The following is a 132,241-nucleotide window of genomic DNA, read 5'->3' as shown; positions in this document are numbered from 1 at the left end:
CAGATATATTTTTCATAAGGGACTGTGTTTTCCTTTTGTATCCCTCAGATTTTCTTTATGCTCTTTCTGTAGTACTTTGCTATGTGAGCTGCACAAAGATTTCCGATAATAACCTTTATCAAATGAATTGCTTTCACTTCTCTACTGCTTGTCCCCTCCCACCTTGCTGTGATAAGCTCTTTATAGTTATTTCCATTGCTGTGTATGATACAATCAAAGTATATAGCCGTGGCTGCTCTGGAAACAGAGTCTACCTTTTTCTAGCAGTGTTGCTAACGTTAGCGCTCATCTTTTTTTTCCAACCAGAAGGCACACAAGGATATTTGCCAGCACCACATTTCAGATTATCCAATTTTATTCCTTTCAACAACATTAACTTCTTGTAATTCACATTCACAAGGCCCTGTGGGAAAAGCAAGACTTTTCTCAGACATTTTGAGATGTCATGTTTTTATTTTAACTCTAATTTTTGTAAGGGAAACTAACTGAACATGCTGTTCCCGGTTTTTCCCCAGATTCTTTGGAACATCCTCCTTGGCTGGCCATACGTGATTCCAAGCTAGCTGAATCTGCTATTCATAGTGAATTTTTGCTTGCCTTCTACTTTTATTTAAAATAACTCACTCGAATTTTGTTTTTACCACGTTCGGCGATGGCTCCTTGCTATCTGATTTTATTGACTCAAGTATTTGTTGCGTTGTGCCAGTGACTGTCAAAAAGAAGAGCATGCCGTTTCAATTTCATAACTTGCCCCCTTGCCAGGGGGACGGAGGAGGCTTGCGATGAGCTCAGTGAGACGCTTGGCGATTGTGCCTGCCAGTGTTTCCCATGGACCGTACGAACACAGTTTGCTTCAGACCTGTCAGGGAAACGTCCCCTCAAAAGTGCTCCCTGCCCTTTTCGGTGACACATTTGTGATTTCATAGCGGGCACTTGATCATAGCTAGGGATGATAGTTTGGGTTCTCTTGTTCACTTCACTATATGCTGGGTGCAGTTCGCTCTGCTGAACAGAAATTATTTGCATTCAGTATCAAGGACAAATCACACCGTTATTACGACTCCTCTGCCTGTATCTCCTCAGGGAGAGCAACTCCTTTCATCCAGCCGGTTAGCCAATTCCCAGACACCTACACAGCCAGCTACGCAGCACCAGGAGGGATTGATATTTTGTTTGCCAGTTGCTTTTCACAACAAGCTTTCTGGTATATGCTCTCTGCCTGGTGCTTTCCCAGGCTCCCTTTTCGGAAGCAAAGCTCCCACTTCCCCCTGTCCGTGTGGTGGCTCACGTGGCTGGGTCCAGCTGCGCTCCCGATGGGGACCGAGTAGCTACAAGCCGTCCACGTGATCCGCGGCGTGCCGTTTGCACCGGGCCATGCTAACGGCAGCCTTGCGGCCCTCACGCTTCCTTCCTCCTTCAAGAAACAGGTGCCTGGCCTTCGGATCCATACTTTCTCATCTCCTATACCACAAACAGTTCTGCTGAGGTGGTCGGAAGGACTCTGCAGTATCTCCAACTGGATTTTAACACCGGCTGGGTTCTTACCAGAAATATACTCTGACTTCCAGTTGGATGTGATAAAAACAAGCTCTTTTTTTTTTCTTTTTTCTGTGGTTCTTGTGGTAGTCCTCTGCATATCTACTAATTGAAACGAAGAAACTCCCGCTATTCCATACAGCTTGTCTGTTCTACATCTATACATATAACATCTATAAATATAAGCTTCCCTCATACAGATATGTCATATTGCCTGTTATGACATTAATCATTTGTGTGCACAAGTTCAGAACAGTCCAGATGTCGCTATGTTTTCCTTCCCCGCGTGTTTGGTTCAGCGCTGTCTCAGCGCAGCTGGTAGCCTTGCTGTGTACCTAACGCAGTGCAATCAGTCACGCCTTTGTCTCGCAGGGGAAAAGTCTTCTCACCCAGTGACACACATAAATTATTTTTTTCTTGGGAGTTTGCTTTGGTTTATTTTGTCCCCGTGGAAAAAACAAAACAAAACAAAACAAAAAAACCCCCAGTTTGTGGACGCCACTGTGTAAATCACTTTTCCTTCAGCAATGCGTACTCCATCAACAGAGAGAAGGGACAATTCTTTTAGGTACTCTTCTACTGGGTGCTGCTTGAGTTAGTCTTACCCTCTCAACGTGATAGCCAGCTGATTTCACCACTTTCTTGGGAAACGTTAACAGTCCAAAACCATATTTTCCTGTTCATTTTTTATCTGGAAAATTTATTTTAAAACAGTGCCCTGCCACACACCAGTGCAAAACACGGATGCCAGCTTCTGGCAGCTTTAGTGCATATGCATTATACTGAGGTTTACTATTTAAACACAGATCTTATCTGGAATGAGTATACATCTGGTATGACGTATACTTTGAATCACATGTGATTGAAATGCTGACTGCTAGTCAAAGTCATCAGAAATCTGTCTCTGGCTAATCTCCTGGGGTTTCTAGTAGAAGGTGCTGAGTGACCCCACTTTAAGGTGTGCCAAGAAACATTCCTCTGTCTGTGTCGGCCCTGTGTGTGTCTGCTTGCTCCAGAGGAGACGCACAGATGTGCCCTTCCCCTGCCGTTCCCTCCTGGGTACGCCTCGGAAGCTGTTTTCGCCCCGATGCGAGGGCAGAGGTGCTAAACTGCCCATCTCCATCCTGTGGAGCCTCTCTGAGGCTCTCTGGGTCTCCCTCTGCCCCCACCCTGTATCAGCGCGGCCAAGAAACGCTCCCGTTCTGTGAGCAGCACAGACAGCAGAAGCAGCGGTGGAGGAGTGAGAGGGTGGAGGAGTGGCGGCGGCCCTTCCTGCGGCTGTAGAGCCAGCAGGTTCACTGCACAGCTGTCCTTCCTTCCCCTCTTCCCAGAACAGAGCAGGCTTCAAAGCACAGCATAATTAACCAGCATTAGTACAGAAATTGACTTAGTTTGGATTTGATCAGGGTGGTTTCAACCAAATTTGGCATGTTGGTTGTCCTTTCCAGGGGAAAAACGCCTGCAAAAAGAGCTTTTCTTGGGAATACACCACGCTTCCAGATGGCATACCCTCTGAAAAAGAGGAAATTATCTTTTTCGTATAGTGCAAATCCCAGATGGAAGAAATCAAAATATTTCCCACATCCTTGAGGGAGTCTGAAAGGAAAGATTTAACTGTCACCTGCCAGTCTACCAAAGAAGAAATCAGATCTTGATCTGATTAGATCAAGACTGCGCATTTATTAGCCCCAGCCCTTCTGGGCAGAGCTACTGAGCGTAGGGACAGAGAAGAGGCGATACCTGAGGGCCATTAGCCCAGGGGTTCCCACCGAGCCATACCACACCGTTCTGGAGGATGCTCTGCTCCCAGCAAGAGAGCAAACAGGACTCCCTAAGCGGACGGTACGGCACAGGAACGTTACGTGATGCGGCGACAGAAATTAGGCACTGGCTGATCGTGAGGGCAAACAGCAGAGAGTGAAGATGAAATCAAATGCGTTACGGGGCAGACGAACAAGTGAGGGGTTGATATGCAATTAGGAAAGCAAAACTGGTGGAAGAAAAGAGGAAGACCAAAGGGAAGGGTGAAAAAAAAAGACTGCAGCAGAAGGAAATTTACTGTACAGCGAATAAAAAGAGAAAGTTGGATCCCTGGATCCAGAATGTCTTTTCATAGCCCTAGGAAAATGAGGAGACTCAATATGAATATAATAGTAATGAACTAAAAACCAAATGAGGGAAGATAATGATAGTCCTGTCCGTATTTTAGGGAACCTTCTGAAGTCTTAGAAATGCTGACAACAACCAAAGATATGGTAAGTGACAGCTACTCTGAACACACAGGCAGAAATCTTTCTTTTAACTAACCATCCTGCTCATTCCTTGAAAAATCCCAGAAAGCAGAAAGGCTTTCTAGATAGAGTTTCTTATCTCTCATAGATAGGTATTAATTTAAGAGGAAATTAATACTTGGTAAAAAAGTCTTATTTTAAGTTGGGTTTTACTTTCTGAAGGGTCAGTTGTCCTTGAAATGAGTTAAAGAAGTCGGAGTAACCAGAGTTCAACCTGAGAGCCGTACACTTACTCTTCAGCCCCAAAGTGAGAGGAAAAATATGTTTAGGTTTTGTTTGCTTTGCCTTTTCCGTAAGGGCCTCAGGGAACACCCCATAACTTCCCTTGGTGAAATGTTGTCTCTGTCACTTCACCAAGGGGACAGCAGTACACAGCTGATCTTTCTCTTCTAGGGAAGGGGCTTATTTTGAGGTTAAGTGAGACAGCTACTGGAAAAGAATCCTATTCAATAAAGAAACAAGCAATTTGTTTGGCAGAGCAGACAAAAAAGGCCTGACAAAGGAGCAATAATAGCGTTAACCTCAGGCTGTGTGTGGTCCACAGATGAAGTGTTTTGAAAGCCATGGTTTGCCTGTCCTCACTGAGCGGGGGGAGAGAGAGGAAAAAAAATCGGTGCCATTGCTGCCTGTGAATTTTTTGTCTTGTTACAGGAAAGGCAAAGGAAACCATGAGGCCAGCTTACTCTCGGCTTGAGATTGAACGTCCTATTCTTGTGGTCATGGCAAAAACTAAGCAGTGGTTTGGGCTTCGAATAGTCCCCACCCCAAGTTCTAGATTTCACCGAGAATACCCTGAGCTTAACTCACCACTTTGTTCCTTAAATCATTGTTTTTCAAGGGAAATTTAATTTAAAAGATGTATTTATAACTGAGTGAAATCCTATGCTGTGCAAACAAAATGATTATTGTTTGAAATAATTCCCGTCTTGTTGGGACTATGTCCAGAAGTCATATTTTGTCAGAGCCAAGCTGCAACGGAACGACGAGTGTTCTCTTCCAAACCTAGTAATCCACGGCTTCAAGGGCCAAATCCTGCCTTATGCTCCACCACTGTACATTCAAAGTTACTCCACTGACTTCACATTTGGCCCTATATGTGGAAAACAAGATTTCACCTCCCTGTCATGTTTTGCTCAATTTCTTCTTGGATTTCTCTTTGTCCATTTTGCTCTCAGATTTAAAAACAAGAATTTAATCCAGCCAGTAGATTAACGCAAGCAATAAAGAGTCCGTGTAACGTGGGCCAAAAACCAGTAGAATCTGGAATGTGCTGGTGCCTGGAACTGAGGTCCAAAGGCATAAAATATCTTTTGCTCTGGCTGACGGGAAGCTGCCTCCTATTATTTTTGTATTTTTGAGGAAGGGAGAGCAGTCTAGTTCATGCTATTGCATGAATTAAAATATATTTTAATTAATTCCGAACACCAGGGACTGTCTGCTTTAAGGATCTTATTTCATCATGTTTTTCAGTAAATTGTTACCATGATTGGTTCTGCCTTAGGAGCCAAACTGAGCCTGGCCCTTTTTTTTGTGAGGGCAATGAGGAGGAAGGAGTCTAAGTTACCAGCCTTCCCCTCACACAGCTCAGACAAGTAAAATAAAACGAAATAAAATAAAATTTCAGTCCGTGCCTTCCTCCCTTTCCTCCTTTCCTCCCTATTACGAGAAAGGAGGCAAAGAAACGGGTGGGAAAATAGTTTTGCTAACTTGAAGTATTCCAAAATCACGAGACTGATCGAATGATAAATCGTAGATCCATATGGGACTTTAGGTTTCATCTTTCCAAACGTTTGTCTGCAACCAGGAAATTCCAGACCTTTTCAGAGAAGTGTGGAAGCTGGGGTTCTCAGATGACCCCACATTGACACGTCTCTAGATGCATGGGCTGTGTAAGAACACAGAAGTATGAGGTTAGGCAACAGACTCTGTTTTTCAGCTCCATGCTCATTACTGGAACCGGCCAGACTTGCATGTGCAGGGAAAGAAACAGAAAATAATCCCGTCCCAGAAAAGTCATTCCTTCCCTATGCGTGTGAATTCAGCAACCTACGACATGATTTATTGTTTCCTTAATGGAAATCAAAACTATCAAATACGTTATTACAAACATTTCTTACAGGCGGTGACATTAGAGGTGCAGAAGCAACTGCAAAGGTTTATCAGTGGTCAGCGTATTTCACCCTTGGGAACTACCTAAGCAAAATATGTTTTCATAGGAACACGTTGCCTCAGGTTCACACCCTACCTTTGGTTTCTATTAGAAGTGCAGATAGGTTTGATCAAAAATTTAACCAGGCTGCCTTCCCATATCAAAACCATATTCCTCTCCGTTAACTGCATTCTCACCTGCTTTTTATTCCATTCTCGGTTTTGTTCCGTCCTATAAAGCTTTGGCTTGCTTCAGATAATTTCACGGGATTGCGTGTGAAGGCGTTTCTGTTTATTGTTGTTATTGTTACTGTTACTCTTGTTGTTAGGTACACCTTCGCAGGGACCGGGGATGCTGAGCAGAGGCGGGTGGGAAGCAAACGGCAAAGCAGTCGGTTGCTTTGCAACTCTTCCTACAGCAGAATCTGTACTGCCTCTTCCCACCTCTTCTCAAGAAACAGGAGTCAAAAAGTTTGTCATACCCCAAAGGAGATGGCTCGCGCAACACGTAAGCAAGGTTTTGTCTAATGTGCAAGTCACTGGCGAGAGAAATGGAAAAACCTCGTGAAAAGAAAATGGCACCTGACAGAGGTCTGTGATCACTCTGCAGAATCTCAGGTGTTTGACTGTGAAAAACTATCGCTACTATCAAAGCATTTTCTGCTGAGATTTTTCTTTGCAACAGGACCGCTTGTCACTGCCAACGCTTGCTCTTGCGCGCAGAAGAGCGAAGGGCTCAACACGTGCTGTGTCTCTGTGGTCTCCTACACCCTTTTTTGCTGGGGGGCAGCCATGCCCGGGGCGGGCCCGGGGCTGCTCTGCATAAATGCAGACGGGCTTCAAACGAGCTTGGGGGTAGGAGGGAGAGTGATCTGCTCCTGCTCCCCAGGTTCAACGGGGAGACGGTCCATTGTATTTCAGTAAATTTACATGGGGAGAATGTACCTAAAAAGCTCATGCAAAGCTTACCGCTATGCGATTTTTGAAGTGAGAAGCAGGTAATGTGAGTAGCAGAAAAATACCAAGTAGGGCTTTAGAAGGGATTGCTACTTCTTCAGTTGTGTGTTTTAAATACATACAATTAACGAAATTTGTAAATGCATTGATGCTAGTGAGATCTCTAGTACAGATGGTCTGAGAGAGTCTCAAATGATCTTCCTTCGGGAACACTTGCTCGTTACTTTGCGTTGTTGTACAAAGCAGGAATTTCTTTGTCAGAAGGGCCTGAAAAAGACTCTCTTCCTCCCAGTAAATAAGCTCTTCCAAAGCTTTCTCCAGTCCCTAACAGGAGAAGAAAGGAACTGGGAAGCCCTCAGATACTGGCTAGTGCATTTTGTGAAGAAACAAGACAGCATTATTTTTTCATTTCCAATACTGGTCTAAAATAAAAACTCAGGATAGAAAATTACACTCCAGACATTCACTGATAAGGCCATTCAAGCTAGGTTTTCATTCAGTTCAAGGACCATGCCAGAAATTGTTACAGTGCTTGTCAAAAGAAATAGTCATGATCATTTAGACAAAATAATTGCCTTTGACCTTTCCTTTCCTAGTGAATAGTCTTCCTTCTGAAGAAAGCAGACTTCCTAATGGTGGCAGTTCTCCAAAATGGTATAGAAGTGCTTATTCATTAATGACGTGATTATCATTGGAGAATTTGTATTAGGTTGGTTTTTTTGCTATTCTAAGTCTATTCCGAAAAGCCCGATCCTGATGTCTTTCACATAAAAGAACCGATGACTTGAATGAGGAAAAAAGAGCCGATCCATCTCTTAGCAGAGAGCAATGCATCCATTTCGTGGATACAACACGTAGTGCTTTATCTGTGTTCAAGGCAGGTATGTCCCATTGCTCCCAGCCGGGGGACCGGTCAGAGTGCAATGTGGCTCCTGTGCAGCCCTGAGCGCACAACACAGCCTGGTCCTCGCACGGATTTGGGATGCAGTTGGGCTGTGCAATAGGAGCTGGATGATGGAAACCACAGCATACACAGACAACCCGTATGTTGATAGCAAGCCAAGTACAATTATATAACGTTGCTCTTACTGCTGTCATTCTGATTGTTACTGAGGCCTCATCTGTCCCAGTGTTAAGACTGGTGCAAATATCAAGAGAGTACATGTCTGGACAATGTAGCTTGGATCTTGATGTACGGTGTATTGCTAAATGTGGTGGGGTTAAAAGATTAAATATATGTGACTCGCACAGCAAGTACCAAATGCTGCTTCAGTCCAGCAGGTGTTATTGCTGTGCGCGTTACTCCTATGCCTAGAAGCCTTGTCACACCCCTAACTAGGGCGTCGCTGAGCTACCTGCAGTTCAAATGACGATGAGTCACGGTGGTCGAAATAGTGAGTCTAGGTAGCGAGTCCAAATTGACTTCACTGCCACTGCATCAGTTTACACGAGGTAAAATTTTTTGCCTGCAGGTGGAGGCAGCTCCTTTAGCGGAAGCTAGGTCAGATGGCTGTTCCTAGCTCTGCTCCTTCCCCGTTGCAAGCGGAGGGAGTAGTTAGAACTAAGCGAAGGTGCAACTGAATCCTCCTTTCACCCTGGAAATCTTGGCCCCTGGATGTTCCTGCATTTCCGGAACGTTTTGTTCGCTGCAGAGATCAGAGGACAGATTTGCAACTTCCTAGAGCTGTCCGATTCCTCAAAAAGATGTTTCTCCTCTGGCATTTTCCCCAAATTTGAGCCTTCGCTTGCGAAACCCTTCGCCAACAGAGGTTTCCACTGTGTGTAAATGCATTGCCAGTGTGCACACTAAAGTCTGCGCAATCAGTGGTAATAAGGGAATTAATTTTTAACGCTTCTGCTGGTGGAACAGTGTCTGATTAACAGTATTAATTTTTCATATGGAGAGAGCTAGAGGGTGTTATCATCCACTCTGCCAGTATGCAATTCATTCCTCCAAAGCGAAGATAGTCTTTCTTGGAAAGAAAAAGAAGAGATGATGCAACTCAAAGTCGGTATGAGCCTCAGTCCGTAAGCACTCTATAACATCCCATGGTAGAATGACTTCTTACATGGCATGTGATACAGCTTACTGCTAGCTTTAGAGAAAGATTGTAGCTAATGAGATAATCTTGAGCTGCATTTCAGGCTTGGCTTACTGTTTAGGAAGATTAGTGATGACAGATATCTGTCATGATACTAAATCAAAAGCTGTTATGGTATCGCCAAGGCTCGTGGTACAGCTAGGATGACATGGGGTCAGTGGGATTCAAAGGCCGTGTGAGGGACTGTCTGCCTTTTGCTTTGGGTTTGATGGATCCATCCTGGGAAACTTCACCTTATGGTGAAAGCTGTGGCGCAACACTGCGCTGGGGCACCTCCAGCTCCTCACAGCCTCAGCGGAAGACATCTCTGTGTCACAGGCCAGCCTCTCCTTTCATCAGCTTGCCTCCTAGGTCCTATAGTAGTAGACCCCCGGGTGCGAGGCATTCAGTGGGACAGAGGGAGGAGTCCTGAAATTTGGATGCCAAGGCAGCATGACGTCTGCATGAGCAGCGAGGCTACGTGGTTAGCACTGCCTTATTCTGTTCCAAAGGGTCTATAAATGACAAAAAGCGACGCAGAACAATGCATAAAGCTGCTACTGTTCGTACTGACGTGCTGCAACAGTACTAACACTTAATCCTTTCAGTGTCATTTGGTGTCGTGCACACTTACGATTTTGATTCCCCGAGGTATATTCCCCACCGCCAAGGACACGTCATTACAGGGGTACACACCTGCCTGCCCACAAGCTGCACTGCTGCATCAGCAGTAGCAAGCCTTAATGTCTGTAACAATACGCCCACAAAGGCTTTGCAAACCTTTATTAATTGTTTCAGTGTATGAGAAAAACATAAATAAAGAATATTGATTATTTCGGTCTTCTAAGCTCATTATATCTGTGGATACTGAAAATGCTTTTAAGCCCAGGAGATTACGCAGGGCAAAGCTTCTTCTGTAATGCTCTGGAAGATTACGGGAATATAGTTATGGATATACTCGCTCATGCACCTCGGTGGTGTTCCATACGATTGCGGTGACTTATAAATCAAAGTGATATTTGCTTTACTGGATCTGTTAGAAAGCTGCTGATGTTCTAAACTGTGTTGTTTTGCCAGTTATGTTGCCGATTCCCATGACATACGGGCTTTCCTGATCTGGGAGATCTGCCTTGGTTGATGATGATGTATGAAAACTACCGGCATAAGAAGCTGCGCCGTAATGATATCATATGTATGCATAGCCCTGCGCTCTGCAGAAAGGAATGCCAAACTACTTAGTGTTTATCAGTTCCCTATCTACGGGTAAGCTAGGAGAGCTGCTCTTCTTATCTTACCAAGCCCGTGTTTCTGGAGCTGAAGGTCACAAATTCCAAAAAGCTAGATCACGACATGGTGCGAGCCTGTGTTTGTGTCTGTGGCCTCTCACCAATGGCATCTCCCGTTTAAACTGAATTCCTGTCAGCGTATGGGTACTGCCTTGAAGCGAAAAACATTTTGCCCTCACACAGAAAAGATATATACAGCGCCTGAAGCATTACACGGTAACTTGCTGCTTCCCAGTTACTCTGCTTTCCACCTTTTCCGTGCCAGTTCCATCGCAGCGAGTCAGAAAGGTCCGTTTAACAACTGTCATAGACGGCATTTATTATGGACTGCAGCTGTTGACAGTTATGCAACTGGGATGAAATGCATCCCCATAAAAAGCACTAGGATGAGGCCTGTGCCACCACACGGAGTCTGTCTGAATCCCCAAAATAGACTCAGGTAGAGCGCGCGGCAGCTAGGAGTCTAAGCGGATGGCTGCGATCTGAGACATTTCAATCTTGTTCTATATTATCTTTAATGTATGATCCATCTACCCCAAGCAATTTCACTTCCCCATCTCTGGTGCTGTCTGGGCACTTTGACTAGGAAACAGCAAACGCAGCATGTTTCTCGTTTTGCTGTTTTCCCTCAGAGAAGCTTAGGAAATTGCATTTTTTAAGCGCCGAGTTACAGCTTGTTTAGACCAAATACTAACTTTGCACCATGATATGATCTCATTTAAATTTACACTTTCTTTTTATGCAGCTTCGAAGAACATGTCACGCACTTTTCCTCCTTCAGTTTAGTACAGCGCAAAATCGTTTCAATTCCCACTGGCTCCAGCAACTTGCAGGACATTTCTTTTTTTTATGCTGAGATTTTGGCAGGGGCTTTGTGGAAACAGCAGTACAGACGCATGGCCACGGAAGAGCGGATTTATAGTCGCACATGAACTTTTTAGTGTTTTAACTTCATAATCATAATGTCCCCGTGCACTTGGGCTTTTCACAGGGTGTTACGTAGAATAAATATGCGGACTTGAAAGCGCACCTCTTTCAGTTGCTTATGCAAATACGAAGCTGGCACAAGTTAACATCTGCCCCCGGTACAACTGGGCCGGTGTGCGTGCTGCTTGTTACGCGCTTACTCAGTGCCCCAGTCCTGCGAGGCACAGCGTGCTCCCCCCAAAATAGCTCGCCTTGTGCCAGTCGAAGTCTGCCCATCTGGAGAAGGGTGACAGAGCAGCGTGTTTCTGTGTGCTAAAGTAAATCTTTCATTAGGTTTGGAAAGGTCAAATACAAGATTCAATAACAGTCTTAAAGTCAACAAAGCCGACCTGTAGCGCTGGGTCTTATTTTTACACGTTGGCTGAGGTTTTTCCCCAAACATTGCTATTCTAAGCATTTCAAAATCAGAGGCCGCGTTGTTATTGATTAGTGTTTGCGCGCTTGTAGCAACACTGACCGACTCTCTGCTGAGCTGGACAAACACGGGCAGTGTGAGAGCAGGCATGGGAAAACTTGGCAGATGCTTATGGCAAGAGGCTGATCTGGATGCAAAACAGACGTGGTTTTATAGTGTATTTTCTCTCTACCAGATCTCTGCAACACCATAATGAGCACTGCTGTCGTGCTGAATTCCTGCTGCGGGTCAGAAAGGGGGTGAAGCAGAAGAGCCTCCGGTGCTGCGGCTGCCAGGAGGTGTAGCGAATGCAAGCCCCCAGGACTCTGCCCCACAGCTCTGACACCCCTCCTGTCCTCCCGGGAGGAACGAAACCAGCCTTAATGCCTGAGAAGTCCTGCAGTTAGATCTCAACACAGGGCAGGAAGACACTCCCTGCCTCAAAAAATTTACAATCTAAGACCAACAAAAATAATAAACAACCAAGGGCAATAGAGGCACTGCACTCTCCTGCAGTTTACAGCCCTATTTACTTTCCCCCATCCTTTTCATTTTTGGTTTTTACCTTGTCTTCGTCTTTGCTTAATTAATAACATCATCCACTTGTCCTATAGTAAATACATCTTCTATACTTGCCTGCAATGTGGTTTTGTGAATGGCGTACCTAGCTTGCTACAAAATAAAATTAAAGCAAAATCACTGTTGCCCATTAATATCAATAGACTCTTAAACTTGTTTCTTTCATACTCTATTTTTATTAGATATTTAAGTCACTGTGTTCTTATTAAGATTACAGGATGTTGCAACTAATGGAAATAAGCCATTGCAGCAACTTTGACATTACTAGGCAGGAACAGTTCACATTTCATAAACCTGTTCTATGGGAGCCTTTAATTATACATTCGTAAAAAATATGAACTCTATACAGTTTGTACGCTTTCCAATTTTCAGCCAGAAAACTTTAGGGTAGAAGCTAGATCATTTCCAAAGGGAAGAAGAATATATTATGTGCTATATTGAACCAAGATACTGCGTTACACTGAAAGAGATTGACTGTATACCCAGAACAATCTCGTCTTACAAGTGAAACCTTTATTGAACGAAATGTGGTGCCAATTTTGCCGTTTTGCAGTAAAGAGCCTGATTCCTCCACAGAGATAGAGATGTGTAATCACTGACAGACATAAAAGTGATCAAGGTCATAAAATACAGCTGAGGTTATGATACTTCTCACCTTATCATGTGAAGTGATTTCAAGTCGCTTTTAACCTTTGGTTAGGTTGTAGATAGGTCTTTATCAAGCCTGCACATGCGTGTAACAAATTAGACTTTAGCTTGTTATCACTATTACTCTATCTGGCTTTGCTCCATTAGGTGTGCTGAGCACTTCTCAAATGGGATTAAGCACCTCATTTTTTTTACTACCGTAAACTGCCAACAGCTGGGCCAGGAAGAGAGAAACGGTACCATTGCATGTGACAAAGCGCCGTCATCCTGCAGCACACTGGGAAGGGACGCCACGAGTATTGGGAAAGGCACATGAAAGCTGCTCATTTCCTGGAAGGGTCTTGCTACGGTGGAGCAAAAGTCATGGGCTCACCGCCAAAAAAAGAAGAAGAAAAAAAAAAAAAGGAGAATTCTCATTTTCTCTTGAAGTCTGTAGCTGTCCAAAAGTTTGAAAGCTTGTGGGGTTATTTTGTGTTACCCGTCCTCTCTCACTACCCAAGCTGTCTGCAGAAAGACGTCTCTGACTTCCCACCTTTTTGATCACAACGCTTGATTATTTCTAATTTGCTGTCTGTGGGAGGCCAAGGATTAGCACAGAATCTAGTGTTGCCAACTCAGGTCTTCCTGCTATGTGACTGAGGTATTACAGACTGGATGACGGCAGTATTCCATACATGTAATAACAGACATGCTATTTTCATGGAAAGGCTCACAATGGGTTAAAACATGAGGGACAGGACAGCTTTCAGAGAGCGAGCTGACTGCGCACAGGCGGTTGCTTGGGACAACAGGATGGCAATAGATGGGTGATGGCCCTCCATATTTGTATGCTGCTTCTTTTTTCAGTTCTTGGCTGACCCTACGTGCCTGGCCCCTCCACCCTTCTGCCGTCCACCCGCAGTTCACCCCCTCACACCATGGCAAGAGAGTGAAGTTGTGTGAAGAAGAGCGAAACCTCTCTCCTCCTCTCCAGAGGGGAGCGAGCTGAGGTGCCGCGCTCATTCGCACCCCTGGCAGGGCACGGCCTCTCGATGGGGTCACGAGCACCCTGTCACACACCCTCTCCAACACTCAATGCTGGAAGCGTGTGGCTGATCAAGTAGCAGCAGATTTACTTCTTACTGTGCTGGATGACCTAGACTTTGTGGACAAGGTGATGGCCTGATCAGTGAACTGGGGTTTTGTTTCCCTCGACCTCTACCTTGGATTTCAGTCCCTCCGATGAGATGGGAAAAAGGTCTTAGCCAGGGGAGAGACACAGAGTCCCTTCCCATCCACAGCAACGTTTCTTAACCTCCTGAACCTTCCCATTGAGCCTTCCCAGCCACCCAGCCTCGGGCTGGGCACACAGTCTAGCTTTCCTGCTAAACTGGAGGTTGCTGCTCCTGGGGATGAAGACAGTCTAAGTCTAAGTCAACTTGAGTTTGTCTACATTACTTAAAAACCTTGTGCTGCTTCTATATAGAAAATTCACACATTAGAAATATTAAGAAGCAACAAGTGTAACGGTGAGTTTTCTTCAGCAACGCGCTCTCTGGAGGAAAAAAAAGTCAGTGCTTTGCCAGACAAACAGACGCATTGTCTGTAAAGTTACCCACTGGGTAGAGTGCAATGCTGGTCTCAAATCTTTGTGTTCAGTACAACATATTGCATATAGGGTTGTGGGTGAGCCCTTCTCCTTTATAGGTAAGCTTCTTCCTTCTGGGGTGCTAATGATTCAAAAAGAGCTATTTCTTCCTTCTCTCCTTCTTCCTAAAGTGTCGACCAGCGGCACATTGGAGGAAACTTTGTGATTAAACCAGAGAAGTCATTCAATAATGTCTGGCCACGTGATCTGCTTTTATGTGCCGGCAGTCTCTGCTAGCGGTGTAGAACCTGGCACGGGAAGGGTCGACTTGCTGTGGGTCTGGCTAAAACCGCCGGCTACCTACAGGCCGGTCCTGAGCTGCTGGTTTGCACCATTTTGACGATGTCACAGCAGCGCCCCAGCTCCCTCCGTTCTCCCACACCCTGAAGAGGTGAGTTAACCACAGTTTACCCCACAGTTTTCTGTTTGCATCCTTCTCGCTCTTTGCCGCGAGGATTTTGTTTGGATTGCCAATTTCTGCCACGTATAAAGGAAACACTGCCGACGCATCCAGCTTCCAGAGGAACGGGAATACCCACAGGAAGCTTTCAAGCAATCTAAAAACACTGGGAAGAAGAAGCATTAAAAAAATTAGCATTAACATTTTTAAAGAGAATTCTAGTAGGTGCTACCTTTAAAAAACCCCTGTTAATCACTACTTCGCAAAATTATGATTTCTACTTAGCAGAATTATGATTTGAATTGCTTTTTTAACATCCAATCTCTAAAAGTTTTTATTTTTTCCTCAGGAAAAAAAAAAACAACCCAACCAAACACTGGAGGAACACTGTGAAATATTCAGTGCATGTGACGAAAGACCTTAATGATACCTGAGGCCTACACCAATGGCCCCAGGATGAACCTCAGCGTGTGCCTTTTTCCTGTAGTATTTGTGTAATAGATACTGACTGGCGGGAATGCCTCTGCCTGCCTGCCTGCCTGCCTGCAACAGTTACTGTTCTGGAACTGATTTCAGCAAGCAGCAAATGAAGCGACCGATTCAAGATTATGCCATAATAGCTACGCCATAAAAATGAATCTATAAAAATAAATATTTCATTCCTGAAATACCAAATCCTTTACTAAAGGCTTACGTCTCGAAAAACGCAAAGAGCTATCTGTCTTTGAAAGCCCACAGTAAAAATGGACGGCTTACAGATGAGCGCAAGATTTATACTCTAGAAAAAATGGTGACATTAAATCCTTAAAATATGATGTAATAGTCTCCAGTAGAGGTAGATGAATCAATAAGTGGAAAATATTTATTTTAGGGTCAAATGTATCTCTTTTACCTGATCATAAGTTTCCTGTGAACAGTTTAATTCGTGGTTTTTTGCAAACTGTGGCTTGCTAGTGAAATGTTCATGGTGACTATTCACGTATCAATACTGGAGTTGTGTGGCTGATCAAGTAAGCAAGAGTTTTATTTCTCACCGCCTTGGATGACCTTGTGGACAAGGTGATGGCCTAACCAGTGAACCGGGATATTGTTACCCTCGAGGAGACAGTGGCAAGTGGAGGGACAGAGATAGGAGAGAATATATGGTGAGTTTTAGGAAACTTAATTTCTTGCTTTTAAATACAAGTAAAACATTATTCAAGTGTAATTTAAAAATCATTTTTCCCATCCTTTGATTTATTTTTCAGTGAAAATATGTGGTTTTGCCTGGAAGAAGCAAGGGGAGTGTGGCATTTCTGTTAGACGACTGAGGAGCTGCAGAAGGGACAAAGCCTCTTAACTCTCGCTCCGCTGAAAAATGTCAAAGAGGCATCATTTTGTGGCAAGAAGAAGGAAAGAGTTTTTATCGTAGTGACTTTTACTGAGCTCTTCAGATTTCATCTGAATTTTGCAGTGCTGGCAAGAATAAGTCCATATTTGTCTCGACCTTTTCTCTCCGCTATCCCTCAGATTCATCTCATTGCGTGTTACTGACAGCTCTGACTGTCCTCCAGAAGTACTGGAAATAATGCCAGAGAAAAGGAACAATCTCCCTAAACCAAGAACCTGATCATTGATGCTACTTGTAAAACTACACGTAGTTGTCCCTTCCTCCTCTTTTTTCTGAACTTGGCCCAAGACATCCCAAAAAAGCAGCTGTGACTCCGCTGTCCTCCTGCCGTCCTGTTTCTCTTACATGTTTTTATGTCATCTCGGACACCGTGTGACCTCGGGGCCAGGCTTTCTCTTCCCCTGACAGTGGCACTACACATGCTCTAACCTGCCAGCTCCGATCTGATTTTTTTCTTTCTAGTTTGAGGAGTACAGAAACGTTTGGAAGATGTAGTTGAAGCTCGGGCAGTATCTTATGTTCCACTCACTTAGCTGAGACAGTCTGCTTTACTCCACTGTGGTGCACTCCCGACAAGATAATAATTCTTGCCAGAAAAGATCAGATTGAGCCTGAAAGAATTCAGATCTACAAAAAAGATTCTTCTGATGGAGTCAGAGTCCAGTGTGAAAACTCTTAAAAGAAAACAAAATAAAATAATTAAAATCTTGCAAAGAAAAAAAAAAATATGCATGTTCCCCTGTTTGGAAAGACAGAAAAGAACTACACCTTCCTGCTTCATATTTTAGGGTTTTTTAATGCTATAGCGATCTTAGATATTATGGTAGAGATTGATAAATAGAAATTAATAGAAATTAAAATAATGATAATGGTAGAAACACATTTAAATCTCCTTAGCTTCAGGCTCTGGAAGTCTCAAGCGTAACGTAGAAGGGCTCTCCCTCGGCTGAGGCTGCCGGCAAGTGTCAGGACTATCCCTGAAGCTGCCCTTGCTCCAGCAGAAAGCATTAGTGGTGTGAAAGGCTTGCACTTCTTATTCTTCCAGTAAGATAAAAGACAGGTAAATGTGGCTGTTTGAAAAGCAGCTGCTTAGAATGACGGCTAAGCGTTTCTGATGGAGGCATCCTGAAGTCTCCAGAGAAGATAATTTGTAGTGGTGCTCATTTCTCTGCAAAGTACCAGGTCCCAGACGACGTGAGTTTGGGCCCTGATGTGTCACCCTGTGGTCTGAGAACATGCTAGAAAGGCACCTTCTTGCCTTCATCTCTGTCCTGTGATGGTAGGTCCTTTTTTTTTTTTAACAATGTTCAGAGCCATTTGTGCGTTCATTCAATGGACCTCTCCTCAAAAGCATCTTTTTTTTTTTTTTATGCCTAATTTCCTTGGTTTTGACTGCATGTTCCCACTGGGTATCAAAAATATTCCAAGACATCTGGTGACTTTAATTTTTGGTTCAAATTATTTTAATATTTTAAATTTGGGAGCACTGCAGCATAGTTCTTGGATTAATCTGTTAGGGGGAGACAGGAGCTTCAGCTAAACACATCTTAACCTTGCCTGGCATTCAGACATTTCTCCTTCTTTCTTCAGATACTTCTTGGTAATCTTTTGATTTCCTTACTTTATTTTCAAAATACCAGTTGCAAGGAACTGCTTAAGCGTGAGGATTTGAACAAACAAAGGTAAGAAAAAGCAGAATATCTAGTTGACATAACTTATTATACTTGCATTATAAACTGAATTATTGAAATTGTTGTATTGTATGAAAAGGGTCTCTAACCAAAATATTCTCTGATAAGAGCTTGCTTTTTTTATGCTGTAACAGAAACCACCAGCCTGCAATATTCTCATATTTGCCGCCTCAGTATTATACATGCAATCAATTTATCTTTTGGGAGGTATTCAATACATCTTCCACCTTGTGTTTTTGGAGGACAAACCACGCTCAACCAAACAACCTGGGTGATGCTTTCTTGAATATGCACAGCATTCGAGTATCGGTCTCTTATATGACCACGCATTAATTTATTTTTTTTTTTCTGAAAACATGGTCATCTCCACAGTAATTCTTATTTCTATTACAAAACCAAAGCAAACATGTCTGAACCATTAAGTTTCTATTGTGCTGAACTTGTAAAATGCTTCCTATGATACAAAAAGTCCATGCATTTTCAGTACACAAGGATAGGTGCAAAGGTATTGTCCTTATGGAGGGAAAATCTCGCTGATTAATTTTTGAACAGCATAGAGCTGAGGAAGTTTCTGCATGGCTGGCCAACCAGCCAGCCTGCTCCTTCTTCCTTGCCTAGTCTAGGAACAAAAGGGAAATTCCCTTACATGAAGTAAGGTAGTCAACTGATCCCCTGGCAAAAAAAACAGAGGACAAACATTTACCAGTGAATTTCCATTCCAGAAGTGGGGAAGGAGAGTTTTTTTACAAAAATCACAGAGGAAATCTCAAGGTATTACACCAATGCAGCTCTAAAAATCAGTCCTTTTCTGTACGAGTTCTGCAGTATACCCTTGCCTTTATTTGCTTACATCAATATGAAAAGGAATAACAGAAATGAGACAGGAGGTGGCTTAACAACCGGTAAACAACCCTAAAGCGTGTGGACGCACACTCACCTCATTTAATTATGTCTGGTTTGTATGAGTTTCCTCAATCTCTTTGCCAAATAAGCTCAATAACTACAGTCTGAAAGAAACAGTAGATAATGTCATCCACAAACTGACCAAAATAACTCTGTAGATTAAATTTACCTGGCAATATTTCTGAAATCAAAAGGGAAATATCTGAGATGGAAACAAATGTCTAAATGAAGGTTTTTTTCAAGCTTAAAAGAATCTTTTTGCACTGATTCATTGTTGTGTAAATACCCAAAGATGTTTTGGGATATAGTTTCACATGTAAAATTTTTTATTAAATTAATTTTTATTATTTGATTAGGTTTTTTTATTAGAGTTTTAAGTCTCGTGTGTCATAATGAAGCACAAATTTTGTTCCCAAATGTGAGCAGAGGGCGTAGAAGAGTTTAGGGATGACTATCAGGAATCACAGCTGACTGTGATTGCAGAAACTACAGAGGAATGCACAGCGCTTCATACTATAAGAATAATGCAAAGTTGGGAGCTGTAACGAGCAGTGTCTTATTATGTGAGTCCAGAATTTCTAAGCTATTTGCATGAGAAATTAACGTTGTTTATATTTTTAAAACCAAACCCATGTGAATTTAATTTCCTCTTCTATCAGCTCCTGTTTCCTTTGTCAAGGTGGCTTGACGGGCAAACCAGAGGCAAATGGATTTCCACATGACCTACTGTATCTGGCAAGTTATATGAATAGTCTGCTCCAAAATTTTGGAGAACCCATTTTAAAACACTTTGGAATGCACTTGTGAAAGAACACCAAGCCGATGGAGGAATTGAGGCGTCTTGCACGTGCTCGTGGAAGGAAGGTGGTAACTGAGAAGAAACCACTGTCAGAGGAGCCTGAACTCCAGTGCAATGAGCTGGAAGGTGGCACAAGCACCGTGGCCGTGCGTGTAGTCATCACGTAGCAGGGCACGGCGTCACCTTGCCGGTCAAAGCGCGTTTTATTCAGTGGTTTTTGTACTGCGTAGTTGGTCACGGTATCCGATCCCGAAACGGGTACTGTTTTGGGTGGCAGCTCCTGTGTGGGATTCAGAAATGGCAACACGCGCAACGCTGCGGTAGCTGGGCCTGAAGCGGTTTCGGTGCTGCTGTAGGCAGCAAGGACGGATCCCTCCTGCGCTCCCTGCTCTAGCTGCTCTGCTGGGCACATCCTCTTCCTGGCCACCAGCAGCTGCCGATTGCATGCTCCTTTTTAAAAATGGGGAGAAAAAATCCCCTCAGTAACCCAACCGGCTGCAAAACGGCTGAGGGACGTCGATTGTTTTCATGCTGCCAGTAAAAAACCAAAAAGAGGGTCTAAAGCAAGGGAACCTTGTTTGAAAAATAAGGTAGCAATTCCCCACGACCACTGACTGCAAAGCAAAAGAGATTGATCCTAGTGGGCACAGTGAGACCTCTGCAGCTCTAATACACTGGCAATGCAAAGAAAATCCTTTTTCCTCCAGGACTGGCCTTGCACAAAACACAAAAGATCTCCGTAGTGCAATTAATTGAGCTCAAAGGACCTTTATCCTCTGGGCTTCCTGAGTAACAGCATGCTTGTACAGAAATAACCTGCGGGGACAAAGCAAGGGGACAGGATGGTCATGTCCTGACGTAGGGTAACAGCAGTCCTGCAAGCAGGGACTACCCGATTCGGGGTATTCGGTACTTCCAAGCACAAGCCACGCTGCAGGAGAATTTCAAAATGGAGCAAGCTTAATGTTGTGTAAACTTTCAGAACAAAGCCAGAGCAGGCAAACTAGCTGAAACATTCTTTCTTGACAGCAGTCTTTGTGACTTTTATCCTAATTTCAGGAAATTATGCCCTAACCTAATCTAGCTGAGTGTAAGGGTTTTTCTACATGGAGAAACTGGCTGGCGTAATGATGTCAGTTGTGCCCACTAACCTCTCTTCATAGACAGTTTTACAGCCATAAATATGCAGGTGTTAAGAGTCAGACCTAAATATTGCGCTGTTTATGCATTTCATTGGTGTTCTTAATTGCTTCGGTTTACCCTAGTACAAGATGTCTAAATTCTGAACTGCAGAGCTTTGCTGGTTATGCATAGAAATCCACAGTACCAATATTCTTGGTTTTGCCGGCTGTTCGCTTAGTTGGGAAGAGTAGTCCTTTTCCCTAGCCTACAATTTATCTTTATATGGCAGGGGTGAAAAAATTTGTCTCTGGATAGCTATTTTCAAGAAAATGAATTGACAAACGAATATATGACAAATATATGAAAACTAATGCCGGACTCCAGGGTAACACTGGTTTCAGCGTGTTTTAAAATACAAATGTTATGTTTTGAAATTTGACCTCAGGGACAATTTTGTGTCTTTGGAACCAGATAACTTGTTTGGATGGTGCCTCCATAGAGTCTGCCTAAGCCAAAAGATTCTGGCTTCCTTTGATTAGCCCTCAAGACATGGGTTAATTAATGGCATTTAAATGAACCATTAGATCATGCTACAACACCCTAATGCCAATGGCATTTTAGTAAGTTCACACTGATTCTACCTGTTCTTGCTCTGACGATACTAAATTGTCTCCAGGTTTCTAATTTTGTGGTCTTATCTGACACTTGGAAATAATCTCAAAATGTTGAGAATCTTAAACGATGGCATTAGTGATTTCAACAAAAGAGCTACACTGAAACCCAGCTTGAAATCTAAACCTAACGGTACAATTTGAGTTCATGCTTACCAACTGCACGCACCAAATCACTTTTTTTTACTCTTTCCAACATCTCCACTGGGGCAGCTGAAATGATAATGTGCAGATGTGTATATTGTGAGGATTGTTTGGATGCTAGGATTTGTGCACTTTTAACATCGATAAAGGCCAACATTCACCATTTTTCTTTTTTTCCAAATGTTTTTGGCAAAATATCTTCTTTCATATTGTTCTTTTAGTGCTTAATAGTGCTTTACCTGTCATAATTATTATGAAAAGATTGTTGGTGAAATTGATGCACTGATTTTAACGACTCTGGGCTTTCACCTTTATTTTTCCTGTTATTTCTGCAAATGCCCCTGTTAAAACGCTACAACCGCTGCTTTCTAACTTTTTAATGCCATACACCTTGATGAATCACAGCGCTCCCTTCAACAACGGCACACTAGGGGGACTATTTCTCTGCAGTGGAAGAGCACTGGTGCTAATAACCACCACAGCGGTCCCATGCCTGCAGTTAAGTAATAAAAATTATATATATATATATATTTATTTGGAGATCTTTTCTGGCAGAGTGGAAGAGACAGAGAGCACCAACCGCGCAGATGTTAAACGAGTTGGGTCTTTCGCTTTTGGTTGAATAGTGTTTAGGATTATTGCCCTGCATATCACACTCCTTTTGTTTTGTTGTGTTTTGTTTATTTTTGGGGTATTTATCTGTGCGAAGCCAGACCAAGGGAGGAGGGACTCACCGCCTGGCTCTCAGCCAGGAGAGAAAGGGGGGGGGGGGTGAGCAAAGGCATCGGCCGCCGGCACCCCAGCGGGGGCCAGCCTCGCAGCCCACCGACACGCCACTTAAAAATAATAATGTCAGAAATGCCGCGGATCGATAAGCACGCACGGGCAGTCGAACCTTTTTGTTTGTTTGTTTTGTTTTGGTGGGTTTTCAGTAGGGAATGGTGCTGTGGGGCGGAGGGGTTCGGAGTGGGTGGAGTGGCCTTGCAGCGGGGGGGTGCACCCAGGCGGGTGGGCGCTGGTTGTTCCCGGGGAGATTTCAAACCCCTCCGACGCTCCCACCCTCGTGAACCCGTCCCGGCTGTCACAGGCCGGCCCCTCACCGCAGCCTCGTACCGGGGAAGCGCCATCACCCCCCGGTCCCGGGGACCGGCTCCGGGAGGGACCGCACCCGGCATTCCGCCTTTCTGCGCTAACACCCCAACTTTTTAACTTTTTTTTTTTTTTTGCTAAGACAGTTTCAGACTCGCTAAGAGGAATTTACTTTTGCCGAGTTGTTTTTAATGCAGTTTTTATCGGGTTTTTCGGTGGTTTTTCCCCATCTCTAATGAACGATTCCGCGGTGGGTTTCAAAGAATCACCATTTCAGCCGCGATTTTAATGTTTATTATCCAAATCGCCACCCGCTTCGCAGCCTCGTCCTTCAGAACCAAAACCAAACCGACACCCCCGGCGGCGGGGTCGGTTTGGGGCGGCGGGTCGGGGTCCGTCCCTCACCCCCTTTCTCTTCCGCCGGCAAACGGCGGGCCCGTTCCCTCCCCGCCCCGCGCCCCTCAGACGGCCGCGCCGCCGCAGTCCCCGCCGGCCGCTGCCGCCCGCCGACTACAGCTCCCAGGATCCCTCTGGGAGGCGCCGTCCGCTCCCCTCCCCTCTCCCTCCCGGCCCTTGTTGTTTGAAAAGGCTCCGGCGGAGTTTCGGGGGAAGCAGCCGTGCCGTGGCTCCTCCGCTCGGGGCGGTGCGGGGGCCGGCGCTGGGGGCGGGGGCAGGCGGGGCGGGGAGGGGAGGGGAGGTGCCGCCGTTGGGCTGGCCGCGGCGGCCGGCGCTGTGGAGAAAAGTGGGCTGGGGGTAGGGGGGGGGAAGAGGAGGACGCGAGGCCGTGAATACCAGGGTAAACCCCTCCCACGCTCGCCGGGAGGGAAAGGACCCGGCCCCCCCCCCCCGCTCCCCCTTTCTCCCGGAGGTGAAGGCGAAGGAGGCAGGAGCGTTGGCCGATCCCCTCCTCCCGGCGCAGGGGGAGGAGGAAGGGGAAGGAACGAGCCCGGGCAGCCGCGGCGGCCGGCGCTGAGCTCGGCCCGGCGGCGGGTCGAGGGGAGGGGAAGCCCCCCGCGGCCCTTCCCCGGCGGGAGGGTCCCGGCGGTGCGGGGGGCGGTGCCACCGACGCGGGGCGGCGGCTGGATCCTGCCCTGGGACGCCGGAGCCGAAGTTGCGGCGGGGCGGCGGCCGCCCCTGTTGTCTCTCCCGATGTTCGTGTGACTCGGCGGCGGCGAGGAGGAGGAGGAGGAAAGGGGGAACCTCCCGCCTCAGCCCCGCTCGCCGCTGGTTGTTGTGCGTGAGAGACAGACACACACACCCCGCTCCCCCGTCCCTCCCCTTCCCTCGCCCCGCAGCCCCGGGAGGCCGGAGCGGGCGCGGTGCTGCCGCCGCGTCTCGGAGTTCCCTCGGCCCGGCCCGGGCGCCGCTGCTGCCGGAGGAGGAGGAGAAGGGCTGCCCCGGCGGGCAGGCGGCCCAGCCATGAGCGGCGGGGAGGTGGTCTGCTCGGGCTGGCTCCGAAAGTCCCCACCGGAGAAGAAGTTGAAACGCTACGTGAGTGCCCTTTCCCACTCGCGGTCCGCGCTCCCTCTCCCTTCCCCGCTTCTCCGTCGGCGGAGCTCCCTGCTCGCTTCCCGCTCCCGCACGGCCCGGCCTCCCCGCGCGGTCCCTCCTGGCCGGGCCCGGCGGCGGCGCCGCGGACGAGCCGCCTTCCCAGCCGCCTCCCCGTTTCGGCCGGGACTCCTGCCCGGTACGTCCTGCGGGGCTTCCCGACCCTTTATTTTACTTTTTTTTAAAAATTTTTTTTTCTTCTTTTACACCCCCCCCCCCTTTTTCTTTCTCCTTAAAAAGGGGCACCGAGCGGTCAGATGTTTCTGCCTAGCTTTTATCGCCTTTCCGAGGGAGTCGGGAGAGGGAGGGGGGCGGAGTTTTTCTGTCTTCCCTTTGGATCCGGGCTCGGTATATATGTATTTTTAAACGTAAACACTTGCCGTCCCAGAGCTGGTGCCTGATCGAAGGAGAGGGCGGGGGACGCCCCGTAACTCAGCTCGGTGCGACGGGCCGAAAGTCGCTCCTGGCGGGGAGAGCAGCCCGAGCTGTTGGCCCGGAGACGGCGGGAGCCGGGGATGCCGCGGGAGCCCTCCCCGCTTGGGGCCGGGGGGGTGCCTTTGCCCTTGGGACTGGAGCCCCCTACATCGGGGAGAAGGGAAGGTGGAGGGTGGGGAGTTGCGAAAAAAGTGCCTCTAACTTGAAGTTCAGGCTACTGTTGCTCAGAAGTAAATATGTTAGCAGGGGCTGTAGCGGAGCTGACATTGAGTTCGCAGGAAAATGGAGCGCGTTTGCTGAGAGGGCAGATTTCGTGACAGGGCAGCAGCGGTGCTGGTGTGCGCTGGGGCTCCTCCGTGCTGGCGGGGACGCTGTCAAGTCACGTAGGAGGAATGGGTGATGCCAGGAGTCATCTCTGCTGAGCCCTTTCCCCTTGGCACCAGGGTCGCTTCAACGGCATCTGTGTAATTGGCACAAAATGTTGGGCCTTTTTTTTTTCCTTGTCTTTTTCTAATCTTCGTTTAGCTGGTTAGGTGGTATTTAAATAGAAATGGCCTTTGCAGTTATCAGTGGGTTTTTGTGGTTTTTTTTTTTTTTTGAAGCAGCTAAACCTTCAGGTTCATTTGAGAATCTGCGAATATGGGTCTTAATGTGACCATGTTATTTTCATCTCTTAGCGGTTAACAACCACTTCTCGAAAGAACTGTTGCTATTATGGACAATTTTTTAGATGCCAAGAAATTGGTGAAATCAGAGTCTTTTTAAAATAAAAACTAATAATTGGGATAGTCCGTTCTCTGGTTCCCAGTGGCAAAAATCCTGTTCATGTGAAGGACACGGGATCAGACTTGTGAAGAGGACGTCCTGATGGGTCATGGCAAGGCTGTGCTTCCCTGCCCAGTTGGACATGGGCTGTATTTTTGCCCAATCCTCCATGTGTTTGTGTGTATTCACAGGATGCTGCTTTACCAATGTGTAGGAATTAAGACCGGTATTAATGTTTTTAAAGTTTGCATAAATTTCTCACTCAGACTCTAAATCATATACAGTTATGCTGTCTGTTAATGGACAGAGTTGTAAGCAAGAGTTCACCTTCCTAAATCAATACCATAAATCAGTCCCTAAATATGCTAGCTTTTTTCCACATAACTGCCCTTCCAGTGTATTTATAGCTCCACTTCCATACTGGAATAACATCAGAACCTTTGAGGGGAAAACCCTGACTACAGCGTTGGTCAAGTGGTTCCATGTCCTAAAGAAGTAATTCCTTAATTTTCACTTAAAAGGGGGATCTCCTTTTTGAGGAGGCAGAGTGTTGGAGTGATAGTACAGCAAGCTTATATGAGCATGACTTGGCTTAGCATCTGCATGCACTGTAGACCGTGAGGTTGTAAGTTTAAATCTTGCACGTTGTTTTAGACTGTTTTCTACTTGTGTAAAAGAAAGGTACCGTTTAAAGGAGGACTTAAAGTAAAATTCCTCCTGCTTGTCTGTAGTGTCTGATCAGTTGTAGGCTAAAGGTTCATGCTCACTTCAAAGACCTAAAAGTGACCTTGACATCACGATCGCCATCTTCAAGCAAACAAAAAAAGTTGATGTACTTAAGACGATGAACTTTAGCTGAGTGCACTGATTGAAGTGTTGGCTTACGCTCTCTGTAATTCTACGCTTAGGCAAAGGCACAGAAAAGCTGTGTTTTTTTTAAAGCCGTATTTTATACTGGTGATATTTCAAGAGGCTGCACCAGACAAAAAGATGGGAAAGTGATTTCAATAGGAAACTGCTTTTCTGCAACGCATACTTTTCACATATATATATGGAAAATTGTAACTTCACGCTCTATTAGTTTTTGCATGCAAGTGTTGGGGCAAATCCAGGTTACCATCTGGGAAGGGAGATAAAAAGTCTGAAATTGCAGTTAAATATGGTTTCAGTTCTTAGGAAGGGTGAAAAGGAGCACTTTGAAGCTAGTACATAGACATATGTTTCACAGGGACTTCAATTTTTAGTTTGAAACAGTTGGAGGTGATATTAAAGCTAGCTTACAATCATTTTGAGGCTAAAAAAAGAAAAAACCCAACCAACCCTGTCCTGCAGGTGGAAAAATCAGATTTCCTTGAATATATATATGCCTTAATGCCATGGATGCCCTTTTGCCCCTTAAAAGGAGTCTTGTTCATGCATTTTTGGTACTTTTTTGATAACCATTGGCACGTGGTGCTGGTTCCCCAGGAGCTGGTATTCAGAACAGTTTGTTTGCTGGAATAGACTGGTCATTGCCAGCAGCAGAGCTCTGGGGAAAATACAAGTAACTTTTGGTGTCGGCTGGGGGTCTGAGATAGGGTGTGGGTTTAGTAGAGGAGGGGAAGGGAGCTGGGACTAAATCCTGCGCAGGTCTGTGCAGCCTATGCAGTGATTGCACAAGTACATGAAAGAACTTGTTTGTGCATAGGGATGGAGGACTGCTACATTTCCCAGCTTCTGCTACCCTCTGTGTTATTTTCTTTCCTCTCCTGTTGCCTTAAACTTTGCAAACGTTTGTGCCGTCACTTTAACCTACTGTACTACTTCTGCTCTGGTCCCCTTGTTTTTAAGGATTTAATTGGAAAGCCCCTTTCTCTCCATCTGTCCTTTAAAAAGCGATAGTAAACCTTGGCTTCGTGGTTTTCTGCTACGTTGCAGTTCTGCTGTGCACGTGCCAGTTAAAATAGCTGATTCTTTGCGGTAGCAGCATAGAGGATTTTTTACTGGCTTTATGCTAAGAAACCATCAGATATTTAAACACAGCTGTCCTTGGTAAAGCAAGGGAGAAAAGATTGAAGGAATGGGAATAAGTCTTCTAAACTCTCTCGTAGAGCTACTATGCTTTCATCTGGGTGGTGGCTAGGGCTCGGCGTGACAACTGGATGTGCTTAAAATCAGGATTTTAGCGTTGATGGAACTGGTTTGTAGAAAGTCTACTGATGCAATATAGTAATTCTCAGTATTCTAACATGTACCACTTACAGTGAAATACCTTTTATTTGATAAAAGGTAAAATTTCATCAAAAACATCTGGCATAAACTGTATTGGGAAAGGAGAAAACACTTTTTTTGTGATAAGTTGGTTCAGATTTTTCTGTATCTGATAGGCTTCCCTGTGCTTATGAGAGTTTATAAGATGATTTTTGAAAGTAAATTAGGAAACCTTCATTTTGATGTAATTATTACTAAAAATCCTTTGGTTACTTGACTATTCCCGCTGATTGTGCATTTAATTATTTAAAAACCAGAGAGTTTAAAAAATGAGCAAAAGGTTTGATCTCCCCAGGACATAAGGGGCACTGATATAATTCAGGCAAGGCTACATATAACATCCTTATACTTATTCTAAAGTTCTCAGTTGTAGACGGTGACTAAAAAGTGCCAGACTGTTAAGCTAGTTATTGATGTTTGAACTATAGGCTATGACGGTATAGATATAAAAGTAAGAGAAGTGGAATATTTTATTGTGGTTTTGTTTGGCAGTTGCTCTTTGGCACTAATCACATAGGTGCCTCTTCTGTCTTGAGTAATACTTAAACGTGCTAAGATACGTAATGGTGTTAAGAAACGTTTTATTCAGCACAGTAGTTGTAATCTGGTAAAAGCTGCAGTGCCTGACAGAAGCACTTTTTCTGGAAGGCACCTGTTTGTGTTAAAGCTTTTTTTTTTGTGTGTGTGTGTGATCTTGCATGAGCATAGTGAGCAAATTTAAGAAGCCAGTTGGTTTACAAAAAAAAAAAAGATGATGAGCTTGTTTGACACCATTCGATGCTGTCCTTGTAGAGCTGGGTCAAGTTAACTCAGGACAGATGAGTGTAATCAAGTAACATCTTAATATTCTGAACTTGATTGTGCTGTTGCTGCTCCAGGAGTTGCTGAAGACCTTGCCATGATCAGTGTTCATGCAGAAACCTTTCCTTCTGGAAGGAAGTCTATCCCTTCCCTCCTGCTATACACTGTGCAGGAACCAGTATTTTGACTTTTGATATTTTTAAACATGGGTTAGTAAACCCTAAACCATGAATTTGAAAGCATGACTAAACATAATGCTTTTGTTCATTATAGAAGAAAGTTGCTGACTGAAGAGACTGAAAAGATCTTGGGAATGACTTTGGGGGTATACCTGCCTCCTACGCTTGCTGTTTGGATGTAAGTCTCGCTTGAGCAGCGTGGAACTCATCGTACAAGTATTTGTCATCTTTGACAGGACATTAGCAGCTGGTGTTGACTTTGCTGCCAACGCTACAGCACTATCAGTGCTTGACCTATGGCGTATGCTCTGAATTAATTACCAGTGGTTTCAGAGTGGATGGTTTTAAGAGCAGGCAACAGTATATCAAACAGATTAAGTCGTCTAATATACATGTACTAAGTGAGATAAGTCTCTTCTGGTAGTTATTCTAATTTTCATTTAGTATACCACACTGGTGTACGCTGTTAATTTAAATGTTTCTGAGCTTGGATGGTCAGACAGTACCTGAACTGCTTGAACGCTTCTTTTCTTGGTGTAGATAGGAAAGTCGGAGACTCAAATAACAGAAATTGAAGTGCATGTGAACTGCTGGACATATGAAATAAGCCAGATATTCTGAAGATGTTTCTTGATATGAACAATTTTTCTTAACAGCTGTTAGGTAGTTACCCTTAATTTAGGACCATAATAGCTGAGAGGTGAGCAAATAGTCAAATTCTGACTTTTTGTGATGTCGAAGATCATTCTCAGTTGGATGTATAGCAGCTTATGGGTACCCTTTCACTATGCTTCTGTCTTTTGGTAAGTGTGTTAATAAAATTTGGAGCAGCTAATCGCAGGGGATTACAATTCAATGAAGAACTAACGGGGAAAGGAAGTGCAAAAGCAAATTAATGTCTCCTCCTTTCTTGATGCTGCATAGTAGCTGCTCCTCTGTTTATGCACAAAGTCTTGCAGCATCGAGCGTTCGGTATAAGCAACATATGTACCAACCAGAGGAAATAAAGAAATACCATGAATTTAACTTCCAATTATATGCAGATGACCTTGTTTTGCATGCCTCTTAGTCAATCGTAAGCCCAAAGCAGCTGTGTGAAATAAATGTGGATTGGATATCTTGAGAAAAGGATGTTTTTATTGGACAGTTTAGCTTTAAAAAAAAAAAAGTATAGGCCTTAACTGTCAAAATGAGCATCAATTCTGGAGGCCTTTGGTTGACCAGGTCACTCTTTCAGATGAGAGAGGATTCTTCCATTTTCATTCATCTTTTTTGGCATTCATCAGTCCCTTATTTAGAAAGAGGGAAGTGGTGGACGTAAAACTCTTTCCAGTGTCCTTTTCTTTCTCTTTAAATTTTAAAAATCTTGGAATGATGCCTTGGACACTTCTGAGGCATGGATTTTTTGTCTTTTTTTTTTCTTTGACTTTTGGATCAGATGATTAGAATAATGTAATGTCTTATGGATGTTTAGAACACATTTATTTCCCATTAAATTTGGTTCATGGCTTTGACAAAAGTCTTGGCAAAAAGTAAAAGGAACATCAGTGATTCAAAAGGTAGTAATTTTAAGGGAGAGAGTAGTTTTGTGTAGCATAGATGGCTCTGGCTTGGCTATCTCATACTGCTTTACTCTTGCTGTCACCTTTTTCTAGTCTGAAAATAGATGTCACCAAACTATATTGGGTGATATAATTTCTTAAATCAAGAAGGGGAGTACAACTGATGTTTTGTTTCAATGTAGAACAAATAAAGATAAAGCAAAGATACACCTCCTTATTTTTTCATCTCAACTTCTTTTGTTGTATTGAAGTGAGAGATTCATGAGATTTTTCTCAAAATGACCTTAAAATTTTCCGTGCTTCAATGACTAATCATTTTATTGCCAATAGAAGCAATTTCAACTGTTGCAATTTAATTGCAGTATTTCATTAGGAGGGACAGACCTTATGTCATGCAAATTACTTGAGCAAGGCAGGCAGAAAGATCAGACAGAAAGGGATAATCTTGTCAAGGCAGGTATGTGTTGTGTACAGGTGAATATTGTTAGTTCCAAGTAATTTGCTGCTGGTTTAGGGACTCTAATGTGAATTCATCTCCTCATATGTACAAATAACTATTTCTAAGGCAGTACTACCTTTTTCTTTTTTCTTTTTTTTTTTTTTTGGAGGGGGGGAGGAAGGATTCTTCTGTTTCTAGACCAAAAATAAAGTATTGTTTATTCTCAATTCCTCCTTTATCAATTCTTGATTAGACTACTGCGGTTCCTTTTTTATGAATTCTCTGGCTTGTTTATTTTAGGAAAAGTGTTCATAGTTGTACAAATAGTGTTAGCTTTGCAAATATTGCTCGGTGCAATGTGCTAGTTGTATTTTTGAGCTTTAAAAAATCCCAAAAAACAAAACAACAACAACAAAAAACCCACCAAAACTGACTTCCAATAAAAGGTTATGTCGTCTGTTTTTGTGCTTGGTCTTGCTTCTAACTGCTGACAAAAGTTTTGTTTCTCATGATTAACTTTTGAAGCAGCTACGCTGCTTTTAGTCCTAAAAAATAATCTTATGTTAGATAGTATCTGACTGTCTCCTTAGCAGTATCCAGTAGGGAAATGTTTATAAGGTAACTTTCTGTGAGATGAGGAAGGCTAAATGAACTGTTGAATTCTCTAACCAGGTATTTTTATTTTTTAACTGAGGAGAAGGAATAAATTTAATAGCATTTTATGTGCCGAAATTACAACTTTAGGATTAAACACCCTGGGGTTCTGGTGATGTATTTTTTTCCTTTTTTTCCTTTTTTTTTTCTTCAGGTAAATGGCGGTTATTTGGGGTAAATGACAGCATGATAGTTGTCTCTCTTGGAACTGGTGGTACATCATGTAATTAAAAAAGTCAGGTAGTTATGTCCATATAGCTTGTATATTATTATGCATAATATCGGTACATAATAATAGAAATAATTCTGTGTAAAAACATACCATGAAAAAGAGGTGATAATTCTGCTAGGAGACAGTGCCAGGTTAGTATACCAGCTTGTCACTTCTGGATAGCTGAGTTTAGGCCCCACATCAAGAACTGAATTAAATGAAAAGGTTTTGCTTGTTCTTATTTTGTACAGCAATTTATTGGCGGAGTGATTAAAAAAAAAAAAAACCCACCCAAAAACCAACCTATGCTTTTTCAGGTGCTGTGCTTGTTCTTTTCTCTGAGAATTTCTGGGAAGCCAGAAGAAAGCTTTGCCTTCTCTGCTTTTAAGGAGGAGGTAATTTTTGTCTTCTGCCAGATGCTGGCTAGCTCAGATGAGGCATCTTGACGCGGGGCTATGGTCAGGCAAGGCAGCGGCTGTACCTGGTGGCTGGCGGCAGGCTGTTGGGATGACCTAGCCTGGCAGCCTCGTCTCTTTGACTGTTTCCAGCACAAGGGGTTTCTAGCCGGCTAGCTGGTCACGTGTGAGTTGTCCTGCTGCTTTATAAGTGAAAACAATACCAGATAAACCCTTCGTGGCAGTGGAGATAGTGGCTGTCACAAACTAAATCTGCTTCCCCACCCATTTCCCAGCACAGCCAGCCTTGGGGCAGGGTGATGGCAGATCTGCTGCCTGCCTTCCTCCGGGGTAAGCCTGTCTCCACCCCAGGAGGAATGCGATGGGTTTCAGCGGTGCAGGCCAGCACGTTCCTTTCTCTGGGGTTACAGCTGCCACCAGGCTCTTCAGTATTTCTGCCTCAAAAGAAAAGGAAAAAAAAAAGATATAAAACCAACACAAAAATGGAAAGACATTGGTTTATTTTTCTATATTGTCTGGGGTTTGGGATTTAAAAACAAAATAAACCTTCTGCAGGTGTTTATTGCTGACAGTAGGAGTTCGCAGGATTAGATTGGGAGTATAGAATAAGAATATAGGAAGCTATTCAAACACGGTTAATACCCCTGCCTTCAAATAGACCTCTGATGCAATCAACTCATGAGAATTACAGTCCATTCGGGAGAGTTATTAAAAGGGTAAATGCACACATATCAGATGAAAAATGGATTTTAAGTTTCAAAATGGAACGATACCCGTGTATATAAAAAAGAAGCAATTCTGAAAATAGTGTCAGTTTGTCATTTTCCCTTTGTATGAAGAATAACTGCACTGAGTCACGTAATGTGCTAGACAAATGTTCCCATTCACACTTAATACATGTTTCTTTTACAGTTTTCTGACGTTTGTGTTTCCATGTAGATTTTTAAGCAGGATCAGATGTAGTAGAGAAGCTGCTCCTGGTTTTGGGATGCTGCAGGAAAGGACTGATACTTTATAAGGACTGCTTTTTGAAACCAGTCAGTGTGGAGTTCATCAGGATTAACAATTTGCTCACATGCTCTAAAGGCCACATACAGAATCTAGCAAACAGTTATGATTTTTTAAAAAAAAAAAATTTTTGTGATCCTTAAAAATATGATGAAATACTGACAGCAAGTCTGCCCCTTCCCAGCAAACACTGAAAAGTAAGGAGGATGTTAGGAAAGAGATGGTGGGGATAATTTATCTGATGCTCCTAGTGGTTATTGTAAGGATTAGTATTGGGTTCTTTTTATCAAGAAGCAACTGAGAAGGAGGATGTCAAAGTAATGCATGGACTTGAGGTCAACTGGCAATTTGTCCTTGCATAGTTTAAATAAAAAAAAAAAAGGGAAGAGGGAGGTTAAGAGGGGAGGGTATTGAGTGCAGTTTGAAACAGAAGAGCCTGGTGTTTCCTAGGACGGATGAGGTAGTGGAGCGTTCTGCCACGTGATGAATACAGGAGATTCCAGGGGGCTTGGAGAGAATCCCCCAGCTGTAAGCGTGAGCACTTGGAGGTCTGGGGTGTGACAGGAGGAGACTTCTAAAATGTCATGTTGTAACCAGGTCCTTTGGTTCACCTATGTGATCTGGTCTTTTCTTAGTTCTGCTGACGTGCCAGAAGTGTCGGAGGTAGACTATGGGCGTGATCCCATCTGGCAATTCTGCTTTCCTAGAAAGTAGTGATCTATATGAACTTCATTTGAGATTTAAGCCACAAACTGACAAAAACTTACCCCTTTTGAATATATCACTTGTCATGTATTTCCATGATTTCTTGTGGTGCACTTCCTTAAAGAAATGTTTCTTTTTTTCAATTACGCGTTGTGCTGCGTGGCATTAGATAAACTTTTTGTATACAAAATCTTTTCCTGTTGCTAAAGGAAATAACTTTAAGTGCAAGAGTAGGTATAAGGTATAACAGTAAGTGTATCTTCCCGAATCTTGCATGTTCTAATGCATTTCCATTTACTATTTCTACACAATTATTGCTAAAATTATTTGCATCACACTATGTAGATAAGTTTTGCAGTCTAGTGACTTGTTACTCAGCATGAAATAATGCCCTTAAAGCTGAGGTCATGTCACGCTCTTAGTTATGACCTATCTAATTCAGTTGTCTGCATACATAAATGAAGTTAAATTGCATAAGCTTGTCAGCACTATGAAAAATAAGTTACTCTTCGCTACTAAGGGTCTATCGACAGACAGAGCGCACTTACACGCACTCAGGAGTCAGTCATTACTAAGATAAAACCTGTTTTTTTCCTTTCTGGAGGTTTGGGGAAGGGAAGGGAGAAATGGGGTGGGGGGCAACGATAAAAAGTGCAGAGTGGCATTCAAGTGACTCATTAATGTAAATTGGGAAACTTAACCCTGGTTTCATCCCAGGGTAATTTTGTCCCAGGATGAGTAACTACAGTTTTCTGCTATGGTGTGTATTTCAGTGCTAAGTTAATTCACTTCTTTGCGTTTTTTCCTTGACCTGATGGCTCTGTTCATCTGTGAATCTCTGCAGCTCCAGAGAAAGAGAAAAAAAAAAAAAGGCAGAAATTTATTGTCTGATTTATAAAGAGAGTGGCAGGAAGATATTTACTGATTATATAAGGGAGGCACCATAATCATTACATAAATCTGGTAGCATTCTTCGGTGTTTTCTTACAGTGCAGCCATGGCTGACTTTGACTTAAATCTTCTTGTTTGCTGTTTTAGCCTTGGAATGGGCATGTTAATTATGCAGACTATTACTGCAATTTAACAAACTTAAAACTTTTGCTAGGTATGTACTGCAGAGAGTCGATCTTACAAACTGTGGAGGGGAGGTGCAAAGTCGTAAGCAACACTGCTGAGATGCTCGATTGCTTCCAACAACTGCTGGGAAGGCAGCGCTATTCCCATCAGGGTGCTTCTCCTGCTTTCTGCTTACAGGAAGATGTTTTTCTATCAGTCTCTGTGACCAGCATCTGACAGAGCTTACATGTATTCCTCCCTCCTTTAGCTGGCTGGAAAATGAGCCTTCTTTCTGTCTGCTCCTTTGCTTCTGGTAGCTGTTGTTTAAAGGGAGGGCAGATGGAGTGCTCCTCTCTGAAATCTCTGTTTCCTTAAACAAAATAGGGAATAAGGAAGACCATGATCTGTCCTTTCCAACTGGGAGACTGAACTGGACAGATGTTTCTTACTTAGTGCTAAGAAGGAAAGTCCCTGGCCAGGGGCTCTAGGATGAGGGTTAAAAGGCGAAGAAATCCTACGGGGGGCCTCCTGCTGCGATGATCGCTTCAGCTCTGCACAAGTGAGAGGGAAGATCCAAAACTTCTGTCTCTCGTGTCCTTTCCTCCTCCTCCCTCCCATTGCAACTATTTGGTGTTTATTTTCCTACTTGTAAATTGCATAATTTAGTCCTTCCTGTCACTTCCTAATGTCTGAATCATAGGTAGTTCTTCCTGCCTGCAGTAAACAAACATTTTACTCCTGGCACCTTTCCAAACGTTGAAATTGTATTTATGAAGGTGGTGGGGGGTGTCCCTCTGGCAATGTGTTTGGGAAGCTAATTCAGTTGTGTACAGGTTGGATAAGCTGCTCACTGCACTTACGTGGCCAACTGATTTCCTTGTCTTTCCAATCTTCTAAACCGAGGTGGCTGCTCAGCTGATCAGGACAAGCAGGTGAATGGTAGGAGATGATAAAAACAGAGTAGAAACAGTGGGTTACGAGCTTCTGGAGTTAGCAGCAGTAGCAACTAGGTTGCCTCAACTGTTCCTGCTGTTGGTGTTGCCTCTTCTCCTCTCTGTCATACCTTGCATGTATGTACACTGCTGAGATACATGGTGTCTGCCATTTAACCAGTCACTTGTGATAAGCACTGTCTGGTCTAACACTAGGGCTTTGCTCATTTTTTCGGATTCTTTCACTGCATGGCAAGATGGTAACATGGGGCGCTTTGGGACACGTGGTCTGCTTCCATCAGCCTGCCGGACCTCTGAGGCCATGTCTGTAAAAGCTGCAAAATATGAGTGCGTCATCCCCACTTTTCCTGTTCATACTCTTATTTCTAAGCTTTGAAAATCCTTAATTTTATTTGAATTGACTGTGACTCCAGAATGATGCATAGAAGACACAGCTAACACCCATGGGGGCTCCCCACCTCTCCCAATGCACTCACACACTCTTTTTGCTGGTTTCTGTCCTTTATGGGGAAAATTTGTCTTGAATTATGATAGACCAGCCTCACAGTGTGCTGAACACTACAGCTCCTACACTGCAACTACATGTGGAACTGTGAAATGGCCTTAAGTTGGTAAATGGAGACAGCAGAGGAAAGATCCAGCCCTTGTTTTGGCAACTTTCCATTTGTACCTTCCCATCCATCCATACGTCCTCACTTCCCTGTGATTCTTCCTACTAAGATGGGAAGAGGATGAGAATAAGTCCAATATATTTAGGTACTAGATGAGGTAAGAACACCCTGAATGTTATACTGACTTCTTAATTGTACTTTCTTCTAAAAGATAGAGCAAGCACCTTCAACAGTTACAACTTACCTTGATTTTTGGCTGTGTTGCATATAGCATGGGAAGCATATTCTCCATGCAGATGACTTTAAAAAAAAAAAAAAATTGGCAGGTTGTGCCAATAAAACAAAGCAACAGAATGTTACTCTAGTCTAGTTTAATACCTATTTCAGAAGAGAGAGTTGAAGCAAAAGAACCCTGCTGTTACATGCTGCGGGAATGCTTCATGTTCCAGTTTCTGCTGGCTGAGAGGTTGCATATGCACAGGGGCACAGGGTTTTCCTTTGTGCCGTTTGTTCTCATTTGGTCAGTTAAAGGAAAGGATGGAGTTCCTCAGAAAGATAAGTTTGAGAAATATTTGGACCTGGTAGCTTGTCTTAGAAGTTGTGAGTGGGTTGGGTACCCTTTCTGTTGCCATCACCTACTTACATGATTTGCCTGTGTGTAACAAAAGAATTTAAATTTCATTTCACAGCAGTGGGAGGACTTACTGATCCCTATGGTTGGGGTTGAAACAAATTTTTTGTACTTGGAGTATGAAACCAGTTTTCTTGGGGGTGCAATTTGGGTAATCAACAATGATAGGGAATTGGCAAGAAAGAAGTGTAATAGGACACAGTAACCTGTTTATATTGTAGTCTAGTCTAAAATGATGGCAACCTGTTTCTTAAGAACACTGTACCACATGGGAACCGAATGTGGAAACAACCGTATGAAAACATTTTTATTTCATGTGTTACACGCATTTCCGAATTCTCGAAACTAAATAGTCCATATTCAAATAAATGCCATGTTAAATAACTTAGAAAATACTTTTGTGTTCTTTGTACACTGTATGGTGAAAGTTTTTTGCTGAATCAGAAGCAAAAATGTAAGGGTTGGGTCCTGTAATTATAGTATTACAGGACCTGTCTACTATTACCTTTTAATTTAAGCTTGTAGTATAAAGTATTTCTGGTTAGAATGAAGATAACACTGAGCAAAGTATAATGAAACCAAATTTTTCAATGATTTGCATTACTTTAAGTTGTCTTGCAATGTTCCACAGTACTATTTTATCAGTTCTAGTCAATAAATATCATGTTGGTGTGCAAATCTTTTCATTTGAACTTGAGGTTATTAAATTATACTCTTGCCTTGAATTTCATTGATTGCATTATTGTCATTCATCTAAGGATACGGCGAGCTTGCCTTCTCAAAGGATGTTGGGCTTTTTGTTTCTCTATGAAGTTATAAGTAGTATTAAAGTAAAATCTGGTGGAGGATTGCGTGATCTTTAGCAAATAGTTAAGCAGTGCTTCTGTGAGTTGCTTGTGAAATTCCAGTAAGTCTCAATTTAAAGTGCAAATATTTCTCCAGGAAACTGAACTAAACAGCCTTAAGTTGCTATAAAACACCTTTATAGTGCTATGAAAAAAGAAATCACGCTAAGCTTTATACCAAAACTTGTAACTCTGCGAGCAGGCATAAGCCGAGAAAATGATTGAGACTGTAGTAGAGACATGCTTTCCCACGAAATAAAATCCAGGGATGTAGCCACTGTAATTGTGCAATAAATTATCATAAATGTGATGTCATAGTCTCTGCAACTTTCTGAAGGGGTAGTCCGATTTTGAAATCAGCCTACTAGTGAATAACAAGCCTCTGAATTGGCCCAGACAACAGCAGACACGTCTGCATCATTTAGGGAAAGCAGTCATCTCCTTAGAGAATTAAACTATTTCAAAATAGAAGTTGTTGACTCAATGTGTTAATCTTGGCTTTTCATGAAGAAGTGCAGCGTCCCACACTGATTAATTATTTTTAACAGATCCCTAAACTACTGGCTATGTAGGTAAAAAGAGACTCGTTGGAAAAAAGTAATAGTTCCTCCGAACTGCAGTTATTCCCCAGTAGCATTCAATCAACTTCTTACTCATCTGTGGAAAAAGGTCCCCAAATGGACATGTGATTGCAGGATTGTAGTTTTTGATTTACAAGAATAATTTCACAGGCTTGCCCAAGAGTGTATTGTGAAGACTAGGCAGAACCAAACCAATCTGTAAGATTTCAGCAGCATAATTCAGAAACTTTGTTTCAGGTATGTATGTGATAACAAGGATGTATTGCTTGAACTCTAGCTCTGTTAGTCATGTATTATCTTAACGTAAAAAGACAAAATGAGAGAGTCCTCTAAGTTTGTTACAGTTCTGGGTTAAAAATTAAGTATTGTTAAAGAAATTATTTGAAAGAACATGTTGAACTTCTACTGAGTGTGGTAGAACTTACCTCAATGTCCAAGTAAGTATATATTCTAAATATAATAAAGCACAATGTATATTTTTGAGCTTCTAACGTAACCTCTTTGTGTGTATATAGTAATTAAAACAATTTGAACAGCTTAGAAATTAGTGACGCACCAACAAAAGGTATCTCTTTGCCTTCTTAATAGGAAAATCTTCACACCCATCCCTATATCCTTCAGGCAAAAACCTGGGTAAATAAATAAGCCTTATAGTATGCCCAGAAGGTCATCTCTAAGGGGGAGGCAGGAGCAAAATTCAGAGCCAAGAGCCTTCCCAGAAAACTCTCTACTGGTACCTCCCCATGTTTGGGAAGCCGTGGTTCGGTCTTTCCTCATGACTTTTACAGATGTCTGCAGAGGCCTATGGGTGACCTTTTCCAAGCTGATTCTTGTGTCAATAGTTCATTCATTCTTTATATTTTTTCCCCTTTCATCTTTATTCACTTTAGAAATAATCAATAACTCCTTGCTTGATCTCTTGTATTCAGCCTTGTGACACTATACTTTGCTACTCTGGTAACTTGATTCATGTCTCCACTAAAAGGTAGTAGTCTTTTTTCTCTTTTTTTTTTTTTTTTCCTTTTTTCCTTTTTGTCTCGCTTTCCCTTGGGGATCTGCAGCTTCTGGAGCTTGTATCTCTTGATCGTGGCTCTTTCTTGCCATTGACTGGTCCATGGATGACTTCCCACACTCATTTTATGTAAGCTTTGCACCAATGGCATGTGCTTCAGTCTGTCTGCTCCAAATTCTGCCTCTTCTCCTCTGACTTGTCTTCTCTATACTGCTATCATTAATGTTTTGCTGCCAAATGAAGTATATCTTCTGTTTTCTTGGAAGTTGCCTTTGCAGTTCACATTCTCTATTCCTTTAAAATATACCCACATTTTCTTAATGATTAAGTCTCTTGACCACAAGAGTTGCCTATTCCAGGAACACGTAGATTGGTATGGCCCACGTTCGCCATTGGGTGGGCATGTAGACTTTTTCCAGACACAGCCAACTGTAGCTGGTGTCGTTTTTTGGTCACACTTGCTAACCATATTGTATATCTCTAAATGCAACAACTATTTTCTTCATAAGTTCATGAAATTTGGACTACTTGAAGGTTGCATTTAAAGCCTTTCATAGTTATGAAAGTTGCACTGTACCTCTATAGAGACCTATATCTCATTATTTTTCCTGCTCTAACAGATGTATCTCTTTGGTTTTAAACTTTGTGCTAAGTTTGGGGTGAAGTGATTAAACTGTTTTCTGAACTGTTAGAACTTGAGTATTTTTTCCATTCAGTTCTTAATTAAGGCTAATTTCTTCTGTTATGTGTACAAAGGATTTGTAGGTTATTCATTCACTTGTGCATTTGTATGAAGTGGTCCTACATCTAGAAGTTTGGTAAGGTTTGGTTGTGGACAAGGAGGATGTTAGCGTTGAATATACTTGTTACTCAGGGCATGTTATTTTTTGACATGGTATTATTTGTCATGTTTAAAAATGACAATTATAATCCTCCCCCCAACACACTAAATAGACATGAATGCCTTACAGAACACAATAACCAAAATAACTATTTTATCCATTTTTCTTCTGTCTTCTATTGGAGTTTGTACATCACTGAGGGAAGGATCTGTGGATGATGTTTTCAGGACAGTTAACACTGAAAAGCAGTCCCACCTCTCTCTTTACTTGGAAAGCATGTAGCAGGCTTTAAACATAATTGTTCTTTTTTAGTCTAATCTGTATAGAGTGAGGGATTACTTTGTAGCTAGGACTTTGCCTATATGGAAAGCCATTAAAGCTGAAATGGTTTGAATTTGTGCATAAACACAATTGACAGTATCCAGACTGGAGACCATGGGAATTATCTGTGCTCTGTTAAGAGCACTGCCAAGATATGCTGCTGTCTTCTGTATCAGCTGTAAAGTCTCGTTGTGGTCATCCTTCAGTAAAGACCCAAATAGCATACGTGATTCAAATTCCATTGCGATATAAAAGCAAACACAAATGTGAAAGCTGACCCTGAAAGAGTACGATTTTAACTATAAAGCCAAATTTTATTTCGTTGTTTGATCTCACTTCTCTAATAATAAAATGAATAAATTTGAAAAAGCCACCCAAATCCTGAAGCCAGCAGAATCTACCACATGTATTCCCTCATGTGAACAGGGTAAAAAGCTTTGGAGTCTTTGAGTGCTTCCTTACAGCATCAGTCTTGTCTTCCCTGGGCTGAGCCTCTGTCAGGTATTCTTCTCCCAACCTGTGTCAGGCAAGCCTGAAGTGATTTGGAGCTGGGAGACGCCTTTACAGTGGTGATATGACCACTGGGGCTACTGCTTTCTGTTTTCACAGGTCTTTAAAAATGATGTGTGACCAAATAGAATTCATTACTGTGCACAGGAGGGAATCTCTGTATCTATCCCAAATGCCATCATGTAATCCAAGCCTGTTGCTGTCCCAGAGGAAGTAGTTGCGTGAGCCACCTCACCAGGGTTCTGCACGTACCGACGTAGTTCAAGGTACCAAAGGCTGCTGCCGATTGAGTTAAAACTGATCGGCCTGTATGTTTGAGTTTTGCAATGACTGTGATTGGGGGAAAAAAGATAGAGCTGTCTGCATATAAGTGTGAAAGTAACCTGGAAGTGGTCCAGAGCCGTTTGTGCACTCTGACAATTGTTGTGCTGCATCCGTCTGTGCAAGGTATTTCTGGAATGGGGGCATGGGGAAGATGATGACTTGTTATTTTCTGCTAACCTGCAGTGTTCTTAATGGGAATAACTGGAAATGAAGAGGCTACTCAGGTGTAATGAGGTTTAACTAATGTAACCAATGTTTCAACTTGTTCTACTGCATGTTTGCTCTAAGGCTTGTTTACGTATTGTATAAGCCAAACTCGCCTGTCTTGTTAGGTGAGTGTGGTTAAAGTCTGCAGAGCTAAGTGAATATACTGTAATATCTTACATAGCATTAACAAAATATGCCCCTGTGGTATGACACATTTAAGGCATATGAAATCTATATGCTTTTGAGACACACCTCATAATGGTGATATCACTTTTTTGCAGATTGTGGGAAATCAGACATACTCAAAAAATATCATAACCATCCCTATGTATTTAAAAAAATAAATCAAAAGTGGTGGGGAGGGGGCAGGGCCTGAGTTCCTAAGGAGGGTAAATGGAAGTTGAAGATTTTCTTATTGATGTTTTTGGGTTTGTTCTGAAAGGAATTTAAACTGTTTGTATTGATGGACAGTTTGTATCAAGTGAGGTGATTTTTTTTTTTTTATTATTTCATTTTTCTTAAAAACCACCACCTCCCCCAAAGCTCACTACCTTCTTGGTCTGTTGGTGAGCTTTTGGATTTCATCATAGGAGTATTTTTGGTATTTCATATAACATAGCTACTATGAACAACTTGTTTCACTGAGAAGATCTAGTATGAAAAGAATGTAATAGTCATTCAGTATAACACACTCAATGCTAAGGAAAACTGTTCCAGTTACTTTTTTTCTTTTCCTCTTGGACTAAGCTTAATGAGTTAATACTCAGGAAAATTTAGTAAAGAATTTTTTAAGTAAGCCAGTTAATCAGAGCTATTGTGTGTTGATTGGTATTCTCTTAAGCAGAATAACATGAAATAAGTTTTGCAGTTAACTTTTTTGCCAGTTTTGTTCATGAGAACTGCTTAATCTATAGAATCTCATCTGTTGTAAAAGTTGGGGTGTCTTTATGCTTAGAATTGCTTTTTGTTGTCTGTTTTGAACATTAGCATGTAACATCTGTGTGTCTCTAAGAACCTGAAGTTTCTTAAACAAGAAAGTTAAAGGTTCCAATAAGAGTCATATCAGAAATGCTATCTAGATGAATTGAAATATTTCATTATAACTGATTGATTTAATGACCTTTTTAGAAAATGGTTTTAATAAAACAGAAATATTTGACTGTTATTTCTGTCACAGTAAAAAAATCAGATATTTTAACATGAAAACAATAATGAAATATCTTCATAAGACTAAAAATACAGCTCCACTGAAACAAAACACTTCCAGATTATTTTTTCCCTTCTGCTCACCCTATTCTACCAAAAGGTTGAAAGGAAACACAGCTTCATAATCTTGGGGTTTCCTGATTTTTACTATTTGATAGCCTTCCTAATGTGCATGTCATGGTTTGCTTAGGCTAGATTAGCCGGAGTTTTGCAGGGTAACTTAAAGCAGAGATAGTAAGCATATACTCATGTGTAGCTTAGCTTGTGGCTTGTATCTCAATTTTTCTGTATAATTATCTGACCTTCTTAATCTGTCTTACTGGAAGAAGGTTTGTGCAAAATGCTGGCTTTTATAACAGGAGAGGTCATGACCCATAGTGATTTTTAACTGGAAATAGTGGTTAGAGTGGAAGATGTTCCTTTGTTTGAAACTTCCCAGTAGGTGTTTTTTTTTTTTTAATTATTTCCATTTTCAGTCCAATTGTTTTGAGTGTCATGTAAGAAACTGCAGTCTTAGGCTACGCTGATGCTAGCCTAGTGTGTGGGTATCATAGCGATGAAAATCTGGCTTTCCCCTGGGATCCAGAGGTGATGGTGGAAATGAGGGGCTTGGGGCACTGTGAAGATGCTAGACTTCACACTTCTTTATTGCGCTGTCTGACATTTCTGTGTGTCTCGGGTGGAGAAAGCTACAGGCAGTTCAGCCTCAAAGTAGAGGAGATTTGTAACTGGTAAACTTTTCTCTGGAGTAGAATAGATTTGTTTATCTAGCAAACTGGAGGTCGTAGAAGAATTCCTTGCTGATCTTATTGCCTTAAATTGAGAAGACGTGAAGAAGAATTGAATAATGTGGGCTGAACACACTATGGGTGATTGGATGGCCTTGTGTATTTACATTTGACTTATTATAGTATAGTCATTCTTCTTCGTCTTCTAAAATTAGCAAAGCACAGCACAATTATACTTTCATGCTTCAGGATAAGCTTTGCATTTCATTAGTTCATTGGTTCTTATTTATGCTACGTCAGTTCAGGAAGAAAAATGTTAAACTGGAATAACTTGTTTTGAAAGTTCAGTACAAGTGTGTACTTTCTTCATCTCTAATTTTGAATCTCCCACCTCTTCTCTTAATGTGAAAGTCTGTGTGCTTCATCCTCTATGCTAAGTTGTAGACTTCACCATGAAGCAGCATCAAAGCGGTTTATTTGCCTTCAAACACATGTATGTATTTGATTAGAAGTTTTTAGTTGACACCCCACTAAATCCTCTTTTTTTTTTTTCCTCCTCCCCCACGCAAATATTTTTAGGACAAGATTTACTGGTAAAAATAGTAACAAGTTAGAGGCACTTTTAGCTTTAACTTAGTTATGCTTTTCCTTTGAAACTGGTGTTTGTGCATCTGAGGTGCGGCGGCGTTTGTCACCCAAAGGGCTAACGCCATGCCAGCAGCACCATGCTGTGAATAGCTGCTGGCCAACGGGTAGCTTCTTTCTCATAACGCAAGTTGTGGCCTTCAGTGATGGTGAAGTGCGGGGCTTTCCAACTGTATTCGGAGGAAATTTGGTTGATAATCTGAGGGCAGGTTGTCATCTTCTCCCTAAACCCTGTCCAGTGTAGGGCTGAAGGCTGCTCACTGCTCTTCTGTCCCAGCTAAGACCTCTCTGGGGCCCTGTCTTACCCTGGATATTGCCTTCTGAGGAGACCACTGCACAGCTACCAAGTGCAGCTGACTGTCCGGAGCCCCCTGAGCGTGCTTGCACACCCACTTTGGGCTGGCACCGCAGATCTCCTTGTGTGCCTTATTGTGTCTCTCCCGCCTGGGTTGGACTTGTGCTTTGCTGGTGGGAATGGCGGGCGCAGAAGATGCCCACGTTCCTATGGGAAGGCCTCGCCTCTAAAGGTAGCTGGTGAGGAATTGCACGCTCTTTAAAGATCAGTCTTGTAGTATTTTTATGGATACTTTGAAAGGCAAAAGAGTATTCAACTGGGTTAGCGGGCAAATAAATGTATGTGGCCCCGGGGCCTCGTACACTGTTTGAGGGTTGTGCTAACATACCGTTCAGACAAAGCCAGCAGGATGAGGTAGTCAGTAGTCACATTTCTCTTCCTTCTGTGACTTGCTGTGGAGACTGGAGTGAAAAATGGAACGCTTGTGCTTCAGACCACTCTCCGGAGTGCAGACACGTGCTTCAGCTTAGTATCTTTCCTTGCAGTTGATGTTAATGGAAGTAACCTTTTTCACCACACATTTTTCTTGTTCACAGGCTTCTATGTGACCTTGTAGTGAAGTCATAAAAGCTTGAATCTTTGCTATCGCAATCCTTGCCATAGCAACATGCGTCATAGCCGTATAATTATTTATTTAATGGGTTTAATTATGAAAACTGGGAAAGGCACTTATGAAAACTGGATCAGGTAGAAAAAAACCCGCACTAGTTCTAAAGTAAAAAAAAAAAAAACCCACACCAAACCAAAAAACCCCCAAAATCCCACCAAACCAACAAAAAACCCCCCACACTTTCACAATAACCTGAGACAGGAATAAGTTAAGTACTGAAGCCTTTGTTTTAAACTACTTTACTTTCTTCCCTGACTGCCTTTTCCTCCTTTTTTAATTGTGGTTGTTTTTTTTTTTTGTTCGCTATGCGAGAACCATGCAGCTGCTTCAGTGACTTTTTTTTTCCCCTGTTTGCAGACCTATAAATATACTTCCTTTGTCATGTTGTTTCCTAAGAGCTTTGCTTCCAAATAGCTTCTTTGCTATTTAAAATTTTTATCTTTGAATTTCATACTATCGTGTAAAAAATAATTAGAAATCAAAAAAAAATTGTTACTAGTCTTTAATTTCAGATTGTCTACAGCTTTCTCTCCTCATGTTCAGAAATCAATTTTGCTATTGACAAGCCTTCTCAGAAAGAACTATCTACAGGAATAAAATTTAAAGTATTTAAGAACATATAGACACTAGCACACTCTTAGAGTAGAGAAACTTTGTATTTTTTATAACTGTGAGTTCTATGCTTTGGAGGATTTCTTCATTTATTATCATCAGTGTATAGACCAAAAGTTATATGATCTGCAGTGTCTTGCAGTAGTACACTGATGGACTGATCTCTGATTAATAGCTTTTCCTTAATTCATGAGGGAAGAATGAAATGAGACAAATAACTTTATTGATTCCATTTCAGACTTACTGACATGCTGTGAATCTTTCAATTCAAATCGATAGATACCTTGGTAGCCGTAGCAGAAAAATACCTGGACTCCTGGCAGAGATGTCCTTTCCTGCGTCTGTCTTCAGGCTGCACTGGAGTCTTGAACGAGAGTGGGAGCAAGTGGAGTGGGAGCATCGGAGCAGGTCTTGGCAGCTATAGGATTTTATAGACGGTTCTTGCTATAAGTACATTAGAGGCTGGTTGCGAAATATGACTTGGTGACAGAGCAGTGAATTGTTAATCCAGGATGGGGCTAGAATTTCAAATTTGTGAACTTTTGGCATGGAGGGAAGGGTGGGGTTTTGGAAGGAATTTCATTAGTTGGATCGTGATATAAAATGCAGAGACTTTAACTGAATAACTCAAAAACTAACTTGGAAGAACTTTTCTGTTGAAATTATTACTTGACTCAGAAGCCTTCATTAGTGAATATTCCTGCTCAGGCCTGATGCATGGAAGCAGAATTTCCTTTTTTGTTATGTTTTGTTTAGAGGTGTTTGGGGTTTTTTTTTGGCAATGCTGAAATGTGAAACCTTTCCTGTTGGCATGCTGTCCGATGTAACTGCTTCTTTGGTAGTCTCTTTCTTGCTGTGCAGAAAGAGGAGACATCTACTCCTCTACTATCTGTGGAGAGCTTTGCGGGACGTAATCTTTTTTTCCTTGGAAAATTACTTTTTTGCTTTTTATTCCACAGATGTGATGCAAGGCTGTGTATAGGGCCCACGGACTGACAACAGTATGTTGGGAGAAAAGTCTTGCATTAATTGTTCCATCTGTTGCATTCCTGTTGTATCTTCTTGGCTGCCTGTGAAATTCTGCATTTTGGAATTGCAATGCTTATGAGAGTGTGCCTTAGTGTCTTGGGAGATGTCTTGTGGCATCACTCATCATAAGAGGAATCAGCAAAACCCTTTTGGGTTAAAAACAGGCAAAAAAAAAAAAAAGAAAGTAGTTCTAAAAGTAGACTGTGGGCTGGTAAATGCTTGCTGGTCCAAATGCCATGTGAGTGATGGACATAGTTTAACATGTGGCTGCAGACCACCTGAGGACTACTTCACTTGTCCCATGGGCTATGGTAGTCGAGCCTCAGAAGTACAGTTCTGGAGCTTTGTGAGGTTCCCAGATAGACTTGGTGGTGATCCAACAAAGTATACTTTTATATTCCTAATTAATCTTTACCCTGCATTGAATCCAAGCATAAATTCAACATTCACAATATTACTCTCCAAGTTTATCTATGCCTTCAAAGAAAAAAACATACCAAGTTGAAGGTACTAATGCAAAGGTATGCAGAAGTGTGTACAAACTTGTAAGGTGTTTCTCTCTGCAGCTGTTTTGACTTTAACTAATGCTGTCTCTATAACTCAAGCATCCAAAACTTGGAAGATACTTGAAGTGGAAAGCCTTCAATTAAAAGTAACAGGAGAGCTCCCATTTGAAATCACTATGCTATATTGTCAAAGTGAATAAGCAAGAGCCATCTAAGGTCATCCACAGCATGTTGTGGATATTGTCACTGTTGCTGAGGAACTCAGGACACCTGGTTGGTGGCTCGCTGGTATCTCCAGCAGATGCTTCTCAGGTTGAACTTACCAGGGCTCAAAAATTTATTGTTTGGGTCTAGTGCAGCCTTTGCGTTTGGAAAGGCAGGTGAAGTTCTGACAGCATCCTTTCTTCATAACCTTCTCCTCCCTTTTCTGGAGCAAAGTGGTCCTTCTACAAGTCTGTCACCGCCCAGAGTTTGTAGGTGCTATGGGGGAATGTGTGCGTATGTATTTTTATATTTTTTTTGTCTGCATCAGAAATGTAGCACATCCACAACGGAGCTCTTTGCTGTCTTGTTGAATGACATTTTAAGAAAAAATGGTTTTGTGGAACAAGATATGCAGACAAACTTCTTTCTCTGCTGTTGCTTATCTCTGCTGGATTTCTCTTCTCATGACTTGATGAATGTTTCTCCTTCAGACAGAAGCTTTTGTTCTTATTTTGGTCTCTGAGTATAGAAACTTGGAGAGTAGCTGCCCTGCAACAGCAAAAAGGTGTGCTTGAGAGGAGAGGTGGTTTATTGGGAGCTTTAGAAGTGAACCTACACCTGGTGAGAAGGGAGTGGCGGGAATAACTTGCACCTAAGAAAACAAACAAAAAAAGCCCAAAAGGAATAGGAGAACTTTGTAATGTTACATTCTCTTCCATCTGCCTAAGGCAAGGTCACTAAATTCACCCTTTGCTTTCACTTGGTGCAGGAAGCCTTAGCCTTATAATCCAGAAACTACTGAAGAAAACCTGTTTCTTCCATTGCGGTTTTTATCCTTTTTCCTTGTCTTTATCTTGACAATTAAACTGTATTTCTTCAGAGGAAGATCAGATGTTCTTTTAATGTTGCAGCAAAACTGTACCACTTAACTGTGTTTTGATGCATAATGTAATCAGCTTGATTGCTTTTTAATGTGTCATTCAGACCTACAGTTGCTGTCAGCTGGGCTGAATCTGTTCTCTTGGGGAATTTCAGTAATACTTTCTGGTGGATCACAGCACCTGACAGTAACACGGGGTTTTTTTCAGGGCTAAATCTCTGTCCCAGGGGTAAATGGTGACCTTACAGGGGAAAGCTGAAGCAAGCTGTGGAAGAAGTGCCGGGTTCTTGGTCTTCCCCTACTACTGCAGTGGGGAGGGAAGGGCTGAACGGAGTTAAGGCTCTCCGTGCCTCGTGTACCAGGCAGCAGAGCTGCACTGGTGTGTGACAGGCCGAAGTGATGCTGGGTACCTACCTTGCAGGTTTTCTCAGGTGGAGAAGCTGAGGGGGGTGGAGTGGCAGCCTGGAAGCTGTGCTACTGAGAAGTCTTCCTTCCTGGATATTAGTTGTGCATAGCTCATGATGGTTTGATTGCTGCAAAACTAGGACTAAGCTGTAACAGCTTTAAATGCTGTTCTGTTTACTTTGCAAATCACAGTGCCAGGTTGCATTAAGAGACAGAGTTTTCCGTTTTGAATGTTTTGTTCTTGAGAGGCTTTATTGACAGTATGAGGTGTGAAAATAAGGCATGCATGTGGCTGTGCTTTTTTTTTTCTTCCCCATCTGAATGTGGTAGCATATCAGCTTTAATATGAATATCATCTTGCTAAAATACCAGCTGCTTGAATGTGGGACCTTTTAATGTTATGCATTCTTGATTAATTGTGAACTAGACAGGTTTGAGTAATTAAGATTTTCAGTTTTCTTATTGGTACGTGCTGGTTCTAGAAGGTACAGGTGCTTCCATTTCTCCTTCATTAACAGGAAATGTTAAAAAAACATGTGGGCTCATTAGAAATCTGTAAGTAACATAGGTAAGAAATTACATTTGGCATTTTCATGTGTTTGCTTGCTTAAGCATGCTATTATAACTTAAGCATTCTGAGATCTTAGCAGCAATGTGCCTAGTTTTGAACTTCTGTGGCAAGATGCTTGGCTGCAGCTTGAATGAATTAAATATGGCGAGTAACTGGTTTATATATACTGGGCAAAAAAAAAAAAAATCTGACATAATGAAGTACTTGTGAAGTGTCCTTCAGGAAAAAAAAGTTCTCTATGTGGGAGTGTGAGGAAAGATTAAAATTGAGACAGTCAGTAATCCCCCTCCCCTCTTCTTAAAGAAAGAAGACCTTCCAAGTTACACTGGAGAAAGGAATAAATGTCACTAATTAGAAAGACTTAAAGCATATTGGTTAAAACAAGGCTAATAACTTATCTCCAGGCTGATTCTGCACCGCATGTGACTTTATCTTGCGTAAAATATAGATACTGGTTTCTCATTGTCATGTCTGCTTCTCTGGTCTTTCCTCCTCCCCTCTTTTCTCTGTAGAAAACTTCTTGGCGAGGCTATCGATGCAAATTTGACCTTTAAGTTTTTGACTGAACAGCTCGTGTATCAGGAAATAGCTCAGAATGTGCAAGATAATTTATTGCAGGAATTTAGTGCATTTTATCACTCTATGAAACTTTCAAGGCCTTTTAAAAATCTATCTCTTTAAACTTAGCCTTTACCATGAAGAAGTTCTGCTTGTCAGGTGCCTGTGCGAGGTGCTCGATCCAAGGCTGGTGCACCTTGAGCTGCTTACTGTGGTGAGGCTGAGGAGGCTGGGTCCCGTTGCCTTGTAAATACCTTGGTGTTTGAACAGTGACAGCTACCTAGCAGGGAGGGGGGATGTCTGTCTGGGTGGTTGGGTTTTTTTTCCTGTTTGTTTTGAACCAAATTGTGGCTTGGGTTAGGTGCCTGCAGGTGCCAGCGTCGATAACGCTCCAGCGCCAGTCCCGCGTGAGTGAGCTGGTTTCTCGCTCGGCTGCCTCCCGGCAGCGAGTGGGGGAGCCGAGCGAAGGGTGCAACCCCCTCCATTTTCTCTTGCTGTCCCCTGCGTATTGCTTCTGTGGCCGTATTAATATGGAGCAGTTGAAGTCACTCAGCTGGCTGTGGGCCAGCCTGTGCTGTATGTGCAGCTTCTGTGAAGACCACTCTCATGCGCAGAGCGGTGATGTGAGCCGGGAGATAGAGAGGGGCAGCGCCGAGGAAAGGTACGTCTTGTCTTTCTGTCCCGCCGACTTCGGCATATCCCAGTCCTGCTCATGTGCTTGACATTTCCTTTCTTTTCCTTACTAGCCTCCCTTTCTATCCCACTGGGATAATTTTGCTTTCTTTCTGGTTAGACAAACTGACGCTGTTTTGTAAGCTAATGGTCTGTCTCCATTAAGTCGTTAAGCAACCGCGTTTCATTGATGAAAGTCTTGTTCCACAGACTTGGCATTTAAGGTCAGTAGACTATCTCTGTGTAACAAAGGGGCAGGTGTGCGGCTATAAGCATGTCATACAAGCCAAATTTTTTAAAATCATAGCAGGAGTTCCTTTGCACATCACAGCTACTGGTTTAATAAATAGCGGTAGCAACTCGGTTCATCTTGAAAGTTTGTGTATTTACCTTTTATTTTTGGAAGAGTCAAGCTTTTTGCCTAAAATATTGTAGAGGTTACTAAACCGTGGTGAAAAAGTCATTTGAAGACTGAAGTAATCTTGACAGGGATTTTGTGTCATAATTCAGTAAGCCCATTTCACAAGCCTAGAACTTGGTAGTATTCTTTGCCTGTAGTCTTAGTGACTTTTTACTTGGATGTAGAGAGACTTTAAAAGTGTGGTGAAACACTAACTGGATTTACTACGGTATTTAACATACTTTTCCTTGAAACAATGTTGGTCAACTTTTAGAGAAAGCAGTTCCTCATAATCTTTTTATGAGCTCTCCTCAAGAACTATAATAATAAAAGGGCGAATGTTTGAAAACATACCACAGAAAGCTAACAAAAAACCCCAGTGGGTTATGTTTCCATAGAACATTTAGCTTGGAGGGAAAAAAATTCCTACTGGGGGTTTGCTAACCATCTAGATTGTCATAACTATCTGAAAAAGCCTAATAAACAATTGAAATATAATCTTTGCTATTAAAGTAACTTTTTTTAATTTCTGTGATACCGCAGTGATTCGTGTTTATGTTAAATCTCTGACTACTAGTTTACCAAGGCTGTTGCAAAACATTTTGTTTCTTCCTAGCGCATTAGATACATCTATCTGGCAAGTGACTCACTCCATGCTTTTAAGAAAAACCTTGTGATAGGCAAAGAGAAAAGGAAGGTGTGTTTTGGAGATGTCCTACATGCTTTATCTCTCTCCCTGTGAAGAACAGACTTTTTTTTCCCCCTTGCGCATCACCAGTGTTAAAGAAACCACTGTGAGACAATGTATTGTTCAGGGATACCTGGTGTTCACTCCAAGTGAGGAAAGGTAAAACTAACCTTGGCTGCTGTCGTGGTCCAGGTACTGGTATTCTCATAGTGAAAATAAACTTTACTGCATTATTTCTGCTTTTAGGAGTAATTGTACAGACTTTGCTTTAAAGGAGGAACTTTGCCCTGACTATCTATGCCTTTGAATTTACCCAACAAATTACATAGCAGTAACACTCATGTGAAAAGTTGTGTGGGGTTTTGTTGTATGTTTTTTGTTTGGGTTTGTTTGTTTATTTTTTTAGCTGTAGACTTTTGGATATGAGCTTGTAAGACTGGGGTCTGAGATATTGCTTGATTTGCATAAATTTCTGCATCTTACACATGCGGTTTTTACCTGTAACTCCCTCTCTTTCTATAAGGCTTGAACAAACACTTTCCTCTGGCTGTATTTATCCAGTTAAAAGCATAGGAGAATAATTTGAATAGTATGTTCTGAGTAGCAGGTATCTGTAACAGCCCATATGAAATAAAACTAGGCTTTCTGTTTCAGTGTCGGGATCTGATGGCAATATAAAATGGGAATATCTGTAGAGAGAAGTGAAATAGTTTCCAGTCACTTATTTCAATCTGACTTAGTTTTTCTGTGTGCTTAATAAAAAGAAATGCAGAGTATTAAATGGCAAAGCAGAAGGGACTGGGGAGATGGCAAAGTATTTCACCTTCCCAGTCTGTCAAACCAGATAACATAAAACTGAGTGTTTGAGCTCTTTTGTGGTTTTAAATATTTTCCGTGCATGCTTCTCCTTGTGTATGTATTTCTTTACAATAGTTCTTAGGAGTACCAGGAGTATCCCTTGTGCTTTATTACAAAGAGTCTATGTGCTCTTGGCATAAATACCAACCTCATAACTTCACCCCAATATGGATTTGTCATCAAAAAAAAATTCTGTTTATGCTTTGCTCTTATCTGTAGTTCTTAGTTTAATTATTTGTAGCTCTCAGATTATACTTCCCTGTTAAAACACTTAGATAATTCCTATTGAAGTATTTCTTCTCCTTCTTTCATGATCTAAAGACAAAGGAAACATGACACATGACAGGAGTTGGTGCTTTCTCTACAGGAACCAATGCTTTTTCCTCATATTGACTCCTTTCACTTGTTTGATCTGCAAACTTGGTTTTATTCCACATAAGCAGCATTACAGTGACAAGATGGGTTCTGCCTTTCCTAATGCATCCCTAGTAAATAAGATAGATGTGTGTTTCCTAGTGATTGAAGTGAGTCAATTGGGTAATGCCATGGCAGCTGAGAAATATCTATCTAAATGCAGGAGTTGGACTCTGTGTTTCCTTTTGTTGTCACTGTTGATATTCCACATGTGCAAACGTAAAGTCAATATGGCAATTGGAGTTTTGCTTGGTGATTTCTTCTTTTTTTTCTTTTTTCTCTTTCTTTTTTATTTCTGAAAAGCTCAGAGCTTAGTTTGTTCTTGGAGCTGCTGCTGTTTGCACTGGGCTGCTGAATGTCTGAAAATGGACCAAGTTTGTGGTAAAAGCAGGAGCCTATAACCAAAATACTGGAATTCACAGGTGTGGGCAACATCTCTTTGAAAATGCCATGCTACTTTTGGACCTGCAGGTGACAGCAATGATAGTCTTGCATTCAGAGGATATTTCAGGAAAATTCCTTGCATGTGATGCAAAAGGGAAAGAGCAGTGTATAAAACAGTTGCTTGAATGTTTTTGCATATGTGTTGCCCAATGAAGAGCCATCTATGCTTTACCAGTTGTATGAAACTTGTTCAAATTAGTAAAGCTTCTTTTTGGATAATCCATTCGTGGAGCTGCTGGTTGTGCTGCAAAGAGGGGGAGAGGGGTTCTAAAAACTCAAATGGCAAAAAAGACCTTTTTTCCCCCACAGTTCATCCAACCGTTTTTTATCATAAGAAATGTTTTCTGTGCTTACTAAAAAGAGGATCCTTAACTTTGTATGTGGCTTAATTTTTAAGTCCTTGAACTAGTCTTGGTTTTATCAAGACCAAGATTGTAACTGGAAAAAAGGAATATGATGCTCTACTGTCACTAGCACATACTGTAGTAAGCCTCAGCAGCACTGAATCGGTGTAATTCTGATTGTTTTGATTAGTTCTTCACCGTTTTAGAGGATACCCCTCCAGAGACTGTTTCCTTCATTTAAATTCTTTGTGTGCTATCATGTAGTCTGAGGAAAACTGATACTATTTTGATTTCTTTCTTCAGAAAGAATTCAAATTCCTTTCTAACAGGACACTACTGTGAAAACTTACTCTTTAAAACTAGTAGGTTTTTTTGCATTGCAATTTCAGCTGGGCCTTGAATCAAAGGCAATTTAGTTCAATCTATATCAGCTTTAGTCTGTGAAACTTAGAAATTCTCTTTTTTTTTCTGAATAGTTGGGACAGTGTGATCAATTTATCTATGACTGAGTATTCTAATAATAATGGTAGTAATGAGGGGATGATGAACTGAGGCAGTCACCAAAAGTAGCAATCAGTTTCTTCTGTAAATGACAGTCACAGTGCTAAATTACACCAAGAGCAGTCATAGTCCAGAAGAAACACATCAGTAACAGTTTAAAATCGCAACACCACATCTTGATGGCATCTTTTGTTTTCTTAATGGAAGAAGTGTCATCAGCATCTTATTGGACCAATCTTTTTGCAAATTGGTAGCAGAAGACTTCTAAGATTCCTTTGTTGGCTCTGAGATGTAGGACACAGCTAATTTGCAAGCTCCTTCATTTGAAGCTTCTTCATTAGAGATAATGCATAATCACAGTTAATGACAGTATTTATTATAATAGTGTATAGTCTGGAGCTGCATCAAATAGTGATTTGTTACTCAATTCTGCTGAATAATTAGCTTGTTCCAGTAATCACCCTGTCCGTGGTTATTTCTTGCAAGAACATCTTGTATTGGAATACTTCTGTCTGGCTTGTCATATGTGCACTGATATAGCTATAACTTGATCCTTTCTGGGATACATGGGATGCCTAGATGATACAAACTGTCACCCTGTTTCCTGATGACTCTTCCTCCTCAAAACAACTCAACTGTTGAATATTTTCTGAACCATGCCAGGAAATAGGACAATTCTCAAGGAATTCAGCCGTTCTACCTTGCAGGATCTGTAAAGTTGAGGCAACATTTTCTTCCTTATTTTGCTTTACAGAAGACGTATGTTGTCTCCAAGCAAGACTAACCTTAGGCTTTTGTGATTCCGTAATGGCAAAACTTACTGTGCAGAATTTAGCCACCTCTTTCTATACACACCCAATCATTACTAGTGTTTTGTTCAGTTTACACAATTATGTAGATAAAATGAATTACTTTTTATAAGTATAATTTAATAAGCATTTACACAATATGGTTTAGCTTAGATGACCCTTAATCACTTGTGATTCAACTTCTTGCATGAGCAAATTCGACAGTACTTATTTTATGGAAAACACAGAAATGAAAATTTAAAATTAGAGCATATGTTACCACAACTGCATAATTCAGACAACTGTGCGTCATATTGAGCAATGCCGGGAGGACAGTTGATTGCAGGAAGTCTAAAAATACTTTGTATAAGTTTGTTGCCTCATACACACTTGAAGTGGCTGGAAACTCAAATATATGCTTGTTAATGTCCTACAGCTTGCAATTCCAGGATTTGGAACAGAGAGCCCCTATAGAAAAAAGCAATGAAGCTTTGAATTTGCGTTCAGAATTATGTGCTTAGGCAGTCAACTATCTCTTCCTGTGCAAAGTTACTACAGTTTCTCCTTCCCCTTGTAAACATCTGGGATTGTGATAATTCTCTAGATCACCTCGGAAAAACAACAGGACGTTACATTTGCAGGAAATCAATTGTTGTTCTCCCTCTCCTTTCAAAATACGCATCTGCATGCTTGTGTGCACCCATGCGCAGCTGTTGGGAGATTCTTGACAGATGAGCAGTTTTCTTCATGATCTTAAGAGGTGCCTCTGATCGAGTATAAATAAATACAAGTAGCTTTCCCTTTTAAGACAAAATCACGAAGACAAAGTATCAAAGACATAGCCGCGTGCAATCCATACAGAGAGCTTTCCTACAGATGACCTCTGAAAACTGCAGCCGTAGAAGTACGTTCAGAAGGTGGTAAGGTGTGTGCTGCAGCACATCTCCCTCCAGGGCAGGAGAGGGCACAATGCTGGTCCTATGTAGGCAGGGCTTTGCACAAATACTCATGGTGTGTTACTGCTTGGTAATGCTATGTTAGTTCATCAGGTCTTTCTTGGGGCTGATTAATCAGTTTTCCTTCTTCTTGCAGGTCTGTTTCTTCCATGATACTTTGCACCTGGAACAGCTTACCAGTACATATATCTTGTCTTTGTTTCATGCATGCGCTTTAGTACTTCCCCCTCTTCCACAAAACCTGCTGTACTTTGTGAAATACTTCAAGTGTGCTTTTAATAAAGTTAGATTAATGAGACTGTTCTCTTTTGTTTTTTGACTGTAAATTTATACCATAAAATATTATGTAGTTTCAATTCATAAGTTAATGAATGATTACTTGGTAGTCTTGAAACAATGGTTGAAATTGCTGTCTTACCAAATGTTGGTAATTTATAATTGTAAAATCATGTTGGTTCTGATGTATGTATACCATATCTCTGTAGGTAATAAAGTACAACAGAAATTAGGGGCAGGAGGCAGAGTCCAAAAAAAGATGTTATCCTTTATTTTCAGACCTGAATCTGCACTACAGAGATTAGAAGATATCGCAGGTTGCTTATTAGCAACATCTTAGGTTCAGGGTTCATTCTGCTAGAGCTCTGCTGCGTCTGAAGACTTGTCTAGGCCAGCTTTTTATTTTGACTATTAGTAAGGCAACGCCCTGGAGCTTGCTAGTCTTCAGATGGTCTGTCCCCTGATAATGGTTGCTCACTGCTCGCCTCAGAGTTGGTTGGGGAATAATATCAGAAGTGATCAGGCTTCTGTGCTCTGAGCTGCTTGAATACAGCATGTTTATCAGCCTATATATATGTACATGTGTATCTTGTCTAGTGCTGTTCATTTAGGTTTTTCAGTATACTAGACAGGAACTGCAAGGGCAGGCTGAGATACGCCTTTTTACAGACGTGGTCTTGGCGGTGCCATACAGCATATATGCTGAGGTTTGTGGTTCTGAACTATATCCATTGTAAATCCTGTAGGTTAGGTTTGAAAGCATGCTGGCCTAAGGAGCACCTGCACTTTCCCAGGACGGACTCTTTTAAATATGCAAAATTATAAAAACACCCAAACAACCCCAATCCCATACGTAATGTGGTCAAATGTCCATCTCCAGAAGCATTTTCTCATCTTTAAAGTTTTCTGTGGGTGTAAGTTCCAGTACAGCTTCACACTCTGCTTCATCATAATGGAGTCAGAAAGAAATTACTGTCAGGTGGGAAGATATTTCTTAAAACGTTCTTTCAACATTTGTGTCTATTGCAATGCCTTGGTTAGAAGTGTGGAGCAATCTGTAGGTTCTGACCAACAAGAAATGTGTCAGAAATAGCATGTTTTTATGACCCAAAATGACTTGTCAGAGATCAAGCATTACTATGGTCTTATATACCAAGCTTGAGATGATAATTTCTTGATATATGGCAGTAATTGGAAAACTCTTTTAATTATTTTTAAAACTGCAGTTCGCAAATCCCTATTTCCTGTTCGTCCTGTGCTGCAAATCATTTTCTTCCTGTCTTTCACTCTTTTTCATTCACTGGTTGCTTACGTGTTTGTGCAATTTTAGTGTGCTTATAGAATACCTTGCACTAGGGAAAGGATTTTAGGAACTAGGAGATCAATAAAAATAAGCCAATTCTGGAATTGTGTGAATCTGTTAGCTTCTATCAAAAACAAGACTATTTCTTAGTATAGTCTTAGTCTATTCTGAATGATTGGTCACCTGCAAGAGTGAATTCTTACCTACTGCTCTTCCCCCATCCTTCCCCTCTATTTAAGATCCTCAAGAAAAATGAGCAGAAAGGTGAATAATGACTTGATATGTTCAATAAACTTTTGTTTTCCAGGGCAACATTTTTCTTTTCCTTTTTTTATCCTCTGAGCACTCTTGGTGATTCACTGGTGTTTTACCATTATGAACAAGTACTTGGATATCTGTATGATGCTCAGACTGGGTTTAGTCAGCAATACAGTGTGCTTGTTTGAGAGCATGTGCCTTTCTGCTGTGAATAACAAAAACAATTTTGAGAATATAATGGTGCCACTGATAAATGAATGACAGAAACCCAATAAAGTCTGCAGTCTACTATTAGAAATGAAATCTTGCATCCTAATGCAGCTTTCCTAGGCTTTGTGTGACTCTCCTACCTGGGCTTAGAATTACTTTAATCTAAATGACAATTTTATAGAACATCAAACAGAGGCATTAAGCAAACCTGGGATGCATGGTAAAACAAAATTTCATATGAAGTTGATCTTTTTGGTGTGTTTTTCCACACTCTCAGTGCAACTCTTTTTTTTTTTTTTTTTTTCTTTTCATTTAATTAGCATTTTGGATCCCTATGGAAACTAACATCATAACATCAGGAATCTTATTACAGATAGACCAACCAATGAATTTCAAAGTTTTAGGTTGCCTAACATCTCCCATTATAGTATTGTCTTGGTTAAATCATGTTTTAACTGGTTGTGCTAATGACTTTTTGTCCTGGATATCTGTTGTAAGCTGACTGTGTGAGAAAAGGAGTGAAAATGAGATAATTATTGGTTTGTTTAAGGACGATGTCCTTCCCTGTCCTCTCCACCCTGTTAAATTCTTTCAGGAACAAGGCTGAGAGACCCTGAGAGGCATTTCGGTTTTTTTCAACAGGAACTTTTTGTGGTGGGGTGGCAACATCTTGTTTTCTGAAGGCTGTTAGCAGACTTTTGGAATATTGTTTCCTTGGAAACAATATTAAGTTGCTGAGTAGGACAGAATTAAATATTTAGGTCTATTAAAGGTGCAGAAGCTTAAAAACAGACACTTGTGCATTGCCAGTGTTTCATGCTTACAGAGACTACATTGTTCTTTCTAGGTAGATTTCAGTGCTATGTTAGTGACAGAATAATAATGCTGCTTTTAATGTCAATATTTGGTACTTTAGATGGAGTAAAACATTATTAGAGATCTTTTTCCTACTCATTTCTTTTTGAAGCTGTCAAATGCATTTTCCCTCCTCTGTATTTTCTCCTTTTTATCAGTGCCCTTATTTTGACACAATAGTGGAAGAAGCAATGTTGATTTGTAGCTAGAGTTTTGATTTTGTTTATTTTTAAAACTATATTAACAATTTAACCTCTAAATGGGGAGAGATCAGGGTGTATAGTAGCTTGTCTGCCTGCCTTGCTGTTTCACTTCCATTTGCTCTTTGGGGTGTCTCACAGACCATTCAAAATTACTTTGTAAACAGGAAGTGATTTTATTGTTTTCAGAAAGCTCTTGCTCAGTAGATGGTGTTTCAAATGGCAAAGGATTTGAAGGTCTTTGCTTATGCAAACTGTCCTTTGGCTTGTGCGTTTGTGGTAAAAATAAAACTCCAAAACAGTCAACAAATACATGGTTTGACAGTGGCTCGATTATTTATACTCACAGAATTACTGAGATTGGAAGAGATCTCTGGAGATGTACTCCAACTGCTTTGCTCAGAGCAAGTTGCTTAGGGCCATGTCCAGTTGGGCTTTGAGCACCTCCAAGGATGGAGACCTGTCTGGTCAACCTGCTGCAGTGTTTAACCATCCTCACAATAAAAAAGGCTTTTCTTGTGTTTAAATGGAATTTCTTGTATTTCAGTTTGTGCCCGTTGCATCTTGTCCCCTTACCAGGCACAGCTGAGAAGAGTCAGACTCCATTGTCTTCTACCCCCCTGCTATTTATATGCATAGATAAGATCCTTTTCTCTTGGCTAAACAGTCCCAACTCTCGGCCTTTCTGTATATGAAAGATGCTCCAGCCCCCTAATTATCTCTCTAGCCTCTCCCTGGACCTTCTCCAGCATGTCCATGTCTCCCCTGCAGAGGCCAGAACTGGACCCATAGCTCCAGATGTGTCTTACCAGACTGAGTAGAAAGGAAGGATCACTTCTCTTGACGTGCTAGCAATGCTCTGCTTAATTCAGCTCAGAATGCTGTTGGCCACCTTGAGGCATGTTGCTGGTTTACGGTCAGTTTGTCTACCATGACTTTCTCTACAAAGCCACTGTCCAGCTGGCTGTCCCTCAGCCTGCACTGATGTCTGATACTATTCCTCCCACGTGTAGGACTTTGTATTTCCCTTTGCTGAACTTCACGAAATTCTCATTGACCCATTTTTCCAGCCCATTGAGGTCCCTCTGAGTGCCTGCACAGCCATCTGGTGTATCAATTGCTCCTTTCTGTTTTGTATCATCTGCAAACTTGCTGAGGGTGCACTCTGTCCCATCATTCGTGAAGATACACAACAGAATTGGCTCCAGTATTGATGCCTGGGGTATGCCACCAGTAACTAACCTCCACCTGGACTTCATGCTGCTGATTGCAAGCCTCTGAGCCTAGAAGTTCAGCCACTCTTCAGTCTGCCTTTCTGTCCACTTATCTAGCCCATATTTCACTGGGTTTGTCTGAGAATGTCATGGGAGACAGTGCCGAAAGCTTTCCTGAAGTCAAGATAATTAAAAATTCACTGCTTGTCCATAATCCCCTAAATCAGTCATTTTGTCAGGTTGGTCAGGCCTAATTTTCCTTTCATAAATTCATTCTCACTACTCTTGATCATAGTCTTGTCCTTCATTTGTTTGGAAGTTTGAGAAATCAAAAGTGTTAACTCAGTATAAAAGTGATAAAGTCTTGGCAAGAGAATCAGCATGACCCAGTTTTATATTCTATTCTGGAGGGTCAGCATTCATTTGGGTAGCAGGGGTAAGTTATTTGTAAGCCTTTGTTGTGATTTAACTCCAGCCAGCAACTAAGCACCACACAGCTGCTTGCTCTCTCCTGGCCAGGGGTGTACCTGCTCTGTTGTGGGCTTATCCATGGCCATATGCTTTGAGGTGCTCCAGCATGACCTCATGCACAGCCACTGATGCTTCAAGGTGCACCTGCTGCAGCATGGACTTATCCACAGCCACAGGTGTGAGAAGCGGAAAAGGCCTTGATTCTGTGCAAGCACTGCTTAGCAGTAACGAAAGCATCCCTGTGTCATCAACACTGTTTTCAGCACAAATCCAAAACACGGCCCCGTGCTAGCTACTATGAAGAAAGTTAACTCTATCCCAGCCCAAACCAGCACGGTCTCTATTTTCTTATTTGAAATGGAGAGCTATTTGCCTTCATTTGGGGTGTGCAAAGATGGCATGCTATAAAAATGTGAAGTTATTGAACTGCTTGGATTGAGTATGCCTGTGGAAAAGCAGAAGAGAAAATGTAGATGCTCTATAAAATACGGTGCGTTTTTTTCTGGAATGTCAGATGACACAAGGTTACCTTTTAGTATCTGCTGTCTTTAAAACTGATTGCTGAGCAAGGCGAGAGTCCCGAGTCAGATCCCGGCTTCAGTTGGGCCAACTGAGTCAGTGGCTTACAAGTCAGTTAATTTTGGATAACAAGATCAAAAGACTTTTTTCCCCCCACAGATTGCCATACTAGTTTTCCCTTTTCACATTCCTATTTTTAATGAGTATCCTGGCAGTGGGTTGAGATGTTTTCAGAAGAGTTGAGGGATGCTTCGTCCAGCAAAATGGGCTGATAATCAGCAACAGGGTTGTAAAGGCCTAAAGCTGCTGCTTCATATTAGTTGTGTGTATGTTTGTTTTGGTTTTTTGTTTGTTTGTTTTTTCTGCATTTTTGGTTTGGGTGTTTTATTTTGAGATTCCTGCTTTTTACAGGTTGTGTCAAATTGTAAGTGGTTCTGTATATTTCCAACCTCAATATGACAAGATTATAGCCTTATATACTCATCTGGTCTCCTTTATTTAATTTTCCTTTCCTTCACATGATTGATAGCAGCTAATGGTAAAAGGATACACTAGAGAAGATGTTTTGGGTTAGGGAGACCTGTTTTAGAGTCCCCAGTCAAGTCTAGGTACCCTTAAAGTCTAGATAGCCCTTAAAAACAACCAAAACATGTTGTTAACTGTGTGTTAATATCTGTGCTTTTGCTTGTGCATTGTTTTTTTTTCTTGCATTGAATGAAGATGTGTTGAAATTTTGGTAGCACAAATATTTTCAAGTGCTTTGGGAAAAGCGTAAGAGGTAAAGCCAATGTGATAAGGCAGTGCTAATTTAACAGGTACGTCTTTGATTTTTGCCCATGATTCTCGTGTTGCTTTGGGCAAGCTGCTTAATCTCTCTTGTATAGAATGCTGATACTGGAGGGGCTTGGTTTTTTTGTCTTTCGAGCCTGTGTAGCATGGCTAACTTTTTTTAACTGTATGTACAACAACTGGATCCCTGTGTTATCTAGGAAGACATTAGAACTCAGGGCTATTTTTTTTTTTCCCTTGCAACCAAAGAACAAAATACAGGCTAAGTTTAGTTTTAATATTTAGATTTTTCTCATTAGCCTCATCTGTCGAATAGAACAAGTTTTATTTGTACATATGTTATGTTACTTTGAGGTTAGATGCTTCTTGCTTTGGTAAATGAACAGTATTAATTACTATAACGTTTTTATGTTGGCAACAGTAAAACAGCCAGTGTGCTGTGCTTTGAGCTCCATTTGATGATAGCTGGGGAAGCCTGTGTTTCAGAAAAGGCAGCTACTGATGTTCTATGAAGCTTTATGATTTTCCAATGTGAAATTTATTAACTATAAACATGTAAATTGTTATATGGAAACTTCATGTTCTCCATGAGGCAGCTGTTGTACTTTGCTATGATTGAGCATAAAGCATATGTAAAATTTAAAAATGGAATGTAGCTCATAACCTGTTGGGTAGAAGTGATATTAATTTTACAATTTCTTTTTATCTTGTGAGGTAGAAACTCTTCACGGTTTTGGTTTCTGTGCATGGCAGTCATCTAGCTGTAGGAGTGATAGCAGAGTAAGCCGATTAGCATGATTGATACTGCGTGTCAGGGGACTGCAATAATGGGCTACCATTGAGACTGCATTGTGAAACCGCACACGGATGAGGTAATCTCATTAGATGATTAAAACCTTCACTGAGTCTACCAGATTGCAGAGCTTTCAGTTGTATTGCTGTTGGGAACTGATGTTAAATAAGTGTAGTGCTCTCCTTGGAGTGATGCTGAAATGGAGATCTCGCTGGGTTTTTCTCCTGGATAAAAGTCGCAGTTGCTGGAGGCTGATGAAGGGGGTTCCATCTTCCTGTGTTTTAAAGTAAGATTCTGGATGATGGTGTCATTTTCTTTTAAAGTCTGTGTCAGGCTTGTGCTACTTTAGTTTTATTATACTTTGCTGTTCTTTGTGAAATTCTGTAGTATTAATGTTAAAAGGAAATGTTTCTGCTTTGTGTAACTTCTGTGTCCCTACAGCAAAGGGGAATATGACAGTGTGTATCACAGTTGTGTTTTTATAAAGTAAGTATGTTTTTTCTGAAGGTTGGCTTTGTCTTGACCTAGGATGAGGTATAGTGTAAGTGATGGTCCTCATCCTCTTGTCTGTCCTGTTTACAAATAGTGCAGGAGGCAGTACAGGCTCATACTAGAACTGGTGGTATACAGAAATCCTATCTGACTGGGTCATGTGCTACTTGTTTTAAGAAGCTCATTGAAAAAAATGTTGAATTTCAAACGAAAAGTAGTATACTTGACCAGTTGTATACTTGTGCTTTGTTTTTGCTAGGAAACTAAAATGAAAAACTAATGTTTCTAATTCTGGGACTCCAGTGTTACAGTATTTATAATACAAGGGTTACTAGAACAGAATTTTGGAAGGTCAGGAGTACTATTGAGACTGGCAGTAACTACTGTTGCTGCATAGTCAGGTTTTTCTGTGTTAAAGAATAGCCCTATTAAACTTTTGGGGGTGGGGGGGGACAAACAGAAGAAACATTTCTAACTTTCGCTGCATCTTGTGAGCAGTAAGTCCATTTCTGTTGTGTAGAGAAAGTACTATATGATATTAATAAGCACATGTGCACATCCAGTGAGACAAAAGCACAGATACTCTATTGTTTTGGTAAGGGATCCCCAGCAATGTAGTATCTTCTGAACTCTGTCAAATGTGGTCTATTTATTGAGCAGTTCTGCAAGGAAGTGATCTTTGTCTAAGGGATATTTAGGATCTGGTGTCAACATCCCCCCCCACCCCCAAAACACACACACACACAAAAAAAAAAAAACCCAAACCCCACAAAAACCCCAACTCAAAAACCAAAACCCACAACAACAACCTGTTCCAGCATGTGAAGTGGGGAAATATGCACACTGGGAGGATAATGTTCTTCCATGTGTATTTGACACAAAAAAAAAAAGGAAACTTGCACAAGTTACTAATGGGTTGTAGACAGCAATAGTCTGTGAAATATGATCAGCAGAGCAAGTACATACTGAGTTTTCCGGTTTAATTTTCATAGTTTAGTAAAAATAGCATAACAATCATAGACATATCTCATATGATTGATTTTAAAATTTGTTATACTGGATATCAGTGATACATAAATAAGAGGCAGGCCAATAATTTACATGCAAAATCAAGTCAAATTTCATCAAATACTAAATGCTTAAGAAAATAAATGAACTGGCAAGCATTACAAATTTGTTGATTGCATTTTTTCCCCTTTTTAAACCATTCACAAAGCGTTATTTTAGTGTAATTAAGTATATCTTTCTGTATAGTAGATTGGAGTGAATTACAATATCTGTTATGCATAGTATGGAAATGTCTTCCATTTCAATTTTAACTTGCTCTCCAAGCGTGCTGGCTGAGTTGAAGTATCTCAAGATCTCCTATTCGGAGACCTTGGTCAAGTCCTGATGTTGCCTGAGATGTTTGAGGGTACTCAGTTAATGGCGCTACTTTGCAGTTACTTTTTACTTTACGGACAGAGCAAGGCCTTGGTACGCAGCTGTATTTTGCTGGCAAAGGAGCTGTTCCTCTGAATAGAATTTAAAATTATAGAGTATTTCTAGTGAAACAAGGCAAGTATTTTCATTATGAAAAAGAAACCTCCTTTGTTGGTATGACTGCAACCCAGTTTACTCTTTCCAGAGCATCTGCCATGAACGGAGGAGAGCAAATCATAAATGGGAAATCTCACAAGGCCCTTTTCAAAGGGAATGAGTTACTGGCTTTACTACTTCAGGTGATTTTCTTCTTTCTGCATGTTGGATCCACTTAGAAAATGAACTCACAGGCATGGTACCTTGGTCCTGTTGGCTGTTGGAACAGATAAGTGGCTTCATGCTCACCAAGACAGAGGTTAATCCTTGATTGTATTTGTTACGCTGCTTTTCATATTTAAAAGTTGTAACTCTTTATCTGCCTACATAGGCTGGTTGTAATATCTGAAAAGTCCATAATCTCTGTTGGCTCATATATGCTTGCTTTCAACTTTGTATCTGTAAACTGAGTGCCCTGGTAAACAACTGTAAATAACTTGTCTCAAAACACCTCTCCTTTGACTGGAATGAGGAGGGAAAAAACCCCCACCTTTTTTTAATTTAATTTTTTTAAAGAAACGTTGGGTGGAATGAAGTATTCGTGTCAAGTGCCTGAGCTGTTGTAGAAGAGATGGGGGTAAGGCTGAGCCCTTCTCATTAGAGACTAAGTGGGAGATCTGGACTACCCAGAAAGTATATTTTGTCCTTACTCTTTGTTCATAAAGAAAACAAATAGTTTTCTCTACTGAGTAAAATTTTGCCGATGGTAATGTGTGTTTTGAGCACTAATTTTCCTTTCACTGTATCTGTATAAGAAGTCTATATCCAGTGTTTCTTTGTGTCTTTTGCCTTGAGTTAAGCATGCTGATTGAAACTGCTTGATCTATCTGTCTTTGAAATACTCAGGAGTTACTTTGCTGAGTATGAACCAGCTCTTGAGATGGGTGTTTGTGTTTTGGTTTTTTTGGGTGTTGGTTTTTTTGGGTTGTTGTTTGGCTTTTTTTTTTTTTAAGAAACCTTTTAGGCTTCTTAAAATAGCACGTTCACAACATATTTTGCTCCACTGTTGTTTTCTTCCTTCTCACCCCCTGCTCCCTCTCCATAACAGCCCGGTGAGTGAACCCGAGCAGCAGCTCGCATTCTACCTCTTTGCTGTTTCTTTTGTAATCTGTTTGTTGAGCTGGCTGGCCTGCCTCCAAAAGTGCATGAGCATGTTTATACATCTAGCCTAACAATAGTATCATAACACCAATTTGTTTAACCTGGGCTGGAAATAACAATCTAAATATTGTGAATCAAAGAGAAAAGAGTCATTTGTATATGCTTCTCTACCCTGTCAGCTCATTTCTGTTGTGTCTGATAAAATCACTGAAACTTCTCTTGTGTTCCGTGGGTATGATGCGATACCTCTTTTAAATGCTCAGAGAAGTTCAGCTAGACCTTTTCCTCTAAGCAGCATCACACGCTGTCATCACCTTGCTCAGGCAGAAGGTGTTTAATTTGTAAGTCTAGTTCAAGCACACGTTACTGCAGAAAATCATCTATCCCTGCCACTGTGGGGAAGGAATTCATAGTATAGCTAACTATTAAACTGTTCGCCTATGCTTTTATTGCAGTATTTGAGCAGAGTTGTGAGAGGTGGAAAGCACACAATTAATACTGTTGATGCTTGTTTATTAGTCACAAAGTGACTAACGAATTGATTGATCAGCATATTTTGCTTAAGGTGCCAAGACTTTGGTATAAGCGCTCTTTATTGTTTCTTTGATTCAGTGACTTGTGATCACCGAAATAATTTTCCTCTGAATTGAAACAACTTGGATGGTGTCCATCAGTAGCTGACGTGAGCGGTCCTAGCAGTATTTACTCTTAACACACCATGGGGCCTCGTGTTTAAAGTTTATATCTTCTTGAGAAAAACAAAACATGTTTTTGAACCAAAATGAAGTGATAGTAAAATTTTAACTCTTGCTTTATCATCCCATCCTCAAAATCTTCTGATCTTCACTGTGCGGTGATATAATTTTGCTTTAGTAAAATCCGAGTTGACTTGCCCAATCTGCTGAAATCTGTCTCATTTTCTCTGCAAAATTTTATAATGGAGAGTAAGAATGGCCATTCCCACCACTCTGGCACATCAGCATGTTATCAAAAGCGAGAGTGTATTTGTTTCCACATCGCTCAGTCTCTGGCCTCCCTGCCTATCAAGAGAAATGAGTGCTCTCAAATCATGTACGAGCTTCGGTGAAGTGGCACCCACCTGATAGGGAGCTGACTGCAGCAGCACAAATAATGTGACGTTAGTAGGTGTCTTGTCTTCACAGTTGGTGACAGTGAAGATATAATCATTCTACATCAGCCATTTCTAAAATTATGGTTTGACATTGTTGTTATTGGTCTTACCAGTTCTTCTGTCATGATTCACATTGTGAATAAGCAGCTTCAGCTCTGCAGCTTTCTAGAAGGAAGAGGCTTGAAGCAGAGGCAGAACCAACGTGTTCAAATGTGAAGGTCAGCTGAGTATTGCTTAGAGTAGCTATTTAATTTTTTTCCCTGTATTTTTGTTAGCCTTTCAGATCTGGGAGGGAGGGTAGGTGACCGGCTGTGCAAGCAGGGGAGCCATCCGCTTGGAGACCTCTACGTGCCTTACATCTGTTTAGCATTGAGGATAAACAACAGCATAGGAAACCTGTGTGAAACCTGATGTTGGGTGTAAAAGTTCGCTCCTCTGCCAAATCTCACCTATTTGAAACGGAACACCGTGGCCTGTCTTACGTCAGGACCGCTGGCAGTGCTGGTGAGGAGGAGGAGGGAGGCATGCTCAGAGGACCTGGTGAGTGGCACCTGGCCTGGCTAGCAGCGTCCCTCTCTCCTTGCTGTACTTCACAGACGGGTGGATCCTTGTCACACACCCTAATGCAGGTGGCACCAGAATTCCCTAGGGGAGGAAAGACTTTGGATACCACTGTAAGTGATGGGGAAACCAAGAAACTTCCTTTTTTTACTTGAAGTTTGATATGTTGTTATAGTGACATATCTTTCTTTTTTATATATTTTATATATTATATATATTTAAAATCAAATGAAATCAGTTGTGTATCTTACTGGATTCATGTAAACGGTGATATATATTTTTAAGAGTTGGGAAATTTTGTACAAGATATTAAATCTTGTTTCTGATTTCAGTGCCTCTTGCTGTTGCCCCAAAGCTCTTCCCATTTTAAGGATTAAAAAATGGCGGTCATCTCTGGAAATAGAATATACTGTTTCAGTGTCATTATGATACAGATAGTGAAAAATAATCAGTGTTACAGCAAATCTGGCAGTCATTATTACTCATAAATAGCTCCAGAATGAAAAGGGTTAAGTTACAAGTTCAGACAGTACCTGCTGAGGTAGGTTGTTTTGTCCATTTGAGATTACCAGCTATTAAAAACACTTTCAAACTGGTACATGTGTACCTTTATAATTCTGTTAGATGACAAACAAAATGTAGAAAAACATGTTTTCCCCTTTCCACAGTTACATTGTTCCTGAAGTGCTGGCAGTAGTAAGAGCTTCCAGTCAGTAAACAAAGTAGATGCAACTTAGATGTATAGGGAGCCAATAAATAAAGTAACAAGGCATTCAGTTTTAGACTTCCTTTGCTGCCTGTAAGTTAAAAATTAAACATTTTTATATTAAGAGAAATTAGTTATGAAACTCTTGCACAAAGGTGTAAAAAGCAGTCGGATAATGCAATGCTTGCTTTTCATGTCAAAGAGTGAAGCTTAAAAATGTGAAGTACTTTGCAAGCCAGATAAGGTAAAGGGACTGTAACACTTGAATCTGCTCAAAACTACAAAATAAATAATACAAATCTTGATGGGGTTTAAGTTCTCATAGCAGTGTTGGTGGTTTAATGATAGATTTTTTTAATCTATTTTTAATGTTTTTCTCTATTCTGTGATGTGATCTGATGCAAATGAAGAGATGAGCAATCTCACTGTACTGAGCAAACAGCAGGCTAATTGTTCACTTTTTATCTAGCACAGAGGAGGAGGGGAATAGTCTGTGATGAGATCAGAAATTCTAGGCAGTTTTTATTTTCCGTGATTCTCTTAGTTACTCATCAGAAGGATGCTCTTATTAAAAGACCACCACCACCCCCCCTTAAAAAAAAAAAACCCTCAAAAACCAACCAAAACAAACCTCCAAAAGGATAAATGCTTATAAGAAGAAATCCTTCTTAGCACTAAAAGGTGGAGGTGGTGATATTTAAAATGTCTCGAGTTTCTGGGCATTTCCTAGATTACAAAGGTGATCTTAAAGGGCCTTTTGCCTCATCTTGTTCTTTATCCAAAGAAATGCCTGGCATCATAATTGCATTTTCAGTGCATTTAATGTTAAAATGATGTCGTTTAAATTATGTCTCCTTAGATGATACCAGAGATGTTTGTATTCATTGTCTGCCCAGATACACAAAGTATGACTTTTCTTATCATGCCTAGATGAAACCTTAGACGTGGGATGCTTTTAACGGAGCTCAATGTGAAACACTGGCCATTTGGTAAACTAAATGCCCTTTGTCTGTTAGGGGGTGAGATGTAGGGAGCTGTTCAGCTGGAAGCTACAGTACAGCTGTGGTAGCTGGCCTTGGAAATTAGGGCCGAGACACAAGTTCCTTCTTTCAGGATACAGCTACATAAAGATATTCTTATTTTTCCTGTGTTTACTTATTGTCATATGATACAGCAAAAGTGTATTAGTCAAAAAGACAAGAGCTGTGAAGTAAGATTTCTCCCAGCAATTGTTGAAGGAAATGCTTCATTTCTAGAAAATACGATATAAAGCTTCCTAACTTTTCACTTACTTAAACTGAGCAAACAAATTTAATTCAAGGTGAGTCTGGGAAGAAGCATGATTATATCTGCCATCTTCTAGGTTTTTTTTATTTTCTCCCCCCTGCCTAACTCCTTAATTTTTTTATTTAAAATTTTTTTTTAAATGAAGGCTTCATGGGCCCTGGGGGTTGGCCATTAATTTTAGGCCATTGTGAATGTTAACTTCTTAAAAATAGTCATGGAGCCAACCTTGCTTCCTCTCAGGGTTTATCAGTTGGAAGCATCTTCTTTTTATCCTATGTGTAAGCAGAGACCTCTCTGGATTGATGATTTGATCTGTATAATGGAAAATCTAGGCAGGATATCCTTTCTCTGTTATTCCTTGGTGTGATGGCATCAGGTTGTGTCTTAAAATGGGGGAAGGGAAAAGGAGGATCCTATTAGCAGACAAAGTGGTTTCAAGGGACTCTTAAACTGCAGGCTTGCAGAGAACCTCATATTTACTCTCCTTGTGGAACCATTTGTGCTTCAAGCTACTATTACAACGTGTCAGCGGTGGCTTCTGCTGCTATGCTCAAAAGCTTGCTCGTATGCAATATGGACGTCTTCTATTTGGAAGTTGTTGTGGATACCGTGCTAAAATATATCATGAGGGGCTTCTCTGTAGTTATTTTGAGCACTTGCAGACCTTAATGAAATACTGCATTGACAAGCTAGATCCAGTCTTACCCTGCAGAAATGCAGTGCCTGAGCTTCCCCTGCCAAGAAAAGAGTATTTCTAGTGTAAATCCATGATTAAAATGACTTTAAAGCCAAGCAGCGCCTAATATGCAATAGAGGTACAGTGAATGCCTGAGGAAGTGCGTGCATGGGATAGCAAACGTACTCAAAATTATGTTGGAACACTATTATGACCTTGCATTTTGGCGTGCTTATAACTATTTCACTGTAATACTCCTAGGCTTGAAACATTGCTTGGCATTTACAAGGTGGAGGACGTTACCAGCTCTTGTGATTGTGGAAGAACCTTTGATTTAGTCATCTTGTGTTCAGGACAAGGAGTCTGTGTAAAAATGACACTGACTCTTAATGCCCCCCATTCCCTCCTCCAGAAAATACAGTGTAGCTCTTATACAAGAGATGAGTCCCTCTCTGAGTTCGTTCATTCTGCTCTTATCGTCGTGACCCGTATGTGTTGTGGTGTAACCGCAAAGGAGGAACCTGAGGGCTTTGGGGAGGGATGACAGAGAGAGGGTGTGATTGTGGGTTTGCAAAAATAATAATCAGCTGGTACTTGGGGTACAAGACAAAAAGCATTAAAACTAATAAAAATAAATGCTTTAATTGCCTATCTGGGCTTTGGAATCTGTAACCTTCAAGTGTTCATGCCAAAATGTTAGTACAATTTAAAGCGCATGAATTTTTTACTGGTAACAAAGATATCTATGGGGTCATTGCTTGGGCTTTTACATGAGGAGAAGATAAAGATCCTTCCTTCTACACCACAAAGTGCATCCCAGCTACTTAGAATTAGCAAAGGTCCTTCTTGTATTAGCAAATTGTTCCATGACTTTCCATGACCACATTTTTTTATAGCTTTAACCGCAGTGTTTAAATGGACTGCTGGTTACATTTCTTACCAGAATGTCCTATTATTCTATGGGACATATAGTTATACCTATTACTGATCTGAAAGCTCAGATAAATAAAAATATTTGGAAAAAAATAAAATACACAATGCTGTAAAACTTCTACTGCTATTGTTTACATTATCAGAAAAATAAGTTCATTGTATGTAATAGCCTAATGACTTTGACTTAAATGCAGAATCTCAACATGTGCAAGAATTTATACCTCTGTGCTCTTAATAGTGTGTTTCACAGTTTTTAGCCTTGTTCAACCTAGCATCTCTGATGAATGTTGTAAGTCTATGTAGATAATGTGTTTTAAGCAACTGTTGAAAAACTAAAGCAAGGGAAGTTTTTCAAATCTTAAGCCCACCCCTCACGTATTAAATCATTCCAAATCTTACAATTGCTGTTATTTTCAGTCCATTGTGTCTGCTTCCTGTTGGTCAAAGGTTATGAGGATAGGGTGGTGTAGAGTGAGGTGGGAAGCCGGCAGGAAAAAGAAAGCTTTGCTTATTTTGGGGTAGACACAACTACAGAAATGGCCAGGACATTGCTTAAATTTTCTGAAGACCTGAAGAGGTAAACTAGGAGAAAACCCTGGTTTTGATGTTGTTTCTTTTTCTGCTTTGTAACGTAGGTATATGAAGAATGAATTGGAGTAAGTAAACAAGGGCTTCCTTAAAGAATGTTATCTTTTTTGCTTGAAAAATGTTTTTTTTTTTTATTCAAAAAGATGTGTTGCTTTTGTTTTGATTTACAAGTTGACTTGGTAAATTCTGTTTCTGAAGGACGAGCCTAAACCTCAACCCGTTTCTTCGATTTTATCACTAACTCAAAATAAATTAAAAAAAAAAAAGTTTTATGCCACAAAGTGCAAGTAGAAGCTCTGTGACCTATCGTTTCGGTATGTTAGAGGCATACGTGGGCATGCGTAGGTGTGTTGATACGGCCCTCTAAACCACTTAGTTTATCTTAATATTTGTATCGTTATTCAAGAACCATCTGTAATTTCTTGGCTGTTAAAACACTAGTGCGAGTACTTCAGTTTTGTCAACAGGGCGGTTTGCAGCGAGTTGCCGTGAGCAGACGCTGGCTGACCTGGGCTTGGTCCTGGCGCTCAGGTTCCTCCGGCGAGGCAGCGCAGCTTTGTTGTAAGCAATTATGGCAACGCTGTTGGAAGGATTTGGTTTCAGAACAAATCTTGATTCAGAAGATTGCTCTGGGGCGGGGAGAAAAAAGATAAATTAATTGGTTGCGGTGGTTGAATTCTACAAAGCTGTTGATCCTAGTAATATATGGCGTGAGGGTACTGTTACAGTCTAGGAAACAGTAGAAAATTTTGTGAGTTGATGGGAGCAAGAGGAGCATTTTGTAAGTTAAAGTAATTGTACCAAAGCATCTTAATTTTCAAGTATGCTGGTATGCAGTTAAGTTTGCCTTTGGTATGCGATGTAGCTGGTTTTTAAATTTCTTAACCATTTTGTTACTACCAGTGAGTTACTTAAATCTAAAAGTATATTGTTTGCAGTGTTGGAAAAACAATATTTTTGTTATAATAGAAACTCAGTTTAACTAGCATAGTAAAAGCAATTTATATATCATGATGTCTTGCAAAGAATTTTGACTTTGTACTTGTTTATTTTGAAATTAATTTTTCTCTGGAGTTCTTTAGGTCAGTTCATAAAAAAAACCTCTGATGAACCTAGTTGGTAAATATTCTCAGTCATGTGAAGTGAGAATGTATATATCAGACACAATGCTGACTTTAACTTTACCTTTTACTTTTCTTAGCAGCTCTTCCTGCCATATCTGCGCACTTGGTTCATGCACATTGCAGATCTGATGATTTGTAGTGGAAGAGCTAATAATTTTGGTCCTACAATGTAAACACTGAGCATGCTCTTCCTAATTCTTCCCCTTTCCTAGAATAAGGAATTCCTTGTAATGCCTCACAGTATTTAAAAATGTAATACTCTGTAATGCCTTGGCAGAACAATAGATTTCCTTTAGCTTTCCTTTTACTGTGCCTGAGTAAAGTGGCTTGAGTGAGTATCGGTCATTTCATTGCTGTAATAGTAGCTGACTCATTTACAAAAGAGGCTCCTGCTTTGGTCTACACATACTTGATCTACAAAATTGTCAGCTATTGTACAGCCTTGCTCTCACAAGGAATGGATAAGGATGGAGTGTCAACGTGTCCTAAATTTAATTGGTAGGGTTTATTTAAAGAATTGTCCGGAATTTCCTTTGGAGACTTTTCCATGTGTATTAATGGATGTGTAGGAGCTTCTTTCATTATGTATACAACTAGTAGATTAAACCAGGCTAGTTAGTTGGGAGGCAATTTGTAAAAATTATGGGGCATCTTTGTACTGTCCTCCCTAACTCCTTGTAAATCCCCCTTAATTCATCATTCCTTATTGAATTTGGAGAAACTGCTGCTTCTGTAGCTCAAATCCCCTCCTTTTTTTATGGGGAGTACAACACATAGTATTTAAGACTATGAGTATTTTGTTGAAGAGATGATGTGCAGAATGCCTGGCCTCTGTCATCTGTAGAAATCTGTTTTGTATGCAGCATGAGCATGCTTGAGTGATCCAAATACGAAGCAGTGAAGCATGTGTTGTATGTTTGTTGAAACTGCAATGTCCTTTAAAGGATCCAAAATTGTGTCAGGAATTCCATGTTTTTACATAGTTCTAGTGTCTTGCTTTTCCTTGTGTATAAGCCTTTCACAGATGAAGAAGATAGATATCTACGTAGGCAAGTAAGAAGGAAAAATAAAAAGGAAGACTGAATCTGTACAAAATATTACAAAAAGCACTGGGCTTGTGATCTGGAAGAATGGGGGTTTTTCACACCTTCTTACAAACACCACTTCAAAATGACTGTCCTCCTTTGAAATGAGAAATGAATAGGCAAAAATATATGGTTAAATATTTCATCCCTGGCCATTAGTGAGAAAGCAGCTGTTGATATCAATGAACTGTAGGCTTCACCTTTCAGCTTTGTATTTATAAATCCAAAATTTTTTATTTTTCTGTGTGTTGCTCTCATGCAACTTGTCACAACATACATCTATGAGCTCATGATAGTTGAACTCAAGTCAAACAGCATGGCTGGTGTCTTCTCTGGCTTGCCTTGTTAAGGGGATCTTGTCAACACTGTAGTAATCCTTGTGATAAGTAATATACAGACACTTAAAAAAAAAAAATTGGGCAGAACCTACCCTGAATGTTTTGCTTTCTTAGATTAAGACTTGTGGGGGGAAGTGACTTCTAATTAAAAGCTGATGAAAATACTGAAGCAACTTTAAAAAAAAAAAAACAAACAAACCTTTGTCTGATGAATACACAAACCCACTACTTTTTAAATAAATCCATCTAATGCAAAGCCAAACTGTAGTTTGGTTGGGTGATTGTAAGTACTATCAGAGAGGGTGATCTTTAGGAGGAATCTGAAGGAAGGAGATGTCATGCCCTTGCTTATTGATTCGGGGAGCCTTCAGAAGCTGAAGGAAGATGAGAGATGCGGGAGAGAAGGAAAAATGAACCAAATTTGCTATCTGTGGTAGGGCAAAGCGATAGGAGGTGACTTGTAAGAGGGAGGGAGTCAAGTAAGTCCATTGACTTTCCTAAGAAGAAAAAGCCTAAAAATAGGAAAAGAGGATCAAAACTGCAATAAAGTAAATCAATAAATTGAGAACTTTAAAATAGAAGATGATGTGATCAGAATGAAAGAAGGGAGATTGTCCTGGCAGTATTATTTTAAATAGGATGGGTATGAGAAAGACTAGAGAGGGAGAGGATCAGAACATGCTTGTGATTGAGAGGAAAAGACCAAATTTTGGAAGTGTTCTGAGAAACAGGGCAGCAAACCAAAGACCGTGTAGATGTGTGGGTAAGGGCCCTGCAACAGATCTACTTCCCCATATGCTGTGACAAGCATCATACCGTGACAAGCGTTATGTTTTCATTGCTGACAAAGCAGTGAGAGGAGATGGCAAAGCTAATATCTGCGATAGGGAACAAGCTGCTGGCAAGCGTGTTAGGGAGTTATGTCTTAGCCACGCAGGGTGGGTGGTGTGAAGTAGGACAACTAGAAGTGCAAAGGTAAGTTTGCAAGTGATCAGAAACAACAGAATATTTATAGGCACAAGAAGTGGATGAGATGATGTAGGAAGATAGAGGCATGATCTGATCACTTGTCCTAGCTTGGAGATAGTGAAATTGAGGGCTCAGGTCCTGGCTCTGCTTCAGATCTGCTTTATTGCTCTGTCTGGCACTCTGAATCGCTTCTCCTTTGGTGAAGAGATGATGATAATTCTCTGGTGTGCATGAGTATGGCAGAGAGAAATTTGTGCTTGCTACTAGACAACTTCTGACATACTGCAGAAGAGTAAGTATTTATTGAAGTGACTGATGCTACCAGTTGTAATAAGGATCAGTTTAATGTGAATTAGATGATACAGACCTGGCTGCGCAATTACACTGGGAACAGGAATAAAGCTTTAAAAAAAAAAAAAAGGCAAGAACCCCCATGCAAAATGGAAAGAACTATGAAAATATTCAGTTAGTTTTAGATTCACAAAATAAAGCAGAAGTTAGTGCTACATTGTCTGAATTGTCTTTTGCACCCTTTTTGACGCTTTAATTAGCGATGTAATGCTGAGAGGCTAATTCACATGCTGAAACATCAGTTATGAAACAGTGCTCAGTAAATCTGTGTGGAAGTATTGTTCTGCTGTATTTTCAGTGTTTTCTTTTGTTTATTTAACAAGCTAAAGTTAGAATCGACAGCACAAGACTAGAAAATGGTGACAATAGTTTGAAAACAGGAAATTTTGGCCTTGTGTGTATTCGGAACAGATGATCAGGATGATGGCCAGGAGAGTGGAAACTTCCACTGAGACTGTTTTTTCCTTATTTTGCTCAGTGAGAAAAGATGGTGCTTCCTGGAAAACAAGTCTTAAGTATTTAAAGAAAGTCATAATGTATTCAGTATTTTCCTCATATCACATTTGTTTATTTTGCAGCAATCTGTTTACATTTCTTAGTGTTTAACACTACTAAAAGTAGAATGTTTGGACTATTGTCAAATCTTGGAAATAACAGTTTCTGCTGTTAGAATTAAGACATTAAACATGCTTTTTTTTTGTGCTCAGTTTAGTTGTTCCATCTTACATTTCAAAAAAAAAAAGAAAAAGCAAAGGCATCCTTTAAGGAAAAAGGAGGGCAGTTGCCAGTAGGTGTTATGACAATGGTTTTTAGAAATAACTAGCTGTTACATATTCTTCAGTTCTGGTGCTCATGATATGGCCTTTAAAAAAAGAAGTGCTTTCTGAAAACAGCCCTTAATTTATTTCCATGTAAAAATATACAAGTGTTAATTTCTCAGGGAAAACATCAGCTGAAATTTTGAAATTTCACCATGTTGGAGTTAGTTCTGCAAGCCAGAAGAGTAGCAAGTGGAAAAAGTAAAGTTCTGTACTTGAAGTACGGTTACCTAATGTGACCTCTTTTGGCTACTTCCCAGCAGTCCTCCCAAATATGTGCCTTGTGGGATGAAGCTCATCAGTGACAGTTGTCACTGGTCTATGCCTACCACAGACAGGATTTAAAAAGAAGCGTAGTGTGAAGGAACACTTATTTTTATTTCATTTTAGCTTCTAATGGGACGCAGAGCACAGGTCTAACGCTCGAGTCAGTGAAGCTGTGCCAGAGGTGTGTTTGTCTCCTGCGATGAACAGAACGCCTGGACAGTAGAAACGTGGAGGCAAAAGGGAGAAGAAACACTCAACTTCTGTTTGTGATCCTTCTTCCTGCTGTTTGTTAGACATGCAGCAATTTCACTATTGTTTAACCTTTGCACTGGAAAAAAAGTAAAGGGAGAGGGATAGATGAAATAGATGGGAGCAAAAAGCATAAAGAAAATTAAATCTTGACCCCAGCTGACAAGTGAAAAGGCCTCAGCAGTAGGTTCAGGACTTAAATGTTCAGGAGAACATTCTGAAATGACCTTGGGCTGTCTTCCCCCCCACACACACTTCTCTTGGGTTCACACTCTGCACGTCTTCTACTTACATAAGTTCTTTTTGGAGCAAGGAAATGTTTTATTGTGTTTGTAAAACATCAAGTGTTCTTTTGGATCCTTCCCTGTGCCCCTGGGCAAGTCGCTTCTTTCTTCCAAGTCTTAGTTGATTTCTCTGGGAAAGGAGGATGCCAAATACTGCCCTTTTAAAGTGCTCTCTGGAATATGGAGATGAAAACCTAAGCACAAATGTCTGCACACTTGAGAGATGAGAGGGAAGGTCTGAGATTTGTAATTTTATTCTTGGGTCTGCTGGTCATACATGGGGGAAGGATTTATTAGCAGTATTACTGGAGTGGGGTGTAAGTGATACCCTCTTTTGCTTAGCCAATGCCCAATAGTTTTGGAGGTATTTTGGACTGGATGCTACCCAAGAGGAAAAAAAAGGTGGTAAATAGGCTAGAAGAGGAAAATCAGCTTTAAATGATGTGAGGATTATGGGTAATAATATTTAGCAAACCACAGAAGGACAATTGACCAGTTCAGCAGTAAGCAGAGTTACTTGACCACATGAGAGCAAATGCTGTAAAAAAAAAAAAAAAAAAAAAAAAATTGACTGGAAAGAGCTGTCTTTGATTTAACATTTCTAAGCTTTTATTTAAACATTTTGTGTAATTATTTTGGCCTCTTGAGCAACAGTTTGAGGGGATCCAAATGGAAGTTTAAATCCTTTTTAACATATAAATGTGAATTATTTACTCTTTCCTGCCCTTTCCTCTTTCCTTTCCCTCTCCATTTACACATACATCCCCTATTTCCTACATCTTTGAACTACAGCCAGCAGCTGAATGAGGTACATCTCAAATATATATGACAGGGAAAATAAAAATCCATAAATGTAAAGGTTAGGGGAGGTATAGCTATACCTTCTTCAACAGATACATCTCTTGTAAGGAGATTATATTGTAAATCCTGTGTAGTGCATACAGGTTTAGCTACAGTCTTTCAAAAAAAACCCACAAAACCCAACCAAACCCTAACTCTGCTAAATGATGCTTTCTGCCAATTTCTGAGCTGATTCACTTGTCTTAAAATCAGCAGTTTGTGTATATGCGAGTGGAAAAACGAATCGTAGGAATTTCTTGAGTTTGCTTTGTAACCTACTCAAAATGCTGTGTGAAAAATACAGAATTCCACTGTTCCTTTGATCATTTGATGCTCTGTGGGTGAGCAGCTTGTCACATTTTAGACTACCTCAAAAACAAGCAAACAAGCTTGTTTCTATAGTTATGATGGTCTCATGATACGATGGTCTCATGCTACAAACGGGACAATGTTTGGCAAGAGTGGTGATGTCCTATGTTAGGCCAGCTGATACGCTTTGCAGCTCAAAGGAGAAAACAAGCTGAGAGGCACACAAAGCCTTTCTTAGTCTGAAACAAAAGCAGCAAACCTCGTTAAATCGTGTTTTGTAATAATTTACAAAGCCTACACAGGCTTTCGGTGAACTTGATTCCCATGACATTTGCCATACTACACCTTCAAAAGGAACAATTTTACTTCTGAATGAGGTATTTGATCTGCATGCGGTATTTTGTAACTAGGTGTATTTATAAAATGTGTTTTTATAAAATACGTTTTTAAAACCCTATTTATAGTAATAATGCACATTTTATACACATGAAAAAAATATTTCATTTAAAACCCCCACCTTTTCTCTGTTTGCTCAAATATCTTTCCAGAGTTAAATGATATTGATATTGGGACAAAATGTTTATATTCCATAATGGCTATTTTTTTGACTTCTCAAACTTAATGCAGTTGACTTTTAGCACAGAAAACCAGTGTTTGGTGTTTCTGATAACATCAGTAACGTGACAGATAATTAGTACCTGTAATTTTCTTGTGACTTAAACCAGTTGCATCTTTTTTGGTGATTATGAGAAATAGTCTGTTACATGCTCTGTAAAAGAAAATGCAAAAATTTTGAACAGGAATGCCCAAAGGGGTAAAAAAAAAAAATTAAAAAAAATTGCATAAATACGTATTTGCACATGTGCACGCTCTCTTTTAGAGATTTTTTTTGGAAAACCATTACTGAAGAAGCCCTCTTATACATACAGCACAGTATTCTGTGCTTCAGTGAGGCAGTATACAGCTTTCGTTACGACGACAAATACTGAAATGTTAAAAATAGATCAAGCTTTAAGAATCCCAGATATTCTCAAATAACAAAGAGTGATTTATGTGGGCTCATTTTGCACTTTGACAAAATATAGAGGCGCTTTTGTACTATGATTAGCAAGGGTGCTGATGTCAGTTCGCTTGTCTAGCTTTAAGCTTTATTCTGCTGCTAAATTGTGCTTTGTACTGTAATCCAGAGAACCTTTGTATCTGCCTTATTAGTGTGTAGTTTATGGAATTGCTTTTGTTTTTGAATATAATCTGTGCCAGTTTCAGTGAGTGTGACTCATTAGATGACTGAAATAAACATTCACATATGCACTATGTGAAAACTCTTCAAAAATAGTAGCAGGTGCTGGTAGGCTAAATTCAATGTGTTAAGTACTTTATAGTTGCTATTTTGTAGCCTGAAGGGCTGACAGCAAATTCTGTTTAGCTAGTTGATTTTTCTGAATTTTATTTAAGAGTTATGTTTACTCATTAATGCTCAACAGAGATAGTCAGGATTGCTAAGAATCTTTCACTCCTTAACACAGTACTAGAAATGAACTTCTAGAAGAGGCACACTTGGTTGGTACAGAGTTGATTTTTTTTTTTTGTTACACAAATCGTGAGACAAAATGCGTCATGCTTCTCAATTGCTGTTGTCCCTCTCCTATCTCTAATCTCTTTCTTCCTGACTTAAGCTTTGAAAATTTCATCTGAATGACTGAAGGCTGAGGTTAAAGATAAAGCTAGTTTCTGAAGCAAGAGTTGTGCAGTTTGGTTCGTAACAGTTATCTGTGATAGACCCTGTCTGGAGAGAGAGCGTCTGATATTGAAGTTTCCTGTTATCCCAGCATCTAAGTTGTCACTTGATTTGGAAACAGGAAACAGAACAAACTTTGCCAGTGTTTTTGGGTCGCTGTTAAACAGTGCTTATCAGCTGTGCTGCTAGAAGATGCTCGCATTTGAAATCTTAATTGAAGGGGTTTCATCTGTTGCATCATCTACTTCTGTGTTTTACTGCTCACCCAGTTAAACTTACTGCTACTGTAGAAAGATTTGCTTGAGACCTTGCTTGATTCACACAGTTCAGCATTTAAAGGCAGATGCTGTAATCACAACTACAATAAACAGACTCGTCTTATGAAGTATAAAAGTTATCTTAAAATCAAATAACTTTTAGAGGCTTGGTAGTTGGACAATGGATCACAAGCCTTAATTAAGCTGTCTGGCATTTTTCCCTTTCTCCTGTTTTCTGTATTATCTTTTCATAATAGCTTCCTAAGCTTGATACTCAAAATGGGCATGCCCACTTGTCAGTGGTGATTTTGTGAGTCTCCAGTGCAAAGCTGACAATGCTAGTTCGGAGCTGGAAGATGGCAATGCAGTTCTCGCTCTTTGTCCTTCATGTCCTCCCCACAGTAGTTTGTTACAGCTACATAAAAATGAAATGGAAATGCTCTTGTGTCCCAAGAAAATGGGTCTGAATTTTTTTCCTAAGAGAGTAAGAAACTCTTGTTTTCAAAGCTATGCCCCAGAGTGTAAAGGACATCACATGTCTTGACCTCTTCTGGGACCATCCTTGCTGATTTCATTCCTTTCCTTGGTTAGCATGCAGCCAGGGCTGGCCGAAAGGAGATGTCACTCACCTGGTTTGGTTTTTTATTTCTTCTGTTGTTTTTTGTCCTTCCAAAGGGCTTACTGGTGACATTGTTTGAGTATCCTAAAGAAGTTTTAAATGGGGTACCTTGGGGTGTGGTGTGAGCCTGTGGTGTAACAGGTGGTGGCTTGGCTACTGCATTGATTTACTTGGTCTCCAACTTTGCTGAAAAGCATGAAAACCAATGGACGAAGCAGTGATGGCTCCCCACCGTGTCCAGGCTCTAATTTCAGATTTCTACTTGTGAATGCAGTGCAGCTCTTCTAGTGGGCAATGGCAGTCCGTCTGGTTTCTTCTACTGTGCCTGTTATCCTGGCCTTTGTGCATGTAAGCAAGCTTAGAGCATAGAATGCTGTATTGCTGGTAGAGCTGAGGAACCAAAATGCAGCTAGGTGGAGCAATAAAGATGCTGTTGGTAATGCCAGGACAGTTGTATGTCAACTTTGGCTTCTTGGTTTGAGTTGGCATCTTTGGCAAGAATTATGCCAGGTGACGGAGGCCCAGGGGAATGAAAGGCAGCTGGAAAGTAGTTGGAAGATGAGGCATTTTTAGTTGTGCTGTTCTCCCATACCAGCTTCTTTCTCCCTGCAGCAGCAGGAAGGCTGATATAAGAAGCACGGTGTCAGATTGTGAAATGTATCTCTTCTGTGAACATACCTTCCACAGAGACTGTTTTTATGCAGTAAAGCTACAATGTTTGGTCATTTTGTCCATCCCCATCTCTCTAATGATTTCCAAAATAATAGAGTAGCTCTTTTTCTGTAAGAAGTACTACTGTAGAAATATCATGAGGTTCTGAGTGCAGAGTTCCCCTAACATCGAGGCTAGTGTACAATGCGACCGTTGTTCTTTAAATGCAGGTTGTTATCATTGACTGTCAGTGAAAAATTCAGAGTTAAAATGCATCAGCCCGAAGCAGCAGATAGTAGACTCAAGACCCTGTGGAGCACTTAAAGATATATTTTATTTTGTCTTCCCTATGCCTACGTCAGCTTCCTTCAGAATTTTTTTGTGTGTGCTTTTTTCCCCTTTCTTGGCCCCCTCTCTCTTTCTTTCTTTACTGGATTCATCCTTTCTCATTTTATAAACAGAGATTTAATTATGTCCCCTTCTTAAAAACAAAACTCAAATACAGAAGAAATAAACTTTAAAATACAAATTCACTAACCCTCTAGTCCACTGCTATAATAATACATAAATAGTGTTAAATGTAGGTAACTGGTATGTAACATCTTAGAATTATAATTGAACTACTTATTATTACTCAGTTCAACCCAGGTTGAAACCATACACAAAAGGTAATGGTCTTAAAGTACGACTTCTTCCTTCTAATTTTTCTCCCTTTTTTCTCTCTCTAATTTTCAGGCATGGAAGAGGAGATGGTTTGTGCTTCGCAGCGGCCGTTTAACGGGGGATCCAGACGTATTGGAATACTACAAAAATGACCATGCCAAGAAGCCTATCCGTATTATTGACTTAAATTTGTGTCAACAAGTGGATGCTGGATTAACATTCAACAAAAAAGAGTTTGAAAACAGTTATATTTTTGATATCAACACGATAGACAGAGTTTTCTATTTGGTAGCAGACAGCGAGGAGGAGATGAATAAGTGGGTTCGATGTATCTGTGATATCTGTGGGTTCAACCCTACAGATGAGGGTAAGTTCTGTTGGCTTTTCTGAGAAAGTGCAATGCCTGCGTGCGAAGTATCTTTCGAAGATCAGATGACTATCTTTCGCTGGCATATGTTTTAAAACTTACATGCATTGACTATGAAACTTCCTTGTTACTCTGAAAATAAGTAAGCAGAACAGAGGGAGATATTAAGAATTTGTTACAAATTAAGTGTGCCATAGAACTTGGATGATGCTCTTCTGTTTTGCATGATGTTAGGCCTTCAGAGTATAGGAAAAATTCTTCAAGTAAAATCATGCAAAACAGAAGATCATCATAATCATCAAAGGAATCCCATTTGGTATAAAAACGTATGGTTATGCAAGCAGAAATGAGTGCAAAATGTCAGGTTTCTAATATTACCACTTCTCCGTCTGCTTTGCAACTTGGGAAAAAAATATCCGCCCCCCACCAGCCTAAACAAATAAAAAATAATGTAGTTCTCCGCTCTCCAGCTCTAATCCTACCAAAATAGACATTGTGTGAAAGCAGCTTGTAAGAAACAGGATGGTGTGTTTAATTCCTAGAAATACCTTGTGGCCATTGCTTGTCCTGAATCCATCCTTATTTATTTACTTATTATTCCTGCATTCCTTGTGGAGATTAGTGGGTTGCATGACTTGCTGTAGCTCTGTGCACAGTCCCAAGAAAAGATTAAATAGGAGCGGTAAGAGGGTTATAAATAAAGCATGCCTGACTGAAGGGGCTAGAAGTAAATCCCTGGTTTTTGTAGGATTGTAGATTGAGAGAGGCGGGGGGAAAAAAGGGCTTGCATCTCTTCTACTCCAGCCAAATCTTCAAAAATGACTGGAAAATATTGTTGCTTTCTGAAAAGGAGCCTTTTTCTTTCTCCTTATTGCAGTTTTGAACTAAAACTTTGTCATGAAAACTTTGTCTGTGAATTACCACTCTAATAGCAAATTCAGAGAAGGATACTTGTTTTGACAGTTCCAGCTTGTTTTTATGACATCCTGAACATAACCAAGACCACCCACAGCACGTTTCTAAGAGCGATTGCCGCGTGATTCAGTATTCAGTCTGCCAGGCATCCGTTACGTGCGGGAGAGAGGTAGGCAGGTGGTTGCTTTTCAGTGGATAATACACCAGCGCACCAGTGCAGCCGTGGGCAGGAGGAGCTCGGAAGTGGTTGATTCTGGGAACAAACGAGGAGTCTGGGAAGGAGGCAATGTGTTTGCCTGGCAGCTCTCATGTATGTGAGAGCGCAAAGGAGCACGTGTCCATTGCGTGGAGCGGAGAGGTAGGGCCCCCTCAAAGCCATGAGGCCTCTCCTTGCTGAGAGTTGGTGTATTGCTAATCCTTAATCTCCTGTTGATGTTGCATCTCCTGTTGATGTTGCATCTCCTGTTGATGTTGCATCTCCTGTTGATGTTGCATCTCCTGTTGATGTTGCATCTCCTGTTGATGTTGCATCTCCTGTTGATGTTGCATCTCCTGTTGATGTTGCATCTCCTGTTGATGTTGCATCTCCTGTTGATGTTGCATCTCCTGTTGATGTTGCATCTCCTGTTGATGTTGCATCTCCTGTTGATGTTGCATCTCCTGTTGAACTAAAGATGAAACATACTATGAATACAGAGATAACTAATTATGCCCTCACTGGCTGTTTGGACTAAAACTGGTTTTTGCTGTAGTCAATTGTATTGGTAACTTATCCCCGTTACACTCTCATTGCACGTTTCATCTTTGGCATTCTAGCTTTGTCTGAATTATCCCAGCACCTTTACTTTACATAACTAAGAGTTGACAGGACTGTCTGTTTTATGGATTTAGTAATGTCTTGCAATGCGTTGAGGAAGAATTAAAAAAAGGAAAATGGGAAAATCAGTTGCTGAGTGTCTGATCAAGGACTGGGGGCATCACTGGCCACAGCTCCTGCTGCAGTTCATTTGGAAGCCCAGTTCCATTGCCTCCTTGGATTTACAAAGCGGAAAAAAAAAAATTATGAGATGGTGGTGGATAGTGCTATTAAAAAATGTATATGTTGTTTTGGTGTTGGGAGGAATGAGGGAGAAAGAGTTAATCGTAACTGTGGAGAGACCAAAAAAAAATAAAGATCACTTCAGACTAGCTCTGAGCTGCTCCTTCCATACTTAGTGAAGACGCAGTAATTCCTATGATGCAAAGCTTGGTGTTTCTTTATTCCTTTTCTTAAAAGTGAGTATTCACAGTAATTTCTAACTGTCTAATACTTTGTTGTGACCTTCCAACTAGAAATTGATTTATGTACATGAATTCTGTTCCTTCTGGAGATCTGCAATGCTACATTTGTATTTGGACTATGTTCTTTAGTCATTTACAAGCTATTGAGTCTCCAACTTTTTATAGGGACTTTCTTTTAAGGAAGGGTTTACTGTGATTTAGGTCTTTTAAACTTACAGCAAGGCAGCAATATGAAGGAAATACTTGTTTTAAATAAGCTAAATAATTCTAATTTAATGAAGAATTTTCTGGGTACTTTTTATGTTTTCTTCAGCTAATGCTGCTTGTTTCCAAATGGAAGCTGTAAAATGCTTTTCTGTAGGTGGGGGGAGCTACACATAAGCATGGGTTTTAGGTTTACCACCGAGTTTCATACTGCACTTTTAACATTCATATTTTCTCTGTAAGGTCATAATATAACAGGTCATTGAGAAGTTAAAATGTAACTATAAGCAAAAAATCTGTTGCAAGGGTTTTGTGTGCTTTGAATTCCAGTGAGAGATGTTCTGGGATGGAGAGACTAAATGGACATGGGAAATGACTATTCTCCTCTGCCTGGTGCTGTGGAGACCTCAGCCAAAATAATGTGGCCTGAGCTTGCAGAAGGATGAGGATAAATGTATAAAGAACAGTAGAAACAGAGGAAATGGATTTTTAAGTGATCTATGAGGAGAAAAGTTGAAGAATTTGTTTTTCCCAGGAAGGAAATACTGAGGGAAGAGCTGACTTTCAAAGTATAAAAAGCTGTGATAAGCAAGACATGGGTCACTTGTTATCTGAAGAGAAAACTAATTTGTTTCTCTGTCAGTGAGTGATGTAATGATAAAGAAAACCCTTCTAAGGATTTTTAAGCACAGGCTGTGAAAGCCCTTCCCTAGAATTCAGTAGACATCTGTGATGAATGTTTTATACTTGCTCCAGCTCCACGTTTCTGTAATTTAGTGAATTGCGTGCGTGGCAGAGCAGGGGAAGGAGGAAATAATCTTACTATATGCAAACATGCTACTTGCATGTATTCATTTGAATAAAGATAGCAATAACAAAGTAAAGCAGAAGAAATAACAAAGTAAAGCAGAAGAAAAAAAGAAAAGGGGAGAGCAAGATGTTGAAATCTATGGTTTCGTTTACACAAATAATTACATGTGGTAAAGAAGGTTTCTGTCATCACAAAGACCGTACTTTGAAAGAGCTGCAGCTTGCTTCACACAACGCTTTCAAACTTTGTAGTATTTCTGTTCAGACAGCTGTTATGTGGTGTATGCCTCTCATACCTTCTGCATTTTGAACAGTAAAATTACTTTCAGATAACCATTTTTTTTATCGTGTTCTGATAATACATGCACTGCAGATTGATCATAGCTTGGGTGCAATATCAAATGATGGTAAGGATGATCCACCTTCTGATCCTGACTCCTTGTATTCTCTCTAATGCTGCGCGGTCAGGCATCGCTGCTGCTACGCTGTGTTGGAGATCTCCATTCCAGGTCAGGATACCCCTGTGCTGCCTGTAACACAAGCATGGAACAGAAAACAGGCTCTGCCACTAAGAACTTACTATCTGCAGTAAGAGACGTCAACAGAGGAACAGAGGCATGGGACGAAGTGGAAGCAAATCAAGGTGGTTTTGACCATTGTGACAGATAAGTGGTCTTAGTGGTTCAGCTGTTGGACTGTTGTTGAACTCTGGGATTTTTGAGAAGAAATTTTCAGGGAGTCTTTGATAAATAAATAGCGGACATTAGAGGTGTTTAGGGTGCCCTTCCTGCATGAAGGGTCTGCCTGTAAGAAATAAAAAAATGTTCTCCTTTGACAGCTTTAGCAAGTGACAAATCAAAATCACCATCTCAATAGCATATGATGACTATGAGAGACCTTGGTCAGAAAAGGGCTCAAGAGTGAGAAGGAGGAGCACGAGCTTTTAGATGGAGGCAGGCAGGCTCTGGAGGAGCATAGGCAGAAGTGCAAGGACAGAGTAATAAGCTTAAATGTCTTTGCAACAAAGTTGTGCCATAGAGATATGTACTACTTGATGATGAGTTGAGATTTTTTTTTTACCTCTTGTATATGATTACCTAGAAAGAAAGTCAGCTCAAAGATGACATGCCAGGAGGATGAGTGACTGGTGACCTGGAGCGCAGTAAAGAATAACATGAAAGGACTGAGTTAAGTGTTAGGAGAGAGACTCTCTGGATAAGGATTGTGGGTCTGTTGTCTTAGAAGTGAGGCAGTAGGTGTAGAGGGAATAGTGGCACAAGGACATCTCTTTTTGTGGAGTCTTTTTGGTGGTTGCTTTGAAGAAGTAAAGGTGGGGGGATAATTGCCACCGAGGTGCACAAACAAGACTTCTTTGAGGGTGGAATTGCTAAGAGGAAGGTGAGGATGGAGACTGAAGGAGGCTGTCAGAGTTGTGAGATTTCGTCTGGCAGAAGTGCAGAGGAATAATGAAATTAGAAGAAGGAGGATCAGAGAAGGACCTGAGATTTGGCATAGCAGGTTTGGTAGAGGTGATAGCTGGTGGCTAAGGGAGGCAAAGCTGAGGTAATCTTTGTCTGTTATCCAAAGGAGAAAGAGAAAACAGCAGAGAAGACTAGGATGTCTTCGATTTTGGATGTTACGGTTAAAGAATGGGTGGCTAAGTGAGATGATGATGACTAGAGCACAAAATCTGCAACTGTAGGTCTTCCCTTATAAGTATATGAGGAAAAAAATACATATATTAAAAAGATGTAATTTACTATCAGGAGAGTGATCAATCTTAATCTTGAGTGTTTGGAGTTAAGCTGCCAGCTGCATGTGACAAAAATTTGTATGGAAGGTCTTTCTACTCTTTCTTGAGGAAAAATAACTGGAATCTAATATGCCTAGGTAACTTATTTTCCCTGGTTCTTGCTGGACACCTTCTGTGGCATTAACATCACCTGGTGAGTTGCTAGGAGAAGGCTGCTCTGCCGAGCTGAGCTCTGGGTCTTTTTAGTGAAGAAAAAAACCCCAAATGTTTTAATGTGGTGGGCTGCACTGTTTCTCTTCACAAGCACCTACAGAAGTTAGTCTGTAACAGGACTCCTTGATTATTTTTCCTGCGTCACCCAGCCTGTGTACCATCTGAAGAAGGAGAGAACAGGCTACAGATGTTTCTTTTTCCTTCCCCCTGTTTGAATGAATAGTCTTCAAAAGAAAATAGCAGGTGGAGATGGGGAAGAAATTCTGAGAAATTTTAAATGGCTAACCAAAAACGCAGCTTAAAATTACACATGAACTGCAGATAGTACTGAATTTTAGATGCCGGCTCTGAAAGCTGTAAACTTTAGCATGTGGTAGAAACTTGGAACAGTCGTGTTTCTGGTTCAGATGCAGGAGGCAGGGTTGTCCTGAGCATGATACACAGCGAGCAACTGCTGAATTCATTAGTGTTCTTTAAATAGAGTATCTTGTTTATCTTCAGAAAAAGAGAGATACTTTGAGATTATATTAAACTAAGAAAACAAACTTAGGAAGTGCACAGGAACTTTTTATTGAAGTATTTAAAAGGATGTTCTCTGGATATAGCAGAAAGGTTCAGAATTGAGCCTCACTGCATAGATTTCATATTGATTGTAAGCGGATCACTTATGCTGGAAACCAAACCCAGGCTAACACATCCGTGCATCATCTGGGCTGGATCTGGCTCACATCTAGTGAGTTGAGTATGTGAACAGAGCAAGTGCTTGTTTTCTGTGCCCGTCAGCGTACACGTGCTTGTGCGCTCTGCGTGCACATGCACACATGTGGCCCTTTGATTCCAGCATCTTTCACTTGAGACTGTGTAGAAGCTGACACTAAAGGAAACTCCAGCAGTGTATTGCAGGATGTATCTCATTGCATTAAGCAGCAAAGATAATGACTTAACAGACTTAATTTAAAACAAACCAAAACAAAAACTCCTTTTAAGGATTAAAGTGAAGGTTTTTTTAATTATGGCTCCCACTCTTTTGTCTGTAAATTTTTGTTCAAGGTTATTACTTTAATACTTTCTTGGCTATTAGTTGTTTTAAAAACATCTGCATCATAGTAAATAAGTTAAATGAAGCATCCCAGAAGAATGGTAGAATCATGCGATTGCATATCTGTTGCTGATTCACTGTTACAATGGGAAAATCCCTTTTCTATTTTAGTCTTTCTACCTACGATCTGCAAAGAATGCATTTTCTTACTTTGATTACAATTTTGACATTTAAAGAAATGCTTGCTGTAATGAGGCTTCTGTGTTTTGTTCACTATGAGAACATTTCAAGTATTTACATAATTAGCATATTAAGAGACTATATATCATAATGTAGAAAACAATTTAAATTTTGCTCTAATTAAAAAAAAAAAAACCAAAAGAAAACACAAAACCAACCTTTAATGCAAACTCCCACACTCAAATCTTCTAGATTGTTCATAAAGCACAAATATAGGAACATGTGGAATAAAGACTCTTTACATAGTTAAGAAGGAAGAGAGGGAAGCCTTTTATTATTCTTGTGCAGAAAATGTTCTTTTTACCATGTTGATTTTGATTGTTTCATTACTGAGACAAATACAAAAATGATTATGAGGAAAAAAAGTAGAAATTCTAGCAAAGATGATGCCTGTAACTACTCTTAACAAACCACCTGAGAAAAGATAAAACTCTTGCACTGTTTTGAGAAAGCTGCTTGTTCTAGCTGCACTGAATGCAGGAATTATAAAAACAAAATAGGATTCTTGTTACGCTCATTTGCATGTTAAATATTCTGGATGTTTTTCCAGCTCTCAGTTATTTCAAAGCAGTCTGAGCTCTGGGAACAAACCAAATGACTTACAAGGCTCTTTGGTGTGCAGATGACCCCTTCCCTCAAAATCTGCTAGTCCAAAGTGGAGCAAGTTGATGAGTGTACTCTTTGAAATCATAATAGGCTGCTGGGAGAAACTCTTCCCTTCATATCAGCTTCTGAAGTACATGGCTAAAGAGAATATTTGAGAGGGTACAGATAGGCAAACAGCATTCATTTGCTCAGTGATGAAAGCTGTTAACGTTATTGTTTGTAGTCAAATTTGAAATAGCTTGAATGAGTGAATAAGTAGCACAGCAGTGAAGTGCTTTAGACTAAGTTCAGTTGCTCTTTAAAACAGGTATTAGCCTACACTATTTAACACATACAAAATGCCTGTATGAGGATGAATTTCAGTTCAGAAAGCTGATATTTTAATAGTTTAGTGCTCTATCCACTGCAAAAAAAATTTAAAAAATCCCAACTAAACCACCTCCACCCCCACCCTCCAAACAGATCAGTGGCAGGACTCAGGGATTTTGTCAAGTGGTATCTGTGTCAAAATAAATGAGGTGGCTCAGCACAAGGAAAGTATCCCTAATGATCCATTAACATTAATGGGCTCCAAATCCTTGCTCAGAGATGAGATCATGAACCTTCTGGGTAGTTGGACAGTGTCACCTTTAATGCTCAGTAAAAATCAAAAGGCAGATGGTTAGGATAGAAACAGAATGAATTATTGTTAGGTCTGTGTAAATCAGTAAGTGTCCCAGACTTTTAGCACATCTTATGCAATATTTTCCCTTCTCAGGAAGGGATTAGTAGAGCTAGGAAAGGTGAGGGTGAAGGGAAACCAGCTCTGCAATGAAATGGCTTCTGTACCAAGAAAAAATAAGCAGCACCAACTCAGTAAAGCTGTAACAAAGTCGTGTAAAGTTGGGAATGGGGGTTATGAGTAGGAGGCAATTGTTTGCTGTTTCTCTGAAAACGGGAGCTGAAGGATATCAGGTGAAACTATCAGGCAGCAGGTTTAAAATAAAAGGAAGTGTTTTTTTCATGCCATGCATCATAAGGTATGGAGCTCACTGCCACAGAATGGTAGTAGAGTTCAAAAACATAAATGTACCCAAAGGGGTAGGACAAATTCAGAGAAAAGTTTGTCAGAGGCTGCTCAGCATAGGCTGTGGGTGCAGCCCCTGCGCTGGGGTGCCCTGAAGCTGTAGAGCCCCAGAAGCTGTGGGCAGTGTGACAGGCTTGCCTTGCTGCTTGTGCTCAGCCTGTCTGCAACAGGCTGCCATCGGAGATGTGGGCTTCAGAGACAACAGATCTGAGCCAGTATATTTAGCTTAATGGTCTTCACCACCTTGCCTCCTTTCACTAATTACAAGTTACAGCCAGCCTTTAACTTCTTTTTCTTCTCTCACACACTTTCTTCTTACTCCCCCAAGAAAGTAAGTTTTTATTTCTCCAAACTTGGTGGATACATTGGTCCTCTTTCCTGCTTCTTGACTGTATTTTTTCCCCTGGAAAATTACCCTTGAGTCTTGTTACTCTTCCTGGGAATGCTAGTGCATGGTTTGTTTAAATGCATCAGCCTCACGTAGGCATGCATCTTACTGTATACCTGTTGAGCTCTCCTGACTACCTGTGGTCTAACTGACACACCCATCTTCCCTGGAAGATGCAAGGACATCCTGTTTGATTTCTTTTTTTCTCCTTGTGTGAACTTGGCACCAAGCAGATCTAATGATGTGAAGGTTGTGTATAGTCAGGGACAAGGAACAGGGGTGGGGATTGTGGTACGCTGAAGCCCTTGAGGATCTTGTCTGTAAGCATGGCCAAAGAATGATAGTGTATCTGGCAGGAAACCTTCTTCCTCCGCTCTTACTCGTGCGTAGTTTTACTTGCATTCCTTAGTTCTGGAAGGGACAGGACAGAGATCTACTTGTTCTTTCTCCAGCTACCTCTTTTCCAGGAGCAAGAAATATGTGCTTGGTATGTCCATTCAGGTATCTCTATTCCTGCTATTGAACCCTAATATTAGGGAAATGAAGAAATATCAGTAGATGCCTCAAGTAGGCTCCTTCAAGCTCTTGAAATTCCTAAATAATAGAAAATTGTTCATATTTTAATATTGTAGCATGTAGTAAAGAAAATTTTTTGTGGGTGTGATCGCTGGGTGCAGTCTGGTTTTGCCTTTGTTTTGCTAACTAGTTTGATGGATAGGTCAGGCACAACCTTTTATAAAACTTTTTTTTTTTTAGGTTATCCTACCTTTTCAGGTAGGTTGAGTTGAGGAATTTTCATACACCTAGACTTCTTCCACCCACATGGGTGTGGTGGGATTTAATTTCTGAACCTGTGTAAGTGCTATGAGAGTTCAAAGCAAGTACTGCTGTTTCTATTTCCACGTCTAAATCACTTGTACCTAGCGTACACAGAACTGAAAGCAGTAAGGCTATGTTCTGGTCTGCTCATCTGGTTCTTCCCAGGATAGTGCTGGGAAGCAGAAGCTGGTTGAAGTTACTTTGTAGTGCGTAGCTGGCCTGTAAGCCTAACAGGAGCAGTCTGCATTGGATAATAATATGTTCATTTAAACAATGCTAATAATCAGCGTCCATTCTTGGGAAGTGCAAATTGGAATGTACAATGAGTTGCAAGTACAAGGGAGCCTTGATAATTGAGGAACAATTTGCTTAATTGTGTTGTTCTTACTCAGTGTATCATTAAAACAATGAAAAAGTTAAATGATTGCTTAATGTTTGACAGTGTCAATATTTTCCAGTGTCCCAGATAATTTAATAGTGAGGATATGTGTATTTGGAAGGCAAAAAGAACGTACTCTAGAATATCTGTGAATAGGAATTGGATTAAGAATTATAAAGACATGGTTATTTAAAAAAAACCAAAACCACAACACCTCTTCCTCCTCCTCCCTCCCCCCCCCCCACCCCCCCCAAAAAAAAAGAAAAGAAAATCCCAAACTAAACAAGAGCAAACCACAACTAATTCATTTATTGTACTAAAATAAAAAGTTGGGGTATGTAATGAGGGGATGTAGTGGAACGTGGTACCTATTGTACCTCTGCATTACTTTCATAGTCTTAAGGGATCTTCCATTGCAAAAGCAGTGTTTTTCCTGTTGCTTTTCAGATATTGAGAGGCCAGTTCTTGACTGGTGACTAATCTCAAATGTTGAAGTGACCTTGGTCAAAAGGGATGAATACGTACATGTGCTGACTCAGCTTACCATATTCAAGTAATAACCTATGGGCCTTTGTCTGCTCTTGATTAAACCAGCAGATTTGTGTTCTTAGCTGTCTTACTGCATCTGTCAGCATCTTTGTTCTTTCTGTGACGAGAAAACAGGTTAAATAAGTCATTAAATAAGGCATAACCTCTGTTTCCAAGGCATACTTAAGAAATTGATTAGAGCTTGAAAAAAATATAACGATATTATAAAGATTTGTATATAAATACAAATACTCTGAAACAAATATTAATATCCAGATGTTCTTATGTCCACTGATTTTACAATTTTGAATTAAAACCCCTGACTTTTCTCATCGTCTCTTAATTTCTTTTTTTTTGGTAGTATTGTAAGACTATTTCTTCACTGTAAAAAGAATGCTTTGCTTCTGTGTTTGCAGATGCTGTGAAGCCACCGGTCAGTTCTTTACAACCATCTGCTGAGTTACCCTTGCCCATCAACACTTCACCGCCTTCTGTGCAAGCAGAGTCTTCCCTACCTCCTCCATATCAGCTTATTAACATCCCCCCACTGGAGTCGTCCTCTGGTCAAGAAGATCCTCAAGACTACCTACTGCTAATAAACTGTCAAAGTAAAAAACCCGAACCTATGAGGTAAGTGACACTTTTTTCTTAATAACGCTTATTTGTATTACAGGCAAAGAATGTTTGAGCTAAAAGCACTTTTTTTTATTGCGGAGTCATTGAACATTTGGATGCACATATTCTGTGGGAGAAAGCTGTCTGTAACTTTTGCTTCTTTTCTTTCTATACTTGAACTTTTTGCAGCAATAGTGAAGTTGTTTGATCAGCGCTAGACCCGTATTGCATTCTTCAAAAGTGCATCCAGCAATAGCCGGTATGAAGTATCAGATAAATGCAGTGATCCAAGCATTTCATTGTAGCTTGGAGTGATGCATGGCACAGAGCAGAGAAGTACCCTTTCTTTAGCCACAGTCAGATGTGTTTAGTCCAGTCTAGGATGAGAAAAAGCTGTAGAAATTTAGCATTTTTCCCTTCTAGTATTTGGTGCCCCAGTTTTGCCAGTTAATTCTTTCATAGAAGGGATTCAGTAAAACATGCAGATATTTATTATCACCTGCCAGGTTACCACATCACTGAATATAGCAATCGTCAAATGGTATTGACTGTTACTAACAGTTCAAGGTTCAGACTCTCAAGCAAGAGTAAAAGGTAATTATTTTATGATAACTAAGAATGCAGGAGACTTAAAGCACTCAATTTCTGTATTCTGAATTTTAACTTTTTCCAAATAACAGATATATAAAAACAAGCTCAAATAAGCCTTATTTCTTACTGAATAAAGAGTACCCACACAGTCAGTTCTCCAGAGAACTGTGCAATAGGAAATTTTAAGGAAAGAATTAAGAACTTCTACTGAATTAAATGTATATTGATTTCTCCAACTACTACTTCTCAGTTAAATAGATGTACAGCACCTCCTGCATAGGAGGATATATTTATGGTAGTTACCTGGGAAATATCAGTATGGTTTTTCAGAATGGATCATGGTGGCCATCCCTGGAGCTGACTGCCCAGGAACTGAGTGGAATCTCTGTCCTCTGAGATTTTAAAAAAAAAAACCACCAAAAAACCCAAAAACAAACCCAAAAACCTGACAACAAATGAACTTGAGTGGACAAGCTCCCAGGGACCCTCACCTGACTTGAAGATGGCTTTGCTTAGAGGTATTGGAAGAGCTGGACCAGATAATCTCCAGAGGTCCCTTCCAACCTTGAGTATTCTGTGGGGAGAACTTTATAAATCTCTCTGGCAAGCTTCTTTTCTGCAGGAATTTAAAATAAAATCTGCTGAGGTATTTCCAGAAAAATAAATAAAACGTCATATTCTTGTTGTGATTGCAGATAAGTACATGGAAGGCTGAGGAAAGCTTCCTTTGAAAGTGTTTTCATGAGTATTTCACATACTCCCTTAGGGCCATACCTTTTAGTGGCGGTGCCTTCTTCATCAACGCCTTGATGCTCTGCCAGTTTTACCTGTGCCATGTGCTCTCTGCTCCCTTGGCATTTTTATCTTGCTCTGTTGTGCCTGAGGAGTTTCCTGCTCTGTTTACCGATGATTACATGGCAGGAAAGTATCCACCCATTACAATCTTTCTTATAAAACGCAGGAATGAGCCTACAGTTCCCCCAGAGTGTGGAATGTACAGGTTATGGGCTGTGCAGTGTGCCCCAAAGCCTCCTGCAAGAGAAGGGGAAACCCAGTGTCTGTTTTCTCAGTGTTAAAGCCTTCTGATGTTTAGTGATGTTTAGAAGGTGATGGTGCCCAAGTGGTATGTCACCCTTCCTGCCAAAAGCTATCAAAAAGCGTGGTATTGTTTCCACAACGGCTTGGCAGAGAAATCTTGACTTTTCAATTCAGCACCCTGGCTCGTCAGAAATGTGTCTGAGTGCACGTTTGCTTCTGTGAGGGATGGGCACAGAGTGGATTTCTAACACTGCCACATGAAGCATGTTTTTAGGAATGATTGAGGTTGGGATGTATAATTGTCTTTCTGACCTGATTTCCATAGTTGTGTGACAACTGGTGAAGTAGAAAGAGTAAATTCTGAGGAGACCATAAAAGGGGGCACAAAACGTGACAAGGTATAGAGTCCGTGAATAGGCTGCAAAATTTCTTGAGGAAGACGCTGGTGACACAGGAGAGAAGGTATTTGGGTGTTGGGGAAGGCAGAAGGTCCAATGGAGATAAAATGCTGAGGGAACTGAGAAGGAACTGTACCAAGTCTTTGGGAGTGTAGAGACTGTTTAAATAAATGATGTTTCTATAAGAATATTTGAAGACAGTGAAACATTGGCATTGTGATTACTTGGAAAGTAATGGACTTAGTGCATTATATTTAACTAAATTTACTAAATAGCTATGTCCTTTTATTAAGAAGGCTGTAATAATGAAAATTCAGAATAATAGTTATGCTGGAGTTTCAGTTCCAGCTAAAAGGACTGCTTTTGTTTCATGTCTGGTACAGGAGGTATTCTGCTGGCTTTGGGCCGGAGTATAGAGGATATAGACCTTTTCCTATGGAATTAGAGCTTTGTGTATCTGCACAGCATGTTACGAAGGTGATCAGTTACGGGGCACTCTGTGCACTACCCCAATCCACGTCCTTACATGTGAAGGAAAAATTAAATGGCTGCATCATTTTCCTATTAATTTCCAGACTTGGAACAATTATCTGTGTATTTCTGCAATGTTTTTTCCTTAGTGTGAAGTGTAAAGCTTAATAGGTGTAATTAAATAGGCTGGTATTGTTATTTGAATGGTTTATTTCTATGACATTTTCCCTTTAGACTTTAAAGTTGCCAATACGCAGAGGGAACATTTTCTGTTCTAATTTTGCATGTTACTTTATAGATAATCTGGGAACCACTGAATTTTATTTCAAGGCTTTGGGGTTCTTTTCCGGATGAGGGGGAATAACTGAAACATAGAAGAAGTATCTGAGCTGCCTTTTTGAAATTTTTAAGAATTGTGGTGTTTCAGAACTAACAATTTTGAAATGCTTTGTTCTGGTGTCATGCAATGCACCACGTACTGTTGTGAGAGTATCTTGGACTCAGCACTTGCAGCTGGAATAATCATGCTGTATTTTGTCTAAAAGAGTTTTATGCTCTGATCACTGTTGACTTGAGAGAGAGCATTGTTCGACTGTAGCATTTAGTGAGATTTTTAAGGTTCATATTTGGATCCTAAATAAGAAAATGCAGCCAAAGGCTGTTTCCAAAACCCCTGTTGTTCTGGCTCATTCGAGAGGTATATTGAAATACTAAACACTGTCTTCCTCGTCTTTCCTATGTTTATGAACCAGCCAAGGGTCACCCTTTCTCTCGGAAGAAGGGCAGGAATACCTGCTATTAGAAGATTTTGAAAGTAAAAAGATTCCACTGCAGTGAGTGAACAGTAGCCATTCTTGGAATGTGTGTGAGAAATTAATCACAGAGCCATTAACTTGTCTGAAAATATTGTTTGTTTGAGATGAGTCTTGCATGGTGTTCTGTGAGTTTTAACAGAAAAACTATGTAACTTTGGCTTCCATTTTCTGGAAATAGAGCTGGTTTATTATTTATTTATCACGTTTTCACTATGCTTGCTGTTTCTGTCCCAGATCACTGGCACATGAGCAACTTTGTTGCCACTTTGTTCATAGTATTCTGTTTAATCAGTCATATCCATTCCTGCAGATGGGGAAAGAATCAGCTCGAAAGGATGAGCGGTCAAGCCAGACTGAGTACAGCATATTCAAAAATGGGATGATTACCCCTTAGACTAAAACACTTAAACCTTTTTTTTCTTGGGTCTCTGTCAACAAGTAGTTGACAAGGCAGGCTTTTAATTGGGCTCCCTCTGCCTCAATACCCTATCTCTTCTCTGTGCAGCTTAATGTCCAGTCCTTGCGATCGGCAGGCTGTACAGTTATCTCTTCATGATATATGGAAGGAGGTGTCCAGTGCTAGCATTGAGTAAGGAATAGTTTGGCCACTTAGCATAATGTGCAGATGCGTGATGCCCACATGTGATAACACTGAATTCATGTTGCAGTCGTCCTCTGCTTATAGAGTGAGGAGTTTTCATGGTGTTGTATCCAACTTTGCCTTTATTTTAAACTGAGGTGTAAAAAAACATTAATACTTATCTTAATAACCTATTGTTAATGGAATATTTAAGTCAATTGGTTTTTTGTTGAGCTGTTCTGAAGTGCATGGGAAAAATTAAAATTTTCAGGTAACTTTCCTAACCGCAGAAGTCATGAAGCATCCTGCATCTGAAATTTTTTTTTTTTAAAAAAAAGCAGGAGTAAAGTCAGTCCCTGAACTCTAGTCCTAACCTAAATTTCCGCGAGGTAACGTGAATCAACTATGCATTGTAGATTGTCAAAATTGTAAGTGGTGTTCTTATCATGATCAGTGGTTAATACTGACTTTTGCAAACTAGTTAAACTTCAGAGGCTGAATTCCCTGTCTTCATTTTGGCATAAACTGCTTTCTTGGTCTGTGTTTCAGACTGTCTTCAAACTTTTGGTCTTGCAAAATCAGATTGGTTACAACCCATTCATATTTTGGAAACTATTTCAATAGACTTGTACTTTCAATAGTACTTTTAAAAACGTGAAGTAAATCAGGAATGCCCTCTTATCATGAGAAATGTAAGCTGTTGCCATTAGCTAAGCAAATGACAGGCCTGGCTGCCTCATGTGTCATGACTTTTGAAAGTCTGTTTTCACAAGTTCTTGTGCTCAAGAAAGAAGCAGCAGCATTCACTTAGACCCAGAAAAACACCTAAATTTAAAAAAGATAGCATTTGTTGCTTACATATGATGGGTAGTCCTTAAGCACGGGCATCATACATGTGCAGTTGTTGCATTTTGAGCTTTGGTTATCTCTCCTGCATGTTTTTGTAAGATAAATGTAGTGTTTGTATTTTATTTCTGTAGTTTCGGAATTTTTTTTCATTTTAAAGTATATCCTAGTGAACTGAAACTAATAATTTTGGTTCTACAATTGATTGTCAGTGTCCAGCTTCTCTGGACTGCCCACATTATTTTTATAGCATATAAAATACAGATCACAATCCTTGCCAGACTTGCTCATGTAAAACACATGTGACTTCTGCTGGGACTTTGGTCTGAATGAATACCACAGAACTAGAAAAGTATGTCTAGAAAGTGAGGAACTCCTTGCTCTTTACTCAAAGGATTCATACAGGGCTGCAGCAGGGGCTAAGCTCAGGGTGTAACTAGTCACACAGTATGTTCACAATTTATTATGCCCTCTGTATCCTCGTGTTCTTCCTTCAGTCCCATGTGCTCTATTTTTTTTGCAAGTGTGTTAAACTTCCAGTGGTTCATTCATGAATTTTTGAAGCTCTGAGGCAAAGGAAGGAAGCTGTTAGCCACCAAGAGATACGTTTTTGATGGTCAGCATCATAGGCAATATAAGAAGTTTCACTTTCTTGGTTGTGCCAAGTATAAACACTTAATGAGAACATTCTCTTCTTTTTGGGGGGTCTGTTAAACTAAATGCAGATTACGGTTTAGAGTCACCTGGAAACCAATTCCAGGCATTGAGACAGAACTTTATGTTTAAAATAGCAACCAGAGCAAAATTAGTGTACTTTTTCTAATGAAAAAAAAAAAAAACAAACCAACAAACCCCACACCAAAAAAACTAAGAACAAGCTAATAGAAAAAGGCCATATAATTAAAGCTGGAGAAGAACTCTCATAAGCCACTCGGACTGATGGAAGATTGTATCTCTGCTGTTAAAAGAACAAAACCCAGTTGGTTAGGTGAGTGACATTTTTCTTGACTGCAGATGTCCAGTCTAAGCTATTCACCTGGGTTCCCTTGATAGCTGGCAGAGAGGCGCTTTGGGAGTGATTCATCGGGTTTAGATGGATATCTAAGAAGAGCGGATTGTGTTTCACACGGTCTCCATTTCTCCAATGACTGCAGAGGAAACCTAAATGAATAGCTAAACTGGATTCCTTTCTCCTCAGGTTACCAGAATCCCAGGAGATAAATCCAGCTGTCCCTTAAAAAAATAAAGTTTTTTGCGATCTTATCGACAAATTGAAATTTGAATAATAAATTCTGGTTGTGATCATTTTGAGGTAGAGAGCCTCTTATAATAAGGGGGAAAAATGCTTCTTGTGGTAGTCGTGCTGTTGATTTTTATGTATTTTATTCCTCAGAAGTTTTGTAAACTGCATGATCCAGTTGCTTAATAGAGCTTAGTAAGAGTAGTATAGCAGCTCTTCATTGATACACATGCATGCTGAAATAATTTACATATGTGTGTATAAATTAACACAATGGTATGGTACTGTAGTAATGAAAATGGGAAATATCATGGTATGATGATCAAAAAGTGTATGGACTGCATTACCTCCACCTGTGTTAGTATTTTGCCACTGTCTTTCATTTAAGCAAAGAGTCAGACTGATAACAGAATTTCTTTGCCTGGAGCAAGGTAACTGGGGAGGTTTACAAAAAAAAAAAAAAAGATAGCAGTGTGTTTACTTTGCATGTAAGATTACTGGTACTGGTTAATACCAGTATTTATGAGGGCTATTCTCATAAAAGATGGAATTTACAAAGAAATCAAAGGTAAACTACTGTGCAGTTTTATCTAACAACACTGCCTTAACTTGTGTTCAAGACAAAAGCGCTCTGTTGCACATACATCCTATGGATTTTTTTCCCCGAAGAGCATGCTATCTTCCTCCTATTTCTGTTCTTATCTGTTATTTCTCTTTCCTTTATGTATTTTGAACCAGTTTTATATGGTCAGTAGATAACTTTAGACATGCACTTAAGAGTGTTACAAGCAGTTGTATTTTTCCTCTAATGGTTTTTTTCATACTTATTAGAACTACCAAGTACTGTAAACCCAAGGAGTGAGTGTATTTTTACCTTTAACAGCGCCATTAAAATGCAGCTAGTTTGCAGCATGGGTTAAAAAAAAAATTTAAAAAAAAAATCCCCCAGTCCCCAAACAAACTCTGCTCCAAATTGGCATTGTGGAAATCACTTGCTCTATGAAACATCAGCTTGTTTATCTGCTGCTAAAGCTCCACACTTGTGTTACCTGTTTCTCATGCATGTATGTGTGTAGTTACTTAGGATCCTTCTTAAGTACTACTGTTTGTTTAGTAATTGAGTTCCTGCATTTCATTAAAAAAAAAAAAATTGGAAGAGACTGATAGACTTTTTAGTTATTTACATGTTAAGTGTTGTGTTTATTATTTGTGATGTTTGTTTTTCTTTATATGTTCATCAACATTTTAATCTTACAATCTTATGTGTAGATCTCATGCTGACTCAGCAAAATCCAGCTCTTCTGAAACAGACTGCAATGATAACGTGCCCTCCCACAAAAATCCTGCTCCATCAGCGAGCAAGCATGCTGTGAATGGCTTTTTTCAGCAGCAAGGTGTCTATGACTCCCTGCCTTCTCGTACTGCACTGACACTGGCAGAGTGCAGCCTTTATAACCTGCCTAGGAGTTACTCACAGGATGTTTTACCGAAGGCAGCGTCTCCATCTGGGACTGATGCAGAAGGAGAGCAACATGTTTTCAACACCCCATCAGCAACATCTTCATTAGACGCACAGATGAGACACATCGCCATTAGCTATGACATTCCCCCCACACCTGGAGGTACTTACCAGATTCCACGAACTTTTCCAGAGGGAACGTTGTCTCAGACTTCAAAACTGGAGACTATTCCAGATATTCCTCCACCTCGGCCACCAAAACCTCACCACACTGCAGATCGATCTCCTGTGGAAACATGTAGCATTAGTCGCACTGCTTCAGACACTGATAGTAGTTATTGCATCCCTACAGCAGGAATACCGCCCTCGCGCAGTAATACCATTTCAACTGTAGATTTGAATATCTTTCGTAAAGGTCAGTATTCCATATTTTATCCTGCTCTTCTGGAATTGTGTTAAATGATGTAATCTTGTGGTGAATGATGTGAATGGGCTGAATGATATGAGGGGCATTTCTAAGCTTTAAAAACAAGTGTGTAGCACTTCACAAAACAGTCTGTGGTCGCAATGCTCAAAATGTGTATGAAGGAGGAAATAGAGAAGATGATTAAAGGAAACCATCAAAACAGCAAAGCACAGAACATTGATAAGGGTAGTATAGTGCACTGTGGCATTCAGTCTTAGCCAAAAATATTTGAAGACATATTTACGGTGTTACTCCTCTTTAGAAAACAGCAGTGAAGAACTAATTATCTTTTTTTGCCACTAAGATCATATAGCTGAGTTTAATACTGCTGTTATCAGTCTTTCAGAACGACCAAAGTAAGGTTAGCATATAGTGGTCCAAATCTGCAGAAGCTGAAAGTGTTTCATGAAGGTCAGTGGGACTTGGTGTATACCAAGAGCTTTGAGATCAACCCTGATTGGGTAATCATTGCCACTGATGTTTATTTCTCTCCATGTGATAGATATGCATACTGCAGTTTTCAAGTAAAATTAAAGTTGTTCCTTATAGTCACCTAAATGTTGATATTCCAGATGTCCTAGTGTATTTTTTCTGTTTTTTCTTTAGCAGCTGGATGTATTTCAGGTCCTAACCAATCTGGTGGAGCTACTTTTACTTAAAGAATGTAGTGTCTCTTGGGAGTTTTGTCTGCCTGTTTTTCTGTTCCTGTTCTTATTCTCTCAGACTTAAACTCAAGAAATGCAGTGAGAGATAGAGATTGGGAAGCTGATATTTATTGTTACAGAGAGCAGTTGTTCTGGTCTTGTTAACCACTCTAGGGCTGGGAGTTTAATTTTTTTAAGGTTCCTGAGGCAGGTGGGCCTTACAGTCTTATTTTTAAAGTGAAAGTTTAAACTTGTTAGAGTCGATGTTAATGTTAGAGGGGATTTTAAAGGAGAAATGAGTTGTGCTAGGTATGGGGTGAGAGGCTGAAATGAGGAAGGGGACAGGGACAGGGCTTTTAGAGGAGGCAATATACAGAATGGATCTGATCATACAGGCGCTCGGATAGTGTTATCCTGTTTGTCGTTCATTTTGTAGGCTAAGTGTAACGATATTGGTGGTTGCTAGTGTTTTAAAATGACCAATTAACACCCTGAAAGGCCCATGTTTGCTTTGCTTATCTTCTGTCATTTTGATAAGTATATAACTGAGTACTCCTACACCAAAGCTGAGATTGTCAGCCTCAGGAAAAGTAGCCTTTCTGACAATACTGGTTTAATTTGGCGCTTAATAGCAGAAGTATTTATTTTTCCTCTGAGGTGGAAATCTCCAAAAAACTTGAAGTTTTTTTCAGGGCAAGGCAAGGATAAAGCCCAGAGTTTGCCCACAGTTTCTGTCTTGGCGTCAGGAGGAAGGGCATGCCTCTTACAGGGTAAGGCAGCCTGTTGCCTGCACAGGCTGAGCAGGACCCGGGACCTAGATTTCTCACAAACATCCCTATCCACCATAGAAGCAGCCACAAAGCTGAGGACCTTCTTAATGCGGATTGCTGAGAGCCAGGACCCTGAAAATGGAGAGATCTTCGGTTCTGTAGCTGTTTGTTCAAACTGAAAGCCCCTGAAGACAGTACTGGGGAGCTGAGAGCAGGGGTTCACCTGTTCCTGCAACAGATTGAATCCTGTGGAATCAGCAGTTTCCAAGGGAAGGGTGTTCAGTCAGAAAACCTTTCTCCAGACCCTAAATTGCATCTGCTGTTTGTTTGTTTAGAATAGGTTTTTCATGAGGGCCCCGCATCTCAAAACCCACTCTTACACTAAATTCTTACACCTGCTTATTTGAAAGGAAGACTTTGCTGCTTCTTTAAAAGGAAAAATTACTTTTTCTTTTCTTGTTGTGGAAAAATGCCACTATAAGGGCTTTGAGTTATGACTGATGAGTGCTAAGTTTGTTTGTGAACAGAGTCCTCTCAAGTATATAGATAAAATCTGTGGGGCACAGCTTCAGGAGGTGTGTTTGTATGCTCTCAGAAGCAGATAGTAAATAACAACAGACTCTGGATGCCTGATGCCAAGTGACAGGAACAGGGATGATAAATAGCCACTTTCTCTTCTTGTTTCTTTAGAAATTAGTTCTCAAGACTGTTATGATATTCCACGAACGTTTCCGAATGACAGATCTAATTCATTGGAGGGCTTCCATAACCACTTTGTAAGTATGACTTGATCTGATGAGAGGCGACAGTGACAGTGCTTGAATGCTCTTTGTTCCCATGTAAAAAAGCAAGCCGTATGATGTTTGTGATATTTTCAGTTTCAGTAGAATATATTAATCTGAGTAGATTAGGTTAAAAAACTCGTATGATTCACAGCTGATTGCATAACTTATTTTGTTAAAGGAAATATATGTTAATTCTAGAAAAACAGAAGCATGTTGACAGTGGGAAGTGTTTCAAGTGAAGAACTAGATGAAAATTATGTCCCAATGAATCCCAACTCTCCTCCACGACAGCATTCCAGCAGCTTCACTGAACCCATCCAGGAAACAAACTATGTACCAATGACACCAGGCACGTTTGATTTTCCGTTATTTGGAAAGCAAGTCCCTCCTCCTGCTCACATGGGTTTCAGGTCCAGTCCAAAGACCCCTCCCAGACGGTCAGTACCTGTTGCAGAATGTGAGCCACCGCCAGTGGATCGGAACCTCAAGCCAGACAGAAAAGGTGAGGAAAATCTCCAATAGAAGTTGATTTTTATCACTAAGAAAATAATAGCTCTCCCAACTTCTGATTAGTGGAAAATTACCGTATTTTTAGAAATCCTAACAGAATAATTTTTATCCTATGAGATAGACATAACATAAAGGAATCCTATGATTAATTTAACCCATATTAAAACATCACAATAACAATGCCAAATACAAGCAGAGGTTTAAATTTTATTGCTGTAGTTACTAATGAAAAAATGACACAGAACTGCTAACACTCAGAAGTGTGAGTTTTAGTCCTTATACAAAGACAGCTAGCCGACTTGTGATAGAGAGCAAGCACACAAGGCATTGGATAGAATACAAATTTATAGCGATAACAATGCTTGGTACAGGATCAGTACATGCTTTCATTGTGTGAAGTAAAAGTTAAAAATAACTTAGTTAACTATTTTAGGTATTTGCTTTTGATGTAAACCTTGTTAGAAGAAATTGTTACAAGAATGAGTTGTATGTTGTGCTGCTTTTTAGTCCTACTCAAAGTATGCAATGGTCTTACAAATTCTTACCTAGAATAGTCCTTACAATTGTGTTCAAATGAAGGAAGAATTAGATTGAAGAAACAGCGTTTACAATTAACTAGGTAATGTTAAGTCCTTTTTTCTGTAAAAGCAAGGAAAATCACTTGATGCTGGGGCTGCTTAATGCTTAAGTGGTAGTGGCCACATGGGTCAGTCACGGGAAGATGTTTAACATGTGGGCTGTGAGGTTTCCTTGGAATCCAGATAGGAGGAGGGAACTGCTGATTCAAACCAGCTCTGAAGATATGTTTGTCTTATTACAGCGGCTGGGTGCCTTGCTTATACTGAAATTTGTATAAACTGCAGTAGGTGAAAGTTTCCTTGCCTTTATAGAGAGTGGTAGATTAAACAAAGTCATGAAACAAAGGGAAAAATAGCTTTGTGTGGAAATATTTTAAACTGCCAAATGTGTGGAAGATGACTGTTATGAGTCCAAGGAAGCTGCAATAACTTCAATGACAAAATTGGAAACATCCCCCCCCCCCCCCCCCCCCCCCAAATTTAGAGGACCACTGCAAAGCTATCCTAAAAAAATTGAATCTCTTGAATCTGGTGCTTACTGGCTTTACTTTTGCTTAAGATAAGGATTATTTGGGTGACCGGTGTTCTTAAGAAACAAAGGAGAGATTGTTGTGATATGTCTATAAGAGATACATGTATAGAGAATCACTAAGAAATAGCTTAGACTTTCCAGTTAATCTAAAATGTTTTATCAGCCATCCTATCAGAAATACAGGTAAATGCTTAAGGAACTGTGCAGTTTTTCAGACAAGATGACTAACTTTCTTGTAGAAGTGGGAACTAAAGAACATTAGGTCAAATATCTGCACTATTTTGTATTTGACTAAGTCCTATTTTAAAAACTATGTGCTTGAAAAATTAGTATTTACATTGAGAATGGCTGACTTCATTTTGGGGAAAACTCGATGGCAAATATTCAGATGATCCAAAAATATTCACTAACTAAAAGTTTAAATTAGTATTTTTAACACTAGGTGAAAACAGCCTGTAATTAAGTGAAGTAGATAATATCATTACGATATAGATGATCTCAGTGTGAAATGGGAAGTACCACATTTCATTATGGCTGTCCATCTTCAGAAAATGAAGCATGGCCTTTTTCAAGACCTTGGCTCTCTGCTTGTGTCTAATTGTTTCTGTGTTACCAGACAGTGGTTTTGTTTAGTTCTTAAGAAATACTGGACAGTAACAGATTGATGAAAGCTGATACTGGAAAATATTCTCAGAATAAACACTGAACTGCTTGAAAATATTTTCCCTGACTGGCCAGTTTGTGTATTTTACTGATAAGATGTTTGACCTTCAAAAGTAGTAAATTTTTGTGTTGAAAAGCTTTTCACTTTTGCTCTTGGCAGTGCAAAGCAGTCTCACAGATGTCTGCTGGGGCAGCATCACTGCTCTTGCATCTCTCTGCTTGAAAATGAATTAGTGTTTCACATTCTAAAAGGTGGCGTTTAAGGCTCCTGCTTTGCTCCTGTCCTCAAATGCTTTACCGCTAGAAAGACCTAGCTGACATCAGGGAAAAGATTTTTAGATGTACTAACATGCTTCTTCAGGAGTGTAGAGTGACCGGCTGTATTTTTTTTGCCTGTAGACTTTTAGAAGCTGTTATCACTGTAAAATAATATGATTATTTAATATAATTTAGAAGGTAAAGTAATTTTAAAGTAAAACTGTCCCTAAAAGTAAATATTGTATAGTAAATGCGTAGGGGCTGAAAAAACTTTATGAAGATCTTGAGCTACCAAGAATGGTAATTATTCTGATTTATCAGAGAGGGTTTTATCTTAGTAACACACACACACTGGCTCACTCAAATTTTATTAAGTGTACTACTGCAAGTCTTCCATTGTTGTGAAGAGCATATATGGTGACATATCGGGATGTTAATATATTCCTATTGCAGTAGTTCAGTTCTCCATGCAAATAACTCCTTCCAGAAATACCTTTGGGAAAATAAAACCGCAGTTCCTTTTGCATTAAAATAGGATAAAAGTCCTGTTTTAGTGGACCCTTACCTAAAATGAGTGTGTGCTTTATATTCTACTGTGTTGCCTTTCCAGCTTTCAAGTTCTTGTAGCAACTTCTATTATCGGGTTGTTTCTGCTTATATAAATGTACTACAATGGACTTCCGCTACAAATTAGCACATAGAAAATATCAAGTTGGCCAATACCTTCAGTAGAATTTAGGCAGACGTAAAAAGGGAGGAAATGGTACATAAAATAGTTACCTTCTGGGTATTGCTCCTTTAAATGTTTAGGTTTTTTTAATATGCCATTGGTTCAAGGATTTCTGTTTGAAGACCACTGCTGCTCCTCTAAGAGATGGTATTACTGCAGAGATCAGGTGTGTTGGTGATAAGGCCTCCAGGTATGTGAGGGCCCATCTCATCCTCTGTCTGAAGAAGCTGCTGTATCTTTTTCTTTTTTTTTAAATTGGTTACAGATTGCTGCAAAAATAGTGTTTGCACTGCCTCCAAGTAACAATTCCTTTTTGGTAGCTATCCTTGTTACTGAGAAATATCACCATCACCTTTTCACATGAGCATTAGCTCTAGCTCAGTAACATTTCTCTGCGGGCCAGGGAAGTTTTTTTACATTCAGTGCTAAAAATGCATTTGACAAAGAAATAATGCAGTGAAACTAGCACATAAATAAAGAATGCACTGCTTTTTGTTGTTAGAGGAGGTGCCAAGCGTGTACATTTATTTTTTAGTTTGTCAAAGTAGAAAATGGAGGGCTTTGTGATGGCAGTCACCATTTTGTTGCGTAAGGCCTGCTCTTCCCTCTGCTGTTCCTGCGTTGTAAACCTGAGATGAAACACATACTCAGATACTTCTGGTTCTGCTGTCTTTGAAGAATAATGTGTCAGGCAGCAAGGATCTGGCAATCTGTCAGCAGCAGTGACTGTAATGTGTACGTCTTCGCAGCTCTGATGTAAGCACCTGACATTCTGGATAATTTATTAAATTGTTAAAATTCTCCAAATTTTTAAGAATAGATACAGTTATATGGAAGTAGCGACTGTGACAGAGGACTGAGTTATGAAAAATTAGTAACACAGGTAAACTAAATGTAGGTAATAAATAGGTCTAGAATTCACTAAAGTACAGGCACATTGTTCTGAGGAGGGCACTTGCACACCCCTGCCATGAGAGCCTGAAGCTTTTCAGCCTTCCCTCCTGTGCGAGACCCTGGGCCAGGAGCCCTGGTGAGCTCTGAGATACCCTGTGTCTTTTTCCACCAGTTTCTAGAAGAGCTTTGTTTTAGAAAATGGGTTAAAAAATAATAACATTTTTTCAAAAAATAAATATATATATATATATATATGTATAGCCTTGAGGTTACACTACATTTTCATGTAGTTTCATTTTTCTAGCTCACAGCTGCTTCTGTAAATGTGGGGAGCTTCCAGTACTTTCTGGAAGTCTTGAAAGTAATTTCAAAACATGGTGTTGGCTTCCTGCCCCAATAACTTGAATCAAAGCGCTTTACTATTTCTTTAGAGAAGCATACCAAGAGGTAAGTGATATATTGCTTGGGACAAAATGGAGAGCATTTGGCCAGGTGCTTTTCTGCATTCACCTGTAATCGAATGACAAAAATAATCTCTCTTTTAATTTGTTTCTTTCAGGGTGCTATTTCTATTATTATAAAGAACCATTGTCTATATTGATTTTGTATTTCTGCTTTTTGGCTGCTTTAGCTTGCCATGGTTGCATGTAGTCGTGATGCTAAATTGGAAGCATTGTTGCTAGCAAAAGGCTTCAAGCGGAAGAAATATTGCATCCATCCATGCAGTTGGGTCTTATTCTCTGAATTGTTCAGACAGTGACTGGTTCTGCCACAGAGTGATTGTGTGACATTTGACAGTCACATGCTCCTTCCTCAAAATACCATTTATCCAAGAAGGACCAGTAGAATTAAAGGTACCCAAATGCAGTGAGGCAAAGACTTCCTAGACTGCTAAGGCGGCAAAGAACATTCAGATTTGCTTCTGCTCCACCTCATACTTTCCCTGGGGCTCTTCAAAATATCTGAAAATGGTTGTGATATGAGGCAGTGGATCCTGTGATCTCCATCCTGCTGACAGCTTACAGGTCTGTAGTGAATGTTTCGTCATTCCAGAGAGAACAGCTCTGTGTAGCAAGGGAGGTCCTGGATGGCTGTGCTGGCAGTCCACAAGAAGGTTTTAAGGCCTGACAGAGGTCTATGAGTCTAGACGATCTTAATCTTCAGTACAAACGTGACGTAAGTCAGAGATCAAGAAAAGTGCATGGTCAAAAAAAAAAAAAAAGGGTGGGGTGTGAATTTTTTTTTGTAGGTCAGGAGGCAGCGTTTGAGAGATGGAGGTATCTGTGAGCATGATAATTACCCCATCTTGTCCCATGATTTATTTCCAGGGGTAGGGGGATAGGGTTTGTGATCTTAAAGCAAGACTTTAAGACCAAACAACTACCAAAGATGATTTTTTTTTTAAAATATTTGTTTAGGAGCTGTCCAGGAGGACTCTCCTTATAGCTCTATAACATTTAGTGTGTGTGTGTACATCTCATCTGTAAAGTTGAAAGCTCTTAGGAAATATGTGCTTGCCATCTTGACTGACAAAATGTAGTTTCTCAATATCTGAATCAATTCAATTCAGGTTAAGTCAATGAGGAAATTGGTGATGGAAGAATTTTGTTCTTCAATGTCTGTTTGATGTCCTACTTACTATAACTTGGTAACTTTTCTGAGGGGCAGCATGTTTCTGCATCAAAGTGAGGTTTTTTTAAGGTTCTGAAAAGAAATACATGAACTGTGGGTATATGGCTGAATTAACAATTCATGACCATGATGGAATGAAAATCAAAAGTTAAATCTTATTCATTCAAATATAGTTAACCCCTGCCATTTTTGTAACGTTTTTGATCCATAGTACTTAAAAACACTTTGAGAGAGTTCAGTTCAGCACCCATCCTAGTTCAGGGTCATGGGGAGCTGTGATAGAATCACTAAGCTGACAGGCAGTAAAGAACTTGGAATTCCCAGCTTACAACACGGTACTGGACTTTGCTCCATTTGTCTTGAACAGCAATTGTATTTGTCCAAATATTGTTAGAGTTTAATAGCATTCAAGATTATTTTAAAGAAGATTTTCAGTCCTAGTTCTGGGTTGGATTGCACAGATTATTTTGCTAATGGCAAAAATAACCAATAGCTAGCGTAGTGCATTTTCACCTTTATTTTTTTTACACAAGGCTTATCTTTCAACAAAAATGTATGAGCATTTAGTCTGAGGTCCTTCCTGTGACCTGAGTCCATACGATTGCCTTTAAAAGAGACTGCTGCTTGGCCCTGGTAATTTGCAGCCCAGCAAGTGGTAAGCTAAGATTTAGAGACAGTGAGTGATACACACATTTCTCTTCATGCCAGCAAAATACCCACTTGCACCTTGAAAACAAGAAAATAAACAAAAGAAACAAAGGTAGAAGAAAAAAATTCTCAGGGAGTTTGGACTTGTGATTGCTTTAAAAAATGTTAAAAATTTTATCTGGTTGTTTTTCTTATAGATTTTTCTCATTTAAGATGTTACAAGATATAATTTCTGTGGTTAAACCTCAAATATGTGGATTGCTTATAAAAATGTGGCTGTATCTTTGCCATGATTACTCATGAGCATCTCCCAGAGAGATTAACTTCATAGAAAATTCCAATTTTCTTTATTTAAGAGCATAGGCCCACTTTGAAGAGGTAATTGTGTAGAGAGCTTTCACGTGGCAGGAAGCATCTGCCACATTCTGGCCCCCATAGGACCCACTGTGATGCTTCTGGATGACCGGCATAATCGCCTATTGTTGTAGTGTAGGATGATGCAGTAAAAATCCCAAGCAAAGTAGGTAGTTGTTAAGGAAATTAAGAACCCTCATTAATCATGAAGTTAGTTTTAAATAGCCTAGTGAACAGTTTGCTTGTTAAATATTTACATGTTTGAGTGTCTGAGTTGGACAATGTGAACATATTGCACATCCTGATATAGCAGGAGCACCACGTAAAACTTCAGAGAAACAGTTAAGGCATTTGTGACAACAGGAGCTGACATTTCTTTAGAAAATAATAATAATAATAATTAAAGTTAGCAACACTGCAGTGTTCGACACTATCATGATTGCCTTGCATATTCTTAAATAAAGGATAACTCATTTTCTCAGGCTTTAGGACAAGTAGGCATTGAAAAATTGTGAATGGTGACTTTAATCAGCAGCAAGAACTGAACTGTACATCTGTTAAAAAAGAAACTGTAATTTTCATGATTACTTTTCTGAGCAGAAGTACTGTTCATTTTGCTTTTGAGAAATCCATGTATTTAATCCTTCCATTTACTCTTGGAAGTTATACCTCCTGTTCATTCTATTTAGGAGTTGAAAAAAATAAGATTTTGGGGGATGTTTTGGTGCTTCCTCGGACTTCCTAAAGCAGGCTGAGTACAAATTTATTGATTTTTTTTTTTAATTATTCTTTTTTTTCCCTACAAGCTCCAAAGACTTAATTTAACTGAAAATTGCGCTTCCTCCATGGCTGTCCTAAATTACTTCTACAAGGCTAGTTTTTACTTAATAGCTTTAAATTAAATTTATATAGCTCCTTGCTATGATATACCAGCCCTCAACTTGCAGCTGTGATTTGTCTTGCAAAACTTTGAAACAACAAATCATTTCAAGTCAAGATTTCGTTTGGATGGCCGCATCACAGCTGCAAAGGAAACTATGGTTTACTGGACATAATGGTTTTAAAAAAATTAAACATAGGTTTTCTGAAGACAAACTGCAAGACTTGCTCTGATACTAGCAGTAGAGATGGTAGTGTTGAACTCCAAAGATGCTAGGGAGAGCAGGAACAAGAGAACACGGGTAATAACACCCCATGTTTTCTTCCCTCCATACGATTTTTCTTCTTTTCCCTGTATGCTTAATGCCTTTTTAAGCAAGCATAGTTTTTGATATACATATTGTCATGATATTCCATTGGCTTTTTTTATAGCCTTAATGTTAGGCTTCATTTTTCCAGTGACCAAGTTAAGTTCTGTTAGTTTTTTGGCTTGTTTTTTAAAAAAAGGGAAAGGGATCTCAAGTAGTATCCCTTGGACTTCATGAATCTTAGTGCAGCTTTAAACTACTAATCAATAAACACTCCGGAACACTGTACTTTGCTCTTAAAACACTGTCTTTGTTACTGAATGCTTTTAGTTCATCATGCTTTGGGGGCTTTTTAAATACAGACCTGTAGAGTTACTCGCAAATTAGAGCAGTCATAGTATTTGGATGATTAATAGCTTTGGTATTCTTTGAATAGTTTTATGGCATTTGGCAAATATTTTTATGAATACCAGTGAACCTTAGCTGTCAGATGCAGTTGGACTTCTTTATAATCAGATATTTTTTCCAATTCCTTCTTAATTTCTGGAGCATTCAAAGCACCAGTGCTCTGAGATGTTATTTTGAGAAGGTAAAGATGTCTAAGAAAACTGGAGAGCATCTCTTTAGATGACTGCTTTTTATATTTCATAATAATGAAAAAAAAAAGTTTATTTCAGTTTGGTTTTACTGTCCTGAAGAGACTGTAGTTATCACCATCCATGTGATATCACTGACCAGAACTAAGCACATTATTGATATTCCTATTTGTTGCTGGATACTAGTATGGAAATGGATATGAATGTTGTATAACTAAATACATGTTTCTAATTAGAAGTACCTTGGCAGGAAATAGTCTTAATAAAAAGAGATGAAAAAGCAAATTCAGGATATTTGTAGAGCTCTGTGCTGAAGACCATGTACTCGGGAATCAGAGTTCACTGGGGTGAGGAAGAGAAGGAAAGGGGGAGGTTATTCTGCAGAATATAAAACCAAATAATAAACCCTGTGGGAGTAAGACTGTGAGCTTCAGCCTTGTTTTTTAAGGAAAAATCTACAGTGGTTCTGAGTACTGGAATTCTTGGACCTCAGTGCAAACTTCAGTTTCCTCTAATTACAGAGAAAAGGGGTAAAGATGTGTATTTTTTAATGGAAGCAGGAAACTGCTGTTCGTTATGTCTCTCTGGAAGTACTTTTGTGGATGCAGGGCACTTATCTGGCTGGTTTTGCCTCTTGCTCTCCCCCTCCTATTCCAAGTAAAGCACTGCTGTAGCATTCCTACGTCTGATCTCCTTGTCTCATGAGGATTAGTCCTGTTGGCCAGGAAACAGCATTAACAGATCATGCATTTCTTAAATTTTATGTCACGTTAGTACATTTGCTTTAAAATTTTAAGCCCTAAATAGCCGGTATTTAAATAGAGTGTTGACCTCTTTCGTGAGGTTGTTTGCAATTTCCTGACGTAAAATCCCTTGCCAGCAAGCCATGGAGCAAGCAGTCAGTCAGAAAAGACGTGTTCTTAACAGAAATCTTGTTTAGTACTAGTGCTTCAAGGCGATAGCCTGAAAACAAATGAGGCTCTTCAGTGAGTGGCTTACGTCCTCAAAACCAAAAATGTTAGGACCCACCTACTCTGATGCAGGAATTTGCTGTAGTGGGACCTCTTCCCCGCTTCCCCCCCCGCCCCCCCCAACATTATATTCCAAGTGTTTTCTGGAAAACAAGGAGAGAATACATTAGCCGACGGAAAAACCAAAAGGTTTTTCAGTTTAAACCATTATTTGAAACAAAACCAAACATGTGAAATGGACTCTTCTCCTGATGACTTTTCAGACAAAGGCAGCATTGACACACACCAAAATGCCAGGAGCAGAATTCATGCCGTCTGAGTGCGCTCTAACGCTAGATCCATAATCGCTTGTTCTGCTTGGCAGTTTTTACAAGCAGCCATTTGTTAGAAGAATAGACTTCATTAGTGATTTTTCAGCTCAGAGTGCCCTTGCACAGTATTCATCTGATAGAACGTGCAGAAGCTGAGCTTCTTTCTCCTGGCTGTAGCACTTTGCATTTCACAGGTGGTGACTTGACTGAACAGTGAAAACATCTAATTTTCACTTCTTGTTTGGTTGGTTTCACTTACCATAATTTATTTGTTTGGTTTTTATTTTCCCCAGTAGGTTTGTATCCAGTGGTGTTGCAACACAATTTATTCCCTTTTTAGTTTAAAAAATATATAAATAAATAGAAAAAAAAACCCCTATTTTTTTTTTATCCAGATTTATCTTTCCCAGAATGGCATGTAAGTTAAAAGCTTGTCTTATGTGAGTGCCTAAACACTAGATGAGGTAAATTTGGGCTCGTGGGCCTAAACTATGGGAAGAGTCTTCTTCAGTGTCGCTGGCATTGGAACGCTGTATGGAGCTAGGTTCTCCACAGAGACCTACTGTCCTTCCACCTTCACTAAGCTGATTTGAAGAATGGTCCTATGACACTTTAGTGATTATTTCTGAATAAAACAGAAGTTGGAGACCAGTCTGCGGTATGGCTGTGAGGCACTTCCTCCGCCGTGTTATATTCAGCTAGGATGTGCTGTCAGAGAAAATTAGTGAGGTTACTTGGGAGAGCAGCACCAGGAATTTAAGTTGTAGTACTTAGATCTTAAAGTGCTAAAAAAAAATGTATTTCTGTTCACAGATCTGGCCTAAGATAGTGATGGAACTGCCAATTTTTAGATAAAGAATGGCAATTGTAAAATTTCTAATGGACTTATTTTAAATATGTATTTTGAGGGAGTAAGGGATGATATTAAGAACTTTCTGTGCCCAAACTTGTGTTATTTGATCTTCTTAAACGGGTAAAAATGGGGTGGAGGAATTCTGCACTACAGACACAAATAAGTAACCTCGGTTTTGTGGTTGTGATTCCCCCCTCCCCTTTGCCTAGTGTCAGGTATTTTCTGTTGCACAGTATAAGCTCTTCAGTAGAGATTAGGCCTTTTGTTTTTTGTTTTGTAAGGAGGGGAAGAAAAACCAACCCTGCACAAACGTTTTAATTCTCTGACATATTAAACCAGAGGAATTGCATTTTCCTGGCTGGTTGGTAGCAGCAAGCTGTTTTGCAACCAAATTTATTTAGGCTGAACAGTCTTTCAGCAGCAAGAGATGAAAGCTCAGTGAGTTTATTTTATGCTGGAACATTTTGTATGTTCTTGTCTGATGCAGAAGAGAAATATTATAGGGACCTGTTCTTATTTATATAGCTCTTCTTAAAGTCTCAGAATGGTTTATAAGTGCTAAATTAAGTATGAGGCAGGCAATTACATAATATCCCCATTTTACAAATGGGGATAATCATAGTTCAGGAAGGTTAGCTGTACGAGACCACATTACCATCATTAACAAAAGTAGAAATAATGAGTCAAAGTCCTGAGTTCCTTGCGCTTATCTTCTGTATTATAGGTTTCAGGCACTTCATCCTGTGTTTGGCTATAAGAGCAGAGAGGTTATAAAGTGCACGCTGGTTAGATAATTTCATTAACCCTGTTACCTCTACTAGGTTTCTCACCGTACTTATAATCTGTGCTCGTATGTCAATGCACTGATTGACATTTTAAATTGAGGTATATTGGACCAAATTTCTTTTAAATCTGATAATAAAACTGTGGAACAAAAAGTTAATATGATTAGGTAATGATTTTCAGCATCAAATTGTTCTTAATAAAAGGTGTTTGAATTTGAACTTCTACGTTTGTTCAATCAGTTTTAAGATCTTGGTCTTTTTATATAGGCAAGTTTTTATCATAGAGTTGTAGGCAAGATACTTAAGAATATCGAATCAGATCAGAATGAACTATGCCAACATGTTGGGTCATGCTTTTGACTTAGCTCCAGTCAACAGCATACCTGACAGAAATGCTTTGTGTACCACTTTACAATCTGGGTCTTTGGTCAGCATTGCCCAACTGCTTGGTCTTTTCATCGGCACTTTGAGCCATTTAAGGGAGCATCTGATTTTGAAATTGGAAAAGAACCGCCTGTGTGAAAATAGTATTGTGTCCTTTTTTAAGGAAGTTGCTACGCAGCACTACTAGTAAATACTTACCTGCATGGTCTCTGTGAAGCACCGTGTAGAAGTTAAGATACAGTACAAAACCTTTCTGTTTACCTTTCTTGTTGTTACTTGATTATTCCCAGTACTTCAGTGATAACAGTAATAGAGCACTTCATATGCAAAACCCTTGGGGTAGAGATTTGCAAACTTCTGGTGTTTGTTGCCAAGTTTATTTTTTGCAGTGTTCTCACTCATTGCTCGTAGTACCAGCCCACATCCGAGTCTGTGCCAGTCCTTTTCCATTTTGTGCTGTAGGGCAACTTTCTAACACAATCAGACTTAAACTTTTCATTTGGTTTATTGTAAAGATTTACCTTTTCTTATGGCTTCTCAGTGTACCACTTGAAGGCACCCACCTTTTCTAATAATGCTTTGTCAGATAGACTTTCATGAAAGGTTAGGGTTATTATACATTATTGATAATTTTTTTTAAAAATAGACAATGTGACCTGAAACACTTGCAGAGTTTGGTCAAGTTGGCCAAGAACTTCCTTGCTGGGAGAAGGGTTATATTACTGCCTGTAGGGAGCTTATTGACTCAGTACTGTTTTCTTAGTTTGTACTCTTCACCTTGTTACTGGATTCATTTGAAGTGTTATGTTGTGTGATAGCACAACATAAAGTAATTTTATGACAGGGTCATTTGTGGTGGAGGTTGGGTTGTGCCATGTGGGGGGATGGTATGCAGGGTGGGAACTTGGAAAGAAAGTCCCCCGGTGTCTGCAAGGTCGGAGAGGTGGTTTTGGTACAGACAGATACAGATCTCTGGGGAACAAGTTTAACAAATACAGTGTGGAAAAAGATTCTTGGGGCTTCTCAAGTGGGAGATGCATGGTGGATAGGAGACGTCCCAAGAGTATCACTATTTCCAAAGTAATATTGTGACTAAAGAGGGTTTATTTTCTTTGATGGTACCTCAACTTGCATCTGAAACATGACTATTCTCCTGTCATGCTAGATATTCCTCAGATACGGAATTTTTTATGTAATGCAACTTGAAAATAGTTAATGGTTAGTGACAATATTTGTCGATGCGCTTTTTAGCCTTTTTTGTACACCTTTTACGCTTGCCTCCGACCAATTACTCGCATGCAGTGTTTTCTTTGTTTCTGGTTTGGTGCTTAAGCCCTTAGTGTGAGACCTAGCTAGACTGTAAAACCCTCCTTCAGCAGCTTGCTTATGCTTGTGGCGATAACCTTTCTGCAGGGGGTTGTGCTGTTTATTTACAAAATTCCATTTTCTAGTTACAAATAGAATATTATTAAGAGAGTCTTCTTTTTACCAATTAGGTCAAAGTCCTAAAATTTTAAGACCTAAACCACATGGTTTAGAGCGAACTGATTCACAAACCATAGGTGACTTTACTACAAGAAGAAAGGGTATGTACTTTAGCACTGTATGTATATGGAGCTTTATAAAAATAAGTAAACAAAAGTTAAGAAAACTGTTATTCTAGAATAACTTTAACTATTGTATAGTCTTTTTATTTCTATTATAATCTAAGATCATGGATGCGTTTTCCTTGCCAAGCAAAAAGTTTCCTGTATAAGGAATTAAGGTCTTCCTGGCTTAAACAGCGAATGGAAACATTTCCTTGACGTTAATACGGCTGTTCTGATCTCTTAAGTTTTAGTTGTTTATATTTTAGATTTATTTTTGTATGTTTATTTAGAACTTACCTGTAAGTTGCTCGAAATAACTTTTGTTAGACAATAACCTGAAATCAGAGTTTACCTGAGTCTCCTGCCATTGGCTAAACACTCAAATAAAGCAAAATATTGATCTTCTGACCATTTACTAGTACAGAGATTTATTTATGCATCTTAATGAGCATTGCAATTAGTCTGATGGGCTTTATTGAAGGTCCTGAGTTGGTATAGTCATGAGAAGTGGAGGGGATTACAAATAATGTTAAAAATCTCACAAAGTGTTGCTGGCCATTACCTTTGGACAAAGTCCTTTCCCTCTGCTGGAGCAGAACCTTGCCCACCGATTACACCTGCCATGTAGTCTCAGGCCTTTACAGAGGACTTGAGCCAAGCTGATCATTTTTGTGTCACTCAAGCTTTAGTATCATCTTGCCTACATCAGGTTCAGCTCTGCCACTCTTCTCTCATATGAGAACTTATATCTTGAGATAGATGAGTTGTAGTTCCTCTTCTGAGTCTGTGGTGACAGCTTTTTATAAGCAAGTGAGTTAAAGTGGCAGAATTACTGGATGAGGCTTGATGTGCTTTGAGTATGTAACTATGACTTCTTAACAGAGAAGTGGAGAAAACTGGGATACAAAAGACTGATACTTATCCAGAAAATTTGAATCAGGAGTCCTTATGTTCAATATATCACAGCTGACTTAATCTGCAGAGTGAGTATAATGAAAGTATAATGAGTACAGTTCTGCTTTCTCCTTGTGAGACAGCCACACAGATTAAGCAATTCTTTTCTCTCAGTTCCTCCATGTGGTCACTTATGACAGCTCTTACTCCACATGAACTAGTGCTACATGCTTGACACTTGATCTTGGTAAATCTGCTAATAGACAGCAAACTGATGGAGGGGCAAGGAGAGGAAAGGGTGTTGTTATAATCACATTGCATTTTATTTTCTAAATGCAGTTTTAGGGAGGAAGAAGTTGAGATTCAGACTGTGACAGCGGTTTGACTGTACGTGGGTTTCCCCCCCCCCCCCCAAGTCCTATGATAGATGATACTTTTTTTTTCCCTAACATTTAGGAGGGGTGAAACATAGAAGTTGGAGGGAGGGATGATGTGTTTCTCACTAATACTCTATTTGTTGTTCTGTTCTGAAAATGGAATTTAAAAATGGCACCTTTTTTAGAACAACGTTAGCTGTCATTAATGGCACAAACACGCCGCTACTCTGCTCGTCTGTTGATAACCGCTAAAGCAAGCCAAGCACCTCTTGGAATTGAAGCTGAGTGTTCGCTCATCTCACGTTTGCAAACAGTCTTAACTGCAGATTCTGCCCACACTTTGAGCTGTGAAACCTCACCAGTAAGGGCATATGTATGCAGTAAGGGCAGAGTTTGCACAATAATAATTGTCCGTGAGCCAAGGAAAGTACCCAGAGCTGGCTCTGCTAGCAGTTTAAGCCGAAACAGTTCATCAACCCTATCCCGGGCTTGTCAGTTCAACAAGTCATCGTGGCAAAGACAGAATACGATGCTGCCATTTTCAGAGTCTTTTTTCAAAACAGAATTATTATGTACAAGTATATATTGCTAAATTCTTAAATTGTGGGGTTTTTCTAATTGATGTTGCTTTTCAGTACCTGGAAAGATTAAAAATATAAGTTGATATATCATGGCTTGCTGAAAACTGAACAGTGCTCCTTTTCCTAACTAGTGTTCACTATTTAAAAAACATTATTTTTTTTGTATTTAGGCTTTGAAAAACTATTAAATTTAAGTTTCTTTAGGAATGTTCTGTGCTTTAAGATTGTCTGTTTCTTATATAGCAAAACCAGCTCCACTAGAAATAAAACCCCTGCCTGAATGGGAAGAATTACAAGCCCCGGTTAGATCTCCTATCACCAGAAGCTTTGCACGAGAGTAAGTTTCTTAGCTTTTCCTCATTCCTATTAATTGTTTTTCATTGACCAGAGTGTTAATAAATGTGTGTACATCTGTATTATATTTTTAGCCTGTGTAATACAAATGGAGATTTCCTTTGGAAGTATGTGTGTGTATGTATGCACATGTGTATTGAAATAGCGTGCCCATATGAATTTTTATTTTGCAATATTAAATATAAGGGACTGTGTGTAACTGAAAAAATGTGACACTAGTAAACTTGAATGAGAATTTCAGCTCTAATATGCTTATTTTTGTTGTTTACCAGGAGGTTTAAGATATTCGAGATGTATTGTTTGTAAAATAATTCCTGGTAATTAGCTCCTCCAGGTTTCCCATGTCTCCCAGACCGGATTCAGTTCATAGTACAACTTCCAGCAGTGACTCGCACGACAGTGAAGAGAATTATGTATCCATGAATCCAAATCAGTCCACTGAAGACCCAGTATGTAAAATCTACGTCTTAACTACTCTCTTCCTGTGCAGTCCTTACTTTTAAATCATGCAAACACAAATCCTTCCACTCAACATCACTCCCTTTATACTTCTAGATCAAAATAATAGTAAAAAAATCTCCATATAAAAACTGTAATTTGGTAAGATTTCACTGAAAAAGTTAAGAACATAATAATATATAAAAACAATGGTTAGTGTATGTATCTATTGCACAAAACAGTTCAATACATGGCTTTTTTTTCTCTTTGCTAGAAACTGTCTGCTCTGTAATTGCTTGTCCTGGGCTATGCACCAGTTCAGTATTATGACATCAAGGGAAATAAACTGCCTTGGACCTCTGAGACATGCTTAAAAACCTTTATTAAAAGGACGTCTTTTAAGAAATGTGGAAGGAACGGGGGGGTGGGGGGGAAAGGATTGATATTTGTTGTTTATGTTCTATAAAAACTGAGCTGTGTGTACTTTTTTAGGCTTCTTTCAAAAAAGAGGATAGAAGGGGTCTTTGTGTATTGAATATCTGTATTTTTTCCCCTTTGGGGCAGAATTTTCTCAGATAATAAAGTTTCAGATACTTGACTTGCAGTGCAGTAAGTGAAGAGCTAGTTAGGAAAAGTTAATGATGCATGTGCTGTGGTTTTTGGTTGGTTACTTTTAAAGTAAGAGTGTAGCAGTAGACCCAAGCCTATACTAAAATGTGATCCAGAATACCCCTAAAGCACTGGAGGAAAACCTGTATCCTGAGCTCAGCTTTTTGTTCGGTATAGTTCAATGCATTCACCACGTTTTTACAGCTTGAGTTCTTGGTAGGGAATACAGCAGCATTTTTCATCTTTAAAGCCTTATGGAAGACCTTTGGGGAGGGCCTGTCTAGCACCTTTTTTTGTTCTGTTCGTTTGTCTGCCTTCTTAGACGGCATGTGCTAGCCCCTTTCACTACACCCTGGACTCTCTTCCTCTCCCAGCGCTGCTTGCTCCCCCATCCCCTGCTGCTCTGGATACCCTACCCCATCTCCTCCAGTCTCCTCCCCTCCGGTGAGCTGGTCCCCCTGAGCAAGTCCCTCCTGCTGATTTCTCTGCAGCAGCTCTGACTCGGTGCAAGCTCACGAGCCTCGGAGCATCCTGGCCTTGTGCTTTGTGCCGTGTCCGACCTGCTGGCAGCATGGGCGCGCTTCCCAGGTGAAGTGCGCTTCAACAGCAGGGAGCTGATGATGTAAAAACTTAGCCCCTCTCTTGCAAGAGGCATTGGTAAGTAATCAGTAACGTCCCGTTTTACAGGTGCAAGAAACATCCCATTTTACACAAAGGTTTAGAGTCGCCTGTGCCCGCAGTTCTTTCTGGAGGAGAATCGCAGTTCAAATTGGGGATTTCTGTTGATTTGTACAATGCTGTTTCAGGGGTTTAACTTCAATGCCAAGACAGTACAATTTTTATCACAGCTCAGACGGCCTGTAATTAACGTCTTCTGTTTGCTTGCACCATTCATTCTTTAAGGTTGTTTTACAGATTTCCTATCATTTTCGTTTACATATATTGAAAGTTTCTGTTTTCTAATGCATATGTTCTGCCTGTCTAGTTTGTTTGAAATAACAGATTATTTTTTGTTTAAACAGTAAATAGCTTTTTTATTTATGCTGGAAACATTGATACAAAACCTGATTTTTGTATGTTAAATATGAAAAAATTTGTTTAGAGAATTTGGGCAACAAAAATGAACTTTGTCTCAGTTGTATGTGTTTGTCCTTGTTACCGCTTAATATTAAATGAGTTGGGCGATGCAGATATAATGGATAACTTCAATTTAAAAAGCCCAGCCCATTAAGCTTTAACCCATAAAACACTTTATTTCCTAGAGAACCTGAACGTTTCCAGATATCTCAAGGCCTTTGTCTTAAAATGTGCCCATTACATAGACATTTTGGAAACTTTGATTTGTTCCAACTGCATCTTAGGAAGGAGTCCATACTTTTTCATCTTCTTCTGTCATCAGCTTGGAAGCATCTTGTTTGGACGTGTCATACTTCTGTTTTATTTAATAAAATCCGCAATATTCTGCTTTTTCTTTCAAGTTGCTGTCAGCCTTACCCTTCTGTCTTTCCTTCTGCCTTCCTCTTCATTTTTTGCTGACTGCTGCCCTCTGTCTTCCTTTTTTTTTTCTTTATCTTTTAGAGAAGAGTCCTTCTATTGTACTGTTCCTATAACACCTGTTAAGAGGGAGGGATCAGGCTGGGAGAGGACAGAGGAGGTGAGGTTGTAAAAGTCTGGGCTAATTGAAATTTAGGTATATACAATGCAACTTCAGTTCAGGCAGCCCTACAGAAATTTTCCAAAGTTTTCATCTTTTGGTCTTATCAATTAAATAATACTTTTTGATTTTCAACTTAATCATGATGGCTTTTGAATGAAACGTAAAAGTTTCATTTGAAGTTTTGCCACTATTGTAAGGGTGAAATTCTTGTAAGGCATTTAACAGCAATTTAAGGAAATAAAAAAAGTTTGTAATTAAGTAATGCTACATTTGAGATGTAACAACTTCATTTAAAAAGAACAAACCACACCCCATTCTTACCTCATGATATGAAAGGCACATCAGGTGGAAGGCACAGATTGGTTTGGTGGCAATCTTAAATTTGGGGGTTGGTTTTGGGGTTCCCCCCCTTGATTTTCGACTCTGTCCCAGTTTTCACTTGGAATATATCCCCTTGCTAGACAATGCCAATGAAATTCGCATGGTTTAACTGATTGCAAGAGCTCTCAGTCAGTTCTTTAACCTTTAAAATTTTGGCAGTTCATAATAAGCGTATTTGATAATGAGGACCGTTAGCATATACGTTTGTAGCTGAAGTTTATTTATATTATAATTTCAGAATTTGTTTGGAAGCAACAGTCTTGATGGAGGAAGCAGCCCTATGGTAAAACCTAAGGGAGATAAACAAGTAGAATATTTAGATCTGGACCTAGATTCAGGAAAATCTACCCCACCTCGTAAGGTAAGCAAATCTTCAACTCTTGCATTTCTGCCACCAAGAGTTTAAAATTTCTTCACAAGTAGTTGCTGGGAAAGAGGGAGCCTCCAGCAAGATCACCTTAACTAGTTTGTCAAGTGGTCAATCGGAGGGAGAGCCTATGTTGGACCTTTGAGAGAAACTTGTGCTTGTTCTGTATCTGTTTGGGACATCTGCTTACTTTTTGTTGTGAATTTATTTTAACATGTTTTTCACTCTGCCTTGCCTTTCCCAGAAAAAGAGCAGTGGTTCGGGCAGCAGCGTGGCAGATGAACGAGTTGATTACGTTGTGGTTGACCAGCAGAAAACGCTAGCATTGAAGAGCACGCGAGAGGCGTGGACTGATGGGAGACAGTCTACAGAATCTGAAACACCTACAAAAAGCGTGAAATGAAAATGCTGCTTTTTCTTCAAAGAACAGAAAGGAGTGAATTTTGAAGAATTACAGAACCACAGTGGCAGTGTTGTTCAACTATACAGTCAGTACCTGGTTCACTGGTGTGTGAATAGGTTCTTGACCAAATAGAATGGAAGCCAAAGGACACTTTGAATATATCAAAGGAATTTTAAGATCGTAAATTGGCTCTGTGGTCTCTGGAAAAATTGCAACCTGTAAATAACATGTAAAATAGTATTGCTTAGCTTTCAGAAAACCTTTTGTTCTGTAGTTAACACATTTGTAGTATTACTATGTTTATGCACTTTTTCAGTTACAATGTTGGTTCAGGTATTCCCAGTTAGTGTACCTTAATGCCTAATTCATCTGGAGAATTTTTTTTTCCTTACACTACTATTCCTTACAATTTTAGGTTAATTAAGCTACATGTAGATACAGAAATTAATATTTGAACTTCATTTTAACATCTTAAATTTGATTTTGCGGAAATACTTTCACAATTGAATAATCTACTTGAAATGCCAAGAGACGACCGTTAGTTACATACTTGTTTATATTTAATACACACAAGATTATTTGGAAGTCTACAGGTTACCTTCCTAACAAAAATTGCTGTGAGTTAATAATAATGAACTGTACTGGGTTTAGACCTACAATCCTGGCTTATATGTTAGTTGTTAGTGGTGGAACTTCTATTGTATTTTATTAATGACAGTGTTCTGTGTTCAATGGGTGAAGATTCTGCAGGGTGGGATCTTACACTTTTAAAGACTGAATAATTAAATATCAAGTAAGCCTGCAAACCACTGATGGCATGCAGTAATATTGTGATCTCACACTTATTAACAAGAAATAACCTTTATATTATTTACAGAAGGTAGAGTATATAAATCAGGTACGTACCAAGCACTATTGTGCTAATACACTGATCAGGTTTAGACAATGAGCTTTAGTTTTGTACTATTTAGAAGTTCTAATGTCAGTTTTCAGTTCAAGATTAATGGGACAGTTTGACATTCACTGTTCGTAGTACTAGCAAAATACTGTGATTTTGAATTAGACATTAATTCAAATGGAAATACTATGTTTTGACACCATAGTGCCCTTCTTATGATCTCTATTTTACTTTAATCTCCTGCTTGGCCTTATATTTAAATCCCTATGCAACTGATATTTTATATCTCTGTTTTTAAAAATTAGATAATATACTTAAATGATCCCCTTGTAAACCACTTGTTGTTCTTTCCTGGTACAGGATTTTAAGCTCTGTATACTGTGATCCTTTATTTTACTATGCCAGTTCCAAATAATAATCTGCCTTGGTTTAGAAACTTTTTTTTTGTTATTTGGAAGAAGATAGAGTTCTTTAAATACGTGAATGAGTTAGGTCTAGATAGAAAACTTACTAACACTTTTTTTTTTACACAAACACCCTCAAGTAAGCAGTTGGTTTTTGTTTTCCCACCCAATTGTTTTATTTTGTCCAGATCATTTAAAAGTTGAGCATAGAGCTGTGTTCTTTTCTGGCATGTTGGCCTTAGTACTGTGCCTAATCTACCATTGGTTGTTTCTCTCCCCTCACAGCCACAATCTACAGTATGTAAATTATCTTATTCTTAACAAGGGTTCTTTTTAAATTAGTAATATTTTGATGCTTTGAATGTTCATTTTAAAAAAGAAACTAAACACAATGCATTTTGAGGTGAATTTTAAATAAATCAAGTTGTTCAGTTTTGATGTGTAAACTCTGTCCTGTGAAACAGCAAACCAACCTTAATGCGTCTATGAAGGTGCCTAGATACCAACCAGGCTTTTTCGAAATCATAGATTACCTCTTAGTACCTCTCAAAAAAACCATACAGCTAAAATAATTTTCAAGATGTATCTCTGATTTAAAACCAAGCAGCTAAATAATCTGAATTCCCAGTCTTCTGGAAGCCAGAAGAAGTGATGTGAGCCAGGGAACCTTGATGACTCAATCAAAAGTAGTTCAAATCTATGAAGATTCTGGAGCTATAGCTCAACTCTGCTTTGACGGTCTTCCTATCCAATAATAAACTCTTCTTCACAGTTGCTCCAGTCGAAGCACCCATAGGCATGGTAAGTACTTGGTAACTAACGTAATGATAGGACACTTGTTTTGGGACACTAGCTTTAAGCATCTTATCCGTGCAATGATAGCAATGCATCTCCACTGCTGAGATGCCTGTAATTCGTTAACAGATGCGGTTAGATAATCACTTTGCTGTTTATCCTACATAATTGGTTTGGTGCTTGCCATTGGGGAGAAGAATCATACTGCACTCATGCGTGCACCCAAGGATTAAGATGATCTTGGAATATTTCAAGCTTCTGTTTCTTTATTTTCTCAATAGATGGGAGAATTTGAGGGAGAAGGTTTGGAAGGGCTGCTCATTTTTTACTTATCCCTAACCCATCTGTCTTTGAAACATTTACCAAGTACGCAACTACGTATTACTTTTAAAATTCTTTGGATTTTTGTAATCAAACAGTGATTCTTATGTTTAGATATCTATATTATTTTTTCACATGTTGTGAGCATCTCTGATAGTGAAGTATAAATGCCTAAAAGAATCGGTTTCCTAGGCTGGCCTCTCTTGTTGAGCTAGTGGTTTTGCTCTGTTTGCTGCTGTCAGTCCTTGTTTTACAGATTACACTTATTCTTTCTTCATTTTAAATTCGGCAGCATTCACAATGTTAATTGTTGTTATGATTGAGAATCCACTCTTAAGTTCTAAGCTTTTCCCCTTCCTTTCGTTCAGGAAGTTGGCAGTGTTCAGCCTGTACAGGCATTATAATGCTTTCTAAGTATTAGTCTAAAATTTCTCTTTAATTAGATTTCCAAGCAGTTTTCTCCCCCTAATTCCAGCAATACATTTTCTTTACTTACATGTCCAAAGTCTGTTTGAAATCAGAGCTGTGATACTAACTCTGGATGGTATATCTCATTTTCACCTATAAAGCTAGACTGGGGCTTTGTGCTCTGGGTCTGTCTGAGCTCTTGAATAGTCTAAGGATGTGAATATTGAATTGAAAATGTGAATCCTAAAATTGTAGGTGGTAGAAAGGAAGCTAGACTGATGTTAGCCTTGTGTAACTTTGAGTCACTAGTTTTGTAAGGATACTCTTAACTAGAGGGACGGCTGCTGGTAGAAAGTCCGTAGATATCGGTGCAGAAGTAGTTTGTGAGTGGTGTTTGTCAAGTGTTCTTTTTCAAACAAGTAAGTTCGTTCTTGTTTCACTAAAAACAGTGTGTTACCAGTTGAGGATATAGTTTTCATTGCTGTATGTGGCATAAACGAGTAATTTTAAACTGCAAATGTATGTGTGTAATAGGTCTTTTACAAATGCACAAAATGTGGCTCTCAAAAATCAAAAGAAAAACTTAGTGCCTTGTGCACTAAGATTGACTCTAAAGGTGGTTTGGTATCACTTCATGCCATAATCTGAACAACATGTTATCTGGTAAGTACTAGTGGCCACACTTTTATACACCGTGACATAATCGCTATTACTTCATGAAGTGCAGGTGCAAACACAGCTCTTCTGTTCTGCTAAACATTTGTAAAGTGACACTGAAAAAGATGAAAAGATAAAAATGTGATCATTAGCTTTTTTACTGACATTTGTATTTATTAAAAAACCCCCCACAATCCATTCACTTATGGCAGTTGTGGCATAGGGCGTACAGACAAATTACAATCTTGCTGTTTTAATTAATTTGGAAGTCATTGCCCCATGTAGCTAAATAGGAAGTGATGAGCAGCTCTATAGCTTTCACATTGCACTATGAGCTAAACAAGTTTTTTATGGCAGTGAAATTTAAGATTAGCTCTTACCGACTCCAGCAGTCAATTCATATATGTATTGTAGTCTTGCCAAACTACTTTGGAAACTTAGCGGCCCTGGACAAACCTTCCATGCCCTCCTTTACTATAGAGGTTTATGTCATAAAAAGCCAAAGGATGTTTATTTGCCCAAGAAAAAGGTATTGCCATACAGTATCTGTCCAATTTTAGAAAGCAGTAATATCACTTGATGTGTTTGGATATTTTTACACCTATCCTCCGTATTTCTTGTATCTGCTCTTGGTGTCTGTGTATTGCTCCAAACGCCACTGCTTAAGGTTCATTTCTTCTTGTCTGTCTTATTACATAGAAATACTGATGTGGTCCATGGCCACAAAAAAAAAAGTGCTTGACCAGCAATTGATGTAATAAATGTTCCACAAAACCATTGTGTTGATTGGGCGTAGGTGAACCAAGCGCCAAGTTGTGAGGGTTTTGTGTGGCTTTTTGTTTTAACTGAACAGACAATTTGGATGCAAGCCTCAACCTGTTGAGGTGCAGAGTGGGACAAAAAGAAAAGGTGCTTGAGATGGTGATGAACAATGTCTTTGACATTAAAAGTTTCCCGGTATGTGTTCATGGCTCAGCATCCTCGATGTTTAATTTTCAGTAACAAAAGTGGGAGAATAGCAGGTATTAGATGCATGACTAGTTGAAAGGTTTTTGCCATCTCATCGTTAATAAACAGAGCTAGGCCATTCCGATGCCAGTGGTTTTCTTTTTAGATGGCCTTTAAAAGAAAATTCCCGTGTTGTATTTGAAAGGGACCATCTATGTTTGCTTCAACTTTTTTATAAGAAACAAGTTAGCTGAAGTGTACAGTTGTGTAATCTGCAGTGTACACACGTAACTTCCAATGTGGTATTCTACGTTTCTAACTTAAGAAACGCTAAACATTTTGGTAAAACCAACTTGCAAAATAAGTATCTCACTCTGATTCCAAATTTACTAAGCCAGTAGAATTACTTTTCAGTTTCTAAACCACAAGGCATGGGCCAATGCCTTTTACTTCTTGTGTTTAAGAACAAAAAGTAAACATTAGAAAAACTTACTAATTTTGAAATATTTTAGTTTACTATGGTAAAATGGAATAGAAAAAATCCTATACAGTGCAGAACATAAAATACAAAGTTGTTAAAATGGAGACACTCAATTTTTTTTCACAGTTATAAAATCAACATTTGTAGTAATCGTCATGATTCACTCCTGAAGATTCTTACAAGATCCATCATCGTTGCCAAGCCTTTTCCTGGTAAGTTATATCTGCAATGAAACAATAAGAAAATGTGTGTCACATCAATTTTGAAAAAGGCCAATCCTACTATTACAAGATTTTATTAAATCCTGTTTGAGGTTCTTTTTGGCTGGTGCTGGGTGCTGGCGTGTGGATGTGGGGCTTGCACAAGGTACCCAGACAACTTGATCCCACTTTGGAAGAGGGTGTGGAAATCCGGTCTGCAAAGTAGAACCAGGCTTAGTATTACTTTTAGAATTGACTGAGCACTTTTAAGTATGAAATAATGTTTTTTATTTGGAAAAATAGAAGGCTCACAGCAGGGCATCTCAGTATTTTACGCAAATTTAGCTGTAGACCTGGCAGAAGAGTTGAGCTGTACTTGAACTAGCTGTAACTAGCTAGTGACTAGTTGTAAAATCTAACAGTGCCTCTAGGTGCCCAAGGAACAACACTTAAAGCTACAGGTAAAGTATAGATTTCTATTCTAAAACTCTGTTTACATAAAATACATCGGTATCTGGAAAGCTGATTGTTGGTACTAATTGTGAGCAAATACAACTGGGCAGCAGAAAGTTGCCTTTACTACATTTTTACTTTTAATCAGATGGCCAGAATAGGAGGAAAGTATAATTATGCCTTATTTTTCCTGAATTCTTACCAGACTTTAAATTATATTATTTCATATTTTTATGCTATTTTCAGGGAATATACTTTAGAGGAAGGAATCACTACTTGTTTCTGTGCCCTTGTGCTGTGGATTTACACACTTGTAAACTATGCAGACTAATTGAAATGTTTGTTCAGGATTTTTTTCCCTTACCTGTTAGTGGTGAAGGATGCTGGCCTGGGAGTTTTGGACATGCCTCAGACTGACCTGCTGGAGCACCTCAATTTGAGTTTGGAATTAATTGCATCAAAATGGTGATTCAACCCTCCACTGAGGTTGTCTTCATAGTAGTACATAGAAATCACAGTGTATGTATTTAGTTACTTTTAAAAAACTAATCATAGTTGAGACCAAAATGTTGAAACAAATGACGTTCAGAGTTAGACTCCATAATCTCTAGTTAGGCACGGAGCAGCATTTTTAAACAGCATTAAGTGTAACAGGTTGCAAGTTCCCCAGCCACACAAATCCATTTTATAATCTTTTGAGGAGCAGACTTTAATATTCCAGGCACTGGTGTATCCTGTTTATGTAAGTGGAAGTTCCAAGAACTTTTTCAAAATAATCTCATTTCTATTCAGGTATGTAAATACAAGTTTAGGCACTAAATTCTAAAGATACTGATTGAGTTTTATCTAATTTTTTTGGTGGATAAATGAAAGAAGCGATGATCCTGAAGATGTGTTTACCATTAGCTCTGCTCACTGGCAACTTAATACGAAGGAGCATGGAATAGATGTAGCTCTTGAGGAACTTTTTAAAAAAGAAGAGAAAAAAGTTGAAGGAGCCAACCAGGACCAGGATTTAGCCTCTGATCTGCCTTGCAGTGAGCTCCCTTCCCCTTGTACACTGTGGGGTGCTGTTGCGCCCCGATTCCAGTGCTCAGCTTAGAAATGGGGACAGAAATTCTGCGGCCAGTGCCAGAGAGGCACCAACAAGCTCTGGAAAAGCAGCGCGCTTAAAAACTGTAGAAGGAGTTGAAGCAAAATTTTAGCTTTGGAGAGTTGGTGGGTGGTGGTTTTGTTTCCCCCTTGTAAAAGGAATAGGATAAAATTTAGGATTGGGATGCAAGTACACTTGATGCTAGCCTTTGCAGACTGTGCTGCATCTTGCTGTGAATTTAATTGTTCACCCCCAGTTTTTTGTAGTGGTACCTGTGGTCTATGCTTTTTGTAAAGTATCCTTGCATTGGTATACCAGGAGGAGGGCCATCTTTTAAAGTATGGGGCTAAGGATCAGAAAATGTTGGCTCCCAGCCTTTCTTGAGCCAGCCAGCCATGCTGCCCTGGGATATAGTCCCCTCAGAAGACTTTGGCAAGAAGCTGAATAGGTGCTGATTTATGGTCAGGTCTGGTCTTGAACTGTGAGATGGTTTTGTGCAAGCAAGTACCTAAAGGGGGTCTACAAAAAAGTTGAAGAGGAACTGTTTATGAGGGCATGTAGTGATAGGACAAGGGGTAATGGGTTTAAGCTGACGGAGAGTCGATTTAGATTAGATGTTGGAAAGAAATTCTTTACTGTGAGGGTGGTGAGGCACTGGAACAGGTTGCCCAGAGAAGCTGTGGATGCTCCATCCCTGGAAGTGTTCAAGGCCAGGTTGGATGGGGCTTTGGGCAACGTGGTCTAGTGGAGGGTGTCCCTGCCCGCAGCAGGGGGGTTGGGACTAGGTGATCTTTAAGGTCCCTTCCAACCCAAACCATTCTGTGATTCTATGAAGCTTAGTCTGGACCTAGTTTTGTGATAATGTACTTCGTGGCGTGTGACTGGTCACACAGATTCATTAGTAGTTTCAACCTTTTTTTGTCAAGATGTACTTGCATAAAAGTTTAGGGATAAATTTCCAGTTGATAGTTCTAAGATCTTTCTTAAGGTTTTCTTTTAGTAGGTGCATTGTGTAGGAAGATGGAAACATTAAATTAAACAAGCAGTTACTCTTCTGTAAATAGGATGAAATTCTTCTTAAAACCAAACACAAAATAACCACTCAGAGCGCCCTCAGAAAAAGAGAACTTTGATTTCAGCTGTATATCTTTATTTAGTATCTTCTCTTTATAGGTCTATCTTCAGGTAAACCACAGCCATGCAGACCTTTTCTGTTTCCTTCAGAAAGCATCCGTCCTGAACACCGCCAGTTCTGTTGGCTGGGGCTTTCTGCTCAGGGCTGCTGAAATAACTTTGCATGGCTGACTCCCTTCTGGTCAGATACTTCTCTAAAAGTATCACTTCTGGGCACATAATGTGTCAGATATTTCTTTTCTCTGAGCAGTTTTTATCTCCCCTGCATCACAATGATCTGAAAACATGCTGTTATGTTTTCCCCAAGACAGTTTTTTGGTGAAGTCTTACTTTGATTTCCTGTGGGTTTTTGACATGATTTTTTCCAAAATATTCAGTTTAATTAAAGGAAGTTTGAAACATAATTACTTTCATAATAGCCGCTCTATTTTTCATGAGTGAGCAGAAGTTGGTTTTTTTTACATGTCAAATAATTTCTGTTATTCAGAATAATCACTAATGCAGAAAGGAATTTGGATGATGTATACAAACTAGTAACTCAAAAGAAGTGAATATAGCCTAATACAAAATGCATATTCATGTCTAACACCAAGGAAAATACGTGTGGCACAAAGCAAGCATAACGTACAGCGCACATAACACACCAATTTTTGGCAATAAAAACTGTATTGGAAGCCCCTATATATCCTATTTAGTCTGATACTATAGTTACAGGAAAGTAGGGGGCAGATATTTGTCAATGTGAGTTGAGTGTCTTAGTGTTTTTCAAAAACTTTCATGAGTGTTTGTTTAAATATCTAAACACCATGGGGAAAATAGGCCCAGCTCACACTGAGAAGAAACAAAGCAGTATCAGAAAGGCAGGAAAACCATGGAAATCAGGTTAACATGCTACGGCAGAGGCCTTGATGTAGCAAATTGGGGTGTACGGACAGGTACCTGTGTACACACGGAATCCCACTAGAACTGTTACTTTCAGGGATAAAATTGCAGATGCAGTTTAAATAGAAAAAGTTATTAGGTCTTGCTTAAGAAAACTCTTTTTCAGATTAATCCCTATCTTTTAGTGAAGTCCAGGTTTATATCCAACTTCTTAAAAT

The 132,241-nt window shown here is 40.0% G+C and overlaps 1 protein-coding gene across 8 annotated transcripts; it reads left to right on the top strand.

Moving 5' to 3' along the window:
• Window positions 1-23,516: 23,516 nt before the first annotated feature.
• GAB1 (GRB2 associated binding protein 1) lies at window positions 23,517-125,097 on the top strand. Of its 8 annotated transcripts, none has more exons than XM_054823615.1 (12): window positions 23,517-24,234; window positions 82,560-82,854; window positions 93,512-93,725; window positions 96,961-97,041; window positions 100,959-101,563; window positions 103,719-103,804; window positions 104,012-104,315; window positions 117,196-117,285; window positions 119,384-119,477; window positions 122,120-122,195; window positions 122,818-122,940; window positions 123,191-125,097. In XM_054823615.1, the coding sequence occupies exons 1-12, from the start codon at window positions 24,163-24,165 to the stop codon at window positions 123,347-123,349; spliced, it is 2,199 nt and encodes a 732-aa protein (XP_054679590.1). In that variant the 5' UTR covers window positions 23,517-24,162; the 3' UTR covers window positions 123,350-125,097. The 8 variants fall into 8 exon arrangements, with proteins under 8 accessions (XP_054679590.1, XP_054679594.1, XP_054679593.1 ...); XM_054823618.1 differs by lacking the exon at window positions 122,120-122,195 and adding an exon at window positions 119,820-119,943 and having other exon boundaries at window positions 23,520-24,234; window positions 104,105-104,315; XM_054823614.1 differs by lacking the exon at window positions 122,120-122,195 and adding an exon at window positions 119,820-119,943 and having other exon boundaries at window positions 23,520-24,234.
• Window positions 125,098-132,241: the final 7,144 nt, after the last annotated feature.

This window comes from Grus americana, chromosome 4, assembly GCF_028858705.1.
Source record: "Grus americana isolate bGruAme1 chromosome 4, bGruAme1.mat, whole genome shotgun sequence".
In the NCBI taxonomy this organism is placed as follows: Eukaryota; Metazoa; Chordata; class Aves; order Gruiformes; family Gruidae; genus Grus; species Grus americana.
This window is presented reverse-complemented; position numbering and strand designations above follow the sequence as displayed.

Coding starts and splice junctions, on each gene's coding strand:
- GAB1 (XM_054823614.1), top strand. CDS start 24,163: ATGAGCGGCGGGGAGGTGGTCTGCTCGGGCTGGCTCCGAAAGTCCCCA. Junction 82,855..93,511: donor GTTCAACCCTACAGATGAGG/GTAAGTTCTGTT, acceptor CTGTGTTTGCAG/ATGCTGTGAAGCCACCGGTC. Junction 97,042..100,958: donor AGTAAAAAGATTCCACTGCA/GTGAGTGAACAG, acceptor TCTTATGTGTAG/ATCTCATGCTGACTCAGCAA.